Source organism: Ambystoma mexicanum, chromosome 12 (assembly GCF_040938575.1).
Source record: "Ambystoma mexicanum isolate Mex_15411 chromosome 12, UKY_AmexF1_1, whole genome shotgun sequence".
In the NCBI taxonomy this organism is placed as follows: Eukaryota; Metazoa; Chordata; class Amphibia; order Caudata; family Ambystomatidae; genus Ambystoma; species Ambystoma mexicanum.
This window is the reverse complement of record NC_090936.1, coordinates 419,328,649-419,472,827: the sequence shown is the minus strand read 5'-3', so window position 1 is coordinate 419,472,827 and position 144,179 is coordinate 419,328,649.

Genomic DNA, 144,179 nt, shown 5'->3' with positions numbered 1-144,179 from the left:
TTAAGAATGAACGGTATTGGATCCTAAAACAAACAGATCTTGTAATTTGTGCCCAAAGGAACATGTATCTAGCAATCCTGATTTTGATCATTTTAATATCACACCATGATTCCCAGTTCTTACCTAATATCGCAATGCAGTAGATAGAGTTAGCAGCAGACAAATCTAGCATCCATCATCAGCATCCTGTTTCCTTGTCAGTCATTGTGTTCAGCCTAAATCTTCTGTGCGTAGGCGCCAAGCTAACTTTCAAACACTGTCAGGTACACCCGGTGCAGTTGCACTGATAGACTACCTTTTGATGTTCTTTTCATAGTGTAAATGGAACTTCCAGTGGCCATTTTGGTTGATAAAATAGCAGCTTTTATGGCCATACTTTGATGTGTGTTTTAAAAGAGGGCCTCTCCTCGACTATGATGGAAATTAAAATGGTTCCATAAAGACATGTTATTAAAGCACCTTCCTCTCATTTACTCAAAAGAGATATGTTAAAGCTGGCAATTCCTAATGAGTAAATTACTCATAATATCCACAGTCTGCTTTCCAAGTGGTCCTAAAAGTGTGTTATATATTTATCCACATAGTTGACAAGACATAGGGCCTCATTATGGGTCTGGCAGTAACCCTGCCGGTGCTACCGGCGGGTTACCGCCGGACCCATAATAATTTACTGGCACCTAACTTCCCGGTGCCCCCAGGCTATTACAAGTCCGGCGGCCGGGAAGTCAGGCGCTGGTACATTTGTTAATCCCCATTCTCATAGAGCCATAGGGGACACAGGAGCACCGGTACTGTTAGCAACGGTGCCGGTGCTTCCATGACAAGTCTGCCTACAGTGGCTGCTGTGCCCGGCAGGCTCAGACCTATCGGGCACAGAGGCTCAAGCAGGCAGACTTGTAGTTTGCCGGTCCGGAGACAAGGGTGCCGGTGAGCTTACCGGCACCCTTGTTTCCAGACTGGCAAACATGTAATGAGGCCCATTGTAGTATTCTTCAAAAGTGCTCAGTGCAATGGATTTGAGTTTGAAAGACATTTTAAAGTTTAATTCAAGACACTTGATTTCTGCTTGCTTCTTGATTTGTCGTCAATTTTACAAGAACATGTTTACTGATACAAGGATTCAAAGAGCAATGACATATCGTGGCAGTCTCATAAGACGACAAGGAGGCATGCACAGATCTGGGTGCTTTCTGCTCCCCATCACTCTGAGACTGTGTCAGAGGCAGCATCTGCAGTTCTTTTTCTGAGCATTAATAGTGCTGTATTTGTGCAGATGTAGATGGGATGTTGGTCTATAGTATCAGTACATAAGAAGGGAATGCTCATTTCATGATCTTCTCTGTCTTGCAATTTGCTATTTTCTGGTCTCGCCCTCTTGAATGTTCTGAAATTGTACTAAGTCAGAAATGGCTAGCTTTTCAGATAGTTAAGATGGCACTTGAGTTCATAAAGAAGCACATTTTATACAGGCTGTTGTAAAAATGATCTAGCTGGAAATGGCAGCTGGTGAAGCTTTTGTATTTTTAGATGAGAGAGATATCAGTGAATTCCCTGATGCCAGTGATTAGTCCGGGAGCGATGTGCTGCACAGATTTGAGGCAATCAAGGGCTGAGGCACTGCACCAGGGATGAGTCGATTGGCTCCATCCAACTGTTTGCCCCCCCCCCTTACTTGTTTCCTGGCCTCCCCCTCCAGCACTATCTGAAATGTTGTCAGGCCTAGTATGATAGTTGCTTGTTTTGTTCCTCTCCATCCTTTCTCCTCCCCTCTCCCACACCTCCTGTAATTCTCCGGCTCTACCAGAAATGTGGTCAGGCCTAGTACTTGTCCAAGCACTTGCTCTAACTGAAATGTGGCTACTCCGAGTATGATAGTTATTTCACATTCTTTTGTTCATGGCCTGTAAGAATGTTTTGTATTTTCCCATGTTCCCCCCCTTGTCATGAAGCGCTTTGAAACACATTGTGTATAGGCGCTATATAAATAAACCATCATTTCATATCATATCATGTTAGAGCAGTTATGTTTGAATGTTTGTAGGGAAAGAGGGTGGAAGAAACAGTCAAATTTTGCATAGTTTTAGCTATAACAAGGCCTCTTTGGTGACATGACAATGAAAGAAAACGTCTTATAGGCCTTGGAGGTTTTATAGGCTTTGGTAGCAGTTTTAGCAGGCCAAAACCTGAAGTCAGATAAAAACATAGGGTCGGGATAAACTAAAATTCATCAGGAACAATTATTGGGTGCCCTAAAAACATTCCTACAAATATTTGGTTACTGTTATGATGGATTTTGCCTTACTAGTGATATACTTCATATAGGGCCATCAGTTGAGCCAGTGTATTTTCTGTGAGCCTATGGCAATTTAGCATTACTAACTGCATCTGCAGTCAATATTGCTTGTTAATTGACCATTGCAATGTCATCCGTGCAGAGCAAAGCCAGGGAAGATCATAGAGGACAGTCAATTAGCAAAGAGTTGATGTTCTTTCCGCACCTCAGGGTTTCTCTTTCTTTCCCTCACTCTGGGGCCTCTCTGTTTCCTTCCAACATGGGGCTTATTTCGTTTTCTTTCTCGACTTTGGGCTTCTCTATTCATTCCCCACTGTGGGACTTATCTCCCTCTTACACCCCACTATGGGGCGTGCTATGTCCCTCAGTGCTGTTTTTTTGGTGGCTTTTTCCTCACACCAGCGTTTATTTTTCTCCCCACGCTGTGGGTCCTCTCAGTCTCTCATTACCCTCTGGGCTGTTTTTGATTTCTCTTTAAACAGTCTGGGAGTTCTTGATTATATCCCCACTCTGGGGCTTGTCTCACGCTCATTCCCCACTCTGGGGTTGTTCTCTTCCACTTTTCCCACACTGGGACCTCTCGATCGTATCCACACACTGATGCTTTTCCTTGTACTCCCCACTTTGAGGCTTGTCGATATTCTTCCCACCTTGGGGCTTCTTTGTATTCTCCCTGACTTGGGGATTCTTGCTATTACCCCCATTTTGGTGCTTTTCAGTATTCTCCTCACCTGGGGGCTTCTCTTCATTCACCCCCACTCCTGCCCAAGGTGGCTTCTTGGTATTCCGCTGCCTTAGGGATGTATTGATATATATATATATATATATATATATATATATATATATATATATATATATATATATATATATATAGTTTATAGTGATAATACCGAAAACAAAAATCTCGAAAACAAAAGGCCGAAAAAAAAAAAAATCGAATTTTTTTAATGACTTTTTTTGTCGAAATGGGGGGGTTCCCCCCAACCTCCCTTTTTTTCTATTTCTTTTTTATTTTAACCCTTTTTTTTTTTACTTACCTGACCCCAAAAACACATAAATAAATAAATAAATAATTCGATATTTTTTTTTTCGGGATTTTGTATTCGAGATTTTTGCAGTTCGAGATTTTATTTTCGGTATTTTGACCGACCACCATTCTACCCATCTTGGAGCTTCTTGGTATTTTTGCCACCTTGGGATTTGTTAATCTACCTGACGTGGGGCTTCCACCCTCCTCCCAGTTCCCCGAAGAGCCACTGCGTACCTTCATCTTCTGTGCGATGGGTCGGTGAGTCCATCTGATGTGGAACCTGCTACCCAAACCATCAACTGGGCTCCACGTCGGATGATGCTTTTTCTTGTTTCCAGCTGGCTTCACACAGGACTCTGGCAGTGGCTGCCATCCTGGACGGTTACCTGGCAATCCAGAGGTTCTCGCTCTCCTCTGTTTCTTAAGGATGGGCCCTTCCGGATCCTCTCTCAGAGGGCGCCACGAAAAAAGGGCCACCTCTAGGAATGCAAATCCCTGCATACTCTCACACTGCCTTCACTTCTGATTGCTCTTTATCTGACCCTCCTCCAGGAGGGAGGGCCCTCCAGTGTTCTGTTGTTTCAAGAGTGGATACTTGGGGTCAGAAATACAACCAGCCATTGGATGATTTAGATTTATTTTTATTTTATGATATTCTTTAATGGGCTGACCTCGCTTGAGAGCAGCAAAAACCAGTACAGAGAGTGGATAGCCAGCATTCGGGCAGGCGTCTTTTTAACAGTAGCTCAGTAATCTGAGTTGGGGGTCTGTGCATCGGTATGTGCATCCATTGAATGAGTCCTTGTTCAAGTGCTGTTGAAAAAGCGATGTTTGAGAGATTTGTGAAATTTGAGGATTGCGGGGACAATCCAACCCAACACTGAGGTCGAGTTCCAGAGGGTGGGTGTGTGACAAGAGAAGGATCGTTTGCAGGTCCTCTCTTTGCCGACGAGTTGTGATTCAAGCCAGTTGGTCGATTTGCTATGTAAGGTGCATGTGCCACCAGATATGTGGAGCTTAGCCACTGGGTGTACTGTTGTGCTACTTGTGACTGCTTTGTAGATGATACATGCAGTATTGAACAGTAACCTGGCCTGGAGAGGAAGCCAATGTAGTTCATGTAGGAGGGGGGTGGTTCAGTCACATTTTGGTGCACCCATAATGAGACATGCTGCAGCATCAGCTCAGTATCAGCTCTCATTCCTGTGGAAAGTCAAGCCCTTACTCTCTCCAGACAGCTTTAGATCCACCATTCAAGCACTGGTTCTATCCAACCTGGATGGTGACATTTCCCTCCTAGAAAGGCTCCCATCATCCTCCCTTGTGCCCCTGAGAAGTGTCCTACATGCAGCTGCACACCTCATTAAGGGTCTACACAGATTCAACCACATCACCACAGCCCTCATTGGCCTTCAGTGGCTCCCACTGCATGCATAAATCACCTTAAAGTCTTACTGTAAAATCTATAAGGCAATTGCCCTCGAGTCACCCAGCTACCTTGCTGAAAAACTCAGTATCTCCAGCAGACAGCGCACCACCAGAAGCCGGGGCATGTGCAGACTTGAAATCCACTGCTTCAAAAGGGAAAGGACCAGAAAACAAGCCTTCTCTACCTACACCCCAAGAGAATGGAAAATCCTCCCTGTTAGCATCAGACACACCCCCACGCTCCTACAATTCAGAAAAGAACTCAAGAACCATCTTTTCATAGAGTTTCTTCTCCTCAACACCTAGGCCATCACGTCGCCCCCGCACCACCTGACTTGCTAGACGCCATCAGCCCCTCTACTCCTCACCACCCTGTACATCTGTACCCCGCCTCTTTGCCCCTCTGTAACCTACCCCCCGCTGTATATCTGTTCTGTTCTTACCTCTGAAATGCGCTCTGTCATGCATCTGCACTGGGGATTTCCAGAAGGATCTGTGAAGAATCTGATGGGACAAAGAAGAGGCCTGAAGAGACATGTAAAAGTAAAGGACAGGTAAGGAGGCCTAACAGCATTTGCCGGGGTCAGGCAGTTGACAGTTAAGGCCTGCACCTCAACTTAATTGCCCCATCTGAGAGGCATAAAAGGCTGCAGCAGGAGGAAGAAGGAAGGAGCTGGAGAAAGAGCTGAAGCAGGAGTTTGAAGGCTGGCAGTAGCAGGAGAAGCAGAAGAGGATGAGGCTGGCAGTTCATGAGGAAGTGTGAGCACCTAAGGGACACCAGGACAAGAGGAAAGCAAATTTCACCTGCAAGTTCTGAGAGGGTCCCGTGTTCAGAAACCATGCTTTGCCGTGGCTGCACTGAGAAAGACGTGCTGAGATTGAAGGTTTTCCCAGGTGTGCCTAGTGGCTGTGATTGCAGAGCCATGATCATGCTGAAACCAGATGCCTATGTAAAGAAGCAAGCCGAGGGACAGAGGAGTGGGACGGCACAGAGACACCCATGCTACAGAGGGGTGTGGGTCCCACGTATGCCTAAAGTGGTAGCAGAAGAAGAAGATGTCAGGAAGTAGAAGCAGCCCGCAACTTCTGTGTTCATCGAGCCGGTGAATGAAGCTCTGTTTTCAGGTTCACTTTGAAAACCTTGCATGTAACTGTTGTCAGCTCTTAATTGACTTGCGTAATAGTGGAACAAGTAGAACTGTTAGTCGTTCTGAAGATTGCTGCTGATAATGGAAATGCATCAGACGCACTTCTATTTAAAGTCAGAGTGCTTGCGTATAAGAAACGTTTTTCATTTTCCATTGTTAAACTGTTTAATGTTACTGGAGTGATCGCGTGTTTCCAGTTAAAAGGGGGAGTGCTTCTCAAATCACTCGGAAACTCGAACGCTGACTTTCACAAATTGATACAAGAACTTATTGCATCAAAGAGACGTCGCGTGTGAACAATTGTAGTTCCTGACAGGAGTCAGAGTATATCTCTGTGTTAATAAAGGGGAACACAATTACTTACAGTTCTTTAAAGAGTGGTTGCGTGTACCTAAATCTGTTTCACTTTTGAATATTGAACCTTGACACATCAAGAACAAGTATTCTGTAAACGTAGAAGTTATTAAACTGACGAGAACAAGCATTACCCAAGCCAAGAGCTGAACCCATATTATATAGAAAAACTAGCCATGTTCAAATCTATTCACCTGAATTCTGAGGTTGTTAACGTTGTTAAAGGTTCAGTGCCCTCTGATACAAGTGTGACATTGTTATCCCAAGCTGTAAGTGTGGCAACATAGCTTCAGTGTTGCTAATGGAACAAACAAGGTGTTAATGAAGCTGGGGAAAAGGGATCTGGGTGCTTGTAAGAATCAAAAACCTGTTATGCTGAGACGGTTGAAGTTGAGAAAAAGGCAGTCAGGAAGCAAAGGCAGGTTATACTGGTGGCAGTAAGACAGACAGTAGAGGCAAAGAGGCTGCCCTTTTCATATAACATAGGAAGAAGAGTGTCTTGCCTATCTCTGGAGGTCAAAGAGTCTTGTCTTTAAAATACCTAATAATCATAAAATACAAACTTGAAGCAGAAATACCAGAACTGTGATTGTGTATAATACTGTCAGTGGATGTTACATTCAAGGTGGTTGAAGTAGTGGCATACTGTGGAACAAAGGAGTCTGTTTCCACGGTAACAGTAGTAGAAAGGTGGTTGTCAAGAGGAAAGTAAGACCCTAAGAAGGAGCATCCTGACAAATATACCAAAGACACTGCAGAGGTCATACACCTTGGAAAGTATTTGAAGAAGAAGTTAATTTCTTCTTTAAACTGTGGCAAAACAATCTTGGAAAGAGGATTTCCAGGATTACGATTGGTGCTGTTTTCTTAGCTAAAATTGTAAGGGGAACTTTTCAACAGAAAGCTGAAGAAATGTTACCAGTGGATTTTTATTTGGTGAACTTTTGTTTCATTTGGAACTTACAAGAACTGGTTCAAGGCTTTACTTGACTTGGAACAATTCTGAGGGAAGGGATTTACCCAGGACAGGTGAAGGTCATCCAAATGACTGCTTGTTGGTTATTGACTTATATATGTTGTATATTATTTACTTTGAATGTTTTTTGTTTAGTGTGAGGGCCATTTTTGTGCATTTTAGTATTAATCACCTTAGATTAGGTAGGGAACTCCATGAGAGAGTACGTTTAGCAAGGATTTATTTTCACCTTTTTCTTTTAATAAAATACCCAACTTTGAGAAAAACATAAGCAGTCGTCCGACTCACTTTATTGACCCCTCACGGATCCCACTTGCCCTGTCCCATAAGGGGTGTTAAACTTAGATGTTTCACCTCCCTAATGCCAGAGGTGGTGACTCCCCCTTGTGAATGCGGGAGGAACGTCTTGGATTCGTCACAGCATACAGGGACCTCTCGAGGAATGGCACTATCCCATCAAGAAGACAGCCGCTGAGTTCTGTATCTTTAGTTGCCGTTGTTGAAGAAAATAATTGGTCAAGCCCAGGATTGTTTCTCTTGTAAAGGCATAGTTCCATGAGAGAGCACATGAATCAACACTACAAAAAACTCTTTCCATTGATGCTAAATGGGGAAATCATTTCCTGAACAATTATAAGAGGTAAGTGCTGGTCACGATTAAAGGGGAGCAAAGAAGTGGCCCTGGTCCCCAATGATGCCACGGTGTGAGATATTGGGGGTACTGCCAATTGACCAGGCCAGATAGAAATTATCCAGAAAGACTGGTTTGAACCATTGGTAAGAATCTTCCTTTTCTATGGGTTGCATCTAAGCTTTTTCACACACATTTCGTCATTTGTAGTTTTGTACTGTGCTAAACGCAAACAATACGTCTTCCAAATATCAGCCAGAAGTGGATTCATGAGTAAAAGATTGATGAGCAAGAAGTCATCGGTTTTAACATCTAATGCACCCAGATTCGTTTTGAGAAGCTCTATTTCATTACCATAATTGGAAATGGAAAAGCTCAATTGCTACTGAAAGATGATAATGGGGGCAAAATAAATGTAAAACACAGGAGTACAATGTGATGCAGAATGGTACTTCACGTCACATCGGAAAGTGAGATAGGTAGCCCTGTAAGGAGGCATCAGAACGAGAGACAAGTGAGATTATAGCAGGGCTGTGGCTATGGGTTAACTAGCCAGTGGCTTCAAGAGAAATTGTCTGAAGACTAACAGGAAACCAAATCATTTTCTGGTGTTCACCAATTTCAGAGATTCCTCCATGGCCAGTGGCGAAAAGCCTTAAATATCTGATTTTGATAGATGTTGGCTGCAGAAATTGTCAGACTAGGTGGTCTCAATAGTGTGTTAAAGTCAATAGTGTTGTAAATACAAACATTCTTGGAGGCAAAAAAAGGGCACATGTATTGCACAAAACTTCAAGAAAATAATTTAGGACTTAAGTTGCCAGAGCTGTAGAATCCTGTAGTTTGTTAAATAGTTCTTTCTACGGGAAAAAAAAGTGTTCTAAAACAAGTTTCACATACAGTGCCATTTTCTCCTTGTGTATGATGACCCGACACTTCAAAAACGGCAGGAGTTTTTCTAGTTTAGCCCTATGGTTGTAGTGAACGTACCATAGATGTTCAGTGTATTTCATAGTTTGGCTTAATCTCATAGATGTGTACATTGAATGGGCTTAAAAGTAAAATCATGATATCAGGTATTGGCATAGGACGAGGTTCATGGTCTAAGCATGAAAACCCTATTGAAAGGTAGTCCCAGGCGGTGGGTCTGACCAATAAGCAGCTGGTTAAAATGTACTGATTTCTTATTACTTGTCGTTGCAGCAAGATTTGTTTGATAACCCAGGCTGTGTAGATGTCCCTTGTTGTCAAGTGAGTTGTGTTGTGCAGCCGCCTCTGAGGCTATATCAGAAAATGATTTGATAAATGTAGAGAAAGGGCCTGACAGGTTGTGTAACAGAAGAAATAGGAGGAGGTTTGCCTCTTTACTAAAAAATAGATTGCATTTCAAATGGGATTTCTTTTACTGCCCCCTTTGTTAAATGGCAGATTTTTCCTGCATTCATTCAATAACTAACTTTCTAAGAAGACCTGCAGATTTTTATCAAACAGTGATCTCAATTTGTGATTCTTTTACTTTAAATGATGTCAATTTGTTTTTTTTTTTAAATGAAACAGCATCTAATAGCTGCAGACTTAGGTGAGAAAATGAATGCACAGGGTCTCTCCAGACAAAATTATAAGCTTATGAGTAAATTGGACATTAAAATAGGAGACAAAAAGAATGGTACCTTTCTCCTATAAATCAATGATCTTGAAAAACACCTCACATGTCAACTCCTTGTCGTACCAAACCATACAAAGAAAAGGATTTCCTAGTATTTAGATGCAGATGCCACAGTCCTGGTGACAAGGACTGGTCACACTCTAAAGACTATTCTAAATGCACAAGAGGTCTTCAGTACAGTGATTCAATATAGGCCTATGGGAGGAAATCTAATGCATTTAGCAGCAAAACCATAAAGCAGGCAATTACAAATAGTAGGAAAATGAACTTGAGAGGATATCAAAATGTACATTCCTAATCTCTCGTATAATTTTTCTCCTTTCTTGCAATCAGAAATAAATGTGAGTTCACCAACACTGCCCGTGATCACTGTGTACCATCAAGGACTCCTCCCTTTGTTTTCCTCATAAGGACCTCATCTCTGACCAGGCTCGTTCCTCTAGACGCAACCTCCCGTCCAATTCCAGGCAACAATATTTCCCTCAGTAATGCAAATCAGACACCAGAACCCATCTTCAACGGCTATACGTTAGATGAATAATTCACGAAATGTGGAGAAATGGGCCTCCAGACACATCAAGTTCTGTGCTGCTGTCTCAATATAATGTCTTCCTTAAACATCATGCAACATTAGGGAATGCAGCATGACAGCAACCAATGTGACTTTGCCCTGAGTTACACCAAAAATGGAGTCCTCCTGAGTACTGGTTGATTAAATTGTTGACAATGGTGGTTTATTCTAAATATATAGGCATCTTTATTGATGAGTATCAACCAACATGATTAGGACTGAGCTGACACGTGTTTTGGCCAGAACGGTCTTTCTCAAGGCACAAAAGTGAATGGTTGATCATATGTGTCTGGACTCTAATGTCTCATATATGCATATTGATCCCAAAAGTCAATCTTGTCACTTCTTTTTCTGTGGTCATGGTGTCTTGTTAGTCTTAATTGAATAGTTGTGATTTCTTTATGTAAGTGTTAAGATTTGTAGATACGTTTGTATATCTAATATTGTATATATGAGCTGTGTTCAGCTGTAGCATCCCATTCAATATGCGTATCTGAGACATTAGAATACAAACACATATGAACAACCATTCAATTTAGAGCCTTAAGAAATACTGTTCTTGTCGAAACACGTGTCGGCTCAGACCAAATCATCTTGCTTGATACTCAGCAATAAAGATGCCTATATATTTAGAAGAAAGCAGCATTGCCACCAATTTGATTCAACACAAGAATATTTAAGAAGAGATTGGAGAAGGGAATTAGCACATGTTTAATCAACCAATGCTTAGGATGAATTAGTTGAAAGATGACCATCAGCATGTTCTTCTTATGGAATGCTTAAAATGACTGCACTTCCCAACACCCATCCATTACCTGATGCACGTGGTTTATAGTCATAATGTAGAAAAAAAAATGTCGACTTACAAAAACGTAGAAAAAAAAATGTAGAAAACAATAATGTCGAAAACCTATACATATAATGAAAAGAGTCAATTTTTAGAAAAAAAAATGTCGAAAAAAAAATGTCAATTAGCAGTATCAATAAATAAATAAACAAGAAGAGTATCATTTACTAGGAGGGTCCCCCCCCCAAACCCCTCACCCAACACCCCTCGGCCACCCCCCCACACCCACACCACCCTCTCACCCCTCATACTCAACACATTTTAATTATATATATATATTTTTTTTTTTTCAAAAAAATTCTAAAAAATGTAGAATAAATTCGACATTTTGACTTTCTACATTATTGCATTCTACACTATGACTGACCACCGATGCATGCATCATACACAAAAGACTAAACCAACAATATCCCTAGCTAGCCACAGGTCCATCGCATTGGGAACTACTCCTTATATTCCACTGGCCCTTACGAGTCCCTTCCTGGCATCGTCCAGGTATTTTTTTTGTGTTATAGTTATAAATATAACTTTTGACCAAAAAAAAAACAGAGAAACAAACTAACATTTGTCAAATACATCAAAAAAGAAAAAAACATTTTTAACCATCGAATACATAAAATCCATAAAATTCAACCATTAGAAAACTCATCAATAATAAGACAATTCAACCAGTACGTCCACATAAGTAATCAGTGCGAAGAAGATGTACAATTAAAATACTATTGAAATGCGCTCACAAGTAGTTGCACAGATACAAACCATTACAAAAATAGAGCTTCAAGGTCCAAACAGTCCAAGAAACGAACAACTGCTGTCACTATGGAAGTTGTACGTCCCGCCAAGCAGGTCCTCCAGAAATCTAACCCCCAATCATCATAAAAATGTCGGCCCTCCCACAATGTCCTGTCCAGTTAGTGTGCTGCAGTCGGGCTCTGCCTCAAGATGGATCTCTCACCCCTTGTCTAGTAAAGCTCTCCTGTCTAGTCTATAGGGGGAGGAGGGTACATAAGAGCAATCAATCACATGTTTGTCCAACTGTTCCAGGATGCAGGAGGGGCTGCTTCACGAGCCACCTGTCGCTGAGAGTGAAATCTTTAAACGTGCCATTGCACCCCCATCAGCATTCCAGACAGCTGTTTCAAGGCCTTCAAGCTGTCATGACCCGCTCAGACAGGCTCCTGCTTTTATTAGCAGTTACCCGTTATTGGCCAGCTTGTGGTGTGCAATTATATTGAAATAAATCCCTGTTAGCATTGTACAGTTACAGGACCGTTATAACCGAATGTATGGTCTGCCTACTTCTACCTAGTGGTAACATTACATATTTGTTTTTTTATGGGTTAATACTTATTTCTTGATATATGGGCATTTCTCTCTGATTCCTCAGTATACAGAAACGATTCCTTATCACATTAATTGCAACTATAAAAATGCCTGCAGTAATAAAAATGAAAAACAGCAAACTTCAAAGACAGTGCTGCATATGGTGAAGAAAACGAGTTAATTAGGGAATCCTAGCAATGGATGGTTGCAGAAGGGTATCCCATGGTTTCCAAGAAGCAAATCGATGTAATTTACTTTGTGGCAATTACTTTGAAAACACTTTGAAATGTACTCAAGGGCAGCTGGGAGGGGGTGGATGTGGAGGGGAAGGGGTTTGGGAGGGCAAACCCCCAAGCAATTCAAAGTGTTTATCAAAGCAATTTCAACCAAGTAAATTGCAGCCAAGTGTTTTACTTCATTGAAATGACATGGAACCTGCAAAGCAACAACATCATCATAACTATAATCATACATGTGCAGAAACATGCAGCTCATCACCTAATAATCCATTAGGCACATAGGCAGCAAAGGCAGAGACAGGTTCGATTTGATAAAGCTGTGCAGAAAAGGGCCGGAAACTCGCATAGAATCCCTGTCACAAAATGGAGGATTCCGAGCACAGAAACCGCTCTGTTTTTGTACAGTTTAACCCAATGAACCTCATACAGACAGTTAGTATGATACATTCAGTTGGTTACATTAACAATGGACTTCCAAACAATACATCCCATAGGTATGGCTTTACAGGGCCATCCGAGCTCATTGAAATGCTGTTTACCCCATCCACGTGACATGAGCCACCACCTCTCCAGAGTTTTCCATTGTACCAAAACAGCAGGCACAGCAGTCACGTGATTGCTATTCCGGCTCCCAGGCAGCTAAACCCACCTACATGATCAAGATCTAAAACGGGGTATATGGGTAGGCATACCTGAGAATTAGACAGTGGCTTACATCATCCTTTTTTAGCATTATGGGCACTCGGGCATTTGCTAACCAATCGGCTTTCAATCGGTACCACCACCCATTAACATGGCTTGTGCTCCTACGTCACAGCCACTTGATGCCTACCATTCTGCACCGTGCGAGGGTCATGTAAAATCCACGGGCGTATAAGTCAGGTGCCACTGTTTTCCACACACTTCTGCAGCCAGCTGAAGCTTCAATATGGGTGGCTGCATTTTATTGAAGGAACTGGAGGTGAATACTGTCAGGATATGGGCAGGCACACACTCATCTAAGCATGTATGTATGCCCCTCTATGGAGTAGGAACCTAGCAGTAATATACTACCTGAATATGTTTATCCTTCCATCTATGTTGTATTGCTCACTCAGGCAGTCTCTGGGGAATTTGGTGAAATGGAAGTACATATTTGTCCGTCCATTCTTCATGTCCTATTTGACATTTTTGGCAGCAATACTCACTAATGGGTGTCTGTAATGCTTCCTACCCAGGCTCGGACTGGCCTATAGGGCAATGGGGCAATGCCCAAACCAAAACGCAAAATGCTAGCGTGGGCCCGTTTTGTTTGGTCAAAGTGGGGCAGTTTTTTGGCCAATGTGGGCCAGTAGGATAAGTTACTTCACCAACGGCTAGTCGTTTTGACCAGTGTTACTGAATAAATATTCTTTAAAATGCACAACTTGCATCACATTTTATCAACCAAAAAAAAAACCTTGGGTTCTACTCAAACATTCTGTCACAAAAGAAATGATTTGCCATTTGCAACTGTAGGCCACCTTTTCATTGGTGCCAGAGACAATTTTATGCCCCAGTCCGACCTTGTTCCTACCCTATGTGTCGCGGTGGCGGCGTTGGCGGAAGTGGCCCCAGTAGGAAAAATGGTTTTCATTACATAGACCCGGGTGTCTGGTGATAACCCCTGATTCCATTTGACTTGCCACCAGGGAATCTGTCCTAATCCATTGATCATATCCGCCATTTGTCTGGGAATAGCTCCAGCCAGGACAGTGCAAAGTCATTTTCCAACAGCCTAATCCATGTTGCCGTTAGCCAAAATCTCATGGTCCTTAAGTTCATCAGCTGTGATACCCCTCCCCTGTCGCCTTCTCCTTGTCCTGTGTCTCAGTCCACATGTGATGCAGAGTCATCAAACAGTTCACTCGAGTGCTGTCATGCAAAAACAGCACTGTTCATTACCCGCTCCACTGATGTAAAATGGTCTGTAATTTCCATCATCTTTTTTTGATTCAATGTCAAATAGTTCGCGTTTACGTGGCAGCCCGGCAGATTTATGAATATCAAAAGCTGTGTTACTTCAACGCAGCTGGCTTCAGCAGCAGAGTTCAGATCCAACAACCCACTGCTTACAGCATTCCGGAAACATTCATGCTCTTTGAACATAAAGCCGTTTTTCTTTACCTGGCTTTTATCATTTGAAATTCCATATTGTTTCTAATCCTGGCATTCCAATGGCAATGATAGCCCAATTAAGTGTAATAATATGGCCACGTGAAGACAAACACCTTCTCTCATCTTATGAAGAGAGTGGTACCGCGTGCTAATACTATGCAATGTTCTGGGCATTGCCTTTTAAACAAAGCCAACATTCACAATAAAGAAGGGATAAGAGCCTCTGTTGCAAAGTCCCTTTACTATTTTAGCCATTCTGATCACGTGCCAATGCAGAGACCGATGTACTACTGTCCCCATGTGACATTGATGATGGATGAGTTTAAAAAGGATGAATTCACTCTGTTTATATGTTCATATAGTGCATGTTTAATGAGATAAAAAAATACCTGACAGATTTTCTGGGAAGTGGTCAGATATATATTCTGGTGGGATTCTAGAAATAGATATCAAGGGAGGTGCTTTCCCACAGATCCGGGGCATTCCGATTATTACTATATTTTGACATCCTACAGTCTCTTTGACAAAAGAAATTGCTACCCTTAGCAGCCTTGATATGACTGCACCTCCTCCTTCAGGCCCTGATGAGGTCATCCTTCCCATTACAAGTCTACAAAGGTGTCATGCAGTTGGTGCAGATCCTGCCATGTCAGCATTAGTGGGTCATATTTAAATTCTCCTTTTGTTTTCCATTCTGGCTTTGCTTGAGCCATGTAGACCCATTTTTATCATCTACTTCAGGTATGTCTATTTGGTCACGTGCCGGGTAGATTTTGTCCATCACTGCATATGATGCAAAGAATATGGCTTGTAAGTAAGTTATCTAGTAGTCTTTGCAATTAAGCATATTATTATTGCCTACTTGCATTTTATGCAAATCTGAATCCATGCCATATATCGCCTTATTTTACATTGTGTTCTCCCTCGTAGAACTCGCTCATGCTCTGTATCACAGGTACTTTTTCTTTTAGCTATTTGCCTGTTAGCACCTCTCATACTTTTGGAGCACATGGATCAAGGACATTTGCCAATAACTCTACCCTGTTATATTCCTGCTGAACTTTGGACTGTAAGGACTAACTCCTATGATGGAGTTCTGCGGTTTTCTCGACCGCTCTAGTATGAAAGTTAGGTTGGTGTCCTACTGAACCCCACAGTGCCAACTGCTTTAGTAAACCCTTTCATGTACTCCATCGTCTGAAAGGGATCTGAGATCTCTCAGCACATGTTTGGCTGCATATTTTTGACTCCGAATTTCATCTATGCTCTTTCTCTGAAAACAGCAGCGAAAGGGGCACATCATTGTTCAGACTGGCTAATGCGGGCGTGATGGCTAATGATTTATCCAAGGATCTGACAGGCTTGGAATGTTTTTCTAAGGGCATTCAATCTTTTGCTTTTAGTGCATCATATAATGGAGCAACCATTTCAAATTAGGTGCAAGTGATCTGTCAAATAAATAATAATATTGCTGGTAGACTTTACAAATAATTGGCAACCACCTGGTCCGGGAAGATCAGCGCAAATCGTTTTTAAATGTTCCTGCTGTATCTTCCGGCACACTGTAAAGATGTGCACCCCTAAAAACTCAACTAGTAGTTGGATTAAGTTCATTGTATTCTTAGCAATCTGAGTTATAGGTGAAAGGATCGAATCAAAAGGATCGAATGACAAAAGGGTCGAATCAAAAGGACCGAAAACAAAAGGATCGAAAACATTTTTTTTTTAACATTTTTTTTCTTTTTTGGGCGGGGGGTCCCCCGCCAACCTCTGTTTTTCTACCTATACAGAAACCCAAAAAAATATACATAATTAAAAACAAAAATTCGACCCTTTTGTTTTCGGTCCTATTGCGTCGACCCTATTGCATTCGATCCTTTTGTAGTCGCAATCTGTACACCCTCTTAATAGCACTCTCTAACACCTCTCTTACAGGGCCACACTGGGGCGTCGTAATTGAGGCTTGCGAGGAGGATGCAGTCTACGTATTGTATTGGAGTCTATGCCTGCTAACCCCTGTAGCATGATATCTTTTGTCTATTAAAAGGAGTTGGCGCATCTCTTAGGCCTAGTGTGGAGGATGGTGATTCCCACTGGAATGAAGTCAACTACGACTAGACTCCACGGATGGAGGGACCAGAATCCATTTGCCAGATTAATAACTGTAAGAATGTTGATGCAGGGTGACAAGCTTCTATTATTTGAGCCAAAAGGGCTAGGGCTTTGTTAACGAGGTGAAAATCTGTGCACCATCTGTGACCCCAATAAGGATCCATAGTATTCTTTTATCTGAACAGGTCCCATTGGAGAAAAGCATTCGCTTTGGAGTGCTATTTCGGTGAAGCCCTATATAGAAAAGTCTCCATCACACTGTCGATGCTGTGAATTCTCTCTCTGGGGACCATATTCAGTTTCACATAAATTGGATCCTATATAATGGTTAATGTTACTTTTGCATTCCCTCTCCCCATCCTATGCTTGCTAACAGCAATGATATGTGTATATTCTTGCAAGAGCTGGCGCTTCTGGTTCTTACTAGGATCACTGGTAACTTCGTCCAATGTATGCATAACATATCACATGTTTGAGTGAATTTGATGTGCTATGTTAATGTTAAAGACTTTTTCTTTTTTATGAACACTGGCATTTGATATGATATGATATGGCATTTATAACGCGCCTATACACGAGTGTTTCAAGGCGCGACAAGGCAAGGGAGGGGAACAAAGGGAGGACAGACAACAATCCTACAAGGCCAGGTGTCATTCGGATCACGCAAGTGCGTGGGAGGGGGGGCAGGAACAGTGCAGTACATGGGAAAGATAACAATAAGTAACGGCCAGCATGTGGCAAGTGCATGGGTAAGTGCAGACATCAGGTGTCAAGGGCTGGTAGGGGGGACTATAGGGATACAGAAACAGTCCCCAAGTGCGGGGGTTGCCAAGTGGGCAGTGCAGCTGTGTGATGCTGACGGGGCCTGGGCCTGGGCCTGGGATCAGAGGGTGTCCAGGTGGCTAGTGCAGTTCTGGTTACAGCTAGGAGGTCAGCAGAGGAGAGGAGGAGAAAATGCAGAAGCAAAGAGAAAGGTTTTGAGGTGCTTCCGGAACCAGGGATGGTTCTTCTCAAGTTTAAGGGAGGCAGGGAGGCTTTTCTAAAGGGAGGCACCAGCCAAAGAAAGTGATCTACCACCAGTCTTGCAGTCCTGTTCTGGATAAGGTGCAGAGGGCAGAGAGTGGAGGCAGGCAGATTTAGAAAGAGGCTGTTGCAATAGTCCAGCCTAGAGAAAACCAGAGCTCTGGAGACAGTGAGCTTCTGGGGGAAGGAGAGGAAAGGAAGAATACCTCTAAGGAGGTGCAGCTAGTAGTGTGACTTCTTAGAGACGTCAGAGATGTGAGGAGAGAAGAAGAGTGAGGAGTCAAAGATGACCCCGAGGTTTTTTGCCTTGCAGGTGGGAGCAGGAAGAGGGCCAATAGAGGCCGGCCAGAGAGCTGCAGGAAAGGAGGGAGCCGGTGTGCTGATGAGGAGAATCTCAGTCTTACTGGCATTAAGGCAGAGGTCATTGACGGCACGCCACTCCTGGATAGCAGACAGACAGTCATAGATAAGGGAAGGAGAGTAGGAGACCGAGGGTAGCCTGAAAATGAGCTGGGTATCATCCGCATTGCACTGAAAGTTAGGGCAGAGAGCGGCGATGCGATGGGCAAGGAGTGCCAGGTATTTTTTGAACAGGCAGGGAGAGAAGATAGACCCCTGGGGGACACCACAGGTAGAGAAAAAGATAGCAGAGAGGAAGGACCCAAGTTGGACCTGAGAGGGTCGGTCAGAGAGGAAAGAAGTCAGCCACGCCAGAGCCTGACCAGTGATACCTAGGTTCTCACGGAGACGGTTGAGCAGGATGGCATGGTTGAAAGTGTCAAAGGCAGAAGAGAGATCAAGCAAGATGAGGACGCAAGGGATGTTAGTGTCAGGTTGGAGAGCAGGTCTTCACAGATGTTCAGGAGAGCAGTTTCCGTGCTTCTGGCAGCTCTGAAGCCAGACTGATGATCATGAAGACAACCAACAGATTCAGTGTGGAGATTAAGCTGGGAGATGGCCAGTTTCTCCAGGAGCTTGCCCAGGAAGGGAGTGGTGGAGAGTGGGCAATAGTTAGCCGGGCAGGAGGGGTTGGCAGAGGGTTTCTTAAGAAGAGGGTGCACAAGGGAGTGCTTGCAATGCCCTTTATGTGCAGTGTGCACAAGGTGGTTGCAATCTGTAAGTATGGACGGACACGTCCTGTTATTTTGTCAGTACCACCTGTTGTCATGGGGAAATCACGCCTTCAGGTGTGTGACAATTGCATTGGTAGCATTTTGTTCACTGAATGTAAACGGTTGGCCCATTAACCACCGGAATTGCGCTTGTCTCATTGAGACACAACCAGGATGACTGAGTGTGGTCATAAAATAAGCTTCCCTTGTATCTAATTATGTGTCCATTACTCCACCCCGCTCCCCTGCCCCACTGCTGCATGCCCAGCCTCCCTGCACCACCTATCTATGAGAATGTCAGTAATTTGAATCAGATAAATGTGTGTGTTAGAATGCTGTCGGGGGTTGGGCTTGTTCCTGGTTTATTGTAGATATAGCTTGTCATAATCCCCACTGTCTGTTTCCACCAGCATTGCCCAAATGGGGGCCACTGTTATGGGTAGTTCATTTTTTTAATGTTATAGTATATTTGTAAGGCAGCTATACAACAAATGGCGTTTCAAGGCGCCACAAGACCAAAAAATGGGGGGAACAAGGGAGAAAGATAACAACACTGGTCCTACTAGGCCGTGTGACATTTGCATTATGCAAGTGCAGTAACAAGAAGTGTGAGGGAGAGGGAGCACAGGGAAGTGCCAGTCAGCGCAAAATGCAAAGTGCTAGTGTGGGAAGGGAAATGCAGGGTAAAGGGGAGAGAGTGCAGGTGAAGGGGGGAGTAGGAGTGGGAAAGGAGCACAGGGGCTAGGAGGGTGCTAAGGGGGGGGGTAGGAGGGCAAGTGCAAGGGTTTGCATAGGGTGCAGGGGGTGAGGGTCCACATACTAAGTGCGTGGAGGGGGGAGAAGGCGAGGGGTCCAGGAGCCCTGTAGAACTCAGAGGGAACCAGGCAGTCAGTCACTGCTGCTGACGAGGGTGTTAGCGGGGAGAGGGAAGGGGAGAAGGAAGGAAGAAGAGAAAAGGAGTCCTTGCAGAACTTAAGGAGATCTGGCTCAAGACTGAGGGGGCAGGGAGACTACCCCCCTCCACCCACTCTCTGCTTAGAGAAGTGTCTGATCTGCAGAGAGTTGGAACTAGAAGACCGAACGGCTCGAAGTCCTTGCAGAATTTAAGGAGATCTGGCTCAAGACTGAGGGGGCAGGGAGACTACCCCCCTCCACCCACTCTCTGCTTAGAGAAGTGTCTGATCTGTAGAGAGTTGGAACTAGAAGACCGAACGGCTCGAGCACAGAGGTATTTAGGGAGATAGAGTTGGATGTAGTGGGGTCCCAAGCCCCAGAATGCCTTGTGGATGATGCAGAGGGTCTTGAACTTGATCCTACCAGCAACCGGGAGACAGTGAAGTGATTTTGGGGCTGTAGAGATGTGGTCCCTGGGCTTGAGGCCAAGGATAATTCTTGCAGTCTTGTTCTGGATTAGTTGAAGGGGGCGAAGGGAGAATAAAGAAAGATTGAGGAAGAAGAGGCTGTTGCAGTGGTCCAGCCTAGAGAGGACCAGAGCTCTGGAGACATTGAGTTTCTGGGAGAAGATGAGAAAAGGGAGAATGCCTCTGAGGAGGTGCAGTTGATAGTGCGTCTTCTTGGCAAGGTACACTATGTGAGGAGAGAAGGAGAGAGGGGAGTCAAAGATGAAACAAACGTTTTTTGCCTCACAAGAGGGTGAGAGGAAGGGACCCATAGAAGGCAGCCAGAGGGAAGGAGGGAAGGAGGGAGCTGGGGTCCCAATTAGAAGGATCTCAGTCTTGCTGGCATTAAGGCAGAGATCATTGGCAGCACACCATGCTTGAATAGCAGTCAGGCAGTCAGACAGTCAGAGATGAGAGAGGAGGCAGTAGAGGGAAGCTTGAAGGAGAGTTGCGTGTCATCTGCATAACACTAGAAGTGAGGAGAGAAGGAGGAGATCAGGTGGGCCAGAGGGGCAAGGTAGATGTTGAAGAGCCATGGCGAGAGGATAGAGCCTTGAGGGATGCCACAGGTGGAGAGTGTGATAGGGGAGGGGGAGAGAAAAGGGCCCAGTTGAACCTGGGAAGGTCGGACAGAGACGAATGAGGTCAATCAGTCCAGTGCCAGGCCCGTGATGCCGAGGTTGACACAGAGCCGATTTGTCACAGTGGCATGATTGACCGTGACAAAGGCAGAGGAAAGATGCAAAAGTATAAGAACGGATGGAAAGTTGGAATCGAGATTTTAGAGCAAATCAGGTGTTCAGAACAGCAGTTTTGATACCTTTCGCTGCTCTGAAGCCAGACTGGTGGTCATGGAGACAAGCAACAGATTCAGAGTGTTGGATCAGTTGGGAGATGACCAGCTTAACCAGCTTAACCAAGAGTTTGCCCAAGTAGGGGCTAGTGTAAATAGGGTGGTAGCTAGCTGGGCAGGAGAGGTCAGCAGAGGACATTATGAGGAGAGGATGTACAAGGGAGTGCTTTAGGGGTAGCGGGAAGCAGCCAGTGTCAAAGGAGTGATTACAGAAATCAGCCAAGGCTGGGGCAAGGGAGGCAATGTTGTTTTTGAGCATTTTGGAGAAGCAGGGGAGCACCTGTTTGGAGGAGACTTTCATAGAGAAGAGTTATCTGGGGATCTTATCTGGTGCTATGGGCGGGAAAGATGAGAGTATGAGGGAAGGGGAGAGGAGGGCCAATGGAGGCCTGAGAGCTGGGGAGGAAGGAGGGGGTGGGAGTAGAGGAGAGTGAAGACAGCATCTCCTGAGTTTTGGTTAAGAAGTAGGAGGCCAGTGAGGTAGGGACATGGATGGCAGGGGAGAAGTGGAGACTGCAGTAGGATTGTCGAGTTCCTTGCAAATTTTGGCAATGGAGTCAGATTAGTACTTAAGCCACTCCAAGATAGCCGCAGTGTTAGATAACACAAGTACAATCATTGCCAATAATACCCAACACACAGGAACCTATGCAGCTTATGGTTCTAAGGACATCTTTAACATGTGCAGAGAGACTAAGAAGCAGAAGAGAACTGGATGCTATGTAAGGGCATTACCTGGGCTGCAGGGAAACAGACTTGCTTGACCGTAGAACATGGTAATGGTTTGAGCATCAGAAGGAGACCAAACGTTCGTAGTCATGCTCACTTTTATATTAGAAGTATCTATGTTGTTCATTGACTAATGCACTGGGCCTATTGGATTAGGGTGCCTCCGGGATATTTATTGATTTGACATTTATATGTAACTAAATAATCCCATAAATAAAAAATCCATCAGAGCAGTTCATGGAACTCCTCTTACATCAGGACATGTCACCTCTCATGCTGTAGAGTTGGCCAGAGTATGTTAAACAGGGCATTTAAAAATTACTTTTAATCTTTGATGTAATTGATGCCCTGAACGTCCTGCTCATTCAGCTTCTGAGACATAGGGCCTCATTACACGGATGGCGGTAAGGATATACCGGTACCGGTAAAATACTGGTACCGGTAAATCCTTACCGCCTTACTACGAGGTCCCTTTGTGGGTTGGGGGATTTAACGGCTGGTTTTTGCAGGCGTTAAAAACCAACCCGCAAAGGGACCCAGGGAGCTAATTACGGTACCGCAATTTGCGCTACCGTAATTAGCGCCTTCCCCATTCCCATTGAGCCCTATGGGGCAAAAATGGGAATGGGGAAGGGCAATGGTGGAAGGGGGAATTGCCGCCCCGCCAACCTTGGAATGGGGCGGCAATTCCCCTTTCCGCCAAGGCGGTGCCGGTATTTTACCAGCATGAACCATGGCGCTAATAGCGCCATGGTTCTCCGCCATCCGTGTAATGAGGCCCATAATCCTGAGATTTATTGGGCCACAGAGATAATCACAGTTTCCTCGTTGTTTTGTGCAAAACATTGTCTGCTCGCAAACAAAGAGAAGGTGGTACAACGCCTATTGGTTATCACGAAAAGTGAAGAAAAGACGCCACAGATAGAGTTGACAGCAACTTATGTTCAGTGTGCAGATGTCTTTTGTGAGTGTGCAGCAAACCCCCCCCTCCCTATTGAGGACATTATCGTGCAATTGACCTTCTCCATAACAAACCAATTCTGTATGGGCGTATACATACTTTAACTATCAGGTCAGTGGAAGAACTCTGAAAGTATGTTCAGGAAAATGTGCAGAAAGTCTTCATCCGCCACCTCACCTCGTCAGCAGGAACCCACATATTATCTGTACCCAAACACAAAGTGGTGCTGGGGCCGTGTATGGGCTTTGACTCCAATCACTGTCCAGAACAACAGATGCCCTCTTTGCCTTATCTCATTAATATTCGACCAGGTCAGCAAAGCTCGCATTTGAACTAAACTTGATCTCAAGAAGTCCTATTTTCTGTTCAGAAAATAACCAGGAGATAAGTGTGGAATGGCCTTTCGCATGCAATATGGCCATTCCCTCTTGGTAGGTCATCTGGGGATCTGGGGATCCAGAGTACTATGGATTTGGTGCAAGGACATTTCTGGTGGACAAGCTGTTGTCAGAATGTGTCAGGGCCAGGTCAATGAGAAATAACAGACTGGCTCTGGTGGTACATTGAGTGGGGGCTGGAGGGGGGCTATTTCTCTCATAAGAAGTATTGAGGGTTTTCAGAATTTAGTGTTCAGTGTGGGTGTGAATAAAGTTTGAGGGTAGATGTATATAATTAAGATTTCCTGCACAAATATTGCCCTTTCAGGAGTTTGGGTCCTTCCCTATCCAAGTTGGTGTAAAATTTCAGAAGTTCACCAAGGGGCAGTGATCTCATTATTCTTAGTAAGTAGACTGCACAGATGATCCTAAACTACCTTTCATCAACATTTCTTTTTTAGCAAGACTTGTTTTGGCCAGCTGCGCTGGAGCCCTGTTTTGAGAAGATCCTGGAAGACAGTGGGGTGACATTTCAGAATATTGGTTATGAAGGTTGAAGGAAGCAGAAATCGTAGGTATGTCAGAATGAAGAACTGTCATGGATTCCCAGAGAAGACCTGAGAGTACCTCTTACACTTCGCTGAGTGTAAAGCTTTGTTTATATTGAGCGTGTAGCACATTATGAGTTGTTGGACATAATTAAATGAACAGCGAGTGAAGAAAACAGATATTTCAATTAAAGCTGTTGAAGAGAAAAAATTGTAACCGTGTAAAGAGTCTGTACAACAGCACAGGTAAAACTGAATTCACGAGCCGGAGCAAGCTTCAAATGGGTCTGAAGGGAGAGTTTACTTACTTAGAAGTTTGGGACTGTGCGTGAGGCTGCGTGTCCGCTCTGTGGTGAGTGTTGTTAGTGGGGAGAATTAGAGTCCAGATGAAGGCATTCAGACTAAAGCGCATGCACAGTCCTGAGACTCTATGCATTGGGAGTACACGTTTGTAACAGAGGTCTTTTCATATGTGCCTGTTTATATGACTGGCCATGATGCCTACCACACCAGCACGTCCACCGACAGTGAAGGATGGGGTGAAGGAACCCATACTATGGGCTATTCAGGACTCACAGATTACAGTATTTGTTGGATTGGGAAGGATGTCAACTAGTGGAATGTTCATGGGAACGCATTCACTTTTTGGATGCACCAAAACCGGTTGAAGAATTTCATAGTGAATTCGTATTAGGCTGGTCCTAGTAGACCAAAAGTAAAGCTAGAGGGTCAACCTCGAGGGAGAGGGGAGGATACTGTTATGGGCAAAGGATCTAGAATAGTCCTTATACCAATGACCTTTTGATCAGACAAAGACTAAAAAAGAAAGAGGGACTGGCTAGCTTGAACCGTTGTTGTTCAGCTTGTATCTGCAAACCACCATCATGGCTTCTGGCCTGCGCTCAGTCCTTGTGCCTTCTACCTTTTGGTCCTTGCTCCTCAAGGCATCTCTTGACTCCTTGCTGCCTACAGATTCCCTTTTTAAGAATTGGGATTCCTTGCCACTTTGCAGACTTTACCCTAGCGGCATCATCCACCGATTTCCTGATGAACCTTTCCGCTCTGTCAGACTGAGGAAGCTGTGCTCATGTAGCTACACGTCCAGAGCAATTCCATCAGAGCACACAAATTGAACAGGTAAGGGAGAGCAGAGTGGGTCAGTTAATGCAGGTATTATGATCTCCAACTCAATTGTCAGTGCAGCTTAATTGTTCCTCTCTCCACTGGGATCATGATGAAATGACTACTGCTCTGCAGAACTACATGGATAAGTATTGTGGATGAACTGCCTACTAAGCCCTACACTACTATCAAAATAGCAGTGATCCCAATCATAAAGGTGGAGGAGATGCAGCCCAACAGGGATCCTACCTTTTCCTTAGTGCAGGCTGAGGGCAGGCTTTACTCTTTAGGAGGGGTGCGAGCTGACTACAGTAGCAACCCATACAATGTAAGTACAAGTTTCAAAATGAAAAAATATCCAATCAAGGTTTATAAAACTATAGATACTTTTAATCAAGCAATCAAACGCAAACAAACTAATCAGAAAACACTATGAAAATCCACCTCTGTGAAAGAACCCAAGAAATTGAAACTTTTGTGAAAAGTGTGTTCAGGCAAAACATTGGCACAATATCACTGTTTGAAGGATATGGCTTGAAGGACAAGTTAGAGAAGTGGGGCTTACAGGTCACTATGGTTCATAAATGTGGACAGGGCACAGCACCTCTGCACAGTACCTTATGTTCTTGTCTTTTGGGTTTGGCAGTATTGAGTCAAACTTTTTGCCACTGAAACGGAAATCTAAGTGCTTTTGGCACTGGGCAGGTGCTGAGTCAAGGAGCAGGGGCACCTAGTCCAACTACGCAATGCTTGTAAGGAGAGGCAACTCCTTGCGGGTTGTAGGCACATGCGATGTGAATCGGCAGAGAAGTTGATACTGGTCTTCAGCAGTGAGCAAGCTTGGCTTGCTCAACAGGGCATCAGGGTATCGCAGCATCATCGGCTTTGAGCTCGAAAACACTGGTGATCAGGTGGTGGTGTCGAGTTGGGGACTTTAAAGGCTCAATGGGCCCTAGATATGTAGATGGCAGGGCTTCGATGATGGCATAGAGACATTTAGAGATGCAGAGGAGGTTGGGCATTGAGGTCAGAGAAGACTCTGGCTGTTCCCATGCAGCAGCTTTAATGGCAAGGGTGCCCCAACCGGTGTTGATGCAGTTCAGAGATGCAGGGAGAGCCAGGGGTCACTTCATTGGTTCTGTGGTTGTTAGAAATCCCAACCCAGAGGCTGCAGGACAAGGTAAGGCCTTCCGCCTTTCCACTCCAGGAAGATTGGCCTGCGCTTGAGAGCCATTCTTCAAACCCAGTGAACAGAAGCCTGGCTCCAGCGGAGCCAGTATAGAAGTTTTAGTCAAACAGCAATCACTCCCACTGCTCTCTGGCGATGGTTAAGGGGCAGAGCACTCCCCTGCCTTGGATGCTTTCTGCATTTACCTCTCTGGTAGAGGACTTTGGGATAGACTTTACCCCCAAAATAGCTCCAGAGATGAATCAACAAATGAGGGGGGTTCCCCTCTCCTTTGAAAGGCAAAATGTCACAGGGGATTGGTCCAAATTAAGCATGTCCAGTCCAGGTTGTTGTGACAAGTGTCCTTTTCCTTATGACATCACAGCCGGAGTGCCTTGCCTGCAGGAAATAGAGGGGACAGAAAATGGAAGAGACCCCTAACAGAAAGCAAGAAGGTGGTATCTTTTTTTCAGACCACCTTTCTCTATGGGTACTCGAACTCTGCCCTTTGCCTTGCCTACAGACTTCAAAGGGACACCAGTGATCAGCATCCTGCTGCAAGGTTGGATTTTGTTATGTCAATGCTGCCTTTGGAGCACCGATTCCCAGGAGATCTCCTGGGGGAAGTTCCTGTGCCCTGAAAGGAGAGTTTATGGTTCTTGCAGGAGAATCAAAGGGGTATCACCTTGGCCTTTGTTCCACGTGGCTGTAGTAGGGACAGCCAGACCAGACATCAAGTCATCAAGTCAAATCAGTCCTGTCATAGATTGCCCCTATGTGATATCAAATAGCTCTTTACTTTCATTACTGAAAACATGGCTCTTCCCCTAAAACAAACCCCTAACTCAAACTAGATTACAGCAACTCAATAACATTTAGCCTAAACTGCTAGATCATAAATAACAATCCAGAATCATGATCGGAGTAAAAATCGAAAAGTAATAACCTCTAAGGTAAACTAAAAAGGACAAACAAAATAGAATGAGTAAAAAAGATCAAAGCAGTGAAGTGGAAAAAAGAATAAGTCATAAGAGAGTAGTAAGGTGGTTGAAATTAATGAAATGGATGACATAAATGTAATGGACAAGAGGAACAAAATTGACGAGAGGAATAAAGTGGATAACAGCAATTCAAATTAGCCCAAACTACTAGATCATAAATAACAATAACATAAATAACAATCAAGTATCAGGCACAGCTCACTCTGTAAAATCAATAATGTACCTCTTCTGTTGCTGAAGTGCCGATGTCAACACTCCCTCCAAATATCAGGAGCAGGCCACACTGGGGTTTACCAGCACTGGCTGTGCTCTATGATACCTCTGAGACTGATCCCTCCATTCTCCTGTAATGAGGAACTTGTCTCTGAATCTGCATTGAGTAGCCTTGTTGAGGTGGCCTCTCTTATAGCAACTAGTTCCAGACGCCTCCCTCTGTAGTGAAAATCAGACACCACACCGCATCATCAGCAGAAACAGGTTTATTTATGATACATCCCATCAGCATGTTCTCCCATGTGAATTCTACGGTAACTGTCCTTCTCCTCTGCCCTCTAAACTACACAAGGTCATGCAAACAGCATGCACAAACAGCTAAACCAATTACATCCGTAACTGCCCGCATTTCCACCTCAATTTTATCTCATGCTAATACTTCATTGGATGTTTCAAGTCCTTCAATACCATTGGCCAATCTGTGTGCAATGTCAAGCTCTGCCTTGGTAGGTTTCTTTAACTCCTTAATTTCTAACAAAGGACTCCTGTCTATTCTATCGAGAGATGAGGGGCTCAAAGGAGTAACCAATTACAGCTTCTTCTGACTGTTCCAGGAAGGGTGGGGGCTACATTCAGGAGTGAACCTTCACCCACTTTTGCTGTAGACCGTGCAGTTAAACGGGAGGGGCTGCTTCACAGAGTGACTCTTCACCCAGTTTCTGAGCGTTCCAAGCGTTTATGTGGTCATGTGTCTCAGCTAGCTGCTTCATTTTAACAGCTCCATGCTTTGTATTTGTATTTTTTGTATTTGTATTTATTTGTATAGCGCTCCAAGCCCTCAGGCATCTGGGCACATTACTTTGGTTACATAGGTGCAAAGTTACAGTGGCAGGGTAAATTAGTGTTGCTCCAAACAGTGTAAGGCAGTCCAAATCGGGGTAAATACCCTTTTCTTGTATTTTAGCAATGCTTAATGCATTACTGTCTTTTAAGGGAAATGCTTCTACCCATTTGCTAAACATACATACTATCACTAAAACATTTTTCTTTCACAGGGAGGCAATTTAATAAACTATATTTGAAATACTTGAAAGGAAATGCAGGTTGCAAAGCAGTGTCCTTTTGGGGCTGCCTCACTCTCCCAATGTTATAGGACGCACATACTAAACAGTTGTTACAAAAAGCAACCTTGGCTGGTCTTAGCTTAGTGTTTTTCCATGCTTTAGTGAGCAACTGTACACAGTCCCTCTGCACCTACGTGAGACAGACCATAGGCACGAGACAACCTTTAGGGGTATGTATTTGTTGGGCAACTTCCATCTGTGTCTATTGTAACTTAATGTAATTGGTTATTTATAACTCGCTTATTACCCATAGGTTTGTAAGTGCAGACCCGGTGATCGAACCTGTGGTGCTCCACGACGTCTTGCTTCCAAGGCGAGTGTGTTGCCCTTAAGCTATCCTCAGAGAAGTCTGTGAGTCTACCCATTACCCATCTATACATTCCCGTGCAGTTTTCAATCCTGAAGCTCTTGCTCAGTGGCCTCAGCCTGAATAGTTTGCACTGTTTCTAGGGGATTATCAAATGTATGCTCTGGCTGCATCATGTGTGTAATATACATAAGAGATACAGGGGACTGTGCAGTTGCTTTTGCAATCTGGCCAGCAAAAACATGACCTTTTCCCATATCATTTACAATGGCCTTGTGTGCGCAGAATTTAATGACAGACAATTTCTTTGGCAGGGTCAGTGCATAAAATAATTTTGAAAACAATGTACCATGCTGTAGTCTTGTCCCTTGTGAAGTTAGAAATCCTCTCAGATGATAAATGGCCAAAGTTGTGAGCTACTCCAAATGCGTATTGGCTGTCAGTGTAAATATTAACTACAAGACTGCAGCTCAACTCACAAGCTTGGGTAAAGGCAATCATTTCAGCTGCTTGTGCTGAATGCTGGGATATCCTACAAACCTCAACAATGTTTTTCAATGTTGTAATAGCATATGCTACTGTGGTAGCTCCATTTGGTAATTTAAAACATGAACAATCTACAACAACTTGCCTATATGTCCCTATTTCCTGACTGTATATAATGCTTCTGTATCGCTCCCTTGCTTTAAGACTTACTGCTCACCCATGGCCTGCACATGATGTTTAACTATAAAGAAATAATACTGTTAAAAGATTTTTCAGTAACAGAAAAATAATATAGTTTAAAATGTAAGCATTCCTAATACTAACAGGTAAAAGAAAATATTTTTACGTTACTAAAATACAACAAACAACAAGGTTATTAAGTCAGCAAGAACAGGAGTTCTGGCTTAAGTATCCATACTTTGCCTCTTTTCCTTCATCCATTATGGAGCACAACTGTGGCTACGCATGTTGAAAATCCTAGCAAGGATATACCCATTAAGATATGTGACAAAAGGTTATGAAGATCTATAAAAATAGAAGCAGTAGTTTGTTTGTGCCTACACCTCTTTGCGCCAATATGATCCATATGGGCAGAACATATATCAAATAAATTAAGAAAATATACTTGAAGAAACTTGACTACGTACTTTTATTCATTTACATCAGAAATTTGGCGCAAAGAGGTGTAGGCACAAACAAACTACTGCTTACTTTACAAACGGAGCTGAGGGACTCTATGTCTCCGTGTTGACCTACATCCTTGCGACACAAGAATAAAATAATAAAATAAGAAAACCATTGCCAACCTTAATAGCACTAACATACGGGTCGCGAGAGTACACCTTATGAGATCCCCACTCAAGAAGTTCCTCACTCAGTAGACTATAAAAATAGAAGCCCAGTTCATGGGAGAAATGTATAGAAACTGCAGTAGGGCATCTCAAAAGAAGCTTATGAAGTTGGTATATCAACAAAAAGGACTCTTCGCAAACACAGATATTATAATGGGATATCAAAAGGATAGGAAATGAAAGCTATTCTGCACTACACCTTGCACAACTATCCAAGAAAGTGCACTACACCTTGCACAACTATCCAAGAAACTAAAGAATCTGAATAGTGCCCGTTGGCTAGTGAACTTCAATGGCATGGACTTTGTTCCGCCATTCTTCCAAGACCTGGAATCAACAAGTTTGGAAACATTTCACTTTAGCAAGGGTAAATACACTGCCTCTGGCAGAAACAACAGAAACATGGAAGCAAGAAAGGAGCTATACAAATGCCACAAAGTCATTTATAGATATAGGATGCGGCTGTGTTCACAGATTTCTGACATACGGATAAATAACCAGCAAAAGCAAATATGAAAAGGGTTAGAAATGATTAGGAAATGATGGTACACCTTGCAGATCAGTACACAACAATCAGCAAAGCTGTTGCCATGTTCTTAAAGAAATCCTTCCGAATGATCTGGAACCGAAGTTTGACAATGAATGCTGGAAAATAAAAATGAGAATTATTAAAATCAAGAAACCATGAACCGAACTAAAATATATCAATTGCCAATGGTTTTGTCTTTTGCCGTTGTTCATTGCAGTTGAGGTTAATAGGCATTATTTTTTGTTGGCCCCATAAGAATGGGCCCAGGTTCTAAGAACATTCAAATTGAAGTGACAGTCATCATGTGACAATTTTTAGGTGAGCTGTTAGCCTGTACTGGATAATGAAATACTTTTAAGACTTTAAATCAGCAGCTGGATCACAAAGCCAGCAGCTTACACAGCCTGGCCTGTATGCGCATAAAAAGATGTTGATCTTCGCATCAGCAGGCATGGCATCACTCATGTTACAACACATCTTTAGGTCCCAAATACCCAGACATTAAGTGATGTGCAACAGAACATTGTAAGCCCAAGCGATCTGTGTACTACAGGATCAAGAAGTAGTATTCGACCACTCCGAAATAGAAAACAGAAAAACTTCATATATGAGACAAAATGCAGGAAGGCTTGCACTGCTTGATAACTTTTGTAAGATGAGAACATTGTAATGTACCATGTCCTGGCACCAGTTAAGCAGTTGTGCCCAGGGGAAAAGAGCATAAACATTCAGGTAAACACGCTGGTAGTAGATGATGTAAGGACGATCCAACAGTGTGAAGATCATATGCCCATTTCCAGCTGCGAAACATTTCATCAGCATTTAAGTCTTACCATTTATCTATGGGACAACTCCAGTGTAGCAGCTGCCATACTTAAGCCTTGCTCAACTCAACTGAAACTCAAACATTTGCAAAATGAAGAAATACCGAACACAGTTCCAGATGGAGGCTTCGAAGGAGGATAGTCTCAGCGAATATCCCCCTTATGAATGATTTCATTCTTTAATTTAATTCTTTGTAGCCTTCTCCTGCACTATTTCATCCCAACCAGCAGCATAATCCCTGGTAAAATGAAGGGAAGGGAAGGGAGGGCAGGAGTAAGAGATGTGGATATCTGAAAGCCTCTGTCCACTCTGTGAATGGAGAGTTGTTGTGAGAGTCACCGAGGAGTGAAGGCCTGAGGGAAGGATACATGGAGATAATAAAAGCCATCATTATGATAATCTGGCAAAAGTCAGCTACAGCCACAATGCAGAACTAAGGGGAACATTTTCTGTAGGTATGGATGTCAGACAGAGGTATGTTCTCATTTCCAACCTACTTGACCTGTTCCAGAATGTTTTAGAGTTGTTTCTGGTAAACCAGCAACTGGATGTGCACAGTTTGGGAGGCTAGGATGTTTCGCTCCTGCTATTTGCAGATGACTTAGAGTGGCAGCAGTTCACACATTACTGAGCTCATTTTGCACTTACTGCATTCACAAGAAACTGGTAATTCACAAGAACAAAACTAAATGTAATTGTGATGGGCCCCTCAAAATGCCCCAGAAGGAGGTTTTGTGTAAATGGTGGTTCTCTCGCTACCTGGGCTTTTAGTTTGGTAATGAATCAGATGGAAAGGAGTGGGAATAATTTGTGCTATTCTGCCAGCAGAGTTCTGATGTTCAAAAGGACGTTTGGGGGATTTCCCGTGATAGGCCCTCTTAGATTATCAATGGAACTCTGTCCCTGGTACGATACATGGTGCTAAAGTCTGGGTTTATGCACCATGTGCAGCAGTGACTGTAGCTGAAATTCCTTTGGTAGAAACCTATTTTTTTGTTGACGGGAACTCCAAATGTTCTCTGGCGTCTAGAGACCAAGGTCTGTTCTACTACTGATTTTATCACCCGCTTATAAATTGCATATTGGATTGGGTTGGCATGGATTCTTGAATAAAAGTCCTGCGGCTGGTTTGGTTGTAGAAAACCTTGTATGTATTGGGCTTCACAACCCAGTGGGAGTTTGGAACTTGATTACTCAGGATCCTTTCAGGAAAGTGAGTAAGATACTTTGGGATGTAACAAAGGAGGTGAAAATGCGGGATTCTGTGAATATGATAATATGACTGCCAAGAAAGTGCATTTCTTACTCTTATGTCTGCATTGCCGCAGATGGAAACAGTAGGCAGTCCTCTTCCTCTGTAGGTGAAACATTATTAAATAGTGTAAGGAGGCAGTAGAATACTTTACATCCACTAAAGAGGAGAGGGTGACATAAGAAATGGCCTAATATCTCACTGTGCCCTGCCAAGTAACAAGCACTCTTGCACTCCAGATTTTCAGGCCTTGCTAAGACAGAAAGGTAGAGCTGTGAGAAAGGGTGTGGGTGAATATTTTTAGAATATGTCATTTGTATTGCTTGTGTCTTAGTATGGTTATTTTTATGGGTTTTGGTCTACTCCTTGTATTCTGAATATATATTTCAAAGATGATATTGTAATGTGTAACTTTATAATGACTTTTGCTTCACAATACAATTATGATGACAAAGAGAGATAGCAAGAAAGACTTAAAGCGAGAAATAGAAGGGGATATATGGAGGGTGAAAAGAAGAGTGAATAGATGAAGTGACAAAAAGGGGGCCAGAGAGAGACTGTGAATGTAAATGAGATAGCCAGACTAGGACACAAAAAAGATGTATTACAAAGGAGAAGGACCGAGACAAAAGGAAGACAAATGGTGAAGGAGAAAATCTGTTATGAAGGATTGTATTAAAGAGATGGACTGTGTTGGAGGACTATGACAAAGGACTGTGATGAAGGACTGTGACAATGGGCATGGAATATGACAAGAGAAGTGGAAAATAGAAGAACTATGATCATGGAGATAGACCGTGGCATAGGACTATGATCAAGGTCTGGGTGAAGGGAGAAAGACTGTTATGAAGAAGAGGGACTATGATTAATGCAAAGAACTGTTATGAATGACTGTGACAAAGGAGGAATACTGAAGGAGAATGACAAGGACTGTGATTAAAGAAATTGACTTTTGTCAAAAGCCAAAGAATGTGACAAAGGAGCATTGTGACAAAGGAGAAAGCTGTGATTTCGGAGAACAAATGTGACAAAGGAGAGTGATTGTGGCAGAGAAATATTTTGACAAAGGAGAAGGACTTGGAAGGAACACTGGTGAAGGAGTAGGATGTGGACGATGGGCTCATGAAGAAGAAAGCATGATGAGGAAAAGGGCTGTGACAAGAGAGAAGGACTGTAAAGGAGGATTGAGATAACAGAAGGACTCTGATTAAGGACTATGGCAAATGTGAAGGAATATGATGTAAGAATGTGAAGAAGGACAGTGAAGAATAATTAGGACAGACGACACTCTGTGAAAGCAAAAAGGACTGTGGTGAAGGAAAAGGAATGTGAAGAGTGATGACCGACAAGGATTGAGAGAAAAGACAATGACTTTGAAGGACTGTCATGAAAGTGAAGGGCTGTGATGAAGGAATATGACGAAAGGTGATGAAAGATTATGATGAACTGTGATGAAGGCATCCCTGACACTAAGATATTTGAGCCAGACAGGCTCACTGAGGCTGATGAATTAAATCCAGGAAGGTTTACCAAGACCAAGGCCTGTAGGTGGCTTGTGGAAGGAATAGACTGTGGCCAACAAGCTAAGCAATTGACAGCGAGGAGGGTATGCCAACTGCTCCCAGGATATTTTCTGTAGGCTTTCAGCCAGAGAACTGTGAATGGCTGCTGCATTTTTGGAAGATGCCCTCATCCTGACCATGAATTTTCAAGTAGTAGAACTTTGTGCTCAGAACTATGGTCCCACTTACAGCAACAATCTGTATACCTCAAAGACGGTCCCACATGTTTTGCTTTTCCTTCAATTTCATGATTTTCTATCCAGTATTATCCATCCTTTATTTACTCTCACTTTAGCACTTCTTGTTTGCATTTAGAAAAATCCCTCTTTTGAGACTAACACAGTGTGTGAGTCCTCTCTTGATCCCCAGACTTTCATAATTGATAGTAGAGTGTAGGCATTTTGCAGTTCAGAATTAATGTCCATTGGAGCACGCCATGCAAGATCCGAGTCGGCATATATCAGGCATTGTTTCATAAGATCTATTGCAGCATTACAAGAGTTTAAAAGGGTGAAATATATGGGAGAAAATATCGTTAGCACAATTCGGAATTAACTTAATTGATTTTATTTACAGATCTGTGCTATCTCCAAAGCACTCTCACATGCCGCAGGACACATTTTCAGTTACAATCACAGAATTGCCAGACATACCAGACGTATTCACATTTTACAATTAAATATTAGTCATGTTACATCAACACCAAAGTTCAAAGGCTGGATTAGTTGTGGTATGGAATGTGTGTTTATACACTGAGTTTCATGGTTGAATTTATAGTGGTGTAGACCAAGGCCATCATTACGACTTTGGCGGCAGCCATGCCACTATTGGCGGCATGGCTGCCGCCAAAATCGGGTCCGGGATTCCAGAATGGGGAAATACCCGGCCATTCTGAGTTTGGAGGACCCAGTAATTCCTCCCTTCAGGAACCCGGGCCCGGACCTTCCCCATTCCCATTCCAGCCCCCATAGGGCTGAATGGGAATGGGAGAGGGAGCAAACAACGGGCCGATTACGAGCGGCCCGTTGTTTGCTCCCTCTTGGTTTTACCAGACATACAGAGCGGGTCCCGCGAGGGGACCTCATAATCAGGCGGTAAGGGGTTGACGGCGCCTGACTTATAATGAGGCCCCAAGTGTTTGTATAACATTATTGTTATTTCTACTGTTTGTAGAATTAATTTTTTCATAGCCTTACCTTAAATATTTTATTTTTTAAGTATTATTTTTAACTATACACATTTATACATATATGTATATATTTTGTGAAGGCATCTCGAAGCAGACACAGACAACAGAGTTAAATTTGGTCTCTAGACCTTTATTAACTAAAAATGCAGGATGGAATACGGCCTAACTTGCCTTATGCTAAGGTGGGATTTCCCTGCCTAAAGAAAACGAAGCATTGTCTGTGTCAGGAAGTCCAAAGCAAATGTCTTTCTGTGTCCAAAATCAATAGTTGCACTTACATCTTAATGTATACAATGTGCAGGGATGTCAGCAACAAAATAAGTAGAGTTCAAATAACAGTTCAGAGTGTATTCTAGTTCCTGGCTTGTAACCAGCTTTCCCTTCCCCAAGTTCAAGATAGTTCACAAGGCACAGGGTTTCCCTTCCCCAAGAGTTAAAGTCTTTCAGTTATCCAAAACAACAATTCCTTCCCAGCTCTTTTGATATGGTTATCTTTCACCAATTCATATATACATAGTTAATTTACTTGACTTCAAATCACATAAAGGTTCCTTGCAATTCAAACACAAGCTTCTTTGCGGGTGCTTTCAGTGGCTTTTTATATAGGGGTGTGCTCGGTTTAGGCGCAGTTGTCAGAAAGCATGATCCACCCATTACAGGCCACACAACCGATACACCTTTCTTTCTTCTTTTCTATCAACACTTTGCCACTGCTTCAGCTTGACAGTGGTGTTTGATTCATTCACATATATCACCCCCTCTTGACATTGTATTGTGGCTTGGTTTGCCACCATGCACTTGATGCACTTTCTTATATTCTCCTGGCTCTTGCCAATGAGTGTTTGCTCAAATCAAACAGTTCCTTGAATTTTCTTGGCTCTCGCCAATGCTTGTTTTCTCCTATCATACAGTTCCTTGTATCAAGAAGTTTCATAATCTTGCTTTCACCCAGAAAGGTATTCAAAAGTGCTTAAACTTCCTTCCATTCAGATCAGTAGTCAAAGAAATACTTGCTTTCATTAAAATCAGAGTTCATTGGTGGTAGCTTTACTTGCTTGCCTGCCATCCCGGTGTTCCCCCTGCTTGGTAGACTCACTGTGCAGAGCTTACAGCTTACCCAAGAGGTCTCCTGCCGCTACAAGCTCTCTCCCACTTGTGCGCCACCTCGCTCAGTCTCCCAGCGACTCTGTGGCTTCACTCATCCAGCGATGCTTCTCCTGCAGCTCGAGACTCACACGACCACTTCGCCTGATCAAGCCATTTGCCTCTCACGGTTCGCCACCAGCCTCCAGCATCTTTCTGCTTTGCTTCCTGCTGCATACACTCAGCATCCACCAAAGGGTCTTAAGCGCCCCGCTTGCCACAGAGTTTTTTTTTCCAGAGTGCACTGCTTTTGCCCAGCAGTCCGTAGTCCTGCTTCCACAGCTGACTCAATTTCCACAGTACATCCTTCTTTTAAAGTTCCCATCACCATGATTGCTCGAAAAAGGACTAGACCGCTCACTGTTGAAACGGTAGCCCTGCATTACTCTTGATGGCCTCCACCTCGTCCCAGTATATAACTAAGGTCTGTATGTGTGTGTGTGTGTTAATAAAGTGAGTGTGTGTGTTAATAAAGTGAGGATGTGTTTTTCTAGTTGGTCTCTTCCTCGTCTCTGTTTCTTGGGAAATGTTTTAGGGGAAAACAGAGAAAGGATTGCCAATAGCCTATAAAGGCTTGCGGGACAGAAGACTCATTGTGAAAGGGAAATGGGGGATACCATGTGCCACCTAATGGCACCTCATCCCCACTCCCCAGGTCTCCTCTACCCAGGTGATCCTCCCTCGCATATCCACACGCCAGGTCAGGATCCAAGAGCGATGTCCTTTCCCTGGCCACCTGAGAGGAGGATATATGGGGACAAGAAGTGAGGACTCCCTCAGGTTCCTCACATTATATATAAATATATATGGGACGGTTTACATGTGGATCCAGCAATATTGTTTACTTGATTATGTGCATGAAATGTCCCACACATGGCTAATATGTTGGGGAAAATAGTCAACCTCTACATAAACGCATGATCCTCCATCGTCAAAGTGTGAAGCGATGTACTAATGAGAGTCCAGTGGGTGAGCATTTTTCAGAAGCTAATCATACCCTTGCTGTACTCCGGGGTAATTTCAGGCCTGAAAAAGCCAGAAAGACCTATGAATTCAAATGCATGTATATTTTCAATACAATGGCATGGGGCTTGAACAGACATTGTGGTTTCATGAGTTACTATTCCAACTAACAGACTTTCACCTTTTCCACTCATAGAGGTACAGGGATCACAACAGTAAGACCTGACACTTTCCATCATTTTTTCCAAAGCCATTCACAGACATTAAATTGGCATTGCACCAGCCCCAACAGCCTCTCTAAGGCAATGAATTGTTGTTAAACTCCCTCCAACCCAACCCCATCTGCCATAAACTTTCCAGAAACTTGTCATGGCCCTTGTCCCTAGTCAAACCCCACCCTTTCCTCTTGATTAGGATGTAACACTGATATGGTATTTGACGCAATGTTACCACACTGGGCTCCATGGGTCACAGACCTAACACCTAAACTGGCTGTATATCCCCTCTTTCAGACCTCTAGAGGCACAAGCCTGATATGTTGATGATTATGCTACCAATGAGCTTGTAAAGGGACTGACCTGACATACCAATCTTCAACTGGACTAAACATTCAATGTCTGACACCTAACCAAACCCTCCTGCCTTCCTGAGAGCACACTAACAGGGTGGGCTGTTTTTTCATTTCTTTTGCCTGCTCTCCACTTTCCCTGAACCTTGCCCTATCTAACACAGTGTATCATTTAGGCCTTGAAGATTGCAATGTGTGGGGGAGTTGAAAAATCACATGCCTTTCAGAGCAAAACTATAAATCAGGTACAGGCAGGCACAGATAACGGGGTATCTGCAGGAGGGGCTATGTAAGCTGTAATGCTGTGATGTTTTCCAAATGCTTCATTTAATCTCTGCCTGAGGAAGTGGAGACATTCCAGGAAAGCTCACAAATATACAAAATAAATGACTGTGTTGGCCGAATTAAGGTATCGACTCATTGTTTCCTTCTGGATCAACATTCTATTCAACCCTTGGCTAACACAGTACAAGCAAACTGAACTATATATATATGTATATATATATTATTTTTTTCTGGATAAGAAATAGCATAACAAAACCATCCAAGTTCAGTTAAAAAACTTTAGCTAAAACAGCTAAGACAGACCAATTTATTGCAATTTTGAGCACATACATGACATCACAGCAGGGATCAACAGTGAGATTAAACATGATCTATTGGGTGACACCTACAGGGGTCAATTTCATGGTTTTGTATTGAGAAATCTATCTGTCTTTACTCTGTCTTAACTAATGTTTTTTTCACTTAATATATATGTATGTGTTTACTAGAAACCTGATGGTGTGGAAAAATCCAACCACACTACAATGCCATGTAACACACATAAAAGGACCTCTTCACTGTGATGATTGTGATTTTCTAAGCCTACAGCAGACCATTTAAGCAAGCGTTGAGCACTGTCAGCACAAGACACATCGGTTTCATCCCATGTGCTTGCCAATAGGTTTCTTCCTGCATGTTTACTTTATTACTCAACCGCTGCAAAGCACAAGTCACTGTTTTTTTTTTAAAATTCATTTGTGGCCAGGCATTTAGCTGTGGTGAGGTGGGAAATCTTCTTTCAGCATCCTTTGTTTGCAACCAATGTCCTTTCCCTTCCCCCATATCAGCCCCCCATTGCCCCTTCCTCTGCAATCCTGCTTAAAGCTTTGTTGAAGCAGTAAGGCCGACATGTCTCTAACTGCTATTGTAACCAATGTCATAATTGCCTGAATGCTGCCCTACATCAGAGTGGGAGAGCACTGTAAAGGAGCATGTTTAATGTTAATATTGTATTCTGAGAGGCCAGCCTCACTCTGCGCGTGGAGCGCAGTAAATCCATTCTCATGGCATCATTAAACGTCCCCTCTTTGCTGTTAGTTGAATGGTCTGCCAGAGTTGGCTCGCATTCCACATTCTTGCAGTTAACTCTCTGATAACATCAGGTCACAGGAACATTAGATCACTCTGCTCATTTTTCCAAGGTCAGTGCCTGAGGCTGGTGAAAACAACATTCTCATACTCAAAAGTACATGTAATCGTTGATGTGTAAAGGAGGTTTTGTTATAGACTAGCTGAAATTGTTATGTTGGGATGGTGCAATGCATTTGTTTTTAAAGAAAACTAGACATATGAGCATCCACTGTGGAAGACAACTATAAGACTTTGGCCCTCATTACGAATCTGGCGGTAACCGTGCTAGAAAAACCGGCAGGTGGCCACTGGACCTGTAATGATTTACCAGCTCCTGACTTGCCAGAATAACTGGGGCATAACAGCCGCAGCGGTCGGGTAAATTAGGCGCCGGTAAAATGTTGATCACCATTCCAGTGGAGTCCCATAGGACTCCACGGAAATGGGGACCACGGAAGCACCGGCACCGATAATAACTGTGCTGGTGCATCCGTGAAAGTCTGCGGGCGGGTCAGACCTGGTGGGCGGAATGGCACTCGCCAGCAGACTTGTAGTTTTGTTGGTATGGAAACAACAGTGTCGGTAAGCTTACCGGAACCGTTGTTTCCGGACCCGCACACTTGTAATGAGGCCCAATGAAAGCTAACGCATTATCCAAATAGAATGTTTATGGGACCGTAAAATGGCCTTGAAAGCCGCTCTTTATCCTTTGCAAGGTAATAAACAATAGGTTCTCTTCCACCCTTTGCAGTCTTCACCCCCCAGTCACGGGGTCGCGCCCTTCAACAAGTGGTAAAGCACGTATAACTTATGGACGGGATCCCACACGTATGTACCATTCTACCCCTACCCCTTTTTAAACCTTAAAGCATTCTGCATTCACCTTTTACACAGTGAACTGCTGATGTTGTCCTCTCTGATAGTTTGGCTGGGCAGTGTCAGGGTTAAATATCCTGGCATTTGCCCTGGGGGCAGTAAAACATAACCTTTAAACTCAACCCCACACACTTTAGGGGAATGCTTGAGCACACCCTAAGCCCATTACACAGCAATATCCTTACTACTAGTATAAAGAAACTGCCCTCCCAGCGGTTTTGCTGCTAGTTACACACTCCTCGGATTGCCTTCGCTTTATTCTTCACTTTCGTTTGGGAGCCAGCACTCTGAGTGTACATGCACCCAATCTATCACAAACATAACTATCACTCTCCACCTAACCTAGTGCACTCCCTTAGCTCTGGTGTTGATTTTGCCTGTTGCCCTTCCCCCTCCGCCCTTCTCTTCTTTTCCTCCACAGACTATGGTTTGGACTCCTCATGTGGGGGCACAAGCTGCCATTCCCTTAAGCCTCGGCATTATAAGACTACTACAATTGTAATTTGGAGCACGACAAAAACCTTGTTTAGAGTCCTTTTCAGTTAGTCCAATAGAAGGTATAAAAACTTGGACTGTTTAGTATTTAAAAGTTAGGATATAAATAAAGATACTTTTCTCCTTGAAATGACCATACATGTGGGGAGGAGAAGGGTGAAATACTTCCATATAAAGCTCGGTAAGTCTGTGAGAAGTGAAGGTTATTTCTACGAATCACAATTCCTAGAAACATGGCAGGCCACATTATAAAATGCCTCTGTAGATCCAATAAAGTTCATCACCCAGAGAACTATATAACATTTGGAATCCACAACAAACATAATGGGCCTCATTACATTGTTGCCGGTCTGGAAACAAGGGTGCTGGTAAGCTCACCGGCACCCTTGTTTCTGCACTGGCAAACTATGTGTTTTTGCCTGCCAGAGTCGCTGTGCCCGACAGGTGTGACCTTGCCGGGCGCAGCCGTCGTGGTAGGCAAACCCTTCACAGAAGCACTGGCACCGTTAGCAATGGTGCCTGACTTCCCGGCCGCCGGACTTGTAATGAGTCCCAATGTGTACAGAACAATGCCATTCTTGTAATCTACTCACAATTCCTTCTACAACAAATGGAGGAGCACTGTAAGACGGCCCATTCTCCTACCGCTCTTGCAGCACTTTCCTCACTGACCTCCTCTACTACCAATTGCTGATCACCTTGCTGTGATCTGCAACACACCTGTGGCTTTTAACATGTTGGATCCCTATATTCTTTGTTTCTCTCTTGGTATTTCTAACTCTGCTCTTTCTTAGCTCTCCTTCTATCCTTATAATCACTCCCACAATGCCACTGGGTCTAGTGATTCCTCCTGCTTACTTCCCCTACATGTTGGTGTCCATCAAAAGGTTAGTTCCTGGCCTTTCATTGTTTTCCCTTTATACTGATACTTTTAATTTCATACTTGTCAAGATGTGTGACAAAGTGACCATATCTCCTGGCGTAATGGTTTTTAATACCGAGCAGGAAGTTAGTATGCGTCGGCTTATTTCAATGTCTTTGTGGCATAGTCGACATAGTCAGTCCACTGAAGGGATGCTGGGCCACTCCGTCAGGTATTCCATTGTTGGCAAAATGTTTAAAAAAAGGTATAATACAAAGTACTTAGTTCGATTGAGCAATGTTTGGATAAATAAGTTTTCTGCGTATTTAGGAAAAAGCTAGGTTTTCAATGTCATTTACCTTGTCCGATAGTTTTGCCTTGTGTATTAAGACAAGTCTGATGTTTGGAGTATTTAGAACTATTTCACACGACGTGTCCAGACATGACAAGTGAGATTAGGCAGACCGCTGTAGTTCTGCGATGAAGGGATTGTTATTACCAGAGGCGCTTGTCTTGCCCATCATATTCTGCAATTTGTTTGAATTTGCATTTGGCAAGGCTAGCTTGATGTACAAGAAGGTTCTTTGAAGATGCCAGATTGGGGTTAATGACGTCAGGCCAAATTCCAATCTTAGGGCTTACACTTGCACAGAACCGGGAATGTTTATAAGTGAACGTAGGATTTTACCCTCAAATTTATTGAGCCACAACACATCGTGACTTGGTAATATCGAGAGGTCATACATTATAATTAGAATAATGCAGACACAATAGATTTCTAATATGTTGTGCCCCCCTTGCTGAGCAAAGTGCTTCGACACAATCAATTTTTTCCAAATTTCGGAGGTTTTAAAATCGCCATAATAACGTATGGAAGGGTTTAATTTAGTTGGAAATCCCAAGTTAATATATTCCTCCACAAAATCTAATGGTGTCTCGTTGAGTTTCCAAACAAATGAAGGCTTATTTGGGAGACTACTTCCAAGACACATGATTTTTGGTTTCAAAATATTAATAAGCATAATATTTGTAAACATCTGTCCTTTTATCAACTGTTCTCCCATCCAAGACTCCTACCGTGACTACTTTTCCTCACTTCTTCTTGGTCTCCCCAACTAGGCTATCGTTCCACTTAACTCTATTTTGACACTGCTTTTCAAACCCCTTTTTCTGTTCCCTCCCCATTCCCATATTTCTACCTCTCCTGCTATCCTTTATTGGCTTTCTTTTTCAGCCCATCTTCAGGTTAATGATTTTCAATATTTTTGTATTGCCTTTATATGCATTCATGGTCTTGCACCTTACACATTGCTTTTCTTTTATCTCTGTCCAATCTCGTGCTCACCCATTTCATGCATCATCTCTCTTCCTGTTAATTGTTCCATACTCCATTGGACTGCCACTCTTCGGGTGGAACAAAGCCTGATTTACATATGGTGTTTCCCCTTTTGTAATGGCTTGGCAGGCGAAGAACGATGGTCTGAGGATTCCATGTTATTTCTTCGACAGTAATTACTTTTTGGTAATTTACCACAAAGTAATTACTTCGACATTCTTCATTGAATTCTTATTTTCTTATTTTAGCTCTCCCACGCCTGCCCCTTCCCCTTATTACAAACCCTTAACCCATAGATAACCATATTTTAATGACATTTCAAAGCAGTACATTATAACAAAGTAATTACTGTCGATAAATCAACGGGATACCATCTGGAGGGTTACCCTGAGCAATGCCAGAAGTTAAGATGAATTCTAAACCTTCCAGCCATCACCTCTTTTGTTTTGCTTTAGTTACGAGTGGGACTGGTATGCCCAGATGTGGGTCCGGTGCCTGCTGGGTCTAGAGACTCGAGCTACTCCTCACTGATGACGCACAATGAGGCTGAAACCTGTCTGGGAATGCTTGTGGTCTCATGCAGAAGGAATATAACCTAGCAATTCGGGCTGAACTGCCCCTCTTGGGTTGGGACCAATCCTGATTTGCATATGTCTTTTCCCTTTTTGTAAATGAAGGATGGTCGTGAGGGTTGCCCCAGGCAATGCCAGAGCTTGAGTTGAATTTTAAATCTTCCAGCCATCACATTGTTTGTTTTTGCCACACTCCACTTGTGCCTGTCTCATTTAGATTCTACCTCCATGTTGGCCTCTAAACCTTGGAATGCTATTCCCTATTTCTCTTCCCTATTCTCTTTGTTCTGCCTCCACTCTTGTAGCATTCTCACTTCACAATTACCCACTGCAGAAGAGATAAAGGAAGAATTTCTTTAGGGAGTCCAATGACTGCTCATGAAAAAATTCTGTCGCTGTAATTCCATGTGTCAAAACAGTGAGCACATTTTTCTCCATCCTCTTCTTATTGCAGAAGCCATAGGGAGAAATATTTCCAGTTCTGAACTTAAAAAGGTTGAATCGTTTTAGGACATAGCAACCATTTCTGATGCAACCTCCTCAACATGTAGTGACATGAACTCACGCTAATTTAAGACAACTTTTCATATCTCATACCACCTGTAGCCATAAAATATGTTCTTTAGACAGACATGACACTTTAACATAGAATTTAATGATGCATACAATGTGTGCATCACTTGAGGGACGAGTGTTCGTAAGCCCTGCAGGTCAGTCAACGACCAGGAAATGGTGTGTTTCCTGCTCTGGTAGGTCGGCCGACCACAAAACTGTCAGCTAGCAGCCTTTGAACCTCACACTGTTAAGCGTTATTTGATAAGGATTCAAGAACAGGAAATTGACAGACATGAAGGGAAGCATGTTTCACATTCGCAAAGTCAAGGCCCATAAGGTACAATGGGAAGCATTGGGTGACAAGTGAGAACGATATCCCTTGATGACAGAAAGCCAGTTAAGACAGCCAGCAGAAGTATATGAGGTTATGATGTTGCAGATCTTCACAAAATGCCATAGATTACAGTGAAGGCACTTACTAATGGGTGCAGAGATCTCATGTTGAGATACAAAAAAACATCTAACAAAGTTTTACATAGGAGTTCTACCTCGAAAGAACAAAGTGACATGCCAGCTCTCTCACTGTTCCAAACAGTGGATATGACGAACCCACACTTGCAGGGCCGCCATTTTACTTGATAGATATACAGTACAGCACAAGAGGAAAAAGAGAGAAGGGAGGCCAGCAGATCTGCCAGTCTATTTCAAGCTGGAGGGGTTGGGAAGGTTGTGCAGAGCAGCAACAGCAGCATACAAGCGAGACAGCCAGTCCCAGCTAAGCAGAACTCATCAACCCCAGAAGGAGCTGTTTCATTTGAAGCAGACTCCGCTCTAAACATGAGTGACAGGTGTATGCTTGCTGTGTGCATGGCGAATGAAGGCGTATAGTTTAGCGTAGCCTAATAAGAGATAAGGAACAAGTTACTTACCTGTAACTGTTGTTCTCCAGCATGGGTCTGGCATGGATTCACATGCTCGTGAATATTCCCCGTCGTCAGGCTGGGTATCCTCGGTAAAGAAAAAATCAGTATCAGTTTCGTTTCCGATCTGTCTTTCTTAGTAGTAACTAATCACTGATCTCTTGGACATACTGCCCCCAACCAATGACTGCCCTCTCCCTAAGCCCCTCCCCTGGCAACCAGCCTCAGATTTGGTAGCACGTAAAGTGGCAGTATGACCAAGTGAAGAGCCGCAGAGGGAAAGGAGGGAGGGTTCGCATGTGAATCCATGCTGGAGAACAACAGTTACAGGTAAGTAACTTGTTCCTTCTCCAGCATGGGGTCTGGCATGGATTCACATGCTCATGAATATAAGAATACATAGCAGTATACACATGCACAACCACGGGAGGTGGCAACAGGCTCAACATTAAGCAATACAACAACTGAACATTAAGCATCTCTTACCTCCTCACCAGGCTCACCTTAAGCGAACAGGTTGCGCAGCACTGCTTGGCCGACCCTGGACTCCTCCCTGGAGTCCCAATCGACACAGTAGAATCTTGTGAAAGTGTACGTAGCAGCCCTGCAGATGTCCAGCAGGGGCACACCAGACAGGAACGCCATGGTAGCAGCGATCGCTCTGGTCGAAAGGGCTCTCGGACGACCGGGCAGCGGTCGGTTTGCCAACCGGTGACAGTGCAAGATGCAGCCGGAGAGCCATCTGGAAATGGAAGCCTTCGAGAGAGCCTTCCCTTGATTCACAGGTCCAAAGTTCACAAACAGCTGTGATGTCTTCCGAAAACTCTTCGTGCGGTCCACGTAGAACTTCAGCGCTCTAGCCACATCCAGCGAGTGCAAAGTCCTCTCGGCCGGAGACGAAGGCGACGGGAAGAAAACTGGCAACACCAAGGGCTCGTTGAGGTGGAAGTTCGACGGCACCTTGGGCATAAAGGAGGGGTGCGTCCTCAGCACCACCCTTGTGTCGTGAAAAGTCAAGTATGGAGGCTTGCAAGATAGGGCCTGGATCTCTCCCACTCGTCGTGCGGAGGTGCGGAGGTGATGGCCACAAGAAATGCTGTCTTCCACGACAGGAACTTCAACGGCGCCGAATGCATAGGCTCGAATGGGGCCCCCATGAGCCTGGTCAGCACCACGTTGAGCTCCCACGCCGGGGCAGGGGCCTTCACCAGCGGGAACGATCGTCCCTTCATAAATTCCTTCACCAGGCGATGAGACCACAAGGACGCCCGTCCTGTAGTTCTGGTGTATCGGGAGATGGCCGCCAGATGTATCTTGATGGAGGCGTGAGCCAGTCCAGCTTTGGCCAGCGACAGTAGGTATGGCAATACTTGAGGGGCTGTAACCCGTAGAGGGTTAATCTTCTGTGCACGGCACCAGACAGAGAACCTCTTCCACTTATGTCCATAGCATTTGAGAGTTGAGGACGCCCTGGCTTTTGCAAGAACCTCTCTGCAGCCAGCCGGGATATCGTATCCTCCAAACTCTAGTGCTGCAGAAGCCAAGCCTGCAAGTTCAGCGACTCCGGGTCGTGATGAAGAATGGCGCCTCCTTCTCTGGAGAGAAGATCCGCGTCCGTCGCCAGCTTGATAGGCGGGGACGCTGACAAGTCCAGAAGGTCCAGGAACCAGATCTGTCTCGGCCACGCCGGTGCGACGAGGATCATCCTGCACCTGGACCTCTTGAGCTGGTTGATGAGACGGAGCAGCAACGGCAACGGAGGGAACGCGTACAGGAACAGGCCATCCCAAGGGAACGAGAAAGCATTGCCCATGCTCCTCGGCTGTGTCAACCTGCTGGCGAACCTCTGGCACTTGGAGTTTGTCGCCGTCGCGAACAGGTCGATCTGGGGTTTGCCCCATCGTTGAAAGAGTCGATCCACCTGGTCCTGGAGTAGTTTCCCACTCGTGGCACGAGCGCAGCTCCCTGCTGAGTGAGTCGGCGATGGTGTTTTTTACTCCTGCCAGGTGGAAGGGAACCAGAAACCTCCCTGGGGCGACGGCCCAGTGCCACAGATCCTGGGCCTCCTTGGATAGGGCTGGGGATCTGGTGCCTCCCTGCTTCCGGATGTGGAACATCGTGGTGGTGTTGTCGGTGAAGATCCTCAGCACTTTGTGGTTTTTGAAGGAACGATTTGAGAGCCCAGAACACGGCTCGTAGCTCCAGGATGTTGATGTGTAGAGACCTCTCCTCCGGGAGCCAGAGGCCTCTTGCGTGGAGATCTCCGGTGTGGGCCCCCCATCCCACCAGGGAGGTGTCCGTCGTTACCGTCTCCTGATACGCCGGGGTCTGAAAGTCCATGCCTGCCGTGAGGTGCCCACGGGCACCCCACCATAGAATCGCCCGACGGAACTCCTCGTCGAGCGGGATCCTGTTTTCGAAGCTGGGAGCTGCCCGCCGCTTGAATCCAGCGGGCGTCGAGGAACTCTTGTAGCGGACGCATCCGAAGTCTGCAAAGGGGCACAAGGTAGATGCATGAGGACATCATCCCGAGGAGGGACTTGATGGACCTCACTCTGGCCACATCCGTGGCTAACAGGTGCTGCACCTTGCCCAAAATGGCCTTCGTCCTTTGTTTCCGACAGAGATGCCAATCGCTTCACTGTATCGAGCTTCGCTCCCAGAAACAGTGCCACCTGCGATGGGACCAGATGGGATTTGGGGTAGTTGTGGTAGACGTGGATCCCTTGCAGACGCAACTGCGCTGCCACATGTGCGAGGCACTTGGTGAACACCCTGGGTGCCGACTTTAATCCGAACGGCAGGGCTCTGAATTGGTAGTGACGCCCCTGGACTACGAATCTGAGGAACTTTCTGTGTCCTTTTAGAATGGGGATGTGGAAGTAAGCATCCTCCAGGTCCAGTGACAATAGGAAGTCACCCTCCTCCAGCTGTCCCAGCACGTGCTGGAGGGTGACCATCCTGAATTTCTGTGCCTTTGTTCGACGCAGGTCCAGGATGGGGCGCCAACCGCCTGTCTTCTTTCTGACGAGGAAGTATCTTGAGTATACTCCGGAGCCTCTAGGGGACGAGCTCGATGGCACCTTTCATGAGCATCGTCCTTACCTCCAACAGCAGTTGAGGGACATGATTCTCCTTCCTGGCCACGGGAGGAATGCAAGGACACTTCTTTTGAAATTCTAGCGAGTGTCCGCGGGCCAGGGTGTCCAGCACCCAACAGTCGGTGGAGATGGACTCCCACACGCTGACGAACTTCGTCAGCCGGCCTGTCACGCTCACCTGATTCCCACGGAGGCGCAGGTCTGGCTTCGAGTGCTGATGCTTCTTCAATGGTGAAGCGCAGGATTCTGATGATGACAGGAAGGGCCCCTCTACTCTGGCTTTTCTGGCTCGCAGGAATATTCCCCTGTGCGTGAAAAGGGAGTATTACCTACTGACGGAATAATGCTCAAGCCTCCCACTCCCTTCCAACCCTCCTCGATACCCTTCCACGATTCCCCGTGAAGTCTCACCTTAGGGTCTGGAAGGATGAGTTCTCCATCCTGCTTCTGATGCAGGGGCGCGTTGAAACCCAGTTACTTCACTGGATTGAGGTTTGATGGGAGTTCAAAATAAGCTTGACTATTCAGGTGAGGCGCTGTAAGAGTTCTGTTGCAAGTTCAAAAGTTCAAGCTTAATAATAATGTTCATTGTCTTATTGCAGCAAGAGCTAATGCTTATGTCTTTTTCCCCTTAGGGGCCGGGGTTCGGAATGCCAGAGATATGGCGCCGACCCGAAGTGTAAGTTCTGGATGAGCGTTCAGGTAATGTCTTTGCATTCGCTCATTCAATGTCTTTGTCTTTTTTCCCCATTGGGGCCGGGGTCCGGAATGCCAGGAAGCGGCAGGACCCGAAATGAAATGGGAATGACCCAACAGGTAAGTCTTAGAAGGAAACTGAGCTTTTCCTATTTCCCTTCCTTCTCTCACCTTGTTTTCTTGTCTTTTCTCTCTAGGCTCTGGGAAGTGGGTGCGGATCTGGATGATCGCTGCTGAAGATGGAGGCGCCCAGGAAAGGTGGGTGAAATGCAGCGCTGCAGCGATCGAAGCGAAATGCATTTAAAATGATGTCTTCCCTTTCAGGATCGTCGGTGTGATGTCCCCGTGATGCAGCTTTAGCAGGTAAGGTCTTCTTTCTCTCCATTCCTCTCTTATCTCCCTTTGCAGGCGAACCAGGATGCTGACAGGCGTGGCTGAAGTCCAGTTGCAGGAGCTGACACGGTGAGCGTCCAGCTGCGAGGAGCAGAACAACGCAAAGCGTGAGTTGCTGATCGGGCGTGGTTTAACTAGCTTTGGAAGAGGTTCCAGGCATGTATCCTTCCACCGATGAGGTATGTATCCTTCCCCGACCACACCCAGGTGGAAAGTAGTCCCACAGGTAAAGTAGTTCCATTCAGGCCTCAAAAGGGCCTGGATGTAGCAGCATGGTCTGCATCAGGTAAGTGCACATTAAAACACTTGAACACATGTCTAGCTTTATGAGCCTGGCGCCTAAGGCGCCAGGACAGGGGTCCAACATGAGCCTGGCGCCTAAGGTGCCAGGACTGTGTCCAAAGGGCCCCAGCTTGGGCCCGCTGGCACTTCCCTGGGGGGAATGATGCCTGCCTCTGGGGTTGCTGGGTCGAACCTGGCTCCATGGAGGTAGGCATCATGACAGTACCCCCCCTCAAGGCCCCTTCTAAAGTTGTTCCCTCCGGGGGGTTTGGCTTGTTCGTAAATCTCTGGTGGAACCTTTGTATTAATCGAGGTGCGTGAACATGGTTACTAGGCTCCCACGATCTCTCCTGAGGTCCATATCCCTTCCAGTCAACAAGATAGAAGAGTTTTGACTTTAACACCTTGGAATCTAAAATGTCTTTAACTTCGAATTCTAATTCCCCTTCAATTTGAACTGGGTCTGGAGACTTGGACAGTCGGGTCCCTGGTTGTACTGGCTTCAAAAGTGATGCATGAAAAACTGGATGAATACGCATGTTAGACGGTAAATCCAGTTTAAAGGCCACGGGATTGATTATAGCCTTGATGGGATAAGGTCCTATGAATCTGGGATTGAAGGTTTGCGGGCCCTTGAGGGGTAAATGTTTCGTTGCTAGCCATACCTGGTCTCCTACTTGGTAAGGAGGAGTTTTACTTCGGTGCAAATCAGCATTTTCTTTATACTTTTTCTTGGCTTGCTGTTAATGAGTTGCAGCTTCTTTGAAGGCTCGGGTTATTGTGGAATGCAGATGATTTACTGCGGGCATTTCCAGGGTCAGAGGTGGATCTAGGTCAGAGGTCCGAGGATGGTGACCATACAAAGTATAAAAAGGAGTTTGTCCGGTTCCAGAATGCACTGAATTGTTGTATGCATATTCTGCGATCCAAAGGATGTCTTTCCAATTTAACTTGGATTGGTGTAACATGCACCGAAGATATTGCTTGAGAGTCTGATTGGTTCTCTCGGTTTGTCCGTCAGTCTGGGGGTGGTGGCTGGTGGATAACCGCACATCTATTTGTGCTAGTTGGCAACATTTCTTCCAGAAATGGGAGATAAATTGACTTCCACGATCCGAGACTAATATGGAAGGAAAACCATGTATGCGAACTATATTCTCCAGACATTCCTTGGCCAAGGTGGAAGCTGAAGGCAAACCTTTTAAAGGGATAAAGTGGGCCATTTTGGAGAATAGATCCACAATTACAAGGATAGTGTTGTAACCAGCACAAGGAGGCAGGTCAGTTATAAAGTCCATTGACAAGGTGTGCCATGGTGCCGGTGGAATATCCAAGGGTTGAAGTAGGCCGGCTGGCCTTTTCTTTTGACCCTTGTTTTGGGCACAAATTCCGCAAGACAATACAAAAGACTTTATGTCTTTTCTCCAAGAAGGCCACCAGAAGTGGCGTTTGATTTTTTCCTCCGTTTTAGCGATACCAGGGTGTCCTTCCATTAATGATTCATGATGATGGGCAATAACAAGTTCTTGCAATTCTTTACTTGGCAGAAACAACCGCTCCTGGAAGTAGGGTAAATCATCCTTAACGGTGTAATGAGGACCCTTTTGACTCCATTCCAGTAAGGCTGAAGAGTCTAGAAGTTGTTTTACTTGTGTTTGGATGTCCTCAATAGTTTGCAATGAAGTTAGGCCTAAGATTCTTTGGTCAGGTATGATTGGCACAGGTTCTAAACTCGAATTGGGTTCTTCCATGCCAATCCGGGATAAGGCGTCCGCTTTACCATTCTTGCAACCAGGGCGATAGGTAATTACGAAATCAAATTCCGCAAAGAATAGAGCCGTCTTTAAATATTGTAAATTTCTGTGGTCCGTAATTACGGTGATGGTGTGTCTTGCCCCGAGAAGGTAGTGACGCCAAGCCTTGAAAGCAGATTTAATAGCCAGTAACTCTTTGTCGGTAATTGCGTAGTTGATTTCAGGAGGAGAACATTTCCTGGACCAAAAGGCCACAGGGTGTAGTTGGTTAGTTTCTGGGTCTCTTTGCGACAGGACAGCTCCCATGGCCGAACTGGATGCGTCGGTTTCCACAATGTAAGGGAGATCTGGGTGCGGGTGCTTTAATACAGGTGCAGAGGTGAATTTGGTTTTCAGGTCCTGAAAGGCTTGTTCGGCCTCAAGAGTCCATTCAAAGCGTTTGTTTTTCTTTAGGAGAGCTGTGATGGGTTGGACTGTTCGGGAAAATTCCGGAATGAATCTTCGATAGAAATTGGCGAAGCCGAGCATGCTCTGAACTCCCTTCACCGAGCTAGGAGATGGCCATTTGAGGATGGCGTCCACCTTTCGCGAGTCCATTCGGACTCCTTGAGGTGTCAGGATGAATCCGAGAAACTCAACTTCTGTGGTATGAAAAACGCATTTTTCGAGCTTTGCAAATAGTCTGTGCTGGCGCAATTTCTCAAGAACTGCCCTAACATGTTTTCTGTGATCGGATTCTGAAGAAGAGTACACCAGGATGTCGTCAATATAAACAATGACACAGACATCGATAAGTTCCCGAAGAACATCATTCATAAAGTACTGAAAGGCGGCAGGTGCATTGCACAAACCGAAGGGCATCACCTGATATTCGAAGAGCCCAAATTTGGTGCGGAATGCAGTCTTCTATTCGTCGCCTTCTTTTATACGCACCAGGTGATAAGCTCCTCGGAGATCTAACTTGGTGTACACACAAGCGTCTTTCACCTGGTCGATAAACTCAGGGATCAGGGGCAGAGGATAACGATTCTTAATCGTTATTTGATTTAGGGCGCGATAGTCTATACATGTTCTAAGGTCGCCCTCTTTTTTCGGCACGAAGAACAGAGCTGAGGAGACAGGAGACTTGGACGGGCAAATAAAACCATTGGCTAGGTACTGATCTAAATACTGACGCAAATGCAGGTTCTCAGGTTCCGTAAGAGCATAAATCCTATTACAAGATAGTTGAGCATTGGGTACCAGATCGATTTGGCAATCATAAGACCGATGGGGAGGTAACGTGTTAGCCTGTTCCTTCTGAAAAACGTCTTGGAATTCTTGGTATTCTGACGGTAGCTGTACAGGGGTGGAAGTTGCTGAGACTAGACCCATAACTGGATTTTTTGGATAACAAGTTGGTTCACAATCAGGAAAACTTATCTTCTTTGCTCGCCAGTCGATTCTGGGATTATATGTTTCTAACCAAGGAATTCCAAGAATTACTTGAAATTGTGGGGCCTTGATCACATCAAACACGATTGCTTCCCGATGTCCATCCTGACCCACCAGTGTCATTTCAACAGTGGAATGCGTTACGGGCCCTGAGGCTATTTCGGTTCCATCTACTGTAGTAATGACATCTTGGGTTACTTTCGGGCGGAGAGGGAGCTTAATCCTGGAAGCCAATTCACTGTCTACGTAGTTTCCAATAGCTCCACTGTCGATGTATGCTTTTACAGCATGCAACTGCTGAGGCTGTTTTGGGTCCACGAGCACCATTGGCATGACAAAATGCAAGGTCAAAGAGTTTGTTTTCAAGCTCGGCAAGCGGACCCCTACGCTTGTCGGGCTAGGTCGTTTCCCGAATCAGGTGTCAATAAATCGTTATCAGTGGCTCCAACCACCTTCTTAGGTGGTTTAACCGGACAATTTCGAAGAAAGTGACCGGAAGTCCCGCAATACAGACAAAGTTGCATTTGCCGCCTTCTCTCACATTCCTTCTGCGTTAATGGTCCTTTAACACCGCCGATTTGCACAGGTTCGGATATGTCGGTACTCTTGGAGTTAGCGTGGGTTTTGATCGGTACTCGGGTTTCGTACTTGAACCGATCTGCTTTTCTATTTTGAAGTCTGTGATCAAGTTGAACCACCAAGTCTATGTAGTCTGCGCAGACCTGGGGTGGATCTACTATCTGAGCTAGAACATCCTTAAGCTCTCCGCGCAGGCCTCGATTAAACAATGTGATCCTTTTGTTTTCTGGCCATCCAGTTTCCACAACCAGTCTATTAAAGGTGGCAACGTAGGACAGGAGATCCTGATTACCTTGTCGTAAGGATAGCAGTTCGTTATCAAGGGCCTGTCCTTGAGAGTGTCGAGCAAACAATCTTTCCATGATGGCCTGGAGGCCCTGAAAATCCTGGAGAATGGGATCATCCTGATTTTTTTTTTTTTTTTTTTTTTTTTATTTTGTTATAGCTGAATAGAATCAACTTTTCAAAATTACATGATAATTCCATAAAAAGGTCCCAATACATGGTTAACATACACTTAAGGACATATAGTAAAGAAAGCTGAACGACAACAAATACCACAATTTGCAGAATAATACAATTACTTCAGCACAAGTTACCCTATTAAGAAATCTCAAAAGATAGAAAACCACATCAACTCATGTACATTCAACCAGTTATTAATATGACTGTTCATAAAAAAAATTCACAAGGTAATATAAATTCTAGAAAGTGCACCAGTGCCTTTATAACCGAAAATCTGGTACTGTTGATTAGAGAACTCCATATCTCCAAATCGTCCCATTGCATGTGCACATTTAGCAGATTCGTAAAATGTTTTGCCCGTATGTCTTCCAAAGCGTGGCATGCAACTATCACGTGTTGTAAAGTCTCTTTGACACTGTGACGATTACAAAACCGACAAAAGTTTAGTTCAGGAGGAATAGTCTTCCGCCTCACCAACACTTCTCTCGTAGGCCACAAGTTCATTCTCAAACGCAAGAACTTGGACCGAATTTTCGCAGAGGGACATTTTAGTAGATAACTTGGCGCTTGACCCAAGCATTTAATGCCAAAGATTTTAGAATTAAAATCTTTATATTGTCTGCAACGTTCATAGTTCTGGATCCACACCCATTGATAATATTTTGTTTTAGCACGAATTGGGTTCTCCATCAGCAGCTGTAATGATATATCAGCTTCAGACATAGCATTTAATACAAAGCCACGCCATCGACTAGGAAAGGCCAAACCGGAGGAGGTCAAGTAGCCAGCAATCGTACTCATTATATTGTTCTCACCACCACCAAGAATGCATTTCCGAAAGAAAGAACACAGTCTCCATTTGACCCTACTAGATAATGATTTGAGCCCTAGTTCAAAACGCAGCATAGGCAAAGGTAGGCAGTTTGGCAAATTTAAAACCTTTCTCCAAAATGTGGCCTCAAGTTTATCCCAAGCTTGGTCATTAGAATACAGCTTGGATTCTACACCATATAACAAGATGGGGATGACTTTTTGCTCATAATACATAAACAAATGCCTCAGTGTAAATTTCCCGTACTTATAAACGAGTATTTTCGCCTGTGACAGCAGCATTGACAGTTTTGACTGTAACACAGTCGAGTGTCTATTATCGATGATGGTATTTTGAATGTATAGGCCCAGATATTTGTATTCTGACACAATTTCTATTGGTTGTTGTTGTAAATACCACACTATGTTTAAGCTCTTAGCTTTCCCTCTTGACTTACAGACTAGAATCTGAGATTTTTCCAAGTTGACTAGAAGTTGGTTCTCCTTAGAATAGTTAGACAATGCAGACAGCAAGTTCTGGAGACCTCTAGGAGTTTGCGATATTAAAACAAGGTCATCCGCATAAAGCAACCATGGTATGCGCTGACCACCAAGTTCAGGAGCATCCGACAAAGTATGCACGAAATAACTCCCCATATCCAATATGAACAAATTGAATAATATCGATGCTAAGCTGCACCCCTGTTTGAGTCCCAGGAACGTTGAAAAGGAAGAAGATAGAAGACCTTCAAAAGAGAGCCTAACACGCATAGACGTGTCCGTGTGTGGTTGAATGATAATTGACAAAGGAGAAGAAGGGCAACCAAAAACTTTTAACTTATAAAATAATAAGTTTCTGTTAATAGAATCAAAAGCAGAACGAAAATCGATAAACGCAAAATATAAAGGTTGCTTCCTAAGTGCATATTTCGACTTCAACATATTTAATGTGATCATGTTAGGAAGTGTGCCAAGTCCACTTACAAAACCTGATTGGAAAGGATCTCTCTTAAGGCATTTTTTTGTCCAGTTTTTCAGCTCGCGCAAGATCAGCTGAGAAAAGATCTTACCCGGGACATCCAAAAGAGAGATCGGTCTGTAACTTGTTGGGTTCGCCCGTTCACCTTTCTTATAAATCGGGACAACAATAGATTGCTTCCACGACAGGGGAATTCTCTGTGAGGTGTTAACATGATCAAATACGAGACAAAGGATATCCGCCCAGATGTCCGGAAACCGTTTAAGGTGAGCATTGGATAAGCCATCCGGGCCTGGGGCTCTGGAATTGTTGGCTCGCTTGATAAAATACATGATGTCTTCTCTGTCAAAATGTATGTAGAAAGGAGGGAGAGTATCAAATGAGATTTTAGAGAAATGCACCGGAGGTTCAGCAAATAGTTTAGCATAGTGCTGTATCCACCTTGCTTCAGACACATCATTTGATTGAACCGCCACCTGATGCCCTGCAGTCACTTGATTTATGATGTTCCATGACTGAGCAGTGTTCTTTGAAGCCAAGGTTTTTAATATGCTAATTCCATCAATTTGGTAAAGCGTTGCCCTCCTTCCTCTTACCCAATTTCTATATTTAGTTTTGATACGGGACAAAACAGTTTGTCGCATATGCAAAGGGAGCTTAAGGGCTGCTCTCCTCTCAGAACGTACCCTAGCTTTCTCAAGTCTAATTTGGTGATCAAATATGTGCAGATGGGGGGTTTGTTTCACTTTCTGTTTGATGGACCCCGGTTGGAATGTCTGCATTAGGTCATAATATGGTGTAACTGGCAGAGAGTTTTGGGATGCTCCATCATTAAGTTGAGCATAATAGTGTGTCCTAAAGGCTTCCAACGAAGACTCGGTCCATATTAATCTATTTCTAGCCGGATTTATGTTATGCGAGCCCATAAGAAAGAAAGGTTTTAATTGGTCGATGCTAACATTTACAGACAGAAGCATACATAGCATATTATGGTCGCTCATGTCTGAGTCAATTATTTTGAATGCTGTTACCTTGTTAAACATCTGTGCATTAACATACATAAAGTCAATGATGCCCTCGCTGTTAGCACGATGCCAAGTAGATCTTGGTGGCGTGTCTTGTGGGAAGGCACCATTTAACATGAACAAGTTTCGAGATTTGACTAAAGTTGACCACTTACTCAAGCGATTTTTTTCCAATTTGTCTGGAGGGCCTAGGCAATGCAGATTTAAATCACCAGCAAGGATAATAAAATGAGACAAGCCCTCGAGCATCACAATATCGATAGCCTTAACCACAGAATCCAAGAAACACTCATCAGAAATGCGCAGCGGGTTCCAGTACACATTGATAGCGGCACCCACAAAGTCCTTGCCACCGATCTTTGTCATCTGTAGAAAAGCATTTGGAGAAAACCAAGGTTCAATTTTCAGACCCACGGTCTGTTTCACCCCCATCAATAGACCAGAAGTAGGACGTCCCCAGAGACCCTTCTCAGCTGGTATCAGAGTGACATCATAATTGTTCCATGTGGGAACACTAGTAAACCATGACTCTTGTATCATAATTACGTCATGCTCTAATAGCTGTACACTCCCATTATTTAGCAGATGTCTGTTCCCTCTCGAATTCCAGCTTACAAATGACAAACAAGATTCTGTAATTTCAGCATGCTAACGTTCATTGATTTTAAACTCATAAGTGCATGCGGGATGAGACAGCGCTTGATTTTTGTTTGGTGTTTGTTTTAAGTTAGCCGATTGTTGTAAGTGTACAGAAGAGTCTAATAAATCAGATTTAATTTGAAGGGAGAAACCCAGATCCAACAATTGTGATTTGACAGACCAGAGTGTATTTACTACAATCCTTGAATTAATCCAGAGAGTTGACGCAGTCAAGTTAGAGTTGTTAACAAATTCAACGAGCTCGATGTCAACCGTCCCAATATCATCAAGCTCAGGAATCTCACTAAATATAGCTAGCACCGATGCACGATTCAAATTATATTGCTTGACAGGTACAGGCAAACAACTAAGTGTTAAAGCATGGATCGCTGGCCGCTTTGCACAGATGCGCGCACGTTTTGAGGTATCAACCTGAGGCTGCGGGTTCAAGATTGGTTGGACTGGTGGACAGACTTTATCTTGGGTCGTGGGAGGAATCTCAAGGAATTTAATTAACGAAGACTGAATCAACCTTTCGATGTCACTAGCAGACAAGGGCTCAGGTACCGGGGTGTTTTGTGCGTTAACGGCTGATGCCTGAGACACAACTTGTACTGTGCTCACTTTAGTAGGGACTTGTGAACTTGCTGTTTGAGGTGATTGTATCAACGTCGTAACAGGTTTATGAACAAGAGCCGTTTCACAAGGTGCGAAAGTTAGACTTTTAAGAGCAGGTTTGGCTACCATATAGTCATCAATTGCATGCCTTAATTCTTTAAGCCGTACATCCCTGACCCCCGCTCCTGACAAAGTAGCATTATTTTTAGACATGTCAGTAGCCACACGTATCAGCTCATTTAGGGGACTATGGTCTACAACCGGGGGAACTACCACCGGATTTGATTTTGCTTTTTTTGACTGTGCCTGAAGAGCATATTTCTTTGATATTACTTTAGCGGCAGCTAAAGTGGTTGCAGCTGGTATAGACAGGTTCTTCACAAAAGATTTAATTTGTGAGGCACATTTAGTCACAGATTTGATGTTTTTTGTCTTTTTCGGTTGAGAAACAGCTTTATTCTGCCCTGTTTTCACTTGATCAGCTAAGCTTGTGTTGACATCAAACAATGGGTATGGTGTTTTTTTTTGCTGTTTAGCTAAAGTTTGGATTGTGGGAATGAAAGGGTCAACTAAAGGTGCTGGAAAACTTGGTATGGGTTGATATGTTTGTTGAAGATTACATGACACTTGAGCCGAGGTTTGAGACATTACAGACTTCTTTTTTTTAGAGATGGAGTCAGCATGCCCCAAACCAGTCAATTTGTTAGAATGTACAAGTTGTTCAGCTAATAGCTGATTTAATTGATCTGAGTGTGCATCGGCTTTTGTAACTAAAACTTCAAACAACTTTGCTAACGCTATAATTGCCGTATTCAAAGAGGTAAGCGCAAATCCTATGTTTACACTCTGTGATTCTGCCCATCCAAACTCTAGCATATTGTGTGAGGGTACTTTCCGTGGAGTTGGAGCTAAAAAGGATAGATTTGCTACAGAATTTGCCACGCTGATGTTCGTAAACAAGATGGGCGATTTGGAAAGATTTTCAGGTAAAGTATGATTTGATAAACCAGAGGCATTTATGTCAAGATCAATTACTGGCACCTCGCCCTCATCCGAAATAAATGTCTTAAAGTTTGATGCATCACTTATAGATATAACGGGACTATTAGCTATTTTATCACACGGCACACCGGCACCAGTCAGTACGTTATTAAGCAAAATGCTATCTGTAAGCGAGACATTTTCTTTGGCAAACTTTACTATAGGTTCAGTTGAAGAGACAGCTTTTGCAACCTCTCCCGTCAAAACATCCTCCATTACACTATTCTTATTTTGTTGTCCATGTGAAGAATCCTTTTTTATAGCTGCAATAGATTCAACCAAACAGTCATTTACTTTCAAAGTGTTATCCCTGTTATTAGAATCACAGGGGATCTCATAAATGGATTTAGAACAAAAAGATTGAATGTCCATCCCATCGGATAACACTGCTTTACTTTTGGACATCACTTTTTGAGTCCTCACACGAGGAGTTGAACTCAATCTCGTTTTGTTGAGAGTTTCCGCAGCCACGTTTTGCACGGCATGGATGCTATTCGTAAAAAGAGCAGCAGTAGCAGGAGGCATTCCTGTTTTTAAAGAGTTGATGCCTCGTTTCATTTTTACAAAGCACAAGCAGTCAGGAACAGATATAATAGCCAAGAGTGGCTTCAATGCAATGTGTAGCACGGACAACTAGGCACTCACCACACTCTTGGACTATCGACCGAAGCAGTAAAGCGGGATGGTTTTATCTTTGCCCTTCAACCGCCCAACAGCCTAACAGAAATGCAGCGCCCTTTTCGCTGCCGGGCTTATCGCCGCGAGGGTGACTCACGGCTCCTGAAATAGTCCTGTAAAGTCACGTGATCCGTCATGTGCTGCGGGCTGGCTCCGCCTCCTCCAGGAAGCGGCAAGGAATGAAAATTTCACCAGCAGGAGCTGTGTATAGCTCGCAATGCTGTGCAGACAGTAGAACGTTTTTAAAAGCAAAACGAAGCTTCTTCAAGCAGCAGTCACCCTGCTCGAGCGACTCACGGCTCCTGAAATAGTCCTGTAAAGTTACGTGATCCGTCACGTGCTGCGGGCTGGCTCCGCCTCCTCCAGGAAGCGGCAAGGAATGAAAATTTCACCAGCAGGAGCTGTGTATAGCTCGCAATGCTGTGCAGACAGTAGAACGTTTTTAAAAGCAAAACGAAGCTTCTTCAAGCAGCAGTCACCCTGCTCGAGCGACTCACGGCTCCTGAAATAGTCCTGTAAAGTCACGTGATCCGTCACGTGCTGCGGGCTGGCTCTGCCTCCTCGAGGAAGCGGCAAGGAATGAAAATTTCACCAGCAGGAGCTGTGTATAGCTCGCAATGCTGTGCAGACAGTAGAACGTTTTTAAAAGCAAAACGAAGCTTCTTCAAGCAGCAGTCATCCTGATTTACCAATGGAATAGACCAATCGGCAGCACTGCCACTGAGGTAAGATAGTATAAAGGCTACCTTGGTCTGGTCGTTAGGGAAGGCCCCGGGTCTGCATAGAAAGTGTAAACGGCATTGGTTCATAAAGACGGCATATTTCTTGGGATCCCCCGCAAAACGATCAGGCGGGGCCAAAGGCATGTGTCCAGGTAGATTGATTTGTACCAGGTTATTCAAACCCATTGATGTGGAAGTACCTCCGGAATTAGGTAAAGGAGTGTGCCCTGCCTGGGCCTGCAATAACCTTTTGGCCAGGTCATCAGTTCTTTCCTTGGATAGGATCAGTTCTCTTTTGAGAGCGTTGGTCTCCTGGTGGGCTGAGTGCACTTCTGCCCGTAATTCCCCCAAAAGCTGGGCCAGCTGATCTGTCTCGGAAGTCTCCATAGCGCCCGGGTGGGAAATTGTGGGTAGGCTTTGCGTTCTGTCACGCTCACCTGATTCCCACGGAGGCGCAGGTCTGGCTTCGAGTGCTGATGCTTCTTCAATGGTGAAGCGCAGGACTCTGATGATGGACAGGAAGGGCCCCTCTACTCTGGCTTTTCTGGCTCGCAGGAATATTCCCCTGTGCGTGAAAAGGGAGTATTACCTACTGACGGAATAATGCTCAAGCCTCCCACTCCCTTCCAACCCTCCTCGATACCCTTCCACGATTCCCCGTGAAGTCTCACCTTAGGGTCTGGAAGGATGAGTTCTCCATCCTGCTTCTGATGCAGGGGCGCGTTGAAACCCAGTTACTTCACTGGATTGAGGTTTGATGGGAGTTCAAAATAAGCTTGACTATTCAGGTGAGGCGCTGTAAGAGTTCTGTTGCAAGTTCAAAAGTTCAAGCTTAATAATAATGTTCATTGTCTTATTGCAGCAAGAACTAATGCTTATGTCTTTTTCCCCTTAGGGGCCGGGGTTCGGAATGCCAGAGATATGGCGCTGACCCGAAGTGTAAGTTCTGGATGAGCGTTCAGGTAATGTCTTTGCATTCGCTCATTCAATGTCTTTGTCTTTTTTCCCCATTGGGGCCGGGGTCCGGAATGCCAGGAAGCGGCAGGACCCGAAATGAAATGGGAATGACCCAACAGGTAAGTCTTAGAAGGAAACTGAGCTTTTCCTATTTCCCTTCCTTCTCTCACCTTGTTTTCTTGTCTTTTCTCTCTAGGCTCTGGGAAGTGGGTGCGGATCTGGATGATCGCTGCTGAAGATGGAGGCGCCCAGGAAAGGTGGGTGAAATGCAGCGCTGCAGCGATCGAAGCGAAATGCATTTAAAATGATGTCTTCCCTTTCAGGATCGTCGGTGTGATGTCCCCGTGATGCAGCTTTAGCGGGTAAGGTCTTCTTTCTCTCCAATTCTCTCTTATCTCCCTTTGCAGGCGACCCAGGATGCTGACAGGCGTGGCTGAAGTCCAGATGCAGGAGCTGACACGGTGAGCGTCCAGCTGCGAGGAGCAGAACAACGCAAAGCGTGAGTTGCTGATCGGGCGTGGTTTAAATAGCTTTGGAAGAAGTTCCAGGCATGTATCCGTCCACCGATCAGGTATGTATCCTTCCCCGATCACACCCAGGTGGAAAGTAGTCCCACAGGTAAAGTAGTTCCATTCAGGCCTCAAGAGGGCCTGGATGTAGCAGCATGGTCTGCATCAGGTAAGTGCACATTAAAACACTTGAACACATGTCTAGCTTTATGAGCCTGGCGCCTAAGGCGCCAGGACAGGGGTCCAACATGAGCCTGGCGCCTAGGGCGCCAGGACTGTGTCCAAAGGGCCCCAGCTTGGGCCCGCTGGCACTTCCCTGGGGGGAATGATGCCTGCCTCTGGGGTTGCTGGGTCGAACCTGGCTCCATGGAGGTAGGCATCATGACACGGCCTCCCACTGGGGTGCTTCGGTGGGGGCCCGACGCTACGGCCGGTTCAGTCCTGCTTGGAAGAGGCCTTGCAGCCTTGGCCTCCTTGCCGACGGCGGCGAGACCCTCCTTGCTTGCCGCGGCCTCTGTAGGCCTCCTGGGACGAGGAGCGGGCCGCCTGGCGGTAAGTAGAAGAGCCACCGCTGGATCCCTTGGAGGCTCCCTGTCTGCCTCCGGAGCTCCGAAAGGGCCGCCGTTGTTGCTCGGGCTGTTTCTGTGTCTGTCTTGATGGCCTGGAGGGACACATCCACCGTCTTTCCAAACAGGTTGTTGCCGTCAAACGGCATGTCCAACACTCTGGTCTGGACGTCCTGGCGAAAGTCTGTCGCCTTGAGCCATCCTCGTCGTCGGAGGCAAACCCCGTTGCCCAGTTGGCGAAATCCAGTATCGGCAATGTCCGTTACCACCGTTATGGCGTGATCCGACGCCACCTCAACTTCCTGCAGAATCTGTAAGGCCTCTGCCCTCTTGTCGTCCGGTAGGAAGTCTAGCAGAGGAGCTATCTTGAACCAAAGCTCCCTGTCGTAACGGGCCACAATCGCTAAGGCATTGGCCGCCTTAATCGTCGTCGCCGCCGATGAGATGACTCGTCGTCCCATGGAGTCCAACTTCTTGCCCTCGCTGTCCAGCGGGGAAGTGGAAGTTGAAGCCGCCGCACCCGCTGCTTTCTTCTTGGCCGCTGCCGAGACGACAGAGTCTGGCGTGGGCTGGGCCCCGAGGCACAAGGGGCGGCATCGGGGGCCTGGTACTTCTTCTCGTACCTGTTGCTTTTGGCGGGTGTCGTGGAAGGGTTCTTCAGGATAGCCAGCCCCTCATCCCAGATGTCGTCGAGCAACGGAACCACGAGGACCGTCTTTCTCTTGGCCTCTCGTCGTTGGTAAAGAAAACCTTCCTTTTTCTGTTCCTCAGGGCAGAGCTGGAAGAGCTCGGATGCCCTGGCTATCATGGCGTGAAAAGAGCCAATTTCGTCGGGCGGAGAGGCCCGAGGGGGGGTGATGACGGGATATCCAATGTATCATCGCCGCCGTCGTCGTCCGTCCCCGTCGCTATATCCATCGCCGTATCCTCCCGAGGGTCCGGCGAGGAGGATGAGGGGTCCACAGGCCTCGCGGGCATGAAGGGCGGCGCGGGGTGGACTCTCCTTCGCTTGTTCGAAGGGCTTCCCGACGGTCCTGGTTCTGGATCCTCCGTCAGGGTCCGTGGTAACCTCGTCCTTATCTCAGTACATAAGGATTGGATCGCCAACAAAATGGCCGCCGAGCTATCCTGGGGCTCGGGTAATGGCTGCGACGGACGGGATGGCTGCTCCACTGGGCCCTCGTCGTCGCCATTGTCGCTATCATCGATCACATCAGCGGGAACCTTCCCCTGGGATCGAACCTTCTCGAACCTCTCGTTGAGGCCTACGAACCTCTAGTTGAGGCCTTTCACGGTTTCCACCGGATCCTCCTCGGAGGCTGAATCCAAGTCCGTAATGGCCACCGCCCCCCCCCCCCTTTTTCCACCGGGGTCTTCACGGGGGTCTTAACGATGGTCTGGAAAGAGGATTCCCTCCGCGGTGCCAGGGAAACTCTGGGCCCTGAGGCCGCCTCCACTGGCGTAGCCTCTGCCGGCTTCGTCAGGGCCGCTGTGACAACCTCGATAGAGGCCTTTGCCGGTTGGATCAAGGCCCTCACCACCTTAGGTGCATCCTGGGCCTCCGCTTTGGGGGGAGGGTCATCGCCTTGCTGCCCGTCGGCTCCCTTCGAGATCGACCGGGGCCTCTCCAGAAGCTTACCCGGGTTCTCGGACTTCCTCTTCCCCGTACCAGAGCGCTGGCTCATGGTTGATTGTGCCGGGGAAGTCATGCCCTGCCTGGCAGCCGAGGAGCCTGACCTTTCGGCGCTCCCGGTGCCCGCGGACTCCCGGTGCTTGGCCTTCTGTTGGGCCCCCGTCGCCGGGGCGCCCTCACAGGACTTAGAAGACCGCTCAGACTTTTTCTTCACCTTCTCACCTGCTGTGCCCTTCTCCAGCCAGGCGGCGAGGCGGGAACGACGATCTTGCTTGGTCCATTCCGACAGGTACTTGCAGAACGCACAGTCCTACTCCACGTGCGTCTTGTCCTCATGAAGGCAGTAGAGACATCTCGAATGCTCGTCCTCCTTGAAAACATTTTACAATCCGCATCCTGGGCAGCTCCTGAACAGCTTGGATCCGGGTGTCGAGCTTCCCTTGTCCTGGGCCATGTCCTTTGAGGTAGGCCACAGATCTTCTGATATCCTCCAAGAAGCGTAACTCGATGAAAACTTCACCCTTGAGGGGCGTAGAAGAATTCCGAAACGGGTCCCCGTTATCGGAAGTAGAAACGGTGGAGCTTGAGGCTCGATAAAACCGAAAAAATGAGAAAATTCTCCTGAAAAAGCACGAAAACGCAGTAAAAGCTCGAGAGCTAAAGCACGAGGACTCCCAACACTTGAACGTGTGGTAAAAATCTGAGTATGGCTGCCAGGGGAGGGGCTTAGGGAGAGGGCATCCATTGGCTGGGGGCAGTATGACCCAGAGATCAGTGCTTGGTTACTACTAAGAAAGACAGATCAGAAACGAAACGGATACTGATTTTTTCTTTACCGAGGATTCCCAGCCTGACGACGGGAAATATTCATGAGCATGTGAATCCATGCCAGACCCCGTGCTGGAGAAAGGTTACCCATGAGGTTAAACTAAACCACCACTTGTTCTATTACTTAGATATTCACGCATGCTCTTTGCCTAAATGGCAATCTTGTTCATAGGTGTGATGTTAAGTTATGTTATATCTGCTTTTGCTTTAGCTTGTTTAGTAAGAATAAGAATTCTCACAAGATAGGGGGGGTCATATTAAATGCATTAACATGGTACTTCCTGTGTCAAGTGTATAATTCAGAGCAATGCATCAGCGTGGTATCTCTTTGAGTCTAAGAACTTTACAATTCCTGACTGTATATGTTTAATCATGTTGATGAGCACATGAACCTAGGCATACCTAGGAATACCTGTCTTTTAGTGCTGAGTGACAGCCTACGGTGATTTTTGACATGAGTGACTGATGACCAGGAGTCTGTTTTCACAGCCTCAAACGAGGTGGAGATAAAAGGCTTATGGTCACGCCTAATCATTGGCAATCAAGACAGTATTATCTTCTATTCTACCTGGAGATTGGTTGACTATCATAGATTTGGAACATGCATACCTGCATGCACCTATTTGAGTATTGCAACAAAGGTATCTTTCTTTGCTATGGGAAAAGCAGTGTATCAAACGTTCATCTTGGTGCTAGCTCAGATGATGTGTATCTTTCACAAATAGGGTTTTACTGTAACCTTAATCAGACAAATGGCTATTACAATTTCAAAGGATGTGGATCAACAGCAGACTAGCTTTTGGCAGGCACTACAAATCATGGGTTCCAGATAAAATCAAGAAGCCATCAATAATACCTTCTCAATGTATCCATTTAATAGGAGTGATATTTTAATTAGAACATGGAAAGGTTATTTTCCCAATATCAAAAGCTATCATACTACAACAGCACCTCGATCAAGAGCTCGCCATCTGGAAGCATCAGTGAAAATGTGGTTCCCTTATGGGGATACATAACATCCTGCAGCTTCACCACAAGCAGGTCACATCTGAAATCACTGCAACACCGTCTCCTGGGTAAATGGTAAAGCACCTTCCAGAGGTTATGACTGTATGATTACAGCATTGTTCAGCATAAACTGCCTTCATGGCCCAATCTAGGGAATCTTTTGAAGGTCAGCTCACTGTTCCTAGAGGATCCAATGGTAATTAGTGCATAAACTAATCTTAAAGGTGGGGATGCCCCAATGAAGAGTTGCCTTATCCAGGCTATCTGGCCAATCAGCAAAGCAAATAGTGTGTCCAGTTGTTGGAAACAGCAATCTTCAGAGGCTGGAAGCAACTGCAAGAAGGCAAGTGGAAGGTGAGAATGTTCTAGTCATTAGGGTTAATCTAAGCATATGTCAACATAGGGGAGGGGCAGGGCCTGTCTAGGCAGCTCAGGCGGCTGCCTGACGTTACTCAGCCTCTAGGGGGTGCTGCGCAGCGGTGCTCTCTTTGAGTCCTGATTTATGTGTTACTGAACTGAGCAGTGAGCACTGCTGGCCTTTGCCCTCAGGTCAGCAGCAAAGTGCACTGCAATTGACTCAGGCAATTAGCAGCAACATTTGCATGTTGCTTTTAAACTCCAGGGCCCCGGTGGCGCTGGCGCCAGGCCGCCAGCCAGGCCCATGGGCACACGTGCGGCGTGTGCCCCTTAGGCTATGTGCGCGTCTGCGCACTGATAGCTTGGGGCTGGCTGGCTCTGGCTGCCTGGTGTTGTTGTCAGCCCCCGCGGACCAGCCGAAAACAGGAGCGAGCGAGTGTGGATGCACATGACAAGACATGCTGCATCACAGGTAAGTAACAGTACTGTTACTACTGTACTACTGTGTTGGGGGCTTGGGGAGTTGGGGCGGGCGTCGCACCAATACATTTTTTTGCTGCATTAATCATGCAACATGAGGCAGAGGCGTTGCCTGCGCACGCCCCGGGTGCGGTATTATATCAGGCATGTTGTTGTTCCATTAATACAGCACCCAGGCCGAGCCACACGGCCTGGGTGCCGTGCTGCATGGAACAACATGATGCCCGCGAGAGTCTGACGGCCGCCCGCAATCATGCATATCACTTCAAGTGATATGCGCGGCCGTCAGACTCTAAGGCAGTGGTCTTCAAACTTTTTTGGCCAGGGCCCCCCTGAGCAAAATTTGGGCAGGTCGGGACCCCCCAGAAATGCCAAATGGACAGTATATATTGCGCGCCGTCACCTGCTCCCATCAAAGTCGCTGGGCTCCCTCATCCCACTCCTACCCAGTCGCTGGTCTCTCCCCACCCCATCACACACCCAGGGCTCTCCCCACTCTGCTCCCATCACTATCCCATGGTTCCCGCCCATTGTGCTCCCACCATAGTCCCTCGGTTCCCCATCCCGTTCCCAACACAGTCTGAGGGGCAGTGGCGGCTGGTGAATCTTTTTTAAGTGGAGGGGCATTAAGGGGAGGTTCGGGGGGGTTTCCCCCTGTGAATTTTTTTTTAAATAATAGGTTAAAATGTTGCATTGTAGAGCATACTTTTAACAAAAAATGGGTAAATAGCCAAACAGTTTGCAATTGTTGCTGGGAGTCCAGGGGGCAGGCATTGATATTTTATTTCTATCGCGCTCGTACACAAGTGTTTCAGAGCGTGACAAGGCAAGGGAGGGGAACAGAGGAGAATAAAACAGCGATCTTACTAGGCCCAGTGACATTGAGAACGCGCAAGTGTGAGGGGAAAAGTGCATGGAAGGGGGAGAAGTGGAAAGTGCGAAGCAGAGGAGAAACAGATAAATAACAATAAATAAATAATAAAGGCAACAAACAGTGGTAGTGCAGCCAGCAATTTGCAAGTGCTACGTTTAAGGCAGCAGACAGGGTAGGTCTGATAAGTGCAGGAAGAAAGATGGTTCTCCTCAAGTTTTAGAGTGGCAGGGCGCTGTTCCAGAGGGAGGCCCCAGCCGAAGACGGAGATCTACCCCCAGCTCGTTTCTTTGATAAACGACTGACCCTGAGGGAGTTGGAGGTAGAGGAATGAAGAGCTCGAGAGGGGAGGTATTTGCGGAGGAATAGCTGAAGGTATTTTGGACCGAGGCCCCAGAAAGCCTTGTGGACAAGGCAGAGGGTTTTGAATGATAGATGTCCGGTAAAAAGATACCATCCCTGTCCCCTGGGCCCCACTGGTCCTAACACAATGAACATGATTATGTGTATATGCAAGGCGCTGCACATTCATACAGCAATCACTCTATCATTCACATGAGCATCCATCACCATACACTCACTCATAACGCATCCATACACATGTTTAAATAAAAACAATGAACATAAACGTACCTTCTGCATTGGCCTGTGTGTGGGTGCTGCTCCAGCTGCTCTGTCCGTATGTGCGAGGACGCGCAGGAGCTCCCCCTCGGACATACAGACATGCAGTGCCCCAGCCAGCATTTCCAATGAGCTATGCAATGCTGGCGAAGCAAAACGCCCCAGCACTTGCATGGCTCAGTGAGCATGTGCGGCTGGGGAACTAAACTGAACTGTCAAAGGGAAACAGTGTTTCCCTTTGACAGTTCAGCCAGCCCAGGAGCACTCCATTAGCTGGATAAAGCAGCTGAGGGAGTGCTCACTGTTTCACTGGGCTGGCTCCTTAGCTCCTCCATAATGGGTGAGGGGCCACTATGCAGTTAGTAATGTTGACCATTGTTGCTGAATATATCACAATTTACTTACATTTTAACACAAAGCACCCCTTTGGGTACTATTGAAACAGTGGGCTTCATAACTACTCTGGCGGTAGCTGTGCCGGTAAAACCGGCACGGCTGCCACTGGAGTTGCATCCGGGTCTGGCACCCACGAATGGGCAATTACTAGGTCATGCCGAGTTAGGCGGACATGATAATTGCCCTTTCGAAGGTGCCGGTAGATCCCCATTCCCATTTGAGCCCCATATGGCTCAAATGGGAAGGGGGAGCTCGGATGCACCGGCACCGTTAATAACGGTGCTGGTGCATCCGACGAGCTGAGGTCAGACCTGGCGGGGGCTGTCAAGCACCCACGAGCACAACTCTTACTATGGCGGAACGGTAGCAACGGTGCCGGTAGCTTACCAGCACCGTTGTTACTGGTCCGCCATAGTAGTAATGAGGCCCAGTCTGTGACTAAAGGAATGAATATCCATTTACAACTGTGGGCCACTTTTTCATTGTTGCCTGAGACAGTTTCATGCTTCAGCCCGCCCATGTGGGCCACCCCTGCCCATTTCTTCCAATCTAAAAAAAAAAAAAAAAAAAAAAAATCTTTTTTCATGCTGAGCTCTCAGGGCCCCCCTGGGATGCACCCGCGGACCCCTAGGGGGTCGCGACCCACAGTTTGAATACCACTGCTCTAAGGCATGTGTTCCATTAACACCCGACCCCGGGCCAAGCCACGACTGGCCTGGGTGCTGTTGTTCCAATGCAGCACCCGGGGCGGGCCATGTCGTATGTCTCGTGTCGGGGGTGGTGGGGGGGGGGCTGGGGCCATTAAAGGGGGCTCGAAGGGCAATCAGTGCGATTGTTGCTGCATAAAAGAAATCACACGTTTCTGGATCTATGCAGTCACATCAAACTTTAGCCTGCCAGAGTTATTTCTAAGATGTCTGATGAGTGTTAATGGCTTGATAATTACTGTAGAAAAATGGCTAATGGTTTAATAAAATGTCTTAGCCAAGTGTGCCATCAGCCAATTGATTATTATCTGTACCTTTCACGGATGTCCTGTTAAAAACAAGCATTGCCAAAGTCTTTAGTTGGGGCTTGTGTATAGGAATCATAAAAATGGGGGAATTTGCCAGCAATGCTATTTTATGTCCAGGTAATCAAATCGTTTTCCACCTGTTGCAATCTTATGTCCAGGTAGCATCACAATATCAGTGCCTAGAAAATGCCTAAACAAAAGCCCAAACTGTTGGTTGTTTTTCTTTTTGGGGCTGTACTCACCGAAAAAAATCCCATGGCACCCTTATTGTTTAAAACGTTAATACCCCTCTTCTACTGATAGATAGTTTCTACCCACCCTCTGACTATGGTTTTCAGAGTGCCCCCCCTTAAAGACACTACACGCCTGTCCTTCCAACCTGAATGCGCCAACATGATCGCTGTGCAGCAATGGCCGCTGAAAAGGATGCAGTGAAAACAAGATAGTGTAAAGAGGCCCTCACTACCTCATGAACAACTTTGAAAAGGGAAGAAGGCAGATGATAGGCGTTAAGGGGGGGATAATGAGAAAGGGCAAGGAAGGTGTGCCTGCAAGCGTGATGCTGTGCTGTTTGTGGGGAGGTTTGAATGCTGGAATGGTGACCATGTACCTAATTTCGAGAGGGATTGAGGTCAAGTGGTATGGAGCAAGGTGGGTGGTGGACAGTGAGATTAAATGGTGCATTAGAGCAAGGAGCACAGGAGGTGAGTGTCAGGCGAAAGAACTAGCCGGAACTGCACTGGCCACCTGGACACCCTCTGATCTCGGGCCCAGGTCCGACCCTTGTTAGTAGCCAGCGTCACACACCTGCACTGCCGACCTGGCAACCTCCGCACTTGCGGACTGTTTCTGTATCCCTACAGTCCCCCCTACCAGCCCTTGACACCTGATGTCTGCACTTGCTACTAGGTGGCTGTTACTTATTGTTATCTTTTCCTACGTACTGCACTGTCCCTGCCCCCCTCCCACGCACTTGTGTGGTCCGAATGACACCTGGCTTAGTAGGATCGTTGTCTGTCCTCCTTTTGTTGCCCTCCTTTGCCTCGTCGACACGTTGAAACACTTGTGTATAGGCGCGTTATAAATGCCATATCGTATCATATCATATCAAGTAGATAGGGGAAGCCCCTGGATAGTGTGGCAGGTCAAAAAGTGGACACAAACCTGGTTTCTGCTACAGTCTAAATGCTAATTCAATATCTGTGCAGAATCCAGGAAGCATACATTAACAACTGCCAATGCCCAGGACGTGCCGGTAATTAGTATGCAGAATGCTATAATTCTGCAACTAAATGATTGTTTCTTCTTTTTCTCTCACCTTGTCTGACAAAGAAAGGAATCTGAAAAAAAAATGCCCTGTTTAAGCAGAAACTCTTAGCAAACAGAAGTGTCTCTATTGCAGTAAATGATATTGCACAGCGGCTCATGAACATCTCTTTATTCATTAAATAGAGTGATTTTCCAATTCCCCGGTGTGGGAAAGCGTGGCGTAAAAGTAAGGCATAAGGATTTTACCTTTTATGCCCGCCAGATTCTCCTTCAAATGCCCCCAAATCCTGCAGATTAAGGGCCTAATTCACAGAGCGTTTTCCAGTGGGGTTTTGCCATTATAAAAAGCTTCTGTGAATTAGGCCCCAAGTCTAAAAAAACTGTTGTTAACAGCATCCGTGTAAGGCAGCGAAACATGCGACCTCAGGTACCACCATACTTGTATGCCTTTTGAAAAACATCTTTTGCTGTAATACTGCAATAGTAACACTGTTTTAGCACCAACTTTTGCTTAAAAAAATACTACCTGCTCAGAGCTGGAGATACTCATAACATTGAAGCAGATTACAACACAGGAGGGTCAAATTTGCAAAAATAAGCAATGTCAGCACTCAGAACTTGTTATGAAGACGCAGGAGGAGACAGGTAAGGTTCAATGGAAGTATTTATTATAGCTAATAAATGGGAAAAGACCCCCAGCAAACGCAGAGGTTCCCTTCCTCTCTGTAACTTCTCCAACTGACATAAGTAGAACATAAACAAGAAACACAGCAAGCAAGGTTCTATGACATCGTATAGAAAATGGTGCATCAGAGAGCTATCTCTACATGCATTTAGTACAGGCAGGCTACCTGCTACTTGGGAAAAGCATCACAACACATCTTCCCCCTTTTTAAAAAAAAAATAATTCAACATCAAATTAATTCAACAGCACTCTTCTCCTCCTCGAACCACCTCACACATGACCTCTCTTCACCGTGGCAATTCTCTCTTTATTCCACACTTGCCCTCCGGCCACGCGCACAGCCCCTTTCACGACTGCTACAACCCTGACCAGACCTGAGTAAAGAGAATCACCTTTCCTCTTAACAACCCCCTTCTTTATCCTGACCCAATCCCCACACTCCACATGCAATTCTTTCCTTCCTCTCCTCCTGTTTTCACGCATGACCCATTCAGTCTTCTTTTTCACTAGTGACTTTCTCACTTCTTCAATAACCACATCCGTCTCCCTGCTCCTACCAAGCCATGGCGGACACGCCAGGGAATATGGCTTTCGGCCCCTCATGAGTTCAAAAGGGCACAGACCAGTTGTGGAATGTGGCGCCATCCTCAAAGCTCACATCCTATTTTGTATCGTGGCTAGCTTATCAAATCCACACTCTTCTCTCATACGGATGCTCTCCATCACACACCTGTTCATCCTTTCGACTACTCCGTTTGTCTCTGGATGGTATAAGGAAGTCCTTTTGTGGCCAACCCCACACTTCCTTAAATTATTTACAAAGCTTCCACCTACAAACTGAGGACTGTTATCCATCAGCACGCTTTCAGGCAGACCCTCATTGGCAAATATTTCCTGCAATACTTTAATCGTGCTTTCTCCTGTGATGTCTCTCACAATTTTAAAGTCTACCCACCTGGAGAACAGATCCACAACCAAAACAATCAACTTTCCACGTCCATAACCTAAATCCACCGGGCCTAGTATGTCCATGGCAAGATCACTCCATATCCTTGATGGGAGACCAACATCCACCAATGGCTGTTTCTTAGCCACAACTCCCTTCCCACTCTTAATACACAGCTGACAATCAGCAGAAACCACTGCCCTTCTCCATCTGAACAAAATGTCATTGGCGACAGATAATTTGTCTTTCACCTGCCAATATGGCTTCACCCCCTCCGCTAATTCCAATTTATTAGGCCATGATGTGGACAATACATACGGAATTACTCTGCTAATTGCATCATCTCTTTTCATCTCATCCAACCACTCTTGCTTGGATACAATTCCAAGAGTGTTCACGAACACCAATTCCATCTCCTAATTTTCCACAACATCCGGGGCAATTACTCTTACCCTTGATAAGCTGTCAGCTAGTATGTTGTCCTTTCCGGGTATAACATCCATTCTAAAACAATGTGTCTGCATCCTGGTGACCCAGCCTGCTACTCTACGCGAAACCTTATTTTCAAAGATAGCTTTCAAAGGTTTGTGATCCGTCCGGATCACAAACTCTACGCCCCACACAAAATTTCTGAAGCGTTCAACAGCCCAAAAGCATGCCAGGGCCTCCTTTTCGAGAACCGAATACCTCAACTCCGCTCCCTTGAGACCCCTTGATGCATGAGCTATTACCTCTTCCGACCCATCTTCCTGCTTCTGAGATAACACAGCATCTAGTCCACCTTCACTCGCATCTACTGTAATGATCAATGGTTTTCTTGTGTCAAAGCACCCTAAAGGATGAACCATATTTATCTCTTCCTTTATTCTGGCAAATTCCAGGTCACACTGTTGATTCCATACAAAGTCGGCACCCTTCCTCAAAATCTTTCTCATTTCCTGCTCCTTGTCTGCATAGTTCACCACAAATTTTTGGTAAAACTCAGTCATACCAAGAAAGGAGCGAAGTTCACTCTTACTACTCTGTTTTTCAATATTCTTTATAGAATTTATCATATCTTCTTTGGGTCTAATACCGTCGCCCGATACCTCGTGACCTAGATAATCCACTTTTGTCACAGCAAACGTACATTTCTCTTCTCTCAATGTAATGCCCCTCTCTTCAAATATCTTCAACACCCTACATACATTCCTATCATGCTCTTCCAATGTCACTCCACTCACTAACACATCATCTTGGAAACAGAACACACCCTTCACTCCTCTCACAAGACGATCCATGATTTTCTGAAACACTGACGAGGCTGACGCCAACCCAAAAGGCATCCTTCTAAATTGGAACACTCCTTCATGCGTCACAAAAGCCGTGACTTTCCTACATGCTTCCTCCAATTCGACCTGATGATAAGCTGATGTCATATCAAGTTTCGAAAAATACTTTCCCCCACCCACCATAGTTAACATCTCACCCATGTTGGGCAGAGGGTGCCTGTCCACCATCACACACTTGTTTAACATGTCTACGCACAACCTCAGATCTCCTGAACTCTTTTTGACAATCACTACTGGGGAGACCCACTCAACCCCCCCAGCTCTTTCGATTACACCCGACATCAACAACTTCTCTAAATCTTTCTTTACACTATCCCGTAGGGCAAAAGGTACTGGCCTGAGCTTCACCGCAACGGGCGTACTTCCCCTTCTTATGAGTATTTGGTGTTGAAAACCTTTCACTTTTCCCAACGTCTTATCAAATACCCTACCATACTCTGAAGCGTATTTGCTGGAAACTGGGGACATTTCTGATACTTGTAACACTTGTTCTGGGTGGTTGGGATCAAGTCTGATGCCAAGATTATTTTGTTCTCTCTGTCCCAACAATGATTGGCCCTTCTTGGTAACATACACTTTGCCTTCACATTTGCGCCCTTTGAACTCGAACTTACTCGACACATATCCCAGTAACTCAATTCTATCCTGGTTATAACCACCAGGATTTATGTCGGGTTCCGACAATGCTGACAACACCCCCTTCATTTCAGTCTCAAATGCACTCCTGGACAATACAGTAATTTTTGACCCAGAGTCAGCCATCATCGATACCTTGCATCCATTCACTGTCAACACAGCATAGGGATGTTCACAATCATCTGAGCTTCCACCATTGGTAACAACATTGACAGTATTGACAATAACATTCTGCAACGGCATCACTATATCGTCTTCTGACAACCTTCCGTCTTCTTCTTCATTTACATAGAGGACCTTTCTTTGGCCTGCCAGAACAAATTGGTAGTTCTTGCAGCACGTCGCGAAATGTCCTCTCCTTTTGCACTTGGTCCATACAGCTTTCCACCCTGGACACACTACAGAAGATGCAAAATGTGATGCACTAGCGCAGCGATAGCATAGTCTCTCATCTTTTCTATCGTCTCTCTTTTCATTTCTCTGCGTTGATTCTTGATTCCTCTTTTCTTCAGCGTTACTCCGACCCATCTGTTTGTTTCTTCCTCTTCTTTTGTTTTTCGCTTCACCCACATTTAATATTTCTGGCATTTTTTCCTTTGGCTCTCCCCCCTCTGTTTTCGGGAGTTTGGCTACACACGCCAGGGAATGTTCTACACGCTTGGCCAGGTCTAGCACTTCGTCCAAGTTCGGCTCATCTCTTAACCAAAGTTCCTCCCATATTTTGTTGGATCGACAGTGGGTCATGAACTGATCGCGGATGTGTTCATCAAATGCCTCTTGGAACTTACATGTCAGAGCCAGATGGCGAAGTGCTGTCATGTAATCTTCAACAGATTCCCCATGGCCTTGTACTCGCATGCGGAAATTGTATCGCTCCAGGATCGTACTGGTTTTGGGGTTGAAGTGCTTGTCGAGCTTCACTAAGGCCAATTCAAATTCATTCAGTTCATCACCGCTGCCATCACCAGTCTGCTGAGGAAGGGTCTCAAAAATTCTTTGACCCTCGTATCCTAGGAAATGTAACAATAATGCCGCTTTTCTCTCGCTGGAATATCACGTTCCACCGGCAGCTTTCAAATAGTGCATAAACTCCTTGCGCCATTGAGGCCAAGCTATCTTTGCTGCTACTGGGGTCGGCATGAATATAGGTGGGCCCGCTATGCCTTGTAGAGCTGCCATAGCTTTATGCGTGTAGGATCCAGTAGGCGCGATCCTTTGACACAAAGTTCACGCTGCGTCCCACTGCAACTCACTGGGATCCGTTATATGATTCCTTTCAAGTTCCCCTTTTCATATGCCAGCACACCACTGTGACTCAGACGCTTCCCTCCATGTTCACCTTGCGCCTCTCCAACAGGTTTTGTGGTAATAAATTCCTCAATAATACTTTGCGAATGTCATTGGACCAAGACACGTGCTCCCATATGTGTGCACACCACGGCAAACTTCGTGCCTTCCCAAGCGTACACTTTGCGCCTCAGAAAGTGGCTTTATCGAACATGAAATCCTTTAGTTCCGTTTGCTTTGTGCCTCTATAAGAAGATTTACGGTAACGGACGTCGCTCTGGCTTCCCCTCTACTCTAGTGAAGGAAAACGATCTTTGGGTCCTCAGGTTTCCGTGTCCGGGCAGGGCACAAAACGTGGTTGGGGAATGAACTGCAGGTTGTGGCGTAAATATGGGAGACAACACTTACTTGTGAGAATCGCCGGCACTTGCTGAGTCAGTTTGGCGGCCGCTCAAAGCTATGGGAGAGCGGAGCAGCCTACCGAACACTGGGTTGCTTCCTCCCGTACCGATGTCTCACTCGGGGAGACCGCTCTCAGGGCTGCCGTAGAACAACGAAGCAACCTTCTCACAGCAGGCCACTCGACGCCGGGCAATGGCCCAGCAGCCTGCGAGGGACAGCGCAGGGACAGCTGCTCTCGTCAGAGGGGCAGCCGCTCTTCCTCTCCCCGGACCGCTGCTTCAACGGCAGGGGCACAACAGAGCTTATCGGCGGCGCTGGTGCTTGGGCTCTTCAGGCCGCTCGATGCTGGGCATTAGCAGAGCAGCCCGCGAGGGACAACGCAGGGGCAGCCGCTCATGCTGCAGGGATGGCCGCTCTGCTTCTCTCCAGGCCGCCGCTTCAACGCGGGGGCGAGGCAGAGCGGATTGCTAGCAGTGCTGCTGGGGGTCTCCTGTCTCCTGTGTCCTCACGATCCCATCCTCGTCGCCATTGTTATGAAGATGCAGGAGGAGACAGGTAAGATTCAATGGAAGTATTTATTATAGCTAATAAATGGGAAAAGACCCCCAGCAAACGCAGAGGTTCCCTTCCTCTCTGTAACTTCTCCAACTGACATAAGTAGAACATAAACAAAAAACACAGCAAGCAAGGTTCTATGACATCATATAGAACATGGTGCATCAGAGAGCTCTCTCTACATGCATTTAGTACAGGCAGGCTACCTGCTACTTGGGAAAAGCATCACAACATACACCTTTTGCTGTAATACGGCAATAGCATAACTGTTTTAGCACCAACTTTTGCTTAAAAAAATACTACCTGCTCAGAGCCGGAGATACTCATAACATTGAAGCAGATTACAACACAGGAGGGTCAAATTTGCAAAAATAAGCAATGTCAGCACCCAGAACCAGGTACACACGGAGCGAATTAGGGCCGCTGACCAGCCCACAAACCACAGTTCAAATATAGTACCGGTTTTTAAGTGCCAAGACAGGAGGAGCATGTATATCCCTCCAACTGAGACAGCTAGGAAGAGCCTTCAGCCAGGCACAGCTGACCCAGTAGCAGCATCCCACACCCTGTGCAGTCCATCAACCTGCACCGCAGTCTCTGCCCCAGGTAGTCCATCAACCTGTACCCTCGCCCCTACCTGCAAAAGTTCACAAGCCTGCACCCCGGCCCTGATGCCAGGCAGTCAGTACCCATAAGCCTGCACCCCAAATACCCACCCCTAAAAGCCCACCAGCCTGCACTCTAGCACTGAACCCAGGCACTGCAGCCACCACCTGAGGCAGCCCATCAGCCTGTACCCCAGCCCACATAACAGCAGCACAAGGACAAGAGGACGGGGAGGAGAGATTGAAGGCCCTAAACACCAAGGGTGTGCAGGTCCAGACTGTCCTATATCACCATCACTCACCAGCAGGTCCTTGCCACCCGGTTGCTGTATTAATGGAACAACATGCCCGACAGTCTGACGGCCGCAATGAAACACCTTGTGAAGGCTTTGTAAAGCCCTCACCCAGAAAGAGTTTAATTAAGATGGGTCTCCATGTGCTGAGGCACAGTCATCCTCCTGCTATATTCACCCCCTCCACCCTTTTTTAGTTTTGGCCATTACGCCACCTATAAGCCAAGCCTATTGCGTTCAAGTACAGCATGGAGAAATGGCATACGGGTAGGGGCAAACATCTTGTCAGTGTTTGGACCATCCTGTTGACTGGCCATGCTAATCCCTATGGCCATTCCCACCCACTTCCTGCTCCTCCCATCCCAAAGCACAATCCTGGGATCTCTTTGAGGTAACTTGATCATTATCAGACTTTGTGCTTTAAGTGCCTGCTGGTGTTTTTTCAAAGCAGTCAACTGAGTTCAATACTAAATGGGCTACTCTTCAGAAGCACTATGCATGTCGTTCACTGAAGGCCTGTTAAAAACCAGCATTGGCAAAACCTACTCTTGGCTTGTGTGCAAGTATTACACACCATTGATGTCTAGTTCATACCGCTGCAGCAGTGCCTCACCAATGCCAAAACAGTTGGCTTTGCCAATACTCTTTGCCTTTCATCCCATTTTGCTCATGTCTGTCCCTTTGGATGGTAATGGGCATGACCAAAAGCAAGCTTTTATTTATTGGACATTTGTATGGCGCCTATACAGTAGGAAGTGTTTCCAGTCGCCACAACGCGGTGGGCATAGGTGGAAAACAACTGTCCTATGACTTGTGCCATTCGGAGCGGGCAAGTGTGGTATCGGGAAGAAGGGCAGGGAAAAGGGATAGTATAGGGGTAGGGAGCCCAGGGGGCTGGGCAAGTGGAAAGGTGTTCCCATGAGGGCTAGTGCCAGGGGTAGGGTGATAATGCGACGGGGCAGCCTCAGAAGGCTAATCAGGGAAGGGAGCCTGAAGGCAAGTGCTGGTATGAAGGGGTGAGTAGGGGAGACTGGACGAGGAATGAACCTGGCGAGATTCATATGGGACACATGCATCCAGATGTAGCGGCAGGAGGAGACTAGGAAGGTCTTTAGGAGCATCCAGTACTTGGAGAGCCGGATCAAGACAGATGGACAGGGAGGCTCCTGCGGAAGAGATCTCTTCCCCACCTCCCCACCCACACACACACACACTCTCTGCTTGGAGGAAAAACATCTGTTCTGCAGAGTTGGACCTAGAGAGGACTGCAGGGATGCTGATGTTTCTATGGAAATGTGGGGTGGGGGGTGTCTTTGATAAATGTGTTATGTCAGTTTGAAAGTATTGTATTTGGTTATACTCTGTGCTTTGTTGTTGGAACGCCCTCGGTGACCGTAGTCAATGTTATGTTACTTGGCATTTATATAGCGCTCTATATAGCATTAGTATGACCTCAAAGCGCTGGTAGGTTGAATCCCCTCGGGAACCGCAGTTCTGGTCAGAGAGAGATTGTGTCGTATGGTGCGTGGGTGCACCAGATATCTGCAGCTGATGTAATTGCCGGGTGGTAGCTGCATCCTATCGTTTGGTGTGGTGCTAGTGTATGCATTTTCTATTGCATTTGTATTTCTATCTGGTTCTTAATAAAGTACCCTATGTACAACACTTGTAACACATTTTTTGGTTGTCATTTGTTAGGGGTCGGGAGTGGGGGGCACCATCGATGCTTTCTGCCTGGGGTGCAATCTGGTGTAAGACCGGCCCTGAGGAGGGGAGCAAGATCTCAACTCCTCAGTGCCTTGGTAGAAGGACTATTTGTTTGAGTGGAAGAACACACATGTGTACCCAGGTCAGCATAATCCAGGATGCCCCAATTCAAAAGCTGACCAACCTATCTTGAGTCTTTCTCTCCTCAGTCGAGAAACACTTGTGTACAAGGGCGTTATAAATGACTTATCATATCATACCTATCTATCCATCATGTGTTTCAAATTTTGTTAGGTCATAGGCGACAATGTGGCATTTAGATATTTTGTGTAACAGAGCCAAATCTCTGCCCTTGGTGAGCCTCTCTACATCCAGGTCCCTCAGCATGGAAGGCGGTTGTGCTGGAAGACTGACATTTACAGTGTTTCCCCTTATGGCTAATGTTTTCAGGAATATTAAGTGGGAGTGTGCAGAGTAATCTGTATAGCCCTGCATTAGACAAGTATGTCTCGGTCTCACCTACTTGGTGAGATAATTGCACACTATTCAAGCCAGGGAGCTTGGCTCCAGGGCACGACAGACCACTGCTCGCTCGGCTTGAAGGATGAGAGGTCTTTCAGCGGCTGCAGCAGGGAGCACATGATTCTCAGACAGGTGAAGAAAGCCCATGCCTTTCCAATTAAGTGGGGGATAGGGTTTCCTCACCTTCACTGAATTCAGCGAAAGGCTTGTGAACATAATGAATTAATTTGTTGCATGAAATATCTATGAAACGAGCTCATGTACTGCTTTGAGATTTATTTTTAAAAAGTACCAAAAACATTCCATCACATTCATCAGAATGAACACATCAGTACTATCTTAAATCTGTTATTAATACTACCCCTTGCAGCCAAATGCTGTATGATGTGATGCGCAACATGGCATGTGGTTGCAGGCATTAGGCGTGATTGCTCAAATGTTTCCTCGTCAGCCCCCTTTCCCAAGTGTAGCGAATGGTGCCACTGGATTCCTATGGCTCACATAATGGAGCCACGGGCAGCAATTTTAAAAGGCTGAGAATACAGCTTAGGTCACAAACACAGGGTCAAATTAAACAACCCAATTGGGCTATAGCAAAATTATTTGAGCTTCCACTAATATTTTGTTCGTGGAGAGGCAGTGGTGCCTTTGTTTGGGTTTTAGTTTTCTCCTGCCAAAACCTATTGTGTGGATTACATTGTTGTTATTCGGGCAGGCTGTTCAGCTAAGGCTGGAGCTCTCGCAAGGGTAAAAATGTTGCCTGATTACATTATGAAATTGTATTTTCGTTAAGTGAGAAAATAGCATCACAGCTGATACAAGCAGGGGTTTCTCATTTGGTATTGCCTGCAGGGGTCTGCAACCTTTGTATCTCCACAAATCTTGGACTACAACTTCCATCAGTCCGAGCAATCATATTCAATGGGCAGGGATCATGGGCGTCATAGTCCAAACCTTCTGGCAAGCCAAGGTTGCAGACCCACGCATTAGAGAAATGCTCTTAAACAGCGCAATGTGTTAAGCCATTTCATATATCAATCAGATTCATGTTCCATGCATATATATTGCACCTGATTTTAACCATTTACATCAATGTCTTATTATTTTTTGCTTTAAAATGTAAGAACTTGTCATGTGCATTTGTTTGGCGGGTCCTTGAAAAGAGGCAGGTCTGCACCCCCAGCTGGACCTTGTCTCTTGAGGATTCTACACTAACTTTCAATTGGGCTGTAAGAGCACACTTCTGCTTTTGGCAGACAACTAGCAACTCAAAGTATGCTCTAATGGAGTAATCCATGTGAGATGCAACTACTGTAACCTTCTCAAAGGAAACAGTCCAGAGCAAAGGTATCCTTCTACCTATGCATTTCGCTCGAGTTCTACACCACTTTGCTCTCCTGCCCCAGTTCTGGCCTGTTTTGCCTTCATTGCCCCACTTTTCCCTAGGTCATTCTGCCCTTTTTTATTTCCTTTGCCCCAGTTTTGGCCCATACCACTCTACTGTCCCAGTTCACACATGCCAATCTTACTGCCCACAAAATTGCCCCATCAATCCTGATGATCCCAATGTCACCATGGCTGCCCCCAAAACTGCCTCATTAGCCACCATCGGACCACCCCACATACAGGAACTACCCCCATCAAGCATTTGTGTCCACGTGCAAACATAATTTTTTCAAATGCACCCTTTTTTCCTTGTCGTTCTGGTCCCTCAGCTCCTCCTTCACTGACTCCTCGATGTTGCGGATACACGTGTGGAAGCAGGGAGGGCCGGGCATGATTAAAGCATACCTCTCCTAGTCCTTCATTTGCATAGAAGCGCATGAGACTGTCTAATTCAAAGCCCATGCATGCACTGTTCTGCAACGAACAAACAACACATAAATAGCACCAACAGCGCACAAGGTCTCGCCATGGTCCGATACTCACGCCTAAACTCAGCGCACAGTGGAAACCAAATTGAAGCCGCCAACAGCACACCAACCCTCTCTCACTCTCCTACTCCCTCTCCACGCGACTAACCTAACCCGCCCGCCTTCTTGTTTTACAGATCCGCCAGAGCGCCTGGGGACCAACTCTGTTGGTGACGGTGCACTATATAAATACCTTTAACATTAACATTGAACGTGTTCCTGTCCAAATAATGCACCCTCATGGCTTCTTTCTGAGCAGGATTCCTAGGTCTGGAGACAAGATCCCAGCAGGCTTCTTTGGGCTAGTTCCATCATGTGTCTGCAGAGATAGCAGCACTGTTGGCTGCTATGTGTGGTCTGCGCAATGTCCTGCATGGGCTCCGTGTCTGTAGGCACAGACTGGTACTGGTTGTAGAGCATTTCTGTCAGGCCGAATGGCATAAATCCCTCTGTTTGTTCTTCATCCTCTCGCTGTCGGGAATGTCTTCACCCATTATGGAGGAGCCACCACTGTTCATAAGTAAACTCGCTCTGAGCCTAAAATAGGCCGAGCCTAGCAGTTCTCCATTTTCAAGACTATTACTCAGTTATCCCGCCTCCACCCTCCTCCTTAGCCAATCAAGACGTTTTTTGTTTCTTTTTGTCATGTCATAGGCACTTTTATTTAGAGCAAATCAGGCTGAAAGATTGGAAGGCTGCACAAAATGACATTTAAACTCAAGATACAAATACAGTACAATAAAAACAAAAAAACAACATAAAATATAAAAAGGAGTATGTGATGAACTCCTATTAATTTAACAACATAGTTTAACAAAAGAATGAACAAGCAAATTACATTTTAAGGTATTCGTAAACGTGAAGTGTCTAACTGAGTTTTTTTTCGAGAAGTGCAGAGAAAGGGGACATTTCCTTATCGATTTTTCTTCTGAGCTTTAATCCACACTTATTTTGAGGAAATAAAGTAAAATGTGTAGCAATTGTTATTGCGAGGAAGGAATCTAGCCTGCTTTTGGGTAACACAGGTCTTCTCAATCAGTGGAGCCTCATAGCCAATACACATGGCTCCGACTGAATGATTTTGATGACACAGCAAAGAACAAACAGAAAATACATGATGATCTAATCGAAACAGAATTAGACTTCAACTCTTTGGTACCAAATAGATATGTACATGAATAGACTGCACGAGATCAATGAGAAGATGCAGGAATTTAAGAAATGTACCTTAAATTACAAAGTTAAGCAACGTAAAACATAATATGAATAACTACAGGCAGGACACACATTTTCCATACACAACAAATATATAACAGAGGGTTTTGATTACGGCTCTTAGTTTCAGATCTCAATGAATTTGTATGCATAAATAAAGACATAAATCAATGTTCCACATATGTGTATTAATAATTTAAAGCAAAAAAACAAAACATAGAGACATGCGTTCTAATGCTGTCAGTCATACATTGCTGAACAAAGGCACGTGTAAAACTTAACAAACTCGCCATCGGTTATTACCAAAAGGCTGCTAAATTCAATTAATTGGCAGCAGCTTACACAGCCTGGCCTGTATACGCTTAAAAAGATGTTGATCTTCGTATCATCAGACATGGCATCACTCATGTTACAACACGTCTTTAGGTCCCAAATACCCAGACATTAAGTGATGTGCAACAGAACATTGTAAGCCCAAGCGATATGTGTACTACAGGACCAAAAGTAGGATTCGACCACTCCGAAATAGAAAACAGAAAAACATCATATATGAGACAAAATGCAGGAAGGCGTGCACTGCTTGATAACTTTTGGAAGATGAGATCATTGTAATGTACCATGTCCTGGCACCAGTTTAGAAGTTGTGCCCAGGGAAAGAGAGCATAAACATTCAGATAAACAAGCTGGTAGTAGATGATCTAAGGACGATCCAACACTGTGAACATCATATGCCCAATTCCAGCTGCGAAACATTTCATCAGCATTTATGTTTTACCATTTAGCTATGGGACAACTCAACTGTAGCAGCTGCCATCCATAATTAAGCCTTGCTCAACTCAACTGAAACTCAAACATTTGCAAAATGGAGAAATACCAAACACAGTTCGATTTGGAAGCTTCGAAGGAGGGTAGTCTCAGCGAATATCCCCCTTACGAATGATTTCAGTCTTTAATTTCATTCTTTGTAGCCTTCTCTTGGACTATTTCATCCCAACCAGCAGCATAATCCCCGGTGAAATGAAGGGAAGGCAAGAGCAAGAGATGTGGATATCTGAAAGCGTCTGTCCACTCTGTGAATAGGGAGTTGTTGTGAGAGCACCGAGGAGGGAAGGATACATGGAGATAATAAAAGTCATCATCATGATGATCTGGCAAAAGACAGCTACAGCCACAATGCAGAACTAAGGGGAACATTTTCTTTAGGTATGGATGTCAGACAGGGGTATGTGCTAATTTCCAACCTAACTACCAGGCCTGTTCCAGAATGTTTTAGAGTTGTTTCTGGTAAACCAGCAACTAGATGTGCCCAGTTTGGGAGGCCAGGATGTTTCGCTCCTGCTATTTGCAGATGACTTAGAGTGGCAGCAGTTCACACATTACTGAGCTCATTTTGCACTTACTGCATTAATAATAATAATAATTTAGCATTTATATAGCGCTATGAACCCTCATGTATCTGAGCTCTGCTTATTATTACCCACGGTGTGTGGTGCTCGTTCATCAACCTCAGAAGGATGAAAGGCTGAGCCTGGCCCTTGCGCGATTCAAAACTGTGTCGACAGGCTTTGCACAGATGTCAAAGCGAACGCTCTACTCGCTGTGCTATCGGACCGGCATTCACAAGAACCTGGTCATTCACAAGAACAAAAGCAAATGTAATTGTGATGGGTTCCTCAGAAGGAGATTTTGTGTAAATGGTGGATCTCTGGCTAACTGGGCCTTTTTTTGGTAATGAAGCAGGTGGAAAGGAGTGGGACTAATTTGTGCTATTCTGCCAGCAGAGTACGGATGTTCAAAAGGACGTTTGGGGGATTTCCCGTTATAGGCCCTCTTAGCTTATCAATGGAACTATGTCCCTGTTACTATACATGGTACTAAAGTCTGGGGTTATGCACCATGTGCAGCAGTGACTGTAGCTGAAATTCCTTCGGTAGAAGCCTCTTTTTTTGTTGACTGGAACTCCAAATGTTCTCTGGCGTCTAGAGACCAAGGTCTGTCCTACTACTGATTTTATCACCCACTTAAAAATTGCATATTGGATTGGGTTGGCATGGATGCTTGAATATAAATCCTGTGGCTCGTGTGGTTGTAGAAAACGTTGTATGTATTGGACTTTGCAACCTTGTGGGAGATTGCAACTTGATTACTCGGGATCCCTACAGGAAAGTGAGTAAGATACTTTGGGATGTAACAAGGGAGGAGAAGTTGAGTAACTAGGACAAACATCCCAGGCTGTACTGGTACTTGAAACATAAGGATACATGGGGGGGTTGAGGTTGAAGTGTCAAGTATTCAAAAGGAGATATGCAAACTATTTATGCAGTTTACATTGGGCTACCTCCTTCAGGGCCATCTAATGGCTAAGTGAGGCAAAGCCCCAATGCGGGACTCTGTGAATATGATAATAGGACTGCCAAGAAAGTGTATTTCTTACTCTAATGTCTGCATTGCCGCAGATGGAAACAGTAGGCGGTCCTATTCCTCTGTAGGTCAAACATTACTCAAAAGTGTAAGGCGGCAGTAGAATACGTCACATCCACTAAAGAGGAGAGGGTGACGTAAGAAGTGGCCTAATATCTCACTGTGTCCTGCCAAGTAACAAGCACTCTTGCTCCCTAGATGTTCAGGCCTTGCTAAGACAGAGAGGTAGAGCTGTGAGAAAGGGTGTGGGTTGATATTTTTGAAATATGACATTTGTATTGCTCGTGTCTTAGTATGGTTATTGTTATGGGTTTTGGTCTACACGTTATATTTTGAATGTATATTTCAAGAATGATATTGTAATGTGTAACATTGTAATGGCTTTTGCGCTACACAATACCATTATGACAAAAAGAGGTAGCAAGCAAGAGATAAAGTGAGAAAGAGAAGGGGACAAAGACGGACCTATGGCGGATGAAGAAGTAGGACTATGATGAAGGTCTGATGTAGGAGAAGGATTGCAATGAAGAAGTACTGTGATGAAGGAGATAGAGTGATGATGGACAAGGACTGAGAGAAAGGATAATGTCTTTGAAAAAGGACTGTCATGAAAGCAAAGGACTGTGATGAAGGACTATGACAAAGGATTATGTTGAATGATGACTGATGATGAAAGATTATGATGAACTGTGATGAAGACATCCCTGACACTAAGATATTGGAGCCAGACAGGCTCATTGAGGCTGAGAAATTCAAGCCAGGAAGGTTTACCAAGACCAGGACCTGTAGGTGGCTCGTGAAAGGAATAGACTGCGGCCGACAAGCTAAGCAAGTGATGGCGAGGAGGGTATGCCAACTGCTCCCAGGATATGTTCTACGGACTTTCAACCAGAGAACTGTGAATGGCTACTGCATTTTTGCCAGATGCCCTCATCCTGACCATGAACTTTCAAGCAGTAGAACTTTGCACTCAGAATTACGTTCCCCTTACAGCAACAATCCGTATACCTTAAAGCCAGTCCCACATGTTTTGGTTTTTCTTAAACTTCATGATTTTCTATCCAGTATTATCCTTCCTTTATTTACTCTCACTCCAGCACTTCTTGTTTGCATTTAGAAAAATCCCTCTTTTGAGACTAACACCATGTGTGCGTCCTCTTTTAACCCCCAGTCTGTGAAAATTGAAAGTAGAGTCTAGGCATTAATTTCCATTTAATCACGCCACGCAACATTGGAGTACAGCATATATCAGGCATTTTTTCCGCAAGATCTATTGCAACATTACAAAAGTTTAAAAGGGTGAAACATATGGATGCAAATATCATTAGCACAATTTGCAATTAACTTAATTGATTTTATTTACAGATCTGTGCTATCTCCAAAGCACTCTCACATGCCACAGGACACATTTTCAGTTACAATCACACAATTGCAAGACATACAAGACGCATCCACATTTTACAATGAAATATTAGGCATGTTACATCAATACCAAAGTTCAAAGGCTGGATTCGTCGTGGTATGGAGTGAGTGTCTATACACTGAGTTTCATGGTTGAATTTACAGCAGTGTAGACCAAGCGTTTGTACATCATTGTTGTTATTTCTACAATTTACTTCTTAGAGTTATATTAACTATTTTTTTACTATTTTTATTTTTTTATATATATATATATATATATATATATATATATATATATATATATATATATATATATATATATATTTATATATCTTGTGAAGGCATCTTGAAGCAAACACAGACAACAGATTCAAGTTTGGTCTATAAACCTTTATTAACTAAAATTGCAGGATGGAATAAGGTCTAACTTGCCCTATGCTAAGGTGGGATTTCCCTACCTAAAGAGATCTAAGGATTGTCTGTGTCAGGAAGTCCAAAGCAAGTCCTATGCTAAGGTGGGATTTCCCTACCTAAAGAGATCTACGGAGTGTCTGTGTCAGGAAGTCCAAAGCAAATGTCTTTCTGTGTCCAAAACCTACACTTGCCCTCAGATCTAAATGTATACAATGTGCAGGGATGTCAGCATGAAAATAATCAGTGTTCAAATAACAGTTCAGAGCTTATTCAGCTTTCCCTTCCCCAAGTTCCAGATAGTTCACAAGGCACAGGGTTGCCCTTCCCAACACAGTTCCTTGGGGCACTTGCCAGCTCTTTTGATATGGTTATCTTTTACCAATTCATATATATATATATATATATATATATAGTTCAGTTACTTGACTTCAAATCACATAAAAGTTCCTTGCAATTCAAAGACAAGCTTCTTTGTGGGTGCTTTCAGTGGCTTTTCATATAGGGGTATGCTCAATTTAGGCACAGTTGTCAGACCGCATGATCCACCCATTACAGGTCAAGCAACCGATACACCTTTCTTGCTTCTTTTTTACCAACACTTTGCCACTGTTTCACCTTGACAGTGGTGTTTGATTCATTCACATATATCACCCTCTCTGGATGTTGTATCGAGGCTTGTTTTGACACCATGCACTTGTTGTACTTTCTTATATTCTCCTGGCTCATGTCATGCTTGTTTTCCCATATCATACAGCCTGAGACTAATCCCTCGCCAAGCAAAATGGCCTTTAGCGGTATCAAACGTATAAACAGCAGCCACAACATCTCGCATATAATTAAATTCCGCTGTCTAGCCATATACGCTCACAAATGGCCGCGATTTTTGTTGCCGAAAGCAGTTCACGTCAACGCACGTCAATAATGCGTGCATTTTGTTCACGTGACGCATATAAATCTATACGTCCCACCCCCTTTTTCGTCTCTGTCTACCGTTTCAGCGACAGACGAAGGGACATCGTCAGAACTCAAACAATACTCGCCGCGAAGAAATACCAGAGGTAAGCTAGATAGTTTTCCACCGTGTAGCGACTCCTGCAGATAGTTAAATTACAGTGGCCGGCAGCATGCGAGTAAGCACGAACGTACACAGAGGCACTCCCCCAAAGTAAAACCTGTATCACTAAGACAAGAGACCTTATGGGTATGAGCCTTTGAAATAACCATCACTAATTCACTGCATAGTGAAACTTAGAAGCCCACATCACCGCATACATGCGGTTCGTGTCAGAAATGCGGTTCATACAGATTCAGAGCCCGCTTAACAAAAGTGGTTAAGTCATTGATAGATACAATTTTTAACACCTTATAAGATCAGGTAGATATATGAAGTTCGACTATCACCCATAAGACAAAATCAGTAGTCTAGTAACAAAGAAAGTGTACAAAAGGAAGTGCGATAACACTGCTGTTTTTGAGAATAACTGAAAGAAGAGTATAACAGATTGAACTCTAATTGAGCCTTTGTTCTTTAGGCACTAACTCCCGATGCCACCTATGTAAACGGCTGCGATACATCCACTATTTATTTAGTGGCATAGAAGCAGAGAATTTTGAAGATTCACCTAGATCAAGAAGCCTAATGTAAGTTTCTTTTTTAAATGTAAAATGAGGATGTCTCCTCCCGATATGTTGACTTTAGCATACATATAAGGTAGTAACTTCCCTACATCTGTCCCCTTTTCAATAGGGCTCCAGACAAGGGGTAAAATAGAAGATACCCCACAACTTTAGCTCCGTGGTCCAGAACAAAACATTTCGACCACAGGTGGGTGCTGCGTTCTTGGCAAAGTCATCTGGCCATTATCTTAAAAACAACCAAAAGAGTATAGACCGTTTCTCAATGTAAAATAAACATCATTTATGTTTTTAGATTTGGCTTTTCGTACGAAAAAGAAAAAGAGGTGAAGACGTAAAGCTTCAATAATAACCAGTACTGTCCTGAAGATGGCCGATTAACAAGTCCTAAGACTACCGTAGACAACGGTGGTACTAATAGAAGGGGCCGAAACATATGTCGACTTATAGAAAAACTAAACGTTTTTCCTGTTGTCATGCATATTATTAACAAATAATATGCCACAAGAAAATTCAAATTGTTAAATCCTTATGTCACAGCATGAATGTATAGTTATGAAAGGTATGAGTGACGTATGAAAAAGCCCACACATGTCCAAGTTTTATACATATATAAACATATAGTTTTTAACTGATTATTAAAAGATTTATATCCTCATAAATTAACGGTCTATGAGAAAAAAATTTCCTGCATAAAAATTTTTTCCTGCATAAATGTTATGCTATAAAAACTATTGCTGTAGATTGATGTAACAGTATCTCAGTACCTACACCTGTGTTGCCGAAAGACCAAAGAGAGAGGGGTAGTCAGTCTGTTGTGTTTCTTTGTCCCATATCATACCGTTACTTGAATTCTCTTGGCTCTTGCCACTGCTTGTTTTCTCATATCATACAGTTCAATGGATCAGGAAGTTTCATGATCTTGCTTTCACCCGGAAAGGTATTCAAAAGTGCTTAAACTTGCTTTCACTCAGATCGGTATTCAAAGTGAGACTTGCTTTCATTCAAATGAGTGTTCATTGCTAGCTTTGAGGGCGTGCCTGCCATCCCGGTGTTCGCCCTGCTTGGTAGACTCACCTTGCATAGCTTACGACTTTCCTGTGAGCTCTATCCCACTCGTGCAGTGCTTCACTCAGTCTCCCACCGGCTCTCTGCGGCTTCACTAACCCAGCGATGCTTCTCCTGCAGCTCGGGACTCATATGACCGTTTCTCCTGGTCGAACTGGGTTCCCTCTCACGGTCCGCCACCGGCCTCCAGCATCTTTCAGCTTTGCTTCTTGCTGCATACAGTTTGCATCCTCCAAAGGGTCTTGAGCACTCTGCTAGCCACGCTGCTTTTTTATAGAGAGGTCTGCTTTCGCCCAGCAGTCCATAGCCCTGCTTCCACAGCTGACTCAATTTTCACAGCACTTACTGCTTTTAAAGTTCCTGTGACCATGATTGGTCATAAAAGGACTAGCCCGCTCACTGTTGAAACGGGGGTCCTGCATTACTCTTGCTGGTCTCCTCCTAGTCCCAGTACACAACTGATGTTTGTGTGTGTGTGTGTTAATAAAATGAAGATGTGTTTCTCTGGTTAGTCTCTTCCTCATCCCATTACCAAACTGGTGTTCTTTGGGGAATGTTTTAAGGGAAAAACAGGGAAAGGATTGACAATAGTCTATAACGGTTTGAGGGACTGAAGACTCATTGTAAAAGGGAAATGGGGTATACCATGTCTCACCTAAGGGTGCCTCATCCTCACTCCCCAGGTCTCCTCCACCCACGTGATACTCCCTCGCATAACCACCCCCAGGGTCCAAGAGAAATGTCCTTTCGCTGGCCACCCGAGAGGAGGATACATGGGGAAAAGAAGTGAGGACACCTTCAGGTTCCTCACATTATATATAAATATATATGGGACGGTTTACATATGCATCCAGCAATATTGTTTACTTGATGATGTGCATGAAATGTCTCAGAAGTGGCTACAATGTTGGGGAAACTAGTCAACCTCAACATAAACACATTAACCTCCATCGTCAAAGTGTGAAGCGATGTACTAATGAGAGTCCAGTGGGTGAGCATTTTTCAGAAGCTAATCATACCCTTGATGATCTCAAGATTGCTGTACTCCAGGATAATTTCATGGCTGACAAAGCCAGAAAGACCTATGAATATAAATACGTGAATATTTTCAATACACTGGCAGGGGGCTTGAATGGACATCAAGGTTTCATGAGTCACTATTCTAACTAACAGACTTTCACTTTTTCCACTCAGAGATAGAGCGGTCACAACATTCAGACCTGACACTTAACATCATTTTTTCCAAAGCAATTCACAGACATTCAACTGACACTTCACCAGTTCCACAAGCCTTTCCAAGGCAATGAATTGTTGTCAAACTCCCTCCAATCCAGCCCCATCTGCCAAATGTTTTCCAGAAACTTGTCATGGCCCTTGTCCCTAGTCAAACCCCACCCTTTCCTCTTGATTGGGATGTAACACTGATATGGTATTTGACACAATGTTACCACATTGGGCTCCACGTGTCACAGACCTAACACCTAAACTGGCTGTATATCCCCTCTTTCAAACCTCTAGAGGCACAAGCCTGATATGTTGATGATTATGCTTCCACTGATCGTGTAAAGGGACTGGCCTGATATACCGATCCTCAACTGGACTGAACATACGATTGACACCTAAGCAACCCCTCCTGCCTTCCTGAGAGCAGACTAACAGGGTGGGTTGTTTTTTCATTTCTTTTCCCTGCTCTCCACTTTCATTGACCCTTCCCCTATTTAACACAGTGTACCATTTAGGCCTTGAAGATTGCAATGTGTGAGGGAGTTGAACAACCACATGCATTTCAGAGCAAAACTACAAATCAGGTACAGACAGGCACAGATAACGGGGTATCTGCAGGAGGGGATATGCAAACTGTAATGCTGTGATATTTTTCAAATGCTTCGTTCCATCTCTGCCTGAGGAAGTGGAGACATTCCACGAAAGCTCGCAAATATGCAAAGTAAATGACTTTGTTAGCCTAATTAAGGTATCAACTTGTTGTTTACTTCTGGATCAATAGTCTATTCAACCCTTAGCTAACACGGTACAAGCGAACTGAAATATACATCATATATATATATATATATATATATACACACACATATATATATATATATATATATATATATATATATATATATTACACGGCCACGGCAGTAATAACTCCGTTCCCCCCTGGACGAATCGTCACCAAACTTTGCAAAAAAACGTATATTGCCCACTCTGAATTCTTTTGCAAAGTTCGGTGATGTTTGGTCCAGGGGGGGAAAAGTTATAGGGGGGGTTTCAAAACGTCTTTTTTTCTCATAGACTGAATGGGGGAAAAACTTTGCGCACAGCTACAGGTCAAACTGCGGGATTTTCACGAAATTTGCGGCAGGTATAGGGGCTTGGTCCAGAAAGCATGCTTTTGTAAATTTGGTGACAATCCGTCCAGTATTTTTCTTTAAAACGACCAAAAAGTATGTCTAAAAAAACTAGTGATATCTATTTCCGCTCCGCGGTCACACTTCCCTGTTTGCTCCGCGGACAAGATAACAATTGGCTTATGGGCTCGTGTAATGACCGCGGACACGCAACGTCTCTGCCGATTGGCTGCTGCGAGACGTGTTCTGCGTCAGATTGTTTGGCTGCGCCCGACATCTTGGATCCGCCGATAGCGAAGCAACAACCAGTGTACACATGCTATATTTATAAAACTCTTTTGCTGTCTCACAGAGCGGTGGGACAGGTTCAGACAGTAAGACATGGGTGATCAATGCATTTGTTCTGGGGGTCGGTCTTCACAATGTATTTTCTATGGCCTCCTTGTACGCACAGGAATTGAGGGGTGTAATAACGGTAGCATTTCAGTCCATGCAGTGCACAGGAAACTTGTAACTGTTGTAAGGACACGCGTAGTGGTAGCGAACATTGAAATTGACAACATGCCATAATTGCAATACTTTTTCCTATGGGTATTATTGTATTCATTAGTACGCCGCCATAGGTGTGACATGCTACAGTGGTTGTGGCCAGGGCCTAGAGTCTTGGATGCATGGCCGTCGGCCGAAGGCCGAAGGCCTTACTTCCAAGACTGTAGGCCCTGGCCACAACCACCGCAGCATGTCACACCCATGGATACACCCGTAGTATTGCGTATCGATTGCTAAATTGTGGGGAGTGTGTGCAGTATTGGGTGCATGGCCAAAGGCCATGCACCCAACAACAAAGTTATAAGTACTGGACGTGCAAGCCACTGCACACCCATCCCATGTAATATCTATCGACATACAGCTAGGAGTGAAGCGTCTGGCCAGAAGAAGTGAAGGATACCACACTTATAGAAAAAAAAAACACTACCACACATCAATGAGGTGGTTGTGGGGAGACCCTGCACTCTTGGGTGCATGACTGAAGGCCATGCACCCAATAACAAAGTTACAACCTCTTCATGATGTATTTTCTATGGCCACCATGTACGCACAGAAAATGAGGGGTCCAATAAGGGCAGTATTTCAGTCCGTGCAGTGCACAGGGAACTTGTAACTGTTGTAAGGACACGCGTAGTGTTATGGAACATTGAAATTGCCAACATGCCATAATTGCATTACTTTTTTATATGGGTATTCTATTCATTAGTACGCCGCCATGGGTGTCACATGCTACGGTGGTTGTGGCCAGGGCCTAGAGTCTTGGATTCATGGCCGTCGGCCGAAGGCCGAAGGCCTTACTTCCAAAACTCTAGGCCCTGGCCGCAAACACTGCAGCATGTCAGACCCATGGATACACCCATAGTAATGCGTATCGATTGCCTGGTTGTGGGGAGTGTGTGTAGTCTTGGGTGCATGGCCAAAGGCCATGCACCCAACAACAAAGCTATAACCTCTTCACTTACAAGCCCACATGGGTTTTATCTAGTGCGGTGGTTTTGGCCAAGATGTGTACTTTTGGGTGCATGGTTGCAGGCTGTATGCCATTCACCCAAGCATGCACCCAAAAGGAAACTTGTAGGCACTGGAGTTATAAGACACTTCACAACAATATATTGAAATGTATGGACATATAGCTAAGATTTTAAGCCCTGCCCACAAACAGTGCAGCATTTCAGAGCTACAGAAACACCCCTAGTATTCAACATCAGTCAGGTGGCTGTGGGGAGGGTCTGCAGTCATGAGTGCATGGCTGTAGGCCATGCACCAAACAGAACAGTTATATGTAGTGTACTTACAAGGCACAATGCGTGTGATATGAGGTATACACGCATATCATCGAAGTACTTTTCATCGTGGGACTTTTCATCGCCACTTTTTCATCGACTCTTTTTTTTTAAAATATTTTTTGTGGGGTGTTTATTTGGGGTTGGGGTAAGATTATATAAGTAAGGAGGTGGTCCGGTGGGGGCTACCCCCCCAGAAATAAAAAAAAAAATAAAAAAAGTTTTGGTCGATGAAAAAGTGGCGATGAAAAGTCCCACGATGAAAAGTACTTCGACGATATAACGTAGAACCGTGATATGGTGTGGTAGTGCATCACTCAGGTGGCTGTGGGGAGGGGCTGCAATCATGGGTGCATGGCCGAAGGCTATGCCCCCATAAGCACATTTGTTTGCAGTGTAGTTATTTGCCACAATGGATGTCATATGGTGTGGTAGTATTGGCCAGGATGCAGAGTATTTGAACAAAGTAATAAGCACTGCAGTTGTAAGCAACTGTGCATTTTATATACTGTACACCCATACATTGATAATTCTATGGCCTCAAACTCACGTCTGTAGCCTGTGGCTACAAACTACTGCACCATATCACAGCTATTGGTACACTTGTACTATGCAACATCATGAAAATGGTTGTGGGGAGGGCGTAGCATTTTGGGAGCATGGCCAAAGGACATGCTTCCAAAACCAACTTTGTACATAGTGAAATGACAAGGCACAATGGTTCCGATATGCTGTGGTGTTTCTGGCCAGGCCCCATGGTCTTGACTGCATGCCCAAAGGCCATGCACCCAAGACTGAAGTCATAATCAGTGGAGTTATAAGTGAATATGGGTGTGGTGTAATGCGCTAGTTGTGTGCACGCCCTAATGTCTTGGCTGCATGGCTGCAGACGATGGTCCCAAAAGTAAATTTATAAATAGCTAATTTACAAGGACCATGGTTTCGATATGCAGCAATGGTTGTGGCTATACGCTTTGTGCCTTGGTCGTAAGGCGTAGGTCGTAGGTTACACACAGAAGATGCAAGGGCCAGCCTACAGCCACTGCAGCATATTACTACCATAGATTAGATGTGTAGATTCGCATGTGTAGAAAATGACTGCCAATATACTTACTCCTTACTTTGTTCAGAATCCACATATATTTTTTAAATACCTTTCGTACTTGGCGGAAGTATCCCTTTTTTAATTTCTGTGATAAAAGAAAAAGGTATGTTAGTGTTTGTATTTTATGAAAACTTACCACATTGCACAATAGCCAGTTTACCTTTTTTTTCTACCCTCATATTTAGTTTACAAACCAGTGTACTGTGCATTGTGCTCAGTTTCTGTGTTTGCTTTTCTAATCCTTGGGTCTTGGGAAAAAAAATCCTTTTGGGATTAAAAAAAACCTTCATTTGCTATGGTACTAACTACCTCCTTGTTTCCTTTGAGTGTTTCCTTCATCTTTCTGATTAATGTTATGTTTGTTGCCTTCCTGCCGATTTTTAGATACCTGTAGGCATATTCTAACTGTATATTTGTTCCTACATATCTGTGATATGCATTTATTTGTGTTGTTGTTATATCCTGTTTCCTTCATCTTTCTGATTAATGTTATGTTTGTTGCCTTCCTGCCGATTTTTAACAACAGTTAGATACCTGTAGGCGTATTCTAACTGTGCATTTGTACCTACATATCTGTGATATGCATTTATGTGTGTCTTTGTTACATCCTCTTGGCCAGTTAGATACCTGTTGGCGTATTCTGTTTGTAATCTTTCACATCATTTTTTGGCAATCTTGAAGTACACATTATTTATTAAATTTTGGCTTTAAGAAGATTAAATATGCATTTGTAAGATTAGCTGGCAATCTCGGCTTTAGAGTAATGGTGCTATCATTACATTCAAACCATCCACATTTCTTTTTAATGTATGCAGTGCAGTGACCTGCATTGGTTGTGGTTCCTGCATGATAGATTATACCTATTGTTGTAAAAAGTTTTCTTGCCAAGTGCACTTGACCGTGTGTGAATCCAGTCAGTTTGCAGTTGTTTTTGGTACCATCTGCATTATAACGTAGAAGCATAAGTATTATGTAGGCACTATGTGATTGTATCAGTGAGGTGGAGCACATGTCTGAATTGCAAATAGTACATAATCTTCCATGGTTTGCATTCTGTACAAGTTGCTGAAATGGAATGCTTTCACAATTTGGTATGGAAACATATACAAATCGCTCATTTGGGATTTCTTCCTGTATCACATTGCTACAGAGAGTGCATGTATGTTTCCACATGTAGGAATGTACATTAGAAATTCTTGAGGATCTTCTTGTGAGTTCACAGTGAATCTCACCATTCCAGCACAGTCATCCAATTGTTGCCGTATTCCATGAACACTGTATGTGTTGTCAGGATTGCTTGTTGCATTTCTATGAAGCACTAACATTTTCAAACACATTGGTCTGTACTGTGCAAGTAAATATTGTGAACAATTGGTGGCAATTGAAATAGAATATTCATTGCTTGTTACGCTCACCTGGATTCCACAGGGGCGTCGAACGAAGCTGGACTGCTGCGGTCTCCACCAGTGTGACTCGTAGCGAAGTGATGATCGACTGCACTTGCCCACTCAGTTTCGTCTGCCTGGCCCGCAGGAATATTTTCCTAAAAGCAGTAAAGGGGATTAGCCACCCGTGGTAGAGAGGTTACACTAACACTATTTTCCCTGAAAACTTCCAGTATTCCCCTTCATAAAGTCTCACCTTATTGTCTGGAAGGATGAACTCTCCATCCTGTGTGGAGTGCAGGGGCGCGTAGAAGTTCAGTTACTTCACTGATCCGAAGGTATTTGGCAGAGTTCCAGACAACAATGACTCCGAGGTAAGTAGTGTGTAAACCGAATGTATAGTTCTTTTAGAGTTCAAATGTCTGTTAATTCACTCTTGCTCCTTTCATACGTTTTCCTTTGCAGCGTGTTCCAAGGAGTGAGTTCGCCTCGATGGATGAAGGTAGTGCTTACGTAAGAGTCAGTTTGTACCAAGCACTGTCTAGCTAGTAATATTATTCCAAATGTAATTAACCAATAGTTCTCTATCTTCTTTGCAGGTGCGGCGCCTTGCCGAAAATGTCTCACGTAGGATGGGGACCAGCGCTGCCTCAAGCGGTAAAATTACGAGTAAGTACCTTGCGGTAAGTAAAAGAATGTCTTTGGCGGAACCCCGCTCACCTTTTGTTTGTTCTTGTCTTTTCAGATGCTGATGTTTCCGGCGGAGATTCAACGAGTGCTGCGCCGGGTCGTGGAGATGCTCCGAAGACAGGTGAGTATGGCGCAGCGCTGCAGCTGGCAATGCGACACGATTTATTTTAATGTATTTTTCCTTTCTCCACAGGTGTGGCTGCTCCAGGAAAAGATGATGACCAAATGGAAATCTCCTTGTTCTAACCTTCTCTTCTTCTTTCCTTTTTTTAGGATCGGCTCCGGACACAAGACGGGTGTGGTTGTAGACTGGATGCTGGACTGCAGACACGGTGAGCGTTACGCTGCTAAGATGCAGAATAACGCGAAGCGTGTGCTGCTCTTCGGGCGTGGTTTAAATAGCATCAAAAAAGTAGTTCCCAGGTAAGAAGTTCCAGTACCACACCCAAGCAGCAAAATAGTTCCTAAAGGAAAGTAGTCCCTTCATGGCCTCATGATGGCCTGTACATGAGTTCTTTGCAGGATAACCTGCATAGTTTAAAGTTGGCAATATGAGCCTGGTGCCTACGGCGCCAGGACTGAACCCATGTAGCCCCTAGGCGGGGTTTTGGGAATTCCTGTGTTTTCTTGGGTGCCTGTTCCCTGGACAGATGGACCTGTTTCGGATGTCTAGGGGCAGGCATCGTGACAGCACTCCCCCCCAAGGCCCCTCCTAAGGCTGTTCTCACTGGTCCCGGTTTGTCTGGGAAATTCTGGTGGAACCTTTTCACCAATCGAGGTGCGTGAATATTGTCACTTGGTTCCCATGACCTTTCTTGTGGACCATAACCTTTCCAGTCAACCAGACAAAAAAGTCTTGATTTGACTATTTTTGAGTCCAAGATATTCGTTACTTCAAATTCTGGTTCCCCGTCTATTAGGATGGGGTTAGGTGGTTTAGTTAGCCTTGTCCCTGGTTGTACTGGCTTTAGAAGTGAAACATGAAAGTCTGGGTGAATTCGCATATTTGACGGTAACTCCAATTTGACAGCCACGGGATTAATAATGGCTTTAATAGTGTAAGGTCCCAAGTACTTGGGGTTAAAGGTTCGAGTCCCCTTTAAAGGTATGTGTCTTGAAGCCAGACAAACTTGGTCTCCTATCTGATATTTCGGAGCTTCGCTTCTATGTTGATCTGCGGTTTTCTTGTATCTTTCTTTAGCCTGTTTCAAATGTTCAGTTGCCTTTTTAAAAGCTTGTGTAATAGTGGTGTGTAGATGGTTCACGGCGGGCATCTCTAAGTGTTGGGGCAAATCTAGTTCAGAGGTTCGAGGATGTCACTCATATATAGTATAAAATGGGCTTTGTCCTGTTCCTGAGTGCAATGAGATGTTGTATGCATATTCGGATATCTACAAAATTTCTTTTCAATTGCCTTCGGTTTGGTGTAACATGCACCGTAGGTATTGCTCTAGTGTCTGATTGGTCCTCTCAGTTTGACCATCGGTTTGAGGATGGTGGCTGGTTGATAGTCTAACGTCAATTTGGGCCAATTGACAGCATTTCCTCCAAAACTGAGAAATGAACTGACTTCCCCGGTCGGAAACCCATACGGAGGGGAATCCATGTATTCGGATGATATGTTCTAGAAATTTCTTGGCCAAGGTCGAGGCTGAAGGTAGACCCTTTAATGGAATGAAATGAGCCATTTTGGAAAAAAGATCCACTATAACTAGGATGGTGTTATACCCATTACATGGGGGAAGGTCAGTAATAAAGTCAAGGGATAAGGTATGCCAAGGCGTAGGCGAAATGTCCAAAGGTTGTAATAGGCCTGCTGGTTTCCTTTTCTGGGTCTTATTTTGGGCGCAAATACCGCAAAACAGTACAAATGACTTAATGTGTTTCCGCCAAGTAGGCCACCAGAATTGTCTTTGATCTTGGCCTCGGTTTTAGCGATCCCAGGATGCCCTTCTATCAAAGACTCATGGTAATTGAAGATAACATATTCTTGTAATTCTTTATTTGGTAGGTAAAGACGTTCTTGATAGTATGGTAGGCGATCAGTGACTGAATAATTTTTGCCTTTGTTCAACCAGCTTTGTAAGGCTGCAGGGTTGAAAAGCTGTTGAATCTTTTTATGGATGTCGTCCAGAGTCTGTAGAGTGGTTATACCAAGAATTCTTCTCTCCGAAATTATGGGTACTGGTTCTGGATTTGAATATGCTTCTCCCATTCCAATACGAGATAAGGCATCTGCTTTGCCATTTCGACAACCTGGTCGGTAAGTACTCACAAAATCATATTCCGCAAAGAATAAGGCCCATCTAAGTTGGCGTGACGATTGAGACTTGGCTGTCTTTAAATATTGTAAGTTCCTGTGATCCGTGATTACGGTGATGGTGTGTCGAGCTCCGAGAAGATAATGCTGCCAGGCTTTGATGCCGACTTGATGGCCAGTAGTTCCTTGTCGAACTGCATAGTTTAACTCTGGTGCTGAAAATTTCCGTGACCAGAACGCTACCGGGTGAAGTTGACCAGTTTCAGGATCCTTTTGGGAAAGGACAGCTCCCATGGCCAAGCTGGATGCATCAGTTTCAACCACGTCCAGAAGTTCTGGACGTGGGAGCTTTAAAAGAGGAGCTGAAGTAAATTTCTGTTTTAGGTCTTGGAAGGCCTTTTCAGCTTCTTCTGTCCACTGGAAGCGTTTATTTTTCCGCAAAAGAGCCGTGATGGGGTGTACAAGATGTGAAAAATCAGGAATGAATCTGCGGTAAAAGTTCACAAATCCAAGCATGCTCTGTACCCCTTTAATCGAGGTAGGTGAGGGCCACTTGAGGATTGTATCCACCTTTCGTGAATCCATTCGAACTCCATTTGGGGTCAGGATAAATCCAAGGAATTCAACTTCCGAAGCATGAAAAACGCACTTTTCCAATTTCGCAAATAATTTATGCTGGCGTAGTTTTTCTAGTACAGCAAGAACGTGCTTCACATGGTCTGATTCAGATGACGAGTATACTAAAATGTCGTCTATGTATACAACAACACAGACGTCTATGAGTTCGCGAAGGGCATCGTTCATAAAATACTGGAAGGCTGCCGGTGCATTGCAAAGCCCGAAAGGCATCACCTGGTATTCGAACAAACCGTATTTGGTACGGAAGGCAGTCTTCCATTTATCACCTTTTTTCACTCGTACCAGATGATACGCCCCTCGGAGGTCCAACTTAGTGAAGATACGAGCATCCTTTACTTGGTCCAGTAGTTCTGAGATCAGGGGCAACGGGTATCGGTTTTTTACTGTTATTTGATTTAATGCACGATAGTCAATACAAGTCCTAAGGTCACCTTCCTTTTTGGGGACAAAGAATAAAGACGATGCTGCCGGAGACTTGGACGGGCGAATGAAGCCATTAGCGAGGTATTGATCCAAATATTGCCGTAAATTAAGATTTTCGGGTTCAGTGAGGGCGTAGATTCTGCTGCATGGAATTTGAGCGCCGGGTAGGAGGTCGATCTGGAAATCATATGATCTGTGGGGTGGTAACGTGTTTGATTGGTCTTTCTGGAAAACATCCTGAAATTCCTGGTATTCCTGGGGTAACTGAGTTATCAGATATGTGACCGTAGCCAGTCTTTTGATCAAAGTTCTTTCAGGGTAACAAGTGTGTGCACAATCCGAGAAGGTCACTCTCTTTTCTCGCCAGTCAATACAAGGATTATGAGTTTCCAACCATGGCATTCCCAGCATTATTTGGAACTGTGGGGCCTTGATTAAGTCAAACACAATGCTCTCTCAATGCCCATCTTGACCCAACAGTGTCATCTCCATAGTTGAATGAGTTACTGGACCGGAAGCTATTTCGGTCCCATCGACGGTGGTGATTACATCAGTTGTGGTTTTTTTTCAAAGAGGCAGGTTCATCCTTGTAGCCAATTCTCGATCCATGTAGTTTCCTATGGCTCCGCTCTCACTGCGTGCATACGAGATGGTTGCCTTTGATCTATAAGGACCATTGGTATAATTAAGTGCGAGGTCTGAGTGTCCTTCTTCATGCTCGGCAAGTGGAACTCTACGCTTGTCGGGCTTGGTCGTTTGCCGGCACTGGTTCCATATTGATTTTGTCAGCGACTCCTACCACATTCTTAGGTGGTTTCACTGGGCAATCCCGTAAAAAATGCCCCAAGGTTCCACAATACAAACACAATTGTAACTGCCGCCTCTTGTCTCTTTTCTTTTGAGTCAAAGGTCCTTTAACCCCCCAATTTGCATGGGTTCAGATACATCAGTTCCTTTGGGGGTGATGTTGTCCATAGGTTTTACCAATACTCGATTCTCAAATCTAGCCCGATCAGCCTTCCAATTCTGAAGACTGTGATCCAACTGGACAACCAGGTCTATGTATTCAGCACAATCTTGAGGTGGGTTTCACTACTTGTGCCAAAACATCTTTTAGTTCACCTCGTAACACACGATGAAATAGCGTAATCCGCTGGACCTCCGGCCATCCGGTTTCTACCACCAACCTATTGAAGGTTGCGATGTAGGTCAGCAGATCCTGGTTACCCTGACGCAAGGACAAAATTCGTTATCCAAAGCTTGGCCTTGGGAATGTCGGGCAAATAGTCTTTCCATGCTTAGTTGAAAACCCTGAAAATCCCGAAGAAGAGGGTCATCTTGGTTGACTAGTGGAATAGACCAATCAGCTGCACTGCCGCTGAGATACGATAGTACAAAGGCTACCTTTGCTTGATCACTCGGAAAGGCTCCGGGTCTACATACAAAATGCAGCCGGCACTAGTTCATAAACACGGTGAACCTTTTTGGGTCCCCCGCAAAGCGTTCTGGCGGTGCTAAAGGAACTGTCCCTGGTAAAATTACTTGCACTGGATTACTTGATTGAGCTGGGGCAGAAGCTCCCCCGAGTCCAGGTAAAGGTGTGTGCCCAGTTTGAGCTTGAAGTAATTGCCTGGCAAGATCATCAGTACGTTCTTTTGCCACAATCAGTTCTCTCCTGAGAGTATTAGTCTCTTGACGGGCGGAATGCACTTCAGCCCTTAGTTCTCCCAGTAGTTGGGCTAATTGGTCAGTCTCTGAGGTCTCCATAACGCCCAGGTGAAGATTTGCAGTAAGGCTTTGCGTTCTGTTACGCTCACCTGGATTCCACAGGGGCGTCGAACGAAGCTGGACTGCTGCGGTCTCCACCAGTGTGACTAATAGCGAAGTGATGATCGACTGCACTTGCCCACTCAGTTTCGTCTGCCAGTCGCGCAGGAATATTTTCCTAAAAGCAGTAAAGGGGATTAGCCACCCGTGGTAGAGAGGTTACACTAACACTATTTTCCCTGAAAACTTCCAGTATTCCCCTTCATAAAGTCTCACCTTATTGTTTGGAAGGATGAACTCTCCATCCTGCGTGGAGTGCAGGGGCATGTAGAAGTTCAGTTACTTCACTGATCCGAAGGTATTTGGCAGAGTTCCAGACAACAATGACTCTGAGGTAAGTAGTGTGTAAACCGAATGTATAGTTCTTTTAGAGTTCAAATGTCTGTTAATTCACTCTTGCTCCTTTCATACCTTTTCCCTTGCAGCGTGATCCAAAGAGTGAGTTTGCCTCGATGGATGAAGGTAGCGCTTAGGTAAGAGTCAGTTTGTACCAAGCACAGTCTAGCTAGTAATATTGTTCCAAATGTAATTAACCAATAGTTCTCTATCTTCTTTGCAGGTGCGGCGCCTTGCCGAAAATGTCTCACGTAGGATGGTGACCAGCACTGCCGCGAACGGTAAATTCCGAGTAAGTATCTTGCGGTAAGTAAAAGAATGTATTTGGCTGAACCCCGCTCTCCTTTTGTTTGTTCTTGTCTTTTCAGATGCTGATGTTTCGGGCGGAGATTCAACAGGTGCTGCGCTGGGTTGTGGAGATGCTCCGAAGACAAGTGAGTATGGCGCGGCGCTGCAGCTGGCAACGCGACGCGGTTTATTTTAATGTCTTTTTCCTTTATCCACAGGTGCGGCTGCTCCAGGAAAAGATGATGACCAAATGGAAATCTCCTTGTTCTAACCTTCTCTTCTTCTTTCCTTTTCTCTAGGATCGGCTCCGGACACAAGACGGGTGTGGCTGTAGACTGGATGCTGGACTGCAGACACGGTGAGCGTTACGCTGCTAAGATGCAGAATAACACGAAACGTGTGCTGCTCTTTGGGCGTGGTTTAAATAGCATCAAAAAAGTAGTTCCCAGGTAAGAAGTTCCAGTACCACACCCAAGCAGCAAAATAGTTCCTAAAGGAAAGTAGTCCCTTCATGGCTTCATGATGGCCTGTACATGAGTTCTTTGCAGGATGACCTGCATAGTTTAAAGTTGGCAATATGAGCCTGGCGCCTATGGCGCCAGGACTGAACCCATATAGCCCCTAGGCGGGGTTTTGGGAATTCCTGTGTCTTCTTGGGTGACTGTTCCCTGGACAGATGGACCTGTTCCGGATGTCTGGGGGCAGGCATCGTGACATTGCTACATTTGCATAGCAATTTACCCCACTTTCATTTGCAAATTTGAATGGACCAGCTAGTTCTGTATCTGAGTGCATTTTTCAGAATTTCTGTTCCTTCTTTGATGACGTCCCTGGTTTACATTCCCTAATAGGTTTTTCTTTGTTTGTGGTAATTACTGAAACTTTAACTTCTTTTCTTTTCTTTGAGGAATTTGCTGTTGGATTCTGTTGCATTTCTGTTTCATTTAGTTTTCTTTTACCACGTTTTGCTTTATCTGGAACAGGATATTGTTTCAGATGAGGGGTGTACAGTGATGCAGTCTATTGTATTCTAGAATGCAAGGAATATCAGCTTTGACTTTACTTGCATCAAAGTTCATTAGCAGTAGACCATAAAGTGTACGTAAGCGTGATAATGCTACGTAGCTCATGCCTTCCTTAAAGACTGTGGGCCTCATTACGACCCAGGCGTTGGACCATGGTGCTAACAGCACCATGGTCCATGCCGGTAACTTACCGACTCTGCCATGGCGGAATGGGGAATTACCACCCCATTCCGAGGTTGGCGGGGCGGTAATTCCCCATGCCGCCATGGCCCTTCCCCATTCCTATTTTTGCCCCATAGGGCTCAATGGGAATGGGGAAGGCGCTAATTACGGCACCGTAAATTACGGTGCCGTAATTAGCTCCTAGGTCCCTTTGCGGGTTGGTTTTTTAACGCCTGCTAAAAGCAGGCGTTAAAGTGCAACCCGCAAAGGGACCTCATAATCAGGCGTTAAGGATTTAACGGCACCAACACCTTTTACGGCGCCGTTAACCCCTTAACGCCTGGGTTGTAATGAGGCCCAGTGTTTCCTATATCTATCAATGCTTTGTCTAGGGTAAGACTTTGGGATTTATGAATGGTAACTGCTTATGTAAGAGTTAGAGAAATTTGCTCTGTCCGTACATACATGTCTTTGAAGAGAAGGAATCGAGCAATTGAGCGCCCTATCCTTTTCACTTCTGCAACTTTATCAAAGTGAATATTGACAAACTGAATGTTACTGTCACGTGGGTATGATTGAAAGCCAACAACTGTACCTAGTGCTCCATTAACTAGCCCTTGCTCGACGTCAAGGTTACGTTTAAGCATTACTCTACAATTTAAGGATAATTTTAATATTTTTTCCAACCCAGCTGTGTTGGAGATTGAATTTTCTAAACTATTTACAGGGTAATTCATAGAATTTCGCAGAAAAGTGTCGCAATCGGCTGGCGCAGAGTGTCCGCGTGCGATTGACTGCGCCAGGCACGTGCGATAAAACCGATTTCCGCGCACAGCGTATTCATGGATTTCATGCTCCCAAACCAGCCGTGGCGCAGAGTATCGCAGCGACCCTGCAGCAGCGCCAGTAACGCCCCCAAGAACGCCCTCGCGCAAGGAAAAGCCAGCAAAATCGCTAAATCATCGCAAAGGGCTGCGCTAACCCTGGACCAGTTTACAGGGCATCCAAACAAGGAATGCAAAGCGGGTAACGTGCATATCAGGGGTACACGTGAAGTCATACACGCGATTAGCCAGGGTAAGTGTATTACAGGGGTACACGTGAAGTCATACACGCGATTAGCCAGGGTACGTGTATTACAGGGGTACGCGGGAAGTTTAACACGCGATTGGCCAGGGTACGTGTATTACAGGGGTACGCGGGAAGTTTAACACGCGATTGGCCAGGGTACGTGTATTACAGGGGTACGCGGGAAGTTTAACACGCGATTAGCCAGGGTAAGTGTATTACAGGGGTACACGTGAAGTCATACACGCGATTAGCCAGGGTACGTGTATTACAGGGGTACGCGGGAAGTTTAACACGCGATTGGCCAGGGTACGTGTATTACAGGGGTACGCGGGAAGTTTAACACGCGATTAGCCAGTGTAAGTGTATTACAGGGGTACACGTGAAGTCATACACGCGATTAGCCAGGGTACGTGTATTACAGGGGTACGCGGGAAGTTTAACATGCGATTGGCCAGGGTACGTGTATTACAGGGGTATGCGGGAAGTTTAACACGCGATTAGCCAGGGTAAGTGTATTACAGGGGTACGCGGGAAGTTTAACACGCGATTAGCCAGGGTACGTGTATTACAGGGGTACGCGGGAAGTTTAACACGCGATTGGCCAGAGTACGTGTATTACAGGGGTACGCGGGAAGTTTAACACGCGATTGGCCAGGGTACGTGTATTACAGGGGTACGCGTGAAATTATACACGCGATTAGCCAGGGTACGTGTATTACAGGGGTACGCGGGAAGTTTAACACGCGATTGGCCAGGGTACGTGTATTACAGGGGTACGCGGGAAGTTCAACACGCGATTGGCCAGGGTACGTGTATTACAGGGGTACGCGGGAAGTTTCACATGCGATTTGGCCAGGTACGTGTATTACAGGGGTGCGTGGGAATTATCACACGCGATTTGGCTTGGTACGTGTATTACAGGGGTGTGCGGGAATTATCACACGCAATCAGGCTGGGTGGGTCCTCACAGGTGTTCCCTGTACACCCTCCACAGCCCCTGCAGGCAGCCCACAAAACAGGGGACTACCCTGCACACCTGCTCATGTCCCCCTGCACCCCCACCCCCCAGCAGTGCAGGGGCACCCTCCACCAGGCCCCCACTCATGTCTCCCACCACCCCCACCCCCCAGCCACCAGGGTCACCCTCCACCAGGCCCCCACTCATGTCTCCCACCACCCCCACCCCCCAGCAGTGCAGGGGCACCCTCCACCAGGCCCCCACTCATGTCTCCCACCACCCCCACCCCCCAGCAGTGCAGGGGCACCCTCCACCAGGCCCCCACTCATGTCTCCCACCACCCCCACCCCCCAGCAGTGCAGGGGCACCCTCCACCAGGCCCCCACTCATGTCTCCCACCACCCCCACCCCCCAGCCACCAGGGTCACCCTCCACCAGGCCCCCACTCATGTCTCCCACCACCCCCACCCCCCAGCAGTGCAGGGGCACCCTCCACCAGGCCCCCACTCATGTCTCCCACCACCCCCACCCCCCAGCAGTGCAGGGTCACCCTCCACCAGGCCCCCACTCATGTCTCCCACCACCCCCACCCCCCAGCAGTGCAGGGGCACCCTCCACCAGGCCCCCACTCATGTCTCCCACCACCCCCACCCCCCAGCCACCAGGGTCACCCTCCACCAGGCCCCCACTCATGTCTCCCACCACCCCCACCCCCCAGCACTGTGGGGCACCTGCCAGCAGGCCCCCACCCATGTCCAACTCATGTCTCCCACCACCCCCACCCCCCAGCCACCAAGGTCACCCTCCACCAGGCCCCCACTCATGTCCCCTATCACCCCCACCCCCCCGCCACCAGGGGCACCCTCCACCAGGCCCCCACTCATGGCTCCCACCACCCCCACCCCCCAGCAGTGCAGGGGCACCCTCCACCAGGCCCCCACTCATGTCTCCCACCACCCCCACCCCCCAGCAGTGCAGGGGCAGCCTCCACCAGGCCCCCACTCATGTCTCCCACCACCCCCACCCCCCAGCACTGTGGGGCACCTGCCAGCAGGCCCCCACCCATGTCCAACTCATGTCTCCCACCACCCCCACCCCCCAGCACTGTGGGGCACCTGCCAGTAGGCCCCCACCCATGTCCAACTCATGTCTCCCACCACCCCCACCCCCCAGCCACCAGGGTCACCCTCCACCAGGGCCCCACTCATGTCTCCCACCACCCCCCAGCCACCAGGGTCACCCTCCACCAGGGCCCCACTCATGTCTCCCACCACCCCCACCCCCCAGCAGTGCAGGGGCACCCTCCACCAGGGCCCCACTCATGTCTCCCACCACCCCCACCCCCCAGCAGTGCAGGGGCAGCCTCCACCAGGCCCCCACTCATGTCTCCCACCACCCCCACCCCCCAGCACTGTGGGGCACCTGCCAGCAGGCCCCCACCCATGTCCAACTCATGTCTCCCACCACCCCCACCCCCCAGCACTGTGGGGCACCTGCCAGTAGGCCCCCACCCATGTCCAACTCATGTCTCCCACCACCCCCACCCCCCCAGCCACCAGGGTCACCCTCCACCAGGGCCCCACTCATGTCTCCCACCACCCCCACCCCCCAGCCACCAGGGTCACCCTCCACCAGGGCCCCACTCATGTCTCCCACCACCCCCACCCCCCAGCAGTGCAGGGGCACCCTCCACCAGGGCCCCACTCATGTCTCCCACCACCCCCACCCCCCAGCAGTGCAGGGGCAGCCTCCACCAGGCCCCCACTCATGTCCCCTATCACCCCCACCCCCCCGCCACCAGGGGCACCCTCCACCAGGCCCCCACTCATGTCTCCCACCACCCCCACCCCCCAGCAGTGCAGGGGCAGCCTCCACCAGGCCCCCACTCATGTCCCCTATCACCCCACCCCCCCGCCACCAGGGGCACCCTCCACCAGGCCCCCACTCATGTCTCCCACCACCCCCACCCCCCAGCAGTGCAGGGGCACCCTCCACCAGGCCCCCACTCATGACTCCCACCACCCCCACCCCCCAGCCACCAGGGTCACCCTCCACCAGGCCCCCACTCATGTCTCCCACCACCCCCACCCCCCAGCACTGTGGGGCACCTGCCAGCAGGCCCCCACCCATGTCCAACTCATGTCTCCCACCACCCCCACCCCCCAGCCACCAGGGTCACCCTCCACCAGGCCCCCACTCATGTCCCCTATCACCCCCACCCCCCCGCCACCAGGGGCACCCTCCACCAGGCCCCCACTCATGGCTCCCACCACCCCCACCCCCCAGCAGTGCAGGGGCACCCTCCACCAGGCCCCCACTCATGTCTCCCACCACCCCCACCCCCCAGCAGTGCAGGGGCAGCCTCCACCAGGCCCCCACTCATGTCTCCCACCACCCCCACCCCCCAGCACTGTGGGGCACCTGCCAGCAGGCCCCCACCCATGTCCAACTCATGTCTCCCACCACCCCCACCCCCCAGCACTGTGGGGCACCTGCCAGTAGGCCCCCACCCATGTCCAACTCATGTCTCCCACCACCCCCACCCCCCAGCCACCAGGGTCACCCTCCACCAGGGCCCCACTCATGTCTCCCACCACCCCCCAGCCACCAGGGTCACCCTCCACCAGGGCCCCACTCATGTCTCCCACCACCCCCACCCCCCAGCAGTGCAGGGGCACCCTCCACCAGGGCCCCACTCATGTCTCCCACCACCCCCACCCCCCAGCAGTGCAGGGGCAGCCTCCACCAGGCCCCCACTCATGTCTCCCACCACCCCCACCCCCCAGCACTGTGGGGCACCTGCCAGCAGGCCCCCACCCATGTCCAACTCATGTCTCCCACCACCCCCACCCCCCAGCACTGTGGGGCACCTGCCAGTAGGCCCCCACCCATGTCCAACTCATGTCTCCCACCACCCCCACCCCCCAGCCACCAGGGTCACCCTCCACCAGGGCCCCACTCATGTCTCCCACCACCCCCACCCCCCAGCCACCAGGGTCACCCTCCACCAGGGCCCCACTCATGTCTCCCACCACCCCCACCCCCCAGCAGTGCAGGGGCACCCTCCACCAGGGCCCCACTCATGTCTCCCACCACCCCCACCCCCAGCAGTGCAGGGGCAGCCTCCACCAGGCCCCCACTCATGTCCCCTATCACCCCCACCCCCCCGCCACCAGGGGCACCCTCCACCAGGCCCCCACTCATGTCTCCCACCACCCCCACCCCCCAGCAGTGCAGGGGCAGCCTCCACCAGGCCCCCACTCATGTCCCCTATCACCCCACCCCCCCGCCACCAGGGTCACCCTCCACCAGGCCCCCACTCATGTCTCCCACCACCCCCACCCCCCAGCAGTGCAGGGGCACCCTCCACCAGGCCCCCACTCATGTCTCCCACCACCCCCACCCCCCAGCCACCAGGGTCACCCTCCACCAGGCCCCCACTCATGTCTCCCACCACCCCCACCCCCCAGCACTGTGGGGCACCTGCCAGCAGGCCCCCACCCATGTCCAACTCATGTCTCCCACCACCCCCACCCCCCAGCCACCAGGGTCACCCTCCACCAGGCCCCCACTCATGTCCCCTATCACCCCCACCCCCCCGCCACCAGGGGCACCCTCCACCAGGCCCCCACTCATGGCTCCCACCACCCCCACCCCCCAGCAGTGCAGGGGCACCCTCCACCAGGCCCCCACTCATGTCTCCCACCACCCCCACCCCCCAGCACTGTGGGGCACCTGCCAGTAGGCCCCCACCCATGTCCAACTCATGTCTCCCACCACCCCCACCCCCCAGCACTGTGGGGCACCTGCCAGCAGGCCCCCACCCATGTCCAACTCATGTCTCCCACCACCCCCACCCCCCAGCCACCAGGGTCACCCTCCACCAGGGCCCCACTCATGTCTCCCACCACCCCCACCCCCCAGCAGTGCAGGGGCACCCTCCACCAGGGCCCCACTCATGTCTCCCACCACCCCCACCCCCCAGCAGTGCAGGGGCACCCTCCACCAGGCCCCCACTCATGTCTCCCACCACCCCCACCCCCCTGCCACCATGTGCAGCCCCCACCAGGTCCTCACAATGTGCGTAATGGTCAGCCTCCACAGCCAAAAAGCCCTACCAAGTAACCCATTCACCCACATGGAAATGGAAATCACATGTTACACCCCCAATGTTCATGAAGCAAATGAACCCATGTCCGTCACACACATATTTTCCAATTGAATGGGAAAACACACAACATGACATGCATGAAACCAATGAGATGAAACCACACAGTGAACAATGTAAAAAAAAATGTATTAGAAAAAAATACGAATGCTAAAGAAAGAAAACTAACTACAATGTAAATGTGAAAAAAGAAGCTGCATGTCCGCATAAAAACACAAAACTAGAAAATCTAATCCAAAAAATTTTGTCCAAAGTGAAATGCCAAAACTCTCCGTGCAACAAAGAACTATGTACAAAAATAAAAAGGGTCCATCATCACAACAGAACTAAGGAAACCTCCTAAAAAACCTACCTAAATATCAACTATATACAAAAAGTGGAGCAGTGTCCGTCGACTCCAAATCATAAGAAAAAACAAAGGAAACCTAAAACTAAAGAACTATATACAAAGGCGGCGGGCAAGTCCAGCGGCTCACTCTGTGGTGTTCCGGGCCAGGGCATCATCGAACTCCTGTTCGATGTCCCGGAGGCGGTCCAGTTCCATGGCCCCGAGGGTCCGCAGGGACGACGCCGTGTCCTCCTCCAACCCCCTGCGGATTGCCTCGAGGCACTCGGCCCGCCTCAGGGCCCTCCGCATGGAGTTCTCCGCCCTGACCATTGTGAGCCGCGCCTCTTCCGCCCGCCGCCGCTCCGCACCTATGGCGTGGCACAACCGCTGCCACACGGAAGACACTCTCTGTCCTGGGTCCTCCTGCCCTCCGGCCGTTGCCTGCCCCTCCGATGTCGAAGGCCCCGAGCCTTCATGGCTCCCACCATCTTGCTGCTGCTGCTGCTCTGCCTCTGCCCGTGCACTGCCTCCTGCTGCCTGCACATCCTCCGCCGGCTGGGGTGCAGTTGTTGATGTGGCCACCCCTGCTGGACGTCCGACTCCCGACTGTGGCAGGGATGCCTCCTCCACCAGCCTGGCCGCACTGTCAGAGGCAGCTCCACAGGGCACCCAGGTGACGGATGGGTGGGAAGATGGCACAGAGGACGACTGGCGCGTAGGGGGTCCAGTTGAGGAGGGGGTCGGAACAAGCCCCATCAGACGGAGGAATCCGGTCTGGGTGACCTGTCCCAGCAGGCTGACGTGGTCAACGAGCCATTCGAGATGACGTGCAGTCTCTCCATGAAAAGACTGCAGGTCACCTCGCATGGCCCGTTGACACAACGCCACACCAGCCAGGACAGGCTCAACCCGGACCTGGATAGCCACGTCCGCAGGCAGAGGAAGGCCAGTTGACGTCAGCTCATCCCCTGCCTGAAAACGGGTCTGGACGTAGGCATCCCTGCTGGTGCAAGATGATGCAGGGACAGGATCGGGGACAGGATTGCACACAGGCACCTCCGCGGCCGCCTGTGCTGCCTCCTGTCCCTGGTCCTGGACTGCACCACTAGCACCAGTGGGATCCCCACCTCCAGACCCCGTCTCTGGTGCTTGCGCGGCCCCCTCCTCCACCAAACCCCCCACCAACCTGGATGACTCTGTGCCATCTTCCCCTGTTGGGCCCTGTGGGGTCCCAGCTGCCCCTTCTGCTGCCGAGGAGTCCAACTGCAACCTCCGCCTCTTGGACCTCCCCCCGGCAGCTGCGGCCTGGGACGCGGCACCGGACTCCTCACTCCCCGACGAGATGACAACACGGGAGGGGAGCCGGGCCTTGCGTCTCCGGCTGGCGGTCGGATCCCCGCCGCTGTGCTCCACAGCACCTTCTCCGCCCTCTTCATCAGTTGACGCTGCAGACAGGGAGAAACAAAACACAGGCATCAGGGCACTGTACAATGGACACATACACGCATGACAGTTGCACATGAGTGGCATTGGCAAACCTCAGACATGTCATCACAATCCCCAACACACATGTCATTGCAACTGGCACACATGAGCCATACCACAGCCATATCGCAACTGCCACCACCATCCCTACACATACAACAGCATGAGCAGCCAAAGGGGAGCCATACATCACATGCAACACAGGAAGTGCAACACACATGTACACACACCACCACACTTGCATGCATGTCTACACCTCTGCCAAGTGTCGCACTGTTCAGACGGGCATCCATGTCACATCTGCCAATCAGGCTTCCACATACCGCTGTCACATGCATCCATGTAGCATCACTGTTGCACCTTTGACAAATACACACACATGCACATGTACACAGTGCTCATACATGCAGCCGAAAACAACATACATGCCTGACATCACGGACATGTCTACTTACATACACATTCATCCAAACATGTGTGCACGCACAACTGCATTTGCCATGCAAGCCCACACACACAAGCACCATCCATGTCTCACACATTACAGCCCTCGCATGTGTCAGCCCCACGGCCCTGTACACCCCCACCCATACTCCACCCCATACAAACAGATGTGCAACCGGCACAATGGGGAATGATCACCACACGCCCTGCTCACAACCAGGATGCATGTACACTCACCGCTCGACTCCAGACGGCTCTGCTTCTCTAGGACCTGGACGTGGAGCGCTGGGGATATGCGTTCCAGGACCCCCATCTGTTCTTCCGACAAGTGGCCCCGGCGCCCCTTGGCATCCGCTGCCTTCAAGAGGCGCCGGGCCTTGTTCAGGGTCCTGGACCTGAAGTCCTCCCAGCGCTTCCTGACATGTTGTAAGTCCCGGACTGCCACCCCCTCCGCGTTGATGGCAGTCACGATGTCTGTCCAGATCCGAGTCCGTCCTTCCTTGTCGGCGCGGGAACTTCCAAAGAGGGCATCATACTGCCCCAGGACTTGCTCCACCAGGACACCAACTTCGGTGGCACTGAAGCTGGTGCCCCTCTGCCTCTCTGGCCGGGGGTTGTCAGTGGTCACAGATGGTGTTAGCCCCGACATGACAACCCCAGAGGCAGGAGTGGGTGGGCAACTGGGTCCTGGGGCTGGGCTGTGGAGCGATGGGATTCCAGTCGGGAGTCTTCTGTTCCAGCAGGGGTGGTCACAGCAACAGCACCCCTGGCTGATGTGCAGGCAGCAAATGGCAGTGCACGTGGGCAGCAGGCAGTCAGGCAGCAGCAGATAGCAGGTGGGAGCGTGCTCGGGGCTCTGGGGGGCAGTAATTCGGCCTTCTGGGCAGGAGCGTGGTCTCCCGTGTGCTCACGCGTGGCCAGCTTGGTACGGAGTGAATTGGCACGTGAAAATCCTGCACGTCAGCGTGAAAACCGAGGAAAGGCCCTAAGCGCGTAAGCGCGTCAGCACGCATACGCGATTCCATTGGACCAAAGGCCCTCAGCGCGTAAGCGCGTCTGTGACGTGACCCGCACGGGTGTTTCCCACACTGCACGTGATGACAGAGCACACGTGGAAAGACTGCACGTCAGAGTCTCATCGCGTGTGATTGGTGGAAATGGCCGTACACCGGGATACAGGTGCGCTGACGTGCTTGCGTGTGTAAGTGTCCGCGCACACCTCATATACACGTACATAGGCCAATCGCGTGTACACGCACTTTTGTCCAATTACACGCGATGAGACTCTGACGTGCAGTCTTTCCACGTGTGCTCTGTCATCACGTGCAGTGTGGGAAACACCCGTGCGGGTCACGTCACAGACGCGCTTACGCGCTGAGGGCCTTTGGTCCAATGGAATCGCGTATGCGTGCTGACGCGCTTACGCGCTTAGGGCCTTTCCTCGGTTTTCACGCTGACGTGCAGGATTTTCACGTGCCAATTCACTCCGTACCAAGCTGGCCACGCGTGAGCACACGGGAGACCACGCTCCTGCCCAGAAGGCCGAATTACTGCCCCCCAGAGCCCCGAGCACGCTCCCACCTGCTATCTGCTGCTGCCTGACTGCCTGCTGCCCACGTGCACTGCCATTTGCTGCCTGCACATCAGCCAGGGGTGCTGTTGCTGTGACCACCCCTGCTGGAACAGAAGACTCCCGACTGGAATCCCATCGCTCCACAGCCCAGCCCCAGGACCCAGTTGCCCACCCACTCCTGCCTCTGGGGTTGTCATGTCGGGGCTAACACCATCTGTGACCACTGACAACCCCCGGCCAGAGAGGCAGAGGGGCACCAGCTTCAGTGCCACCGAAGTTGGTGTCCTGGTGGAGCAAGTCCTGGGGCAGTATGATGCCCTCTTTGGAAGTTCCCGCGCCGACAAGGAAGGACGGACTCGGATCTGGACAGACATCGTGACTGCCATCAACGCGGAGGGGGTGGCAGTCCGGGACTTACAACATGTCAGGAAGCGCTGGGAGGACTTCAGGTCCAGGACCCTGAACAAGGCCCGGCGCCTCTTGAAGGCAGCGGATGCCAAGGGGCGCCGGGGCCACTTGTCGGAAGAACAGATGGGGGTCCTGGAACGCATATCCCCAGCGCTCCACGTCCAGGTCCTAGAGAAGCAGAGCCGTCTGGAGTCGAGCGGTGAGTGTACATGCATCCTGGTTGTGAGCAGGGCGTGTGGTGATCATTCCCCATTGTGCCGGTTGCACATCTGTTTGTATGGGGTGGAGTATGGGTGGGGGTGTACAGGGCCGTGGGGCTGACACATGCGAGGGCTGTAATGTGTGAGACATGGATGGTGCTTGTGTGTGTGGGCTTGCATGGCAAATGCAGTTGTGCGTGCACACATGTTTGGATGAATGTGTATGTAAGTAGACATGTCCGTGATGTCAGGCATGTATGTTGTTTTCGGCTGCATGTATGAGCACTGTGTACATGTGCATGTGTGTGTATTTGTCAAAGGTGCAACAGTGATGCTACATGGATGCATGTGACAGCGGTATGTGGAAGCCTGATTGGCAGATGTGACATGGATGCCCGTCTGAACAGTGCGACACTTGGCAGAGGTGTAGACATGCATGCAAGTGTGGTGGTGTGTGTACATGTGTGTTGCACTTCCTGTGTTGCATGTGATGTATGGCTCCCCTTTGGCTGCTCATGCTGTTGTATGTGTAGGGATGGTGGTGGCAGTTGCGATATGGCTGTGGTATGGCTCATGTGTGCCAGTTGCAATGACATGTGTGTTGGGGATTGTGATGACATGTCTGAGGTTTGCCAATGCCACTCATGTGCAACTGTCATGCGTGTATGTGTCCATTGTACAGTGCCCTGATGCCTGTGTTTTGTTTCTCCCTGTCTGCAGCGTCAACTGATGAAGAGGGCGGAGAAGGTGCTGTGGAGCACAGCGGCGGGGATCCGACCGCCAGCCGGAGACGCAAGGCCCGGCTCCCCTCCCGTGTTGTCATCTCGTCGGGGAGTGAGGAGTCCGGTGCCGCGTCCCAGGCCGCAGCTGCCGGGGGGAGGTCCAAGAGGCGGAGGTTGCAGTTGGACTCCTCGGCAGCAGAAGGGGCAGCTGGGACCCCACAGGGCCCAACAGGGGAAGATGGCACAGAGTCATCCAGGTTGGTGGGGGGTTTGGTGGAGGAGGGGGCCGCGCAAGCACCAGAGACGGGGTCTGGAGGTGGGGATCCCACTGGTGCTAGTGGTGCAGTCCAGGACCAGGGACAGGAGGCAGCACAGGCGGCCGCGGAGGTGCCTGTGTGCAATCCTGTCCCCGATCCTGTCCCTGCATCATCTTGCACCAGCAGGGATGCCTACGTCCAGACCCGTTTTCAGGCAGGGGATGAGCTGACGTCAACTGGCCTTCCTCTGCCTGCGGACGTGGCCATCCGGGACCGGGTTGAGCCTGTCCTGGCTGGTGTGGCGTTGCGTCAACGGGCCATGCGAGGTGACCTGCAGTCTTTTCATGGAGAGACTGCACGTCATCTCGAATGGCTCGTTGACCACGTCAGCCTGCTGGGACAGGTCACCCAGACCGGATTCCGCTGTCTGATGGGGCTTGCTCCGACCCCCTCCTCAACTGGACCCCCTACGCGCCAGTCGTCCTCTGTGCCATCTTCCCACCCATCAGTCACCTGGGTGCCCTGTGGAGCTGCCTCTGACAGTGCGGCCAGGCTGGTGGAGGAGGCATCCCTGCCACAGTCGGGAGTCGGACGTCCAGCAGGGGTGGCCACATCAACAGGTGCACCCCAGCCGGCGGAGGATGTGCAGGCAGCAGGAGGCAGTGCACGGGCAGAGGCAGAGCAGCAGCAGCAGCAAGATGGTGGGAGCCATGAAGGCTCGGGGCCTTCGACATCGGAGGGGCAGGCATCGGCCGGAGGGCAGGAGGACCCAGGACAGAGAGTGTCTTCCGTGTGGCAGCGGTTGTGCCACGCCATAGGTGCGGAGCGGCGGCGGGCGGAAGAGGCGCGGCTCACAATGGTCAGGGCGGAGAACTCCATGCGGAGGGCCCTGAGGCGGGCCGAGTGCCTCGAGGCAATCCGCAGGGGGTTGGAGGTGGACACGGCGTCGTCCCTGCGGACCCTCGGGGCCATGGAACTGGACCGCCTCCGGGACATCGAACAGGAGTTCGATGATGCCCTGGCCCGGAACACCACAGAGTGAGCCGCTGGACTTGCCCGCCGCCTTTGTATATAGTTCTTTAGTTTTAGGTTTCCTTTCGTTCTTATTATTATTTGGAGTCGACGGACACTGCTCCACTTTTTGTATATAGTTGATATTTAGGTAGGTTTTTTAGGAGGTTTCCTTAGTTCAGTTGTGATGATGGACCCTTGTTATTTTTGTACATAGTTCTTTGTTGCATGGAGACTTTTTACATTTCACTTTGGACATTTTTTTTGATTTGATTTTCTAGTTTTGTGTTTTTATGCGGACATGCAGCTTATTTTTTCACATTTAAATTGTAGTTAGTTTTCTTTCTTTGGCATTTGTATTTTTTTCTATACATTTTTTTTTCCATTGTTCACTGTGTGGTTTCATCTCCTTGGTTTCATGCATGTCATGTTGTGTGTTTTCCCATTCAATTTGAAAATATGTGTGTGACGGACATGGGTTCATTTGCTTCATGTACATTGGGGGTGTAACATGTGATTTCCATTTCCATGTGGGTGAATGGGTTACTTGGTAGGTCTTTTTGGCTGTGGAGGCTGACCATTACGCACATGATTGGGGATTGTGAGGACCTGGTGGGGGCTGCACATGGTGGCAGGGGGGTGGGGGTGCAGGGGGACATGAGTGGGGGCCTGGTGGAGGTTGAGCCTGCACTGCTGGGGGGTGGGGGTGGTGGGAGACATGAGTGGGGGCCTGGTGGAGGGTGACCCTGCACTGCTGGGGTGTGGGGGTGATGGGAGACATGAGTGGGGGCCTGGTGGAGGGTGACCCTGGTGGCTGGGGGGTGGGGGTGATAGGGGACATGAGTGGGGGCCTGGTGGAGGGTGACCCTGGTGGCTGGGGGGTGGGGGTGGTGGTAGACATGAGTGGGGGCCTGGTGGAGGGTGACCCTGCACTGCTGGGGGGTGGGGGTGGTGGGAGACATGAGTGGGGCCCTGGTGGAGGGTGACCCTGGTGGCTGGGGGGTGGGGGTGGTGGGAGACATGAGTTGGACATGGGTGGGGGCCTGCTGGCAGGTGCCCCACAGTGCTGGGGTGTGGGGGTGGTGGGAGACATGAGTTGAACATGGGTGGGGGCCTGCTGGCAGGTGCCCCACAGTGCTGGGGTGTGGGGGTGGTGGGAGACATGAGTTGGACATGGGTGGGGGCCTACTGGCAGGTGCCCCACAGTGCTGGGGGGTGGGGTGGTGGGGGACATGAGTTGGACATGGGTGGGGGCCTGCTGGCAGGTGCCCCACAGTGCTGGGGGGTGGGGGTGGTGGGAGACATGAGTGGGGCCCTGGTGGAGGGTGACCCTGCACTGCTGGGGGTGGGGGTGGTGGGAGACATGAGTGGGGCCCTGGTGGAGGGTGACCCTGGTGGCTGGGGGTGGGGGTGGTGGGAGACATGAGTTGGACATGGGTGGGGGCCTGCTGGCAGGTGCCCCACAGTGCTGGGGGGTGGGGGTGGTGGGAGACATGAGTTGAACATGGGTGGGGGCCTGCTGGCAGGTGCCCCACAGTGCTGGGGTGTGGGGGTGGTGGGAGACATGAGTTGGACATGGGTGGGGGCCTGCTGGCAGGTGCCCCACAGTGCTGGGGGGTGGGGGTGGTGGGAGACATGAGTGGGGCCCTGGTGGAGGGTGACCCTGGTGGCTGGGGGGTGGGGGTGGTGGGAGACATGAGTTGGACATGGGTGGGGGACTGCTGGCATGTGCCCCACAGTGCTGGGGGGTGGGGGTGCAAGGGGACATGTGTTGGTGTTCATTAGTTCAAGGAGACATGTGCCTTTGCTGGGGGGCATGCCCATGTTGGGTGGGCTGCCTGCGGGACATGACCAGGGATGCAGGGTAGTCCCCTGTGGTGTGGGCTGCCTGCAGGGGCCGTGGAGGGTGTACAGGGTACACCTGGGAGGACCCACACTGTCAAATCACATGTGGGACTCCCCGGCACCCCTGAAATACACGTACCGTGCAGAAATCGCGTGTTTAACTTCCCGCGCACCCCTGAAATACACGCGCCCAGGCTATTCGCGTGTAAAACTTCCCGCGCACCCCTGAAATACACGCGCCCAGGCTATTCGCGTGTAAAACTTCCCGCGCACCCCTGAAATACACGCGCCCAGGCTATTCGCGTGTGGAACTTCCCGCGCACCCCTGAAATTCCCGGGCCCAGGCTATTCGCGTGTGGAACTCCCCGCGCACCCCTGAAATACACGGGCCCAGGCTATTCGCGTGTGGAACTTCCCGCGCACCCCTCAAATTCACGCGCCCAGGCTATTCGCGTGTGGAACTTCCCGCGAACCCCTGAAATACACGCGCCCAGGCTATTCGCGTGTGGAACTTCCCGCGCACCCCTGAAATACACGCGCCCAGCCTATTCGCGTGTGGAACTTCCCGCGCACCCCTGAAATACACGCGCCCAGGCTATTCACGTGTGGAACTTCCCGCGAACCCCTGAAATACACGCGCCCAGGCTATTCGCGTGTGGAACTTCCCGCGAACCCCTGTAATACACGTAGCCCGCTCCCCCAGGCCCGATCGCGTGAGGAACTTCCCGCGCACCCCTCAAATTCACGCGCCCAGGCTATTCGCGTGTGAAACTTCACGCGAACCCCTGAAATACACATAGCACGCTCCCCCAGGCCCGATCGCGTGAGGAACTTCACGCGAACCCCTGTAATACACGTAGCCCGCTCCCCCAGGCCCGATCGCGTGTGGAACTTCACGCGAACCCCTCAAATTCACGCGCCCAGGCTATTCGCGTGTGAAACTTCACGCGAACCCCTGAAATACACGTAGCACGCTCCCCCAGGCCCGATCGCGTGAGGAACTTCACGCGAACCCCTGTAATACACGTAGCCCGCTCCCCCAGGCCCGATCGCGTGTGGAACTTCACGCGAACCCCTCAAATTCACGCGCCCAGGCTATTCGCGTGTGAAACTTCACGCGAACCCCTGAAATACACGTAGCACGCTCCCCCAGGCCCGATCGCGTGAGGAACTTCACGCGAACCCCTGAAATACACGTAGCACGCTCCCCCAGGCCCGATCGCGTGAGGAACTTCACGCGAACCCCTGTAATACACGTAGCCCGCTCCCCCAGGCCCGATCGCGTGTGGAACTTCACGCGAACCCCTCAAATTCACGCGCCCAGGCTATTCGCGTGTGAAACTTCACGCGAACCCCTGAAATACACGTAGCACGCTCCCCCAGGCCCGATCGCGTGAGGAACTTCACGCGAACCCCTGAAATACACGTAGCACGCTCCCCCAGGCCCGATCGCGTGAGGAACTTCACGCAAACCCCTGTAATACACGTAGCCCGCTCCCCCAGGCCCGATCGCGTGTGGAACTTCACGCGAACCCCTCAAATTCACGCGCCCAGGCTATTCGCGTGTGAAACTTCACGCGAACCCCTGAAATACACGTAGCACGCTCCCCCAGGCCTGATCGCGTGAGGAACTTCACGCGAACCCCTGTAATACACGTAGCCCGCTCCCCCAGGCCCGATCGCGTGTGGAACTTCACGCGAACCCCTGTAATACACGTAGCCCGCTCCCCCAGGCCCGATCGCGTGTGGAACTTCACGCGAACCCCTCAAATTCACGCGCCCAGGCTATTCGCGTGTGAAACTTCACGCGAACCCCTGAAATACACGTAGCACGCTCCCCCAGGCCCGATCGCGTGAGGAACTTCACGCGAACCCCTGTAATACACGTAGCCCGCTCCCCCAGGCCCGATCGCGTGTGGAACTTCACGCAAACCCCTGTAATACACGTAGCCCGCTCCCCCATGCCCGATCGCGTGTGGAACTTCACGCGAACCCCTGAAATACACGTAGCCCGCTCCCCCAGGCCCGATCGCGTGAGGAACTTCACGCGAACCCCTGTAATACACGTAGCCCGCTCCCCCAGGCCCGATCGCGTGAGGAACTTCACGCGAACCCCTGTAACACGTATTTTTTGTCAGCGGGTGTCCGTGTTTGTGGGTACCCCTTTGCACGTCATTTTTCCTGGAGGGCCACAGTATGGGACATTCATCATGGCAGTATATAGGTGCTATTTGTTGGCGCACCTTTTGGCGCACATTTCTTACAGCCGCAGAGACGCTACCGCCTCCTTTCTTGTGGCGGTCGTGTTTGTGCCTGTGCGCTGGTTTGAGCGTGCGCTTTTTTCCCCTATTCTATTCCATGAATACGTGTTGTAGGCGAGCGTGTGGGCGTTCCGCGCACTTGTGCCCTGTACTTCCCCCGTGACGCCCACGTTTTGGCTAGTTGTTCCCCATTCCGAGTGTTACGCCCGTGTTCCGCCTACTTTTATTGCGTGCGCCGCGCTATGTGCGAATTTCGCTGTGGCCTGTGCGATTTTCGCTGTGACCTGGCGCACGCTGTTAGATGGCCTGTGCGCCAACGTGCGCCAACGTGCGCCGCGCACTTTTTTTTCGCACATCCGCTGGTTTTCTCGCGCACGGCCTTCCATGAATCGACGTGCGCTGCTTTTCGTGCGATTTTCGCACGTTCACTGCGATTTTCGCTATTCCACTGCGAATCGCACGTTTTTGCCCACTTGCGCCGCGCTAATTATTCCATGAATCGGCCTCTTAGTCTTGTGGCTTGCTCACACATGGGTACTGTCATACCATGTACGTCTAGTTTGTCTGTGGCACTAATTTCCATTTGTGGTTGCATTTCTTTATTTAACATTGTTTCATTGAATTTGAAACAGCTTGCAAGAGTTGGCATTAAGGCCATACAATTGACATTTGTGTGCGCTATTTGTTCTATAACATCAGTTGCACATGCATTATCGCCATAAAGTGCATGAATGTGCGGTTTTTCAATACAACTTGTGCTTCTTGCGATAGTACACCAACTATAATACTTTTTAAGATATTGGCATAAGTGAGATTGCAGATTGCCGCATGTTCTCAGTTAATTCTCTGTATTGGAAATGTTGCCAAAGGTTGACATTACCTATGCTACCAACAGTCTTCCGGCAGAGTTTGTGGCCTAAGGTTTTAAAAATAGGTTCACCTTTCACTGGTGTCAATTGTAGAAGATCTCCGAAAACGATAATGTGTTTCCCTGCAAAGAGTTCTTCGTTGTAACTTTCAAGTACTCCTTGCAATCTGAGGTGAATCAAAGCCAACATTAGGTTGGAGAACATGCTCACTTCATCTATTAGTAGCATTTTCATTTGTTTTAATACTCTGCGTAATTCCATTGCAGCTTCTGCAGAAAGTTTGTAGTAGTTGTCATGATGCCTACCCCCGGGGACCCAGACCAAGTCCAGCAACCCCGGAAGCAGGCATCAAGTTATCCCAAGCAAGCCCAACAACCCCTGCTAGGGGCTATTTGGGTGCAGTCCTGGCGTCTATGGTGCCAGGCTCATATGGAGAGTCAGTCCTGGCGCCATAGGCGCCAGGCTCATAGATTAAAACTTACCTGATGCAGAACATGCTGCAAACTTACCTGATGCAGACCATGCTGCAAGAGCTTCAAGCCAAAAGAGGCTTGGAAGGGACTACTTTATCTAGGGACTATTTTTTACTCGGGTGGGGCTGGGGAGGAATACTCACCTGGGACTACTTTGGAGGCTATTTAAACCACGCCCGAAGAGCAGCACACGCTTCGCGTTATTCTGCCTCCAGCAGCGTAACACTCACCGTGCCTGCAAGTCTGCATCCAGTCTCCTGCCACGCCCGCCTCTAGTCTGGAGCTCCTCGAAAAAGGGAGAAAAAAGGAGAAAAGGTTAGAACAAGAGCAATACCTTTGATCCTTACCTGAATTCCCGATCCATCGCGCCTTCGAGCTGGAAGAAAGAAGTTATTTTATGCGCGTCGCCTCGCCTGCTGCAGCGCCGCGCTGAACTCACCGGCCTTCACAGCATCTTCACATTCCACTGCATCGTCCTGCATGTTCCCGCCGCATTCCGGCACCTAAGGGGAAGACAAGAACAGCAAGGTGAGCCAAGGGAATACACAGAGGCAATATTAGTTACCCCCCATAGACTTACCTGATTTTACCACCGGGGGTACTAATCCTCTTCACGGATCGGCGCAGCTTCCACTGCATCTTCGCTGAACCCCGGCCCCTAAGGGGAAACAAAAGGACAGCAAGGTGAAACAAAGGGACAAACAAGGGGAAACCTCCTCACCACAATAGACTTACCTGATTTTACCGCCGGAGGCATTATTCCCTGAGACTTCATACTTTCTCTCAGCGCCTGAATAAGGGAGAAAGCAACAGGTTACATATTGACATTATTTTATCGAACTGTGTTGGATAATACAAATCCTTACCTGAACATTACCGGTTGCCACGAGGAACTCTTCGCTAGGGTCAAGCTGCAACCTGCAAGGAATCGGACAAGAGTGAAAGTCAGACATTTGAACTCTTACGAACTGCATACTTACGGCGTCTGGTTGGGAATCTCAGAGTCCATATTGTTCTGGAACTCACCAATTCCTTCGAGCCAGTGAAGCAACTGGTTATCTACGCGCCCCTGCGCTCAATGCAGGATGGAGAGCTCATCTTTCCAAACCATCAGGTGAGAATATAAGAAGAGGCATCAAAGGTGATCAGTGGGGAGAACAGCGGGAGTGGGGGGGTTAACGCTCAACTCCATGGGTGGTTAATTCCCTTTCTCCATTTGCAGAAGAATATTCCTACGGGCCAAGCAAACGAAGCTAGGTGGGCCAGTCCAGTCCGTCATCTCGGCACTACGCGTCACATTGGTGGAGACTGCAGCTGTCCAGTTCAGATCGACGCCCCTGTGGGAGCCAGGTGAGCGTAACAGAATGCGAAGCCTACCCACAAATTCCCACCCGGGCATTATGGATACCTCAGAAACTGACCAATTGGGCCACTTACTAGGGGAACTGAGGGCTGAAGTGCATTCCGCCCATCAAGAAACAAATGCTCTTAGGAGAGAACTGATTTTGTCAAAGGAGCAAACTGATGACCTTGATAGGCAACTACTGCAAAGTCAGGCTGGACAAGCACCGCTGCCAGGTTCTGGGGGAAATCCAGCTCCTGTGTTATCGAGTAACCCTGTGCAAATAAACCTACCAGGAAATATTCCATTAGCTCCGCCCAAACGCTTTGCCGGAGATCCCAAAAGGTTTGCCGTGTTTATGAACCAATGCCGCTTGCACTTTTTATGCAGACCTGGAGCCTTCCCAAACGATCAAGACAAGGTAGCCTTTGTATTGTCATATCTCAGCAGCAGTGCAGCTGATTGGTCGATTCCAATAGTTACTCAGGATGACCCAATTCTTCGGGATTTTCAGGGTTTTCAAATAAGCATGGAAAGACTATTTGCCCGACACTCCCAAGGACAGGCCCTGGCTAACAATCTTTTGTCCCTACGACAGGGTAACCAGGACCTTCTATCCTACATCGCAACCTTTAATAGGTTGATAGTGGAAACTGGATGGCCTGAGGTAAAACGAATCACGTTATTTCATCGACGGCTCCGAGGAGAACTCAAGGATGTCTTGGCTCAAGTCGTGAACCCACCTCAAGACTGCGTTGACTATATAGGGCCTCATTACAACTCAGGCGTTAAGGGTTAACGCCATCGTTAACCCTTAACGCCTAATTCCGATTTTAACGGCTGCTTCTAGCAGCCGTTAAGATCCATGGCGCTAAACCGCCTTGGTGCTAATTACCCCACCGTAATTTACGGTGGCGGAATTAGCGCCTTCCCCACTCCCATTATGCCCTATGGGGCAAAAATGGGAATGGGGAAGGGTAAAATGGGAAATGGGGATTTACCGCCCCACTCACCTTGGAATGGGGCGGTAAATCCGCCATCCACCATGGTGTAAACGTAGTTTACACCATGGTGGTAAAGTTGGCGTACTTACCGCCTGGGTCGTAATGACCCCCATAGACTTAGTGGTCCAGTTAGATCACAGACTTCAGAACAGAAAGGCTAATCAAGCCAAGGTTGAGAATCGGGTGTTGGTCAAAACCCACGCTAACCCCAAAGGAGCAGATGCTTCAGAACCCATGCAAATCGGAGGGGTTAAAGGACCCTTAACCCAGAAGGAAAGAGAAAGGAGACGGCAAATGCAATTGTGTCTATATTGTGGAACTTCTGGGCATTTTCTACGGGATTGCCCTGTAAAACCACTCAAGAAGGTGGTAGGAGCTGCTGATAAAGGCTATAAGGAGTCAGACTCGGGAAACGACCACGCCCGACAAGCGTAGAGGTCCGCTTGCCGATCTTGAAGAAGGATACTCAGACCTCGCTTTTCATCATACCAATGGTCCTCGTAGATCCAAGTCAGCCATCGCGTATGCACGCAGTAAGGGCATACATTGATAGCGGGGCAATAGGAAACTATGTGGACTACGAATTGGCTTCCAGGATGAATCTACCTCTCTGCCGAAAAACCACCTCAGATGTCATCACCACAGTCGATGGAACTGAAATTGCCTCTGGGCCTGTAACTTATTCCACCACAGAGATGACACTATTGGGTCAGGATGGGCATCAAGAGACTATTGTGTTTGATCTAATCAAAGCCCCACAGTTCCAAATAATACTTGGGATACCTTGGTTGGAAAAACATAATCCTTGTATTGATTGGCGAGAGAAGAGAATAACCTTCCCGGATTGTGCACAAACCTGTTACCCAAAGAAAAATCTGAGCGCAAGCCTGGCCACAGTAACCACAGCAGTCATGGAACTACCTCCAGAATACCAAGAATTCCAGGATGTCTTCCAAAAAGAACAGGCAAACACCTTACCACCTCACAGATCGTGCGATTGTCAAATCGATCTCATACCCGGTGCACAACCCCCTTTTAGCAGGATCTATGCCCTTACAGAACCTGAGAACCTTCACCTACGACAATACTTAGACCAGTAGCTTGCCAATGGTTTCATTCGCCCATGCAAGTCCCCTGCCTCTTCAGTTTTGTTCTTCATGCCCAAAAAGGAAGGTGACCTCAGCACGTGCATCAACTACCGCGCATTGAACCAGATAACTGATAAGAACCGATACCCATTGCCTCTTATCCCTGAATTACTAGACCAAGTGAAGGACGCTTGCATATACACTAAGTTAGATCTCCGGGGGGCATACCATCTGGTACGTGTAAAAGAGGGCGACGAATGGAAGACTGCTTTTCGCACTAAGTATGGGTTATTCGAATACCAGGTGATGCCTTTCGGGTTGTGCAATGCACCAGCAGCCTTCCAATACTTCATGAACGATGTCCTTCGTGAACTCATTGACGTTTGTGTTGTCGTATATATCGATGAATTCTAGTATACTCCTCTTCAGAATCTGACCATGTGAAGCACGTCCGAGCAGTCCTTGAGAAATTGCGCCAGCACAAACTATATGCAAAACTGGAAAAATGTGTTTTTCATGCCACAGAAGTTGAATTCCTTGGGTTTATCCTGACCCCAAGAGGAGTCTGAATGGACTCACGAAAGGTGGACGCAATCCTTAAGTGGCCATCACCAAGTTCAGTTAAAGGAGTACAAAGCATGTTCGGCTTTGCCAATTTCTACCGCAGATTCATCCCGGATTTTTCACATGTTGTACATCCCATCACAGCACTCTTGCGAAAAAAATAAACGCTTTATGTGGACTGAAGAAGCTGAAAAAGCCTTCCAAGAGCTGAAAGCAAAATTCACGTCTGCACCTGTATTAAAGCACCCGCGCCCTGAACTTCCATACATAGTGGAAACTGATGCATCCAGTCTAGCCAGGGGAGCTGTCCTGTCTCAAAAGGACCCTGAAACTGGCCAGCTTCACCCAGTAGCATTTTGGTCCAGAAAGTTATCGGCACCCGAGTTAAACTATGCAGTTACCGACAAGGAGTTATTAGCCATTAAATATGCCTTCAAGGCTTGGCGGCACTATCTTCTCGGTGCCAGGCATACCATTACTGTGATCACCGATCACCGGAACTTACAGTATTTAAAGACAGCCAAGGCCCAATCGTCACACCAACTCCGATGGGCATTGTTCTTTGCCGAGTTCGATTTCGTGATAACCTATCGACCAGGTTGTAAGAATGGTAAAGCAGACGCCTTATCCCGAATAGGGTTGGGAGAGGCAGAAGTGAACCCAGAACCAGTACCTATAATTTCCGAACAAAGGATTCTTGGCATGACTACTCTAGAGACACTAGAGGACATTCAGGTAAAGATCCAGCAACTCTTTGATCCTACAGCCCTGCAGGACTGGGTAAAGAAAGGCCCGGACTACTCTGTCACCAATGACCTGCCTTATTACCAAGGGCGGCCATTTCTGCCACACAAGGAACTACAAGAGCTAGTCATTTCCCGTTATCATGATATCCTAATGGAGGGGCACCCAGGTATTGCAAAAACTGAAGCTAAAATTAAAAGACAATTCTGGTGGCCCACCTCGCAAAAGGATATTAAATCATTTGTGATGTCTTGTGGCATTTGCGCACAAAACAAAAGTCAAAAGAAAAAACCAGCTGGACTCTTACAACCTTAAGACATTCCACCTACACCATGGCACACCTTATCGTTAGACTTTATTACAGATCTACCCCCATGCAATGGATTTAACACCATTCTAGTTATTGTGGATCTTTTTTCCAAGATGGCCCACTTTATTCCTTTAAAGGGATTACCTTCAGCTTCAATCCTGGCCAAGGAGTTCCTCGAAAACATTGTTCGCATACACAAGTTTTCGTCCGTATGGGTCTCTGACCGGGGCAGTCAATTCATTTCACATTTCTGGAAAAAATGCTGTCAATTGACGCATATCGATGTGAGGTTATCGACCAGTCACCACCCCCAAACCGATGGTCAAACGGAGAGGACCAACCAGACTCTCGAACATGTTACATCAGACTGAGAGTAATTGGAAAGACATTCTTTGGATCGTCGAATATGCTTACAATAATTCAGTACACTCTGGAACTGGACAAAGCCCCTTTTATACCTTATATGGGCACCATCCTCGAACCGTGTGTGGACCATCTGCACGCTACGATTACACAAGCCTTTAAGGAAGCAACTGCACATTTAAAACAGGCGAAAGAAAAATACAAGAAAGAGGCTGATCGGCATAGAAGTGATACTCCACAATACCAGATAGGGGACCAAGTATGGTTAGCCACAAAACATATACCTCTAAAGGGAACACGGACCTTTAACCCCAGATATTTGGGACCTTACTCTATTAAGGCCATTATCAACCCGGTGGCTGTCAAGTTGGATTTACCTGCTAACATGCAAATTCACCCTGTCTTTCATGTGTCACTTTTGAAGCCAGTGCAACCAGGAACAAGACTAACCAAGCCACCAGACCCCATCCTTGTAGACGGGGAACCCGAATTCGAAGTTAAGAACATCCTGGACTCCAAGCTGATAAAGTCAAAACTTTTTTATTTAATCGACTGGAAAGGTTACGGACCACAGTAAAGGTCATGGGAACCTAGTGACCATGTTCATGCACCCCAATTGGTGAAAAAATTCCATCGAAATTTCCCAGACAAACTGAAACCACAGGGAAGAACGACTTTAGGAGGGGCCTTGGGGGGGAGTGCTGTCATGATGCCTACCCCTGGGGACCCAGACCAAGTCCAGCAACCCCGGAAGCAGGCATCAAGTTATCCCAAGCAAGCCCAATAACCCCTGCTAGGGGCTATTTGGATGCAGTCCTGGCGTCTATGGTGCCAGGCTCATATGGAGAGTCAGTCCTGGCGCCTTAGGCGCCAGGCTCATAGATTAAAACTTACCTGATGCAGACCATGCTGCAAACTTACCTGATGCAGACCATGCTGCAAGAGCTCCAAGCCAAAAGAGGCTTGGAAGGGACTACTTTATCTAGGGACTATTTTTTACTTGGGTGGGGCTGGGGAGGAATACTCACCTGGGACTACTTTGGAGGCTATTTAAACCACGCCCGAAGAGCAGCACACGCTTCGCGTTATTCTGCATCCAGCAGCGTAACGCTCACCGTGCCTGCAAGTCTGCATCCAGTCTCCTGCCACGCCCGCCTCGAGTCTGAAGCTCCTAGAAAAAGGGAGAAAGAAGGAGAAAAGGTTAGAACAAGAGCAATACCTTTGATCCTTACCTGAATTCCCGATCCATCGCGCCTTCTAGCTGGAAGAAAGAAGTTATTTTATATGCGTCGCCTCGCCTGCTGCAGCGCCGCGCTGAACTCACTGGCCTTCGCAGCATCTTCACATCCTCCTGCATGTTCCTGCTGCACTCCTTTACCTAAGGGGAAGACAAGAACAGCAAGGTGAGCAAAGGGAATACACAGAGGCAATATTAGTTACCCCCATAGACTTACCTGATTTTACCACTGGGGTACTAATCCTCTTCACAGGTCGGCGCAGCTTCCACTGCATCTTCGCCGAACCCCGGCCCCTAAGGGGAAACAAAAGAACAGCAAGGTGAAACAAAGGGACAAACAAGGGGAAACCTCCTCACCACAATAGACTCACCTGATTTTACTGCTGGAGGCATTATTCCCCGAGACTTCATACTTTCTCTCAGCGCCTGAATAAGGGAGAAAGCAACAGGTTACACATTGACATTATTTTATCGAACTGTGTTGGATAATACAAATCCTTACCTGAACATTACCGGTTGCCACGAGGAACTCTTCGCTAGGGTCAAGCTGCAACCTGCAAGCAATCGGACAAGAGTGAAAGTCAGACATTTGAACTCTTACGAACTGCATACTTACAGCGTCTTGCCGGGAATCTCAGAGTCAATATTGTTCTGGAACTCACCAATTCCTTCAAACCAGTGAAGCAACTGGTTATCTACGCGCCCCTGCGCTCAATGCAGGATGGAGAGCTTATCTTTCCAAACCATCAGGTGAGAATATAAGAAGAGGCATCAAAGGTGATCAGTGGGGAGAACAGCGGTAGTGGGGGGGTTAACGCTCAACTCCACGGGTGGTTAATTCCCTTTCTCCATTTGCACAAGAATATTCCTACGGGCCAAGCAAACAAAGCTAGGTGGGCCAGTCCGTCATCTCGGCACTACGCGTCACATTGGTGGAGACCGCAGCTGTCCAGTTCAGATCGACGCCCCTATGGGAGCCAGGTGAGCATAACAGCAGTCTAATTTATTTTGATGCTCTACTGGAAGCAGTAGTAATCGGTGTAAAGTGACACTGCCTATGTTGCAGGCAGCTAAACCTGTGGGGGCACTTACAACAGCTGACAGTTTGTTCTTTGTCAATTGTTGAAGGAACTTGCTGATGATTTTGATTAATAATGTTTTCCCTGATCCAGCTTCGCCACTCACGTACAGCAGTATAGGTTTGTAATTTTGGCAGGTACATTCTTTATTTTCATGTTGTACAATTTGTTTTGTAACGTCTTCAAAAATGGTGCGCTGATCTTTGTGAAGTTTTGCTTGTTGTACATTTAAGTCTTCTGTATCTTCCTGATACTGATACATGGTGTTTTCTACTTCTGCCATATCTACTTCAGCCTCATTTGCTATTAGTGGTTGTCGTAGTGGTTCTTGACTTCCTGTTACAGAAGGTTGACTACTGTCGGAAGAGTCCTTATCTAGTTGGGCCTAAAGTTCTTCTTCCTGTTGCTGCTCATTGTGTAACATTGTTTTGTACTGCGTAAAGTTCACATCGGTGATAGCGCTTTCATTTTCTTTGAAAGCATCTTCATAGTAGTCATAGTTTTCTAGTATGTCTTCCTCTTTTCTCCATGGTTTGAAAAGTTGTAACAGAGACATGTAATATAGTTCTTTCTGTTGAGGAGTTTTTAATGACAATTTTGATTGATTAATTAAGCTTCGCTTGGTAAGTTTCACTAAGCTCCCTTCACAATCAGTCACTATATATCTACGTTTGCTTTCATCGGGTTTTACATTATTTTTGTATGCAAAGTTTTGAGCTATGTGGTATAGACACATGCTTTGCAAAGTGCTACTCCTGTTCGGATAGTATGTGTCCAGTAAATTGTTTTTTAGAATGTCTTGGCTGTTGGGATCATTTCTGGCAATTGTTTCTATGTCCTCATATGATTTCAGCACTCTTTTTCTAGATTTTGCAGGACCAAGACTTAGCCATACTATGTTGTCTGATTTTCCATACAAAGCAGTACCGGTTATACGATCTGCTGCTTCATAGGCGCCACATTCTCTATGAGAGAGCATTTTTATGCCTCGGCTGTACAATTTCTGTGATAATGTTTTGTCTGATGCTAGGTCATCCCAGAGGTCTTGAAGCTCTGTTTTTTCTGCTTTTGTTAAGTAGGCTGTAACATATCGTGCAACAGCAGTTGAATTGTCTGCAATGTACTGCACATCTATGTTTGCATTCCATAAGAGGGCAATGATTGCATTGTAATCATTGATATATTTTGATTCTTCATTTCTTTTTATGTAATACGTGTTCTTAGGTGGTTTACCTTTAACACTATGTCGAACTGAAGACATGAAGTTGTTTACTTCACCTGTTTCTATAACTGGTCTAGGGAAACCAAAGCAGCATTTGGTGTAGTATTTACCTTTGTTTTTATATTTGCGGCGACAATATTAGCTATATTTGTGTCTTTGAAATTGTAAAATCTGCCCATGCAGCTCACTATGTGTCTGTTGTGAAGGGATTTCACAAGTGACATATTTTTGGATAAACTGCAAAACAGTGCTATTACTGTCGTGACCAAATTTTGGTGCACCTTTGATCCATAACAGCATGTGAATATGTGGTGCTCCTCTTGCTTGATATTCTTTTCTCCAAAAGAAGTGTTGCACTTCTCCAAGGGGAGGAACAGTTTTATTGCAAATAAAGTGTAGCATGGCAATGAAACGATGATGGAAATATCTTGACACATTAACTGGATCTAGAGAGCAAAGTTCTCCAGGTGTTAATATATCTATGTTGTTTTTGTTGCTGTTTGCTATGCGTAGGAACTCATGTAAATCTTCCCATGCATATTCTGCCCAACTTAGCGTAACAAACCAAGTCGGTGGTCCAAGGTTTCTGATCATACAACGCACGTCTCCGTGCCATCGGAACCAGTATTCCTTTGAAACACGCATGTTTGCAAACAAATTTGTTATACTTGATTGTAAAGCCTCATATTTTTCCTGTACTTTTTGTATTAACTGCGTAGATGACATATTTTGAAAATGGATTCCGGATTTCAAAATGTGTGCAACTCCATAGCATAGTGTTGCTAATACACTTTCATAGAGTAGGTGGAATATGTATTCCACATTTTGTCTAAATCTGGGATCTTGCGAATACATTCATAAAGAGCAGTATTTTAATGCCCCAATCTGAGATTTGTCTATCATCGTATCTTCCACCTTTGCCAGTAGGAAATAGGAGTGGAAAAGCACGTGCTTCTATACTTTTTTCCCATATACTCATTGGTGACCCTTTGGTTTGTCGCATTTGGTAAGTTTCTAGTGCAACATCTATGCTTTCATTGGAATGCAATGGATGAATTGTGTAATGGTCCAAAAGAGTGGATACTGTAGCAGGATCCATAAGTTCGAATTGTCCACTTTCTGATGGCTCTTGAATTATTTCAGTTGTTTCCCTTAAGCTTTCATCAATATTTATTTCCGTGTAGTACTCGTTATTGTCTTTTAGATATTGCAAAGCTTGTCTAACTTTATGTAAATCCACCAGTTGTTGCCAAATGTTTTGTCCTTTGTTGGTACACCATTTACCAAGACTATTAAAGAATGCTCTATTGAACGTTGCACTCCTAGAGTGTGTACATTTTCCGTTAGATCTAATGGCAAATAAACTACTTTGACACAAATGCCTTTCACGAATTCAGAGGAAGGTAATTTTGCTGTTTTTAGATGAAGGCATATAATTGCTTGAAATGGGTGAACTGTTTGAATTATTATGCTCTCATACAAATTGAGTTGTTGCAGGATTTTTGGTAGTGGGAACAATTCCAAATTATTTGTAATAGCACGTGAAGTAGTGTGGTTGTTGTCTAATTTTGTACTACAGTAACTGCAGCATATTAGGCATTCAGTTAGTTCATATTTGTTTTCTGCTAACAGGTAGAGAGCTAATTCAAACCATTTAGAATCTTCATTGTCTTCTTTTTTGTATGCTATGTCTACATTTTTTGTGTTCCTTTTGTAAAACATGCGGCAACACACACACCGATGGTTTGGTACTTCAGCCGATGACCTTTCAAATTTTACTATTTCTTTTCTGTATGTGTGTAATAGAAGGTTGCTATGTGCAGAATTATTGCTACTATGTGCCAAAACTATTGCATTTTTTAAGTGGCTTTCACTTCCAAAATACTTTCTCTGAATACGGTCAATTTCTTCTTGTAAGTATTTGGGTGTACCATGCAGAAGAGTTTTATTTAAATTGGCTAATTCTGAAGCTGGACTTTTTGCATAGTATATTTTATACACTAGATTTCTTACATTTGAATGATGTATTGATATCCTTTTGATATCATGAAAGGTGCTTTTGCAAATAGGCCCAGAAATGCAGGCTAATGAATGTTCTTGTAGTCCTGTGTATTTGCGCACTGGACAAATATCCATATTTTGCAGCACTTTCATTTTAGTTTTGTCTTTACCTTTTACATACTGATTGAGGAACTGACGTAAAGATTTGAAAGCTTTGTTTGGAATGGCACAGATTGATGGGAATGGCACACATTGATGTGCACGGCCATTTTTATACTGGACGGTGTGGTTCTGTTGAATCGAGAGGTAATTCTGAGTTTTCAGAGGATACTTTTGTAAGCAGTGTTTCTTGTTCCATGATGGTAGTATTGATTTTCTCATACCCTTGTCCACTGCTATGGATGGCAATTGTGTTTGTTTGATTTTGTTTGTATGCTTCTTCATTAAAATATGGTTCTGTGGTTGTCGTGTGACTCCATTCACCACAAATATTTAATAAATTATTCTTTTTGTTCACATTCCGTTTATTGCTGAGTTTCTTTTGTAGTTTGATACTTAGTTTTGTTAGTGCTTTCATTCTATTTAACACTAATATAAACAACTTCCTTTTGAGAAGGATTGCACTGTCCACGAGAGATTGTAGGATCAACTTTCTACGGTAGGTTTTAAGGGGTGAGGATGATTTCGGTCATCTTCTTAGTAGATTCTGAAGGACTCTGTGACAAAACATTTTTGATAAAATACTTTTTTTTTACTATGGGTTCTTGTTACACTGTCAGGATTAGTAGGAGCATTGTTAGCTGATCTGGTAGCTGAGTTTTTACCAACATTTTTGTGTTTTGTGACACATTTTGATGGAGAAGGTAAAGTTTCGGTAGTTGGAGCTTCCTTTGTTTTGCTAACCGACTGCATTAGCTGGTTTGTTCCAACATTCTCTACAAACTCTACAACAGATAGATGCTTAGATTGGCACTTTTATTTTTATTTGCTCTACTTCTGCGTTTCCCTTCTACGGATTTGCTTTTTGGTAGGCATTCTTTGGTGTCTGTTGAAAAAAAGAAGGCATACTTTGGTCTGTTGTACAATGTATGTGTGCTGTGTGCATGTGTGCATGAGTCTGATGTGGAAGCTCTTTGTCATAGTGTGTGAATGTGCATTGGACTCTTGCAATGATTTGGTAAGTCTATTTTACTGTTTGTATAGTACTACAATGTGCTTCAGATGAGAGTACAAATTGGGCTAGTGGTGACGAGAAACATTATTAATAAACGAAATGCCATAAACTTGCAACAGCAACTTCTTTTCTAAATCTAACCTAAGGCTTACGTATGTTATTTGAGTTCCAAACACACAGGGATTTGTGAGCCATTCGGCCTGATATTCTTTGTTCAATAAATGGATATTTGTAGGTAGAATGGTTCAGAAATCAATGTTTGCTTTGGTGCCCAAATTAAACAAATAACCCACACAGCCTCTTTGAGGAGTAGTTACAATATAAAGGTAGTACTGTACTTACTTTGTTTTGCAAAATGACCAGGTTTCTTCGGATATGTCATCTGCAGTGTAGATGCTGTTGATTCTCAGGAGATTAGTCTTCACTGCGATTCAAAAAAACAAAATTAATTACTTTGTGTGTTTACAGCAGTGCTGATACTGCACACATTAATTGTGCATCTTTCGTCAGAGCATTCTCCTTTCATATTTCAACCCAGTGCATGTGTGCATTTCACTTCACTCTGTGCAGCCTTTGCATGGTATTTGCAATATGTTACTTGCAAGTCCTTCAAAATTGCTAACATTTTTAAGGTTATGAAAATGCCTTGTTTTTTACAAGGTGTACTATCTATAGGAGAGAGGTTTGTAAGCGATAGGGCATATTAGTAGATGGGCAAAACATTTCTACTTGCAATTTAAAAGCACGATGCCGAAAAATCAGGAGACCCTCAGAGGGAGATGTCACCACAGCAATCGGGAGCGCTTACTTTTGTCATACGATTATATTGCAAGTAGCATTACTGTAGGCCATACACAGTACACAACTCCGACATTTTCTAATACAAAATCTAGTTTCGCCCTAAATGGGCATGCTCGCAATGTATGTATAGGTTATGCGGAAGACAGTAAGAAGTCGTGCGGTTTGTCAATGATAAATCGGACATCTTGCACTTAAAAGGGGAGCGTTGGTATGTATTGCCTAGGCACATTTAGCGGCATTAATTTGTTTAAATTAAATCATAAGGGTTGCACATGTTCTCTGATTAAAATATACATACCTGTACTGGATTCTCATGCATGTGCGCATGCATGGAGCTGTATGTAGAAATTGGCAAAACTTGCACAGTAGCTTCTGAAGTAGGTGCTTTGCAATGATATCCGACTTCCATTCAGAATTATCAACAGTAATTTTGAAGTGCGCAATGTTGATGATGGAGTTAGATTTTGCGATGTTCAATGTGATTGGTGGATGGTTGTGTGACTGCTTAGTTTTGTCCATGGCTTACAACATTATGCCGAGAGTAGGCATGTGGCACACCATTTCGATGTGAGAGGAGTGGAGGTGGTGTGGAACGCGGAGACTGATGCCAATGTTGCGGCTATTCTGCAAGTTTGCAGAGACATACGTACGATGACCTCTCCTCATGTGGTAATTTTGCACTACGGTGCTTGCCATTTGGGCTACGTGACTGCACATACTTTGTTGGCAGATTTGGGACAGTTGGTTCAAGCGCTCATGAACATCTGACCAACTGCGAAAGTAATTTTTTCTGGTTTACTCCCTAGAGTAAAATGGGACAACAATTCTTCCTTCTGTCCAGATCAAAGTATTGGGAGGTGTATCATTAATCGCGGCATGCGTGCTTTCATGTTACGCGCTGGTATGTTTTTCTGCAGCCACGAAAACATTGTTCCAAGTAATGCGGATTATTTTGAAGCAGATGGTGTTGCGCTATCCTCTTTGGGAAATGCAATGTTCTTTTGGAAAGTAAGGCTTGCTTTAGAGAAGGTTCTGTAATGGTTGTAGGAGTAAAGTAATGTATCTGCCCAAAAACAAAAACAAAAACGGCTCTTTTCAGAGCTTACCTTAAAGGGGAAAAAGGGGAATAACACTTTAATGTACTGTCGTCACGCTCTCATCCTATGCATGTCCGCGGACATGGCGGTAGTTTGCAGCCAGCGCATATCACCAACAGGGATTCTGGGGTGGAGACGCATGCAAATGAAAATGAGCGGAGCTAGGGATTGGTCAATAAAGTTCAGTGGGTGTGTTCTGAACGGCGAGATTTAGTAAGACCGTCTTCTCCCTGACAGGAGACCACACAGCCATGGCTTTGCGTGCTCGCAAACAGATTATCTGCATTTTGGGAGACTCATGGATACATTGGTTGAAGGTGCATGCAGAAAGCTGCAGTTTATCTGCAGATCTCGGATTTCCTCATGTGGAAGTGCAGTGGCATGGCGTGCGTGGCATGAGGTGGCTGGACTTGGTACCTCTCTGTGTTACTTTACTGACAGAGCGTCCTCCAGATATACTTATCATTCACTGCGGAGGAAACAGTTTAGACCATGTCTCTGGAATTTCTTTGCAATTTGCAATGAAGGAAGGACTTGCGAAGCTCATGGACATGTTTCCAAATTGTCAAATACTTTTTCCCGTATTGCACAAAGACAAATATGGCTGCTTTCTTCTGCTTTGGGTCCACAAATGGATAAAGTGAGACGCAATGTGAATAAGGCTGTTTGCGCCTTTTTAAGAGATGTTGGCATGTCCTCATTCCACAATGAAAACATTTTGTTTCGCAGCTCTTTCATTTTCCGCAGAGATGGAGTCCATCTTACATATGCTGGCAATCAGATTTTTCTTCACAATGTACAAAATGCATTGTGACCTCTTTTGGATTCACAGTAACCTATGTGACAATCCGTTTTCTCCAATCCACAGTTTTTGACCCACACAACACACCACCGAAAGGCTCTTTTCAGAGCCACCACTTACTCCCAGCGTACACTTCATTGTGTTTGCTCTGCTTTCACCCTCCTTTTTTTCCCTACGACTGTCTGCAAACTTTTCCGCAACTCTGCAGGGATTCTACAACGGTCACTTCATAGTTCTATTGTTAAACTGAGAAAGGCGGCCCCGAAAAGAGCCTTTTCTGTAATTTTTGTTGTTTTCACGTTTATTGCTTCTCAGCACACAGCACACTAGGAGAGGAGGACAAAGGAGGGTAAGGAAGGGACACCAGCCACGGGGATAAGAAAGGACAAGTGGACAGAGAAAGATATAGGGTCAGCTTCACTTAGGTAAGGAGCATATCTTCTAGTGCTCCGTGACCGTAGCCTCAAAAGCACTTCGAAAACTCTCCCCCCTGCAGAGTACTACGTCACAATACATACACACTATTGTCACCTTTGAAAGGTAAGGGTCAACAGCATTGCAAATGGCTTGTGAGGCAGCTGCAGGGAGGTGCTGCCCCACAGGAGTGTCTCTGGAACTCAATGTGTGGAGGAACTCAATCGACTACGCTCTTCACATGGCACCACCTTGCGAATGTTCGCAGTGTGGAACGAAGTGCTGTGTCGCTCCATGGTTGTCATTCCAAAGCTGTACGCACCAAATCTCACCGACTCAGCACCACCTGGCCCTCGTTACACCTCACCAGGTTTGCACATGCTTTTGGTACGTTCATTTGTGATGTCATCTTTGATGTCCTGGGTGTTAGTCATAGCAATGCACGTAGATGGCGCAAATTATGGTTGGTTAGCTTACCATAATTGGGGAATGTGCAGTGTTTTTGGTTTCACTGTGAAGTATAACATCCGTTTAACAAAGTTTTTTTACTGAATGTACATATATATATATATATATATATATATGGCAGGGAACGGAAACAAAGGGGCTAAACATGTGATGTCGTCGGTGACATTTGTGATGCCAGCTTCATGTTCTGGGTGTTAGTGTTAGCAGTGCACAGTGGTGATGGCAGGTATGGGGGCTTAGTTTACCATAACTGGTGAATTTCAGGGGGTTTTCGGTTTTAATTTGAACCATAATGGGGAGGTAGACATTATTTTTTTAGTGAAGCACACAGGTTTTTGGTAGGGCAACTTAACCATAACGTCCCCTCAACAAAGTTTTTTTTGTAGTGAATATATATATATATATATATATATATATATATATATATATATATATATATATATATATATATATGTATTTGCTAATAAGCACAGCACATAGTCCTGGATAAGATATAACAATAGCATAACAAAGCCCTGCAAGTTAATTTAAAAGACTTTAGTTAAGACAAAGCTAATATAGACCAATTTATTGCAACAAAACCCATGAAATTCGATTAGCGTGGAAAGTGATGAGAATTTTAACTCAAAGTCCACCTCATTGTTTGTTTATTGATTTGTAAAGCGCACCAAACCCGTAGGTACCTGGCGCGTTGCGCGAGATTGCAAGGATACGGTTACATACAAGTATAAGTTACAAAACATAATATCATAATACAACAGGTAACAGATCATTCAAGCAGAGGCAGGAGCATTAAATCGACAAGATAGGTATAGCAACAAATTAGTAGGTGACTAGATGAAGTCAGATGTCTTTCGTAACTAACCAGTTTTTTGTATTTTTCCTAAAACTTTGCTCAGCACATGAGCACATACATGACATCACAGCAGGGATGAACAGTGAGATTAACCATGATATATTGGGTGACATCTACAGGGGTGAATTTCATGGTTTGTAGTGAGAAATCTGTCTTCACCGTCTCTTAACTAATGTTTTTTTCACTTAATATACATATATACTGTCTTTACTAGAAATTTGATGGTGTGGAAAAAAACGACCACACTACAATGCCATGTAACAAATAAACGGCTTCTTTTGGCCCTCTTCACTGTGCCGATTGTGCTTTTCTAAGCCTACAGCAGACCATTTAAGCAAGCGTTGAGCACTGCTAGCACAAGACACATTAGTGTCATGCCATGTGTTTGCCCATAGGTTTCTTCCTGCATGTTTACTTTATCACTCAACTCTAGATAGAGCGTTGCCAACCATTGCAAAACACAAGTCACTGTTTTTTAAAAACTCATTTGTGGCCAGGCATATTAGCTGTGGTGAGGTGGGAAATCTTCCTTCAACCTCGTTTGTTTAGAACCAATGTCCTTTCCCTTCCCCCATATCAACCACTCCCCCCGTTGCGCAATCCTGCTTAAAGCTTTGTTGAAGCAGTAAGGCCGACATGTCTCTAACTACTATTGTAACCGATGTAATTATTGCCTGAATGCTGCCCTACATCAGAGTGGGAGAGCACTGTAAAGGAGCATGTTTAATGTTAATATTGTATTCTGAGAGGCCAGCCTCACTCTGCGCGTGGAGCGCAGTAAATCCATTCTCATTGCATCATTAAACGTCCCCTCTTTGCTGTTAGTGGAATGGTCTGCCGAGTTGGCTCGCATTCCACATTCTTGCGGTTAACTCTCTGATAACATCAGGTCACAGGAACATTAGATCACTCTGCTCATTTCTTCCAAGGTCAGTGCCTCAGGCTGGTGAAAACAGCATTCTCATACTCAAAAGTACATGTAATCGTTGATGTGTAAAGGAGGTTTTGTTATAGACTAGCTGAAATTGTTATGTTGGGATGGTGCAATGCATTGTTTTTAAAGAAAACTACACATATGAGCATCCACTGTGGAAGACAACTATAAGACTTTGAAAGCTAACACATTCTCCAAATATAATACAATGTTTATAGGACCCTCGGATGGCCTGGAAATCCGCCCTTCATCCTTTGCAAGGTAATACATAATAGGTTCTCTTCCACCCTTTGCAGTCTTCACCCCCAGTCACTGGGACGCGCCATTCCACAAGTGGCTAAGCACATATAGCTTATGGACAGGATCCCACAATTACGTACCCTGCTACTCCTACCCCCTTTTAAACCTTAAAACATTCTGCATTTACCTTTTACACAGTCAACTGTTGATACTGTCCTCTCTGATAGTTTGGCTGGGCTGTGCCAGGGTTAAATATCTTGTAGTTGCCTTGGGCCAGTAAAACATATCCTTTAAAGTCAACCCCACACACTTTAGGGGAATCCTTGAGCACATCCTAATCCCATTACCCAGCAATATCCTTACTACTAGTATAAAGAAACTGCCCTCCCAGCGGTTTTGCCGCTAGTTACACACAGCTCGGATTGCCTTTGCTTTATTCTTCACTTTCTTTTGGGAGCCAGCACTCTGAGTGTACATGCAACCAATCTATCACAAACATGACTATGGGGGTGATTACGACCCTGGCGTTAAGGGTTTAACAGCGCCGTAAAAGGTGTCGGCGCCGTTAAACCCTTAACGCCTGATTACGAGGTCCCTTTGCGGGACCCGACCTTAACGGCTGGTTTTACCAGCCGTTAAAGTAGGGTGCCGTAAAGGGACCTCGGTGCTAATTACGGTACCGCAATTTGCTGTACCGTACCTAGCGCCTTCTCCAGTCCCATTGAGCCCTATGGGGCGAAAATGGGAATGGGGAAGGGCCATGGTGAAATGGGGAAATACCGCCCCGCCAACCTTGGAATGGGGCGGTATTTCCCCATTTCACCATGGCGGACTCGTTACAACACCGGCACCAACCATGGTGCTAATAGCGCCATGGGTTAGCGCTGGGGTTGTAATGAGGGCCATATGACTCTCTACTTAACCTAGTGCACTCCCTTAGCTCTGATGTTGATTGTGCCTGTTGCCCTTCCCCCTCCGCCCTTCTCTTCTTTTCCTCCACAAACTATGGTTTGTACTCCTCATGTGGGGTCACAAGATGCCATTCCCTGAAACCTCGGCATTATAAGACTACTACAATTGTAATTTGAAGCATGGAAAACCTTATTTATACTTACATTTAGAATCATTTTCAGTTAGTCCAATAAAAGGTATGAAAACTTGGACTGTGAGATGTGGCGGTTGTTTCTACGAAACACAATTCCTAGAAACATGGCAGGCCACTCAATAAAATGCCTCTGTAGGTCCAATAAAGTTCATCACATGGGAACTATATAACATTCAGAATCCACAACAAACATAATGGGCCTCATTGTATTGTTGCTGGTCTGGAAACAAGGGTGCTCTTAAGCTCACCAGCACCCTTGTTTCCGGACTGGCAAACTACGTGTTTGCCTGCCGGAGCCGATGTGCCCGACAGGTCTGACCCTGCCGGGCGCATCGGTCATGGTAGGCAAACCCTTCACAGAAACACCGGCGCCGTTAGCAATGGCGCCGGTGCTTCCGTTTCCCCACTACCATAGAGGTCCTATGGGACTCTATGGGAATGGGGATTAACATATATACCGGCACCTTACTTCCCGGCCGCCGGACTCGTAATGAGCCAGTGGCACAGGGAAGTCAGACGCTGGTTAATTTTTACAGGTCTGGCGGCCACCGGCAGGTAGCATCGGCAGGGTTACCACCAGACCTGTAATGAGGCCCAATGTGTACAGAACAACACCATTTTTGTAATCTACTCACAATTACTTCTACAACAAATGGAGGGGCACTGTAAAACGGCCCACTCTCCTACCATTCTTGCAGCACTTTCCTCACTGACCTCCTCTGCTACCATTTGCGGATCACCTTGCTATGATCTGCAATGCACATGTGGCGTTTAACATGTTGAAACCCTCTATTCTTTGTTTCTCTCTTGGTATTCCTGACTCTGCTCTCTCAGCTCTCCTTCTATCCATATTATCACTCCCACAATGCCACTGGGTCTAGTGATTCCTCCTGCTTACTTCCCCTACATGTTGGTGTCCCTCAAAAGGCTAGTTCCTGTCCTTTCATTGTTTTCCCTTTATACTGATACTTTTAATTTCATCATTCTATCTTTTGGTCTTAATTGTCACTCTTAGCCTGACGATTCTTAAATATTTGTTTTACTTTCCTTCCATCACTGACCAACATCTTGCCGCTATCTCTGATTGGATCTCCCCTATCAAGCTCTGGATGTTTCTCCATTCCCCACATCTCCACTCATCCAAAACAGAAATGATGATCTTGTCTTCCCTTTCCCGATCTCACCTCCTTCTATTCTTTCCCCCCAATTTGCTCCCCCTCTTACTCTGATCATAACCCCAATGTTATATGACCCAACAATCTTGTTCACTAATCAGAACTACTCTATTGAGCAGACCTGTAGCTTTCAACTTTATAATATATGTATGTTTTCATTATTTATTATTCATAGTGCATTTGGTTATTGGGACAAACTATAAGCACAATTAATAGGAAAAGTAAGCCAATCACTGATTACAGCTTAAAAACAAATCTCAATTTCAATGCACTTAAATAGCTTAAAAAATATATGTTGCATTGGTTAAAACATTCAAGTCTTACAGAGAAGCAAAATTGTCCTAATAAAATTACTTATATAGAAGATAAAATGAGCTACACAGTAGCAAGGAGCTCTGCTGCTTCTTTCCAAATGTGGAGGGCAGCCGCAATAATAACTACTGATTTGGCTCCAAGAAGCATGCTCCAAAATTGTTCAGATTCAATGCATTCAAGTTGTGTGACAAAGTGACCATATCTCCTGGCGTATTGAGTTTTTAATACCAAGCAGGAAGTTAGTATGCGTCGGCTTGTTTCAATGTCTTTGTGGCATAGTCGACATTGTCGGTCCTCTAAAAGGATGCTAGACCACTCCCCAATGTATTCCTTTGTTGGCAACATGTTAAAACAAAGGTATAATATAAATCACTTAGTTCAATTGAGCAATGTTTGAATAAATAAGTGTGCTGCGTATTTAGGAAAAAGCTAGATTTTCAATGTTATTTACCGTGTCCCATAGTTTTGCCTTGTTTTTAAAATAACTTTGATGTTTGGAGAATTTAGCACTATTTCAAGCAACATGTCCAGACTTAACAAGTGATTCCAGGCAAGCCACTGTAGTTCTGCGATGAAGGGATTGTTATTACCAGAGGCGCTTGTCTTGCCCATCATATTCTGCAAATTTGTTTTAATTTGCATTTGGCTAGGTTAGCTTGATGTACAAGAAGCTTCTTTGAAGATGCCAGATTGAGGTTAATGAAGTCTGGCAACAATTCCAATCTTAGGGCTTCCACTTGGACAGAACCACGAAGGTTTATAAGTGAACGTAGCATTTTACCCTCAAATTTATTGAGCCACGAAACATCACTACTTGGTAATATCGAGAGGCCATACATTATACTTAGAATAATGCTGACACAATAGATTTCCAATAAGTTGTGCCCCCCTCGCTGAGCAATAAAGTGCTTCGACACAATACATTTTTTCCAAATTTTGGAGGTTTTAAAATCGCCATAATAAACGTATGGAAGGGTTTAATTTAGTTGGAAATCCAAAGTAAATATATTCTCCACAAAATCTAATGGTGTCTCGTTGAGTTTTCAAACAAATGAAGGCTTTTTTGGGAGTCTTCCTCCAAGACACATGATTTTTGTTTTCGAAATATTGAAAACCATACTATTTGTAAACATCGGTTCTTTTATCAACTGTTCTGCCACCAGGACTCCCACCGTGACTACTTTTACTCACTTCTTCTTGGTCTCCCCTCCTAGGCTATCGCTCCACTTCACTCTATTTTGACTCTGCTTTTCAACCCCTTTTTTCCGTTCCCTCACCATTCCCATATCTCTACCTCTCCTGCTATCCTTTGCTTTCTTTTTCAGCCCATCTTCAGCTTAATGATTTTCAATATTTTTGTATTGTCTTTAAATGCATTCATGGTCTTGCACCTTACACATTGCTTTTCTTTTATCTCTGTCCAATCTTGTGCTCGCCCATTTTATTCATCATCTCTCTTCCTGTTAATCTTTCCATACTCCATTGGACTGCCACTCTTGGGGTGGGACCAAGCCTGATTTACATATGGTGTTTCCCCTTTTGTAATGGCTTTGCAGGCAAATAGTGATGGTCTGGGTGTTCCATGTTATTTCTTCAACAGTAATTACTTGTTGGT